At 48.0% G+C, this 125,506-nt stretch overlaps 5 protein-coding genes and 1 long non-coding RNA gene across 13 annotated transcripts; 2 read left to right on the top strand and 4 right to left on the bottom strand.

Moving 5' to 3' along the window:
• Window positions 1-30,281: 30,281 nt before the first annotated feature.
• Window positions 30,282-51,425, bottom strand: ZBTB40 (zinc finger and BTB domain containing 40). The gene is given in 7 exon segments (XM_035344947.1): window positions 30,282-30,391; window positions 33,190-33,414; window positions 33,417-33,596; window positions 34,255-34,267; window positions 43,914-44,059; window positions 44,642-44,831; window positions 50,864-51,425. Coding segments are annotated over 7 exon segments (1,092 nt in total). The 5' UTR covers window positions 51,092-51,425.
• Window positions 51,426-64,265: 12,840 nt separating this feature from the next.
• On the bottom strand, window positions 64,266-73,384 carry LOC118177163 (guanylin-like). Of its 3 annotated transcripts, XM_035344618.1 has the most exons (4): window positions 72,229-72,336; window positions 71,293-71,490; window positions 65,740-65,929; window positions 64,266-64,943 (listed from the first exon to the last, which is right to left on the bottom strand). In XM_035344618.1, the coding sequence occupies exons 1-4, from the start codon at window positions 72,265-72,267 to the stop codon at window positions 64,876-64,878; spliced, it is 495 nt and encodes a 164-aa protein (XP_035200509.1). In that variant the 5' UTR covers window positions 72,268-72,336; the 3' UTR covers window positions 64,266-64,875. The 3 variants fall into 3 exon arrangements, 2 of the variants coding, with proteins under 2 accessions (XP_035200509.1, XP_035200510.1); XM_035344619.1 differs by lacking the exons at window positions 71,293-71,490; window positions 72,229-72,336 and adding an exon at window positions 68,143-69,479; XR_004755699.1 differs by lacking the exons at window positions 64,266-64,943; window positions 72,229-72,336 and adding an exon at window positions 73,003-73,384 and having other exon boundaries at window positions 65,808-65,929.
• A 52-nt stretch (window positions 73,385-73,436) lies between these two features.
• HTR6 (5-hydroxytryptamine receptor 6) lies at window positions 73,437-78,698 on the top strand. The gene is made up of 3 exons (XM_035344617.1): window positions 73,437-74,441; window positions 76,375-76,533; window positions 76,749-78,698. Exons 1-3 carry the CDS (start codon window positions 73,713-73,715, stop codon window positions 77,169-77,171), a joined length of 1,311 nt encoding a protein of 436 aa, XP_035200508.1. The 5' UTR covers window positions 73,437-73,712; the 3' UTR covers window positions 77,172-78,698.
• On the bottom strand, window positions 78,543-117,866 carry TMCO4 (transmembrane and coiled-coil domains 4). 5 transcript variants are annotated; one of them, XM_035344613.1, is made up of 17 exons: window positions 117,821-117,857; window positions 117,290-117,333; window positions 114,702-114,886; window positions 113,766-113,940; window positions 109,128-109,155; window positions 106,524-106,656; window positions 100,995-101,092; window positions 99,982-100,125; window positions 99,356-99,475; window positions 97,451-97,615; window positions 96,771-96,907; window positions 95,433-95,517; window positions 91,517-91,634; window positions 88,412-88,529; window positions 81,039-81,183; window positions 80,019-80,135; window positions 78,543-79,447 (listed from the first exon to the last, which is right to left on the bottom strand). In XM_035344613.1, the coding sequence occupies exons 1-17, from the start codon at window positions 117,840-117,842 to the stop codon at window positions 79,443-79,445; spliced, it is 1,839 nt and encodes a 612-aa protein (XP_035200504.1). In that variant the 5' UTR covers window positions 117,843-117,857; the 3' UTR covers window positions 78,543-79,442. The 5 variants fall into 5 exon arrangements, 4 of the variants coding, with proteins under 4 accessions (XP_035200504.1, XP_035200505.1, XP_035200507.1 ...); XR_004755698.1 differs by lacking the exon at window positions 78,543-79,447 and having other exon boundaries at window positions 80,686-81,183; XM_035344614.1 differs by lacking the exon at window positions 117,290-117,333 and having other exon boundaries at window positions 78,543-80,135; window positions 117,821-117,866.
• LOC118177164 lies at window positions 79,138-106,974 on the top strand. 2 transcript variants are annotated; one of them, XR_004755701.1, is made up of 5 exons: window positions 79,138-79,256; window positions 88,784-88,894; window positions 89,442-89,647; window positions 104,967-105,087; window positions 106,553-106,974. It is a non-coding gene; the product is annotated as an uncharacterized LOC118177164 (long non-coding RNA). The 2 variants fall into 2 exon arrangements; XR_004755700.1 differs by lacking the exon at window positions 79,138-79,256 and adding an exon at window positions 86,231-86,350 and having other exon boundaries at window positions 88,788-88,894.
• Window positions 117,867-122,770: 4,904 nt separating the features above from the next.
• Window positions 122,771-124,953, bottom strand: RNF186 (ring finger protein 186). Its single transcript, XM_035344973.1, has one exon. It carries the CDS (start codon window positions 124,679-124,681, stop codon window positions 123,662-123,664), a length of 1,020 nt encoding a protein of 339 aa, XP_035200864.1. The 5' UTR covers window positions 124,682-124,953; the 3' UTR covers window positions 122,771-123,661.
• Window positions 124,954-125,506: the final 553 nt, after the last annotated feature.

The following is a 125,506-nucleotide window of genomic DNA, read 5'->3' as shown; positions in this document are numbered from 1 at the left end:
ATACCCATGCAACAGCAGCATCCCGGTGGCAGCGAGGAGTTCCTGTGCTGTATCAGGGCTGGGACAGGTTCCTTGGTGGTGAACACCACAGGGACCGTGTCTCACTCCCTACTGGGGCAGCCTACACTTTTCCCTACCCGATGCCCTGGGATTTTCCATTCCTGGTGGCATCCTAACATGCAGGGCCTTTCTTCTGCAAGGTGCCTGTGCTGGGGAGCAGGCAGAGTGGCACCAAGCCACCTCTGCCACCGCTGTCACCCCTGGGCCTCTCTCCTGTTGCCATTTGGAGTGGCCACGGTGCCACGAGTGAGGCAAAATCAGCATTTCTCACGAGGTGCCTGCCCACTGCTGCCATGCTCAGAGCTGTGACGGGGCACGAGTGTGGGAGGCCCTTGGCCAGCTGAGCAATCGGCACCCGATTAATTAAGGTCAGGGCTGGGCAGGCCTGGCTCGCCTTTCTTCCATGTCATGCTGTGTATTAATATCCTTTATATTAGAAAAAAAAAAAAAAATCTCTTATCATAATTTTTCCTCATTGAAGGAGACGGTTTGGAATTGGAATTGAGACAAACACAAGCCAGGAGCAGTGGCTGCAGAAGGGGAGAGTTTAAGAAAGGCCTTTTGGTAATATCCATCGTTCTCTTATCAGGGAGGATATTAAACGTATTGAAATGCTAAGCAGCTCTTTAATGGCTGTCTCTGATTTTCATTAAACAAGCAAGGGATGAGCAGGAGAGAAGGGGATGCAGTTACTGTTCTCTCTCTAAGAAATTCTGATTGCTGGATATTAATGGCATTAATGCTCTTTTATCCCGGAGCACTGGCGTTCTGCTTGCCTTCTTGCCTATTTTCTCTCTTGCTGAAGTAGAACAAAGTCCCTGCTCCCTAAGGTGGGTGCGCAGTTGCTACGAAGCTGTTAGGGGCTGGGGCTGTATACATCAGCAAAGCAATAGCCTCCCAGGGACCTTTTTTTTGGTACCAACATCTCCAAGCCTTGCCATGCCCACGCTGCCCAAACAGATATACGTGCTCACGCCTTGATGGGGCAGCCTGGTCCTTAAGTCAGTAAGGGCTGGTCTGCCCCAGTCGTTTCCAGGCATGCAGAAAAGGCATGAATCTGTGCCCTGTCTGAAGGCATGGCTGGGGAACATCTCTGCCCCCTCCTAAACCCTCTCTCTGCACCCAAATATTCCTCATAGCTCTTAATATCTATCCTTTGCTTTGCAGCTTTTAGCATGTGGCTCCATTCCGCATGGTCGTAGCGGCTTTGCTGTTATAACCACGTCTCCAGGAGCCGGGGCTCGAAAGCAGCCAAAAATATCACAGGGATGTTGGTGGCACTGTGAAAGTCAGCAGCCACAGCAGAAAGCTGTACCAAGCAGGGGACCAGCAGCTGAAGCCTCTGCTCTCTATCCAGTGCACATACATTTGGAAAATGAAGGGACGCAGGGACGGCCCCTCTGCTCTCTTGGGAAAGGCTGCTACAAACAAATAAAAAGTAACTGGAGCTAATAAAACAAGGGCTGCAAAAAGCCCAAGCGGCACAGCGTGTGTTTTAATCCCAGTCTCCAGAGCGCAGTGGCTCTGATATTGACAAAGGGAAAGGCTTTGTGGGATAAGCAGGTGGTTTGAAACATGTAGACTTTGGGTAAATGCACCGGACCCCTGCATCTTCCTACTCTGGGGCATTCCTTGCATTTCTTGAAGTCAGCTCATGCTTCTTTCCTCCCAGGCTGTTTGTTGCAAAGCTTTTTCTCCTTTCCCAACGTCCTTGGCCTTTCCTTTCTTGTGCATGGCTTGTTCTCACTTGTCCCTGGGGCTTTGTCCCAGACAGATGAACCACCTCATTTCTGCCAGATGGGGGTGGCACCTCAGTCCCCATCCCCTGCCACCCATTGTCACCACCTCTGTTTGCACAGGAGGTCACTGCTTTGCTCTCTGGTGTCTGCCTCATCTTTTCTCTGCACCATCAGGCTTCTTGAGTAGCAACTACCCAAGTGCTGCCTAAGGCATCCATAATAATTATAATATTAATAATAATAAATTAAACAAAACAAAATTAGTTGTGCTATGGGACACAAATCCCCCATAACATCAAGAGGGGACACTTCCATGGTTATTTCTCCTCAAGGCTTCCAGACCAAAAGTCAAGCCTGACTCTGGACAATAGAGACAAGATATAAAACAAAGCAGAACAACCCAAGCCAGCCACCTCCAGGGTCCTGCAGCCTCCCTTGGAAGCGTGTTATATAGTGTGTCCCAGGCAGAAGATCTCTGCTTGGCCCCTAACCCCTGCTGCTAAAGGCACAACCATGAGACGGGCAGAAAAGACCTCCAGCCCCACCTCAGGAACCCTTCGCACCGCAGACAAAATGCACTGAGAGCTGCCTAAACTGTCGGCTTTATTTCAAGCACTTCGTTTCTGCTAGAAGTGGAAATCTCAAAGAGGCTTAATTATAGAGCTGGGCAGACGCAGGCGTAATCCTTTCGAAAGCCTACAATGAGACGCTCTCCAAAATTAATTTTGAAACTGCCAAATAACCGAAAACAAAGCTCCACTTAACATTGGGTGAGCGGTCAGGGAACAGCAGTGAGAGAAGGGGGAACACCCGCAGCATGTCAGAGCTCAGCCAGGTCTGTTCCCCTGCGGAGATGGGCACTGGGCAGGGGGGAGCCCACAGCACCACTGCTCCCTGCCAGACGCACCCGGTGCTGCTTGCCTGGGGTGTGCTTTTGGGGGGGGGGGGGTTCAGCTCTGTCTCTGCTTTTATCGCCTTAGGAAATCTGGGAGGAAGCCACCGACATGCAAAGGTGGGGCTGGAAATGGAGGAGGACAGTGCCAAGCTAAGATCTTCTCCTCCAGGTTGGGTTGCACACCCTGGGTGTTCCCCAGATGCAGTTTCAGCTTTAGTGCTTGCTCTTTCTGATGGTGACATTCAGTTATTTCAGGGACCGTGCCACAAGCTGGGCTTCTGCGTACACAATTTGTAGCCTGTCCCCTGCCCAGGAGCTGTGTTCCTTCATCTGGGATGTTGAATGTAGGACTATTTAAGATGAACTGGAGCTACACACCCCGCTCTGGCTATGAAGTCATAAATAACTTGGTTACCTTGGGTAACCTTGTAGAACTGCAGCCCAATTTCTTCAAACATCCACCTCTCCACCTTATTTCACTGAGATTTAACTCCCTGTGGAGTGTGGGGGGTCAGTGGAAAGCCCTTCGTTAGTTCAAGGGTCAGCAGAAGATGAACAAACAAATTGAAAAGTTGTAAAGAGATTATATCTAATTAATACCGTCTCAGGAGCTAATTAACAGATTCACTTGGAAATTGTCAGGAATATAATCTATGTTTCAAGGGTAGGTGGCAAAGGGTCAGGGAGAACACGCTTCATATTTCACAGGGAAAAAAGGGCTCAGAGACAGGAATCAGAGGCAGGTAAAACCCAGAGCTGGGGCAGCGCTGTCACCGCAGCCGAGAAGCCGGGTCGTCGGGAGTCTCAAAGCTCAGGATCAGCAGGAGGCTGTTTGCTCTTCCCAAAGGAAGCGCTTCCAAGCTGCAGAGAGGGGCAAGGAGCTGTTTAACAAAGCGTGGCATACAGCATCACTGGGCAGCTCCACCTGCCAGCCCATCACCTCTTTACAGCTAACACGGCTGTTGTATCTCACAGCCCAGGCTGTGAGTTTTGCCCCCGGTGAGTCCTCAAGGGCTTGCCCAAAACGTGCCAAGTCAAGTGGCTTCAGAAGGGAGCTTCAGCCAAATGCAGATATTACGGGGCCTGAGACAAGTGCCTGGGGACTGGCAGGGCAGCCACACAGGGGTCATCTTCCTCCTGCTCAGAATGACAGCTAGCTGTCTCTGTTGTTTAAATATATACAAGTCTGTGTCATGTCACCGTTTTGTGTCCCCCCCCCCCTTCTGTGTTAAGAAAGAGTCTTTCCACGAGGCAAAGTAAAACGAGCCCCAAAAGGAGCTGTTGGAATCAATTCAGCTTCCCCACAGGCTGTTCTCCTCTCTAGTGCCCCAACACGAGGACATTACAACCAAGCTCTTCTCTCGTCGCTCGCGGTGCCCACTTGCACCCTGTTGTGCTGACCAAGTTCCCGTGGGGCACCAAGAGCTAGCGAGAGACCAGCCAAGGCTTTGGTCTGCGGCACGGCAGGACCAAGGCTCCTGCTGGGACATCTGAGACCTCCGAGGCTCCAGACCTCAGACCACATCTCTTCCAAGCCACCTTTACAAGCCCTTGAGGGCCTCTCCTCCCAGTCTATCCACTGAAAGCTCTGTGGGTGGACTCCACGTCTGCTGTTCCTCTCCTGGAGGACAGGACCCAGGAGGACACCCGCTAACATCTTCTGTTCCTCCGGTCCTCCAGTGACACCGCTCGGGTCTTGGCTACTTGACAGGGTGGCGGTGCGAGGAGAAACAGGATCTCCTCTGATCACCAGCACACCCAGGTCACATCCACATGTTCGCAGAGAGAAGTCTCTTCACCCCTGTCTGAGGTAGAGCCTTTTGTTGAGGTACTTACTGGCTTGCTTTTAAATATACACATTCAAAGCAAAGCAAGTTACCTTGGCTTTGAGATTTAGAGTCCATTCGCCTTCTGCTTCAGCACTGTCCTTCGCTCCTTTGAAGAAATCACCCGAGCTAATAACATGGTCACCTTCTTCTTTATCCATCCCGTGCATCTGCTGGTGTTTGCAGCCTCATGCACTGCCTGCCTGCCTCCAGTACGCAGGGCACAGATCTCACTGCTTATCAGAGCAGAGGCAGCTTCCAGGCACTGCGGTGGTTTCATTCCTACATTCAGATCTGCTCTCATCTCTGCCATGGGTCACTTTGGTGTGCCAAGTGTTTTCAACCATGTCAGTGAGAGCTATGTGCTACTCACCCTTCAAAGTCATCTCTCGGGACAGGGTGACTTCAGCTGCCTCCTAAATTCGGATTTCTTTGCTTGGAGGTAGCTCTGCAGCCAGACCTCTCTCCGTCTCTGCCTCTTCTCCAGCCACAGATCAGTCACAAGCTCTTCTGAGATTTTTCTTTCAGTGCTCTCTGATTAAAACCATGTCTTTCATATGTTTCCTTTTTTTTTCTTCCACGGTGTTCCCGTGTGCCTTGGATTTCTGTGCTGCGCTTTCGTAATTAGCTTCCTTGGCCTGGGTCAACTGAGAGCTGCCAGCGAAAAACACTGGTTTCAAAAACAGCCAGTGTGAAAAATAAGACTACTACCTTAGCACCTTCTTTTTTGCTGCAACCCACTGTCGACAGTGGCAGTGAGAAAAGCTGCTTGAAGCTGCTTCATCATGCCAAAGTCTGGCTTTGGAGGAGCTCTAGCATCCTCCCATGGACATGCACAAGAGCAGCAGTGAAAGGACGAGAGGAGAAAACCTCCTGTTATACAGTAGCAGAAGCGACCAGCGGTATGGGATAGAAGCACCAGACCTTCCCCTTCCAGAGAAGATTAAAAAGCCACATTTCACCTTTGCAGGTTGTGCCCCAGCCTTCGGAAGGAGATGTCTCTCACAGGCCACATGGCTGGGCACCCAGTGGTTGGGGCTGGCATGTACAGACATGGGCCCTGACCACAGAGCATCTTGCAGCAGCACAGCCTCCCCCAGGGCTTGGAAATAAAGGTTTTATCCTAGCAAGGTCCCTGAGGGATTAAGCATGGAGAACAAACTCAGAAAATGGCTCTGTAGCTGGGATCCTACCTGGGAATTGCAGCCCAAGCTTAGAGAGTGGAAATTTTGGCTCCACAGCTTTTCCCAAGCCCCAGAAGGCTCCCATCAGTCTCAGCATCATACCAGGTGCCTTGGGCAGGGAAGGTGGATTGCAAGTCGCTATCGGTGCCAACATCCCACTGAAGATGTGTGCTTACACGGCTGAGGTGCTTGGAAGCGAAGTGTAAGGCTCCAACCAACCCAGTAAAAATGCATCTCCTTGCTTACTTGCAACACTCTGTCTTTAAGGATGCCTGAAAAATGTCCCGGCCCGGGGATCTCCAGACCATTCTTCTCTATTCACAAGAACATGCTGCTCCTCCAGAGACTATTGATGAAGCGAATGAAAGTCCAAGCACACCAAAAAGGAGGGAACAGAACAGAACCGCTTTGGCATAGCAGATGGGAGTCTTGGGTCCTCTTGGGGTGTAAACCTGCAAGCAAAGGAGAAAAGTTCTTGCCTTCCCTTAAATCCCAGGCATCCCAGCTTAGAAGCCCTCCATCAGATAACCTTGCGGGAGTAAACATCCCTACCTCTCCATATGTGCTCATAAATCAGTGTGAGTGCCCAGCCGAGGTTCACACCACCGCCTCCCTTTCTCGTTACCCCTTGTTGCATTGGGAAAGGCCCCTGACAAGACACCCCTACAGGAGCTGACCTTCTCCTCCTACGTCCCCAGGCAAACCCATGGGGCTGGTGCCTGGGGTGGCCCTGGCTGCCCGCTTGCCCTGGGGAGCCTGGCAGAAGGGGGGTCTCGGTGGGATGCTCCCTGGAAGATGACAGGTCTCCAGTTCGGGGCTTATCGCTTGTGTTCTTTGCCACTCCAGCCCGCGCTGAAAAAGATAATTAGTAGTGATAATTTATTCATTACTGGTTAACCCGTTTAGTCTCTCTAAGCCTGCCTCTAATTAGAAAACAAGGACCAGGCTGCCTCTCCTAGGTGGTCTCTCCTCCCTGGGAGGCATTAGCAGCACCCACTTGTAAGCAGAAGGGGAGCAGGCAGTGCCACAGCCCAGCGGTGCTGATGAGCTGGGGAAAGGGGGTCTGGCTGCACCAGGGAAGGCATCCACAGGCTGATGCACGGTATCAGAGGGTTTTTGTACAAGGGTCAGAGCTGAGCTGAGCCAAGCACCACGTCTGAAACAGCACAGACCTCCCGCTGCCCGGCCAAGGAGCCACCCTGCAGCCCCAGAGCAGTGCCAGGTTCTTCACTGCCCCTCATCCTCCCAGCCTGCAGGGAGAGGGAGGGACACAGGGGACACAGGGACAGGGGCAGGGGACACGGGGACAGGGGTGAGGTGTCTGTGTGCCCACAGCTTTGCGTGAGGCCACTGCAGTGCAGCCTGGCCCTGAGCAAACTGCACACAGCTGCTCCGACTGCTGGCCCTCCCGCTGGGCACCAATCTTCATCTCTTTGAAATATGCATTAAAATACATGAGCCACACTCTCTGGCCAGGGCTCCCAGCACTGGATAATTGCTTCTTAAGTGCTTTCTAAATGCAAACTGCATGTCATTCTTACCATCACTGCCACCTCCCCTGCACCCAGCCTTTGATCTCCTACATGTCATGACAATATTGCAATTACCCCGTCAGTGTCCGAGCGTGGTGGTGTTCCTGGCTGGAAAGCACAGGGATTTGCCAGACCATGGGGGCCTGCCCTAATGATCCGCGCCTACGAGGGGCCGGCAAGAGCCCTCCTTGCTGCACGTTGGCCATGCCCCAGCCTGGACACCGCCAGCCCAGAAGAGCATCGAGGAGGCACGGGAGAGGACAGCCGGTGCAGCTCTCCTTGGCTAAAGAGATGGTGACTGTAAACAGATGCAATGCAGTCCCTCGGATTTCCTGCTGCATGGACCTTTCTGGTGATGTGTGCTCTCCCTCCCCCTGGCAGGGCACCGGCAAAGTCCGTGGTCTTTAAAACTTTGCCCCAGATCCCTGCTTCTGTGTCCTTTTTTTTTTCCTGCAACCCCTGAGCTTTAAACAATGCTGAAGCCCGAAAACCATTTGTTTAACCTAAACCAGCTTCCGACTTTTTGATTTAGAGAGAATGCTGGGAGGGGAAAAAAAAAAAAAAAAAAAAAAAAGGCAAAGAAAGAAAAAATAAAAGCCACCACTATTCTGGATTGGTGTTGGTTTAAAACACATTTTTTAAATGGCAGAAAAGCCAAACTCTGATCCACCCACCTCCTCCCGCGGAGATGCAGCGTTGAACGCAGCAGCCGGGGGGCTTCCTTGAAGCTCACCCCGAGCCCTCCACAAGCATCCCTGATCGGTTCAGGCTGGGGCCAAGTGGAAGGCCTGCCACGACCATGCTTGTGCTCTGCCTGGGCCAGCTCAGGACCACAGGGCAGAGAAGCTGCTTTGCACCCTGCCGAGGCTACAAGGTGGGATTGTTTAGCAGAGCGTGGCTGGGAAAACCTTAGGGGATGCTGTGGGGATGCAGCAAGGAGGAGCAGCCCGGGGGTCTTTTCCATCCCCACCTGCTCCATCTGGCCCAAACAGGGACAGACAGGCCAGGGCACGGTTGCTCAGCAGGGGATGAGAATTATGATGGAAATGCCGTGCAAAGCACCTCCCCACCGCAGCAGAGCCTTTTGGACTGTCACGCTAGCAGCCCCAGGAAAAAAAAAAAAAAAAAAAAAAAAAAAAAAAAAAAAAAAAAGATCCTAATTAAGCTCTGTGGGTGCAGTGCACGTGCAGCACCATCAGCAGCTTCGCCACCAGCAGCCAGGCTGTTGGACAGGGAAAACTGGGGACTGCCCACTGTGTGTGGGTTCAGGAGCAGTACAGAGGCATGGGGCCGTGTGGACCTGTTCCTCCAGCAGTCTGAAATTCGCCTCAGGAAGAGGGCACAGGGACCTGGCAGCTGGTTCCCCATCACCTTTAATTTACTGTCCCCAGCAGCTTCTCAGGCAGTATTTCCCAGTTTCCCAAGCCCCTTGCCCAGTCATACGTGCTGTCAGCGCCCAGCAAGGCAGCAGACTGCTTTCCCTGCTTGCATTCACTGCCCTGGGGTGCAGCCTGGTGGTGACACGGTGGGGTGGGAACATCTCCTTCCTTTCCCAGGGCTGGCAGGAAGGTAGAGGGAGATGGAGGGAAATGCACTCCAGCATCGGCTCCAGCAGAAACGAGCTGGTGATTTGCCCTCTGCTTCAAGCAGCCCCGAGTCCCACAGTCAGACCACTTGAACTGCTCTGCCAGAAAGTACTTTCTTGCATCCATTTGCAAGAAGGGCCCTTTTGGTTCCCCAGGCACCTCTCTAGCAAGGGTGACTAGTAGACGTGTCTTCCCTGTCCCGTTCGTTATCATCTCCATCTCGCTGCTCTCTCTCATTCACCCCCCTCTCAAACTAAATAGCTCCCTTCTGCTCTCTTCTCATGTGGAAATCGTTCTCCACCCATTATCATTTTCATGATTTCGCTTTCTGCTCTATCCTCTGTGATGAGACACCAGGACGCAGCAGTCCCCCGTGCATTTCTGGGCACGTGGAACATCTTCCTGCATGCTGGCGTGTCTTGTCTTAATGCATGTGGAAAACTCATTTCCTCCCTTTCAGTGGAGATGCCATCCCCTGGGGAGAGCTCATCGCTGCAGCTCCCAGGCCCTGTGTTGAGGCAGGGGCATCTCTAACACCGAGGAACAGATTGTGAGGGTCTTGTTCCCCGCTTCAGATGATCCTCTGCTCAGCTGGTGCATTGCCCTCTTTAATTTCTGCCTTTTCATCCTTTCATGCCAGAATAAGAAGATGTACCATGTGTCTCTCTGTGGTTCCACACAGGAGAGTCTTGTATATCAAGACTCATCAGAGCAGCAGCTCAGAGACGTTTCCACCCGTGGGTCTTGCACAGCGTGGGCCCATCTCAGCCATCAGAAAACTGCCAGCGCCATGCTAACAGCGCTTTCTTCAGGCAAGGCTCATGCTGCATGGCTCAGCTTCTCCGCTGCGCCCCGCAGAGCAGTGCCGGACCCATCTCCACCTCAGGGCAGCATCTCCCCACCCCTGGTACAGCGGGTGGCCGTCCTCGGCTGCGGCCAGCCCGGCTGCTTGCAGAGCTGCATAAACACTCGGGCTGGCACACGCCTGATAAGGCTCTTTTTTTTTTTTTTTTTTTATTCTGCTAAACAATGTCACACGCCTTATCTGACAGAAATCCGTAGTGTTGCTCCGGTAGTTCTCCAAAGCAGTAATTTAACCCCAGCCACGTTGGTGTGAACTTGGGTAATTATATCTGGAGCTGGCTTTGGTTCTGTGGGGTCTGTAGGTGTCACAGGTGCTCTGCCCCAGCAATGTTAGTGCGTTGAGATACTTCATCATCCCATGAGATGGTAGTTCAGTCCATAAATAAATCAACAACCTCTCTGGGCTGATATGTTGCTTTTTTTCACATGACCAGAGCATGGTGTGATGCTTTACACCACATTTCACCTGTGACTAATCAAAGCATTAGCAATTATAGCTGGTCTTTGAAGTCTCTTGGTTCATGACTGAATGATTATTGAGCTGGGTTTCCAGGTCGTGGCCGTGTGTCACCCCAGGCCTGACCAGCACCACCAGCAGGGCCTGGAAGTGGTGGGGTTTCTGGTGTCCTCTCCCCTGCCACCCTCCTGCCTCGCAGCAAAACTGTACAGTTTTAGCCCAGTTCTAGGATTAACTATTTCCACCCTGCTTCTTCCCTGCAGAGCTGTGTCAGGAATCACAGAATCGCAGGAGAGTTGAGCTTGGAAGCAAGCCCTGGAGGTCCAGCACCCTCTGCTCCAGCAGGCTCACGTAGAGCAGGGTGCCCACACCCAGGTGGCTTCTGAAGCCCTCCAAGGAGAAGGCTCCACAACTTCTCTGGGCAGCCTGTCCCAGTGCTTCAACACCCACGGAGCACAGAAGTGCCTCCTGATGTTCAGCTTTTTGTCACCAGCTTTGGAGCCCCGTTTGATGTCCCTTGGTTGGCCTCTGCTGTGAGGCCCCAGTGGGCAGCTCGGTGGGGTTGCCAACAGGCTCTTTCCCCAAGACGCTGATCCCTCTCCCTCACCCAGCCTCCTTCAGGAAACACCAAAACCATCTCCGCAGGGAACCGCAGTCAAAATTCGCAGTCTGGGCCCCGAAACCTTCTCAAACCAGGGACACACTGCAGCCCCTGTCTGGTGGCAGACCTTGCTGCTGGAAAAGAAAACCCGCCCCGGGTAGAGAAAGGGGACATTCCCAGGGCTGGGGACAAAAGGATGGATGAAGCCCCCAGACATCAGCATTGTGCTTGGGGATGGGGTAAGTTTCAGGCCTGAGCTCTGCATGTCTAATGGAAAGAGATGCGGTTCCACTGCGGCAGGGACAAGCTCAAATGCACGCCAAGGGAGGCACACAGATGCCAGCATAATTAGCCACAAAATAGACTTTTCAGTATCACACAATGACAAAGAAAAATAAAAAGGGCCTGCGTGCTGATAATTCCTCAGCGTGCCTCGGTGACAAGGAACTGGGACAGACCTGAGCTTCCACTGAGCCAGAGGAAAATGTATCTTTAAAAAGCGGATTATCTGGTTAAACAGAGGGCAGGGGGCTGAGCCGGGAGATAATGGGGGTGTCTGTGACAGCTTTATTAGGAAGTGCCTAACGTCGGAGCGATTTCACGGCGGGTCTCAGGGGGACGGGTGGCTCTGGGAGCACTGCTCTCTGCCTGCAGAGCCCCGGCGACGCTGTCAGATGGGCTTAGACGACACCAACCCCAGCTCTTTGCTGTGGGAGACAATGGGGGCGGCAGGGACCCCCAGCCCCCCCAGCCTGCCCCCCAGGGGTCTCCAGGCCGCGTGGATCCTGCTGGAAGAGCACGGCCGAGGGGTGGGATGGGGAAGTGCTGCATTCATTAGCAGCAGGATTAACTCTGCTAACCTGAAAAGAGGGGCATGCTTGGAAGCACAGGGCAGGGTCTTTGTCCCTGCTGGCATCACCGGCGGCCTTGGCCCCAACCCTGTGAGCTTGCAGGCTCTGCAGGCTCAGGGTACAACCTCTCCTTTGCCTTGCAGCTGCCTTCCAGGAGTCTCACCTACCTGCTCTCTTTGCCTTTTTTTTTTTTTTTTTTTTTTTTTTTTTCAGGTTTTCCTCACTGCTCATGCCATTCCTTGCCTCATCACTTTCTTGTTTGACGCAGAGACCCTGCAAAGCTGGCAGGGCATCTGTGCGGCTGATCCAAGCTAAGGATGGTCCTCAGCCACATCTCCAGGACCTCCTCCATGCAGGCCCAGCAGAGAGATACCACCTCCAGCTCGTGAGCTCCTGCCACCCCACTTTGGCCCCATGGCATGTCCCACACGAGCACCGCCTGGCACCGACCCCCATGGTGCTGGGCTCCCAGATATTTGGGAGCTCACAGACCCGGGGTGCAGGGGCAGTACTTTCACCAGCACATGGAGCACAGACCTCATTTCTCTTGGGCTTTTCTGCCAGCACAGGGGCTCAGCCAGGCATTGATGCTGGGTGAAGCACTGGCAGGATGCTCAGCACTAAGAAACCTGAACTGGGAGCATCCCATCCCCAGGAACCAGCCCGCAGTGCAGGCCGCCAGAAAGCACACACAAACCGGGGCTTTGCCAGCAGGACTCCCAGCCCAGGGCTCAAGGAGCAGCTGTAATCGGGAACAAGGGGCACTCGAACCAGTCTGTAATCCCAGATTTTACACAGGCTGAGCAGGCCCTGATCAGGTTGCCTGGGGTTTACTGCGGGATTGACAGCTGCTCCCATGCGGCCCAATGCCCCGGCAGCCGGAGCGGCCCCGAGCGGCTCTTGTCACCCAGGGCAGAGCTCCCCTGTGAGAAGGGGGCAAGCCCGGGTGCTGAGGACCTGTGCTTTCGTGCACCCGGCCATGGCTCTGTCCACAGGCATCAGACAGAGGATGTAAATCTGGGTCTCTGTGAACAAAAGGCCACAGCGCCTCTGCCCCCAAAGCCGCCAGCTCAGCGTGAGAGGACTCCCCACGGCACAGGGGAGCCGGCGATGAAGCTGTCTCTGACAAGGGAAACTGAAGACATAAGAGGGAGCATGAAATCGCTGGTGACAACCATAACAGGGGCAGCTCCAGACAAGAGGAGGCAAGCAGAGGGAGCTGGGCTGTGCATCCAGCCAGGATGCTCTGCAGCCTTTGTAGGGAGGACAGGCCGCTGTGGCTCTCCTCTGGCGGGTGAGGACAGCACCCCTCATGCCAGCTACAGCGTGAACGGAGTCCCTGCGTTGACCCTGCTGTCTGGCATTTCCTGGTGGTACCCTGATCCTTCACCAGGACTGGGTCTTGGTGGCATTGCCCCAGTCCCGGCCATGCAGCAGCTTGTGAGCACCAGCCAGGCAGACCTCGCTGTTTGCAGCACAGCCCGTCTTCTGCTGCCCCTCTACAAAATGCATCGAACCACCAAGGGGATCGAAACTCCCAGGGCAGAGGTCTGCAGGGGCTGCACAGAGCTTGGCAGAGACAGTTTTTGACAGATGAGCCCAAAACCTGTCATTTTCCCCCATTTCAAGAGCTCATCTTCCTCAGACTCCTGGCCTGGGCAGCCAGCTTGGACAGAAAAGGCTTGCTAATTTCCCTGGGAAAGCATTCTCTGCGCCATTATCAGTTTAACCCAGATTGCCTGAGCCATTACACTGCTCTGTCCAAACCCCTAGTGCACTGCCTGTGCTGGAAAGGCTGCCCTGGCACTGCCACAGCACTCTGCCTGGCCTCAGCACCCTGCCCTGCCCGGCCATCCGCCTGCTCCCCATCCCCTCCACACCTCTCCTTGCCTCTCAGCTCTCCCCTTCCCCTCTGCATGCAAGGGCACCCGAATTTCACCACCCTCTCTTTCAACTTTTCCCCTCTCCACTTCCCCCCCTCTGTAACAAATCAGTGAAAAGAGGGAAGAGAAGAGGCTCCAATGACAGATGGAGCTGGTGCTATCATCCCTCTTAACTGTCACCGAGAAAATCACACGGCAGCCACTGAAATTCAAATTAGAGTTTTGCTGAAGCTGCTAAAACTCATCAAAAGATATCTTTGAAGTCCACTGGCAGGCTGGTCATTTCTTTTAAATTAGTCCCTGTTGAAAATGAAATTGCAGGGAGTTGGTGTATTAGCATATTGGAGTGCGAGAGACAGCATAATACTGCCTTTCCAGGGAGCAGAGACAGTTTGCTCCGACACAAAAACCACACTCAAACCGGGCTCTTATTGCATTAGGATAAATGAAAGAGTCATTTCAAAGCTCCCCATTAAGGGGGACGGGCTGGCACTCAGAGAGGAGACAGCAAAGGCAGGTCAGTGCTGTCCCCGTGCTCCTGCCCTCAGAGCCAACCTGCCGGCCGCAGCATCCCGAGCCCGTGCTAACGAGGGACTGCCTCATTAGCAGAGCTGCTTCGTTAGCAAGGAGAGAGGGGCCCTCTCCTGCCCCAGTCCGGGAACTGGTGGCTCCTGAAGTCAGCGTGTTGTTCAGCACTTGTGGCAAGAGCGCAGGCAGGCACCCAAGGGGGGTTCAAAGCCAGGATCCATGTCATGAAAACTCCCTTCAGGTCTCCTGAAGGCTGTCTTTTTCCACGCTGTGCTTTCCTTGAACCCTGCCAGAGATGAATGCAGCAAGAGCTCATGGGGATTCAGAGCCCATGAGGCCTTCCGTGAGTGGTGGCTGGTGGCCCCAAGACCAGTTGTAGCATCTCCCATCAGTGACTATTTCTCTGCATGGACAAAACTGGGTTGACATCTAGCTCCAGCTCAGCCCGACCCAGGTATTTGCCCAGAAATGTTGCTCCTTCGGATGAGGACCAGCACTCTGCTCTCTCCCAGGCTTTGCCTCACACCATCCTTCCCTCTCTCGAGGGGCTGAGCACAGTATTGCTGCCCAGCCAGGAGGTACCCAGACAGCCACTGCTGGCTCTTTCCCCAGCCCTGCTAGCCCAGGGCATCCAGTTTCCTCTGCCTGCCCTGAATCTCTAAGCAGAGGTTTCCACGTCAGCCCAAAACCTTGAGATGTCAGCTGCTCTTGGATAGAGCTGTTACTTTCATTACCGAGCTGATGTGATGGGATTTTGAGTGGCACTAGTTACACTCCTGTGTCTTTACACATCATGCCTTCGAGCCAAGAGCACCGTGCTGTTGGCTGCAGATTTCACACGGCGCTGAGCGAGGATCAGGGCAGGTCAGAGGCAGGAAGTGTGGCCAATTCCCCCTTGAACCGCAGAAGAACCTGGAGCAGAACTTGCCCCAGAGCCTGTAACCTGTGACATTTCCCTGGGATAATGCAAATTGTACCAGCACAGACGGAGGGATTAGCTCTGCCATTGTGAGCACACTTGGTGCTTGAACTGAGGTTTTAGCTGAAGGTTTTGTTAGAAAGGTCACTACAGGACGGGGCTGAATGTCTCCCTCAAATTGTTAGCTGCTTACTGGGGATCACCCTAGATTTTGGATGGAGGAGTACAAGGAGGTACAGATCCAAAAGATAATACATCAAGGCGAGTAGTGAGGAGTTTTTTTCTCCACCGCCTTGGTTAGTTCTTGGTATTTGGCTGCATTTCCCAGCCTTGTGTCCAGCACCAACGTGTCTGCATGGGGAGGGTGGGGACCTTATGGGGATCAGGCTGCCTGCAGCCCACTGCCCCGATTTTCTAGGCCAGAGGAGCAGGCAAGTGCAGCAAGCAAGGAAGCCAGTGTGAGGGTTATGAGCACGAGTTTCTGCTGTGTAACTGAAAATCCAATGGGCAGGATGAGGGCCTGAAGCAGAAACGGCAGTTTGCCAAGGTCAGCAGGCTCCAATGGCTTTGCTTTTCACTTTGCCAGCCTGGGGTCACAGCAGCTCACCTTACCAGTGGCAGCATCCTGCCCCGGCGGGGGCAAACACCTCCATCACTTGCCACCGAGCATGAATGACAATAGCAGTCATGCTCTTTGTTCCTGCTGTTGTGATCCTCAGCTCCCAGGGCACCTGCTGCACCAGGAGGAGAGCAGCAGTGCGAGGGGCCTTCCCAGGCAGACGTGTGGAGGATTGCTCCTTTCATCCGCCGCATGCAAGGAGAGGAGCAGCTGGTGCCTCCTCCTGCCCAGCCCTGCACCACCGCCTCCTGTGCTGGCAAACGCAGCCCGGCCCAGCCATCCAGTGCGGATGTTAATAGGCGAGCAAGAGAGGGTGCCTGGGGACGGGGAGAGCTCAGATTCGGCAAGGCACGGCTACCTTCATTAACCTTTCACTTTGCATGCCACTTCCCGTTAGGGAGAAAGGGCTTAAACTGCCACCGTGTTCTGCTTTAATGGCGTTAGAGGCAGCCGTGCACCGAGCAGGGACTCAGGCTGTGAGACTTTGCATTGCATGCCCCAGCCCGGGGAGGTTTTTCTAGCTCTGCCCTTGCAGGCAGGGGCTGAGCCTCCTGCCAGCCTGGGTGCCAGCCCCCCACATATCCCCCCTCACCGAGCCCAGAGAGCCTTGCACGCCCTGGGACTCCATTTTCAGGACATTTTCTCAGTGACCTGGCAAGCCCGTGAGGAAGATGGCCATTGCGTCCCTGGCATCACACGGGGTTATGAAGTGGACTTGAAGAGGGAAAGGGGAATGCACTCATCCCCATATCCACACCAGCACCCACACGTGTGCCCAAGTGGCCTGTCCAGGACCACTTCTGTGTCATGGGATCTCATCTCCTAGACTGGCGATGACAAGCTGACTTTTATACCCTTTGGGAGGCAACAGGGATCACAAGGTGATTTCCCATCCCCTTGCTTACTTCGGCCCACACAGACTGTGGGACACGTTGCTGCCCATTGCTTCATTTGTGTTTTTCTGTGTCCTCATTTTGGATGTCTATGGCTACAGCATCTTATTTGCCCATTCCAGAGATAAACAAACAGCCCATTAATAGGAGCAAGCAGGCAATCACGTTAGTGAGGGTGCAAGGTGCTGCGGTGCCCATCAAAAAGCACTGACCCCATAAAGAGATAAAGCAGTCCAGAAGGCAAGTGGGCAGTAAAGCTGTAACAAGTAAGCAGTGTGGCCCCAGTGAACATTTCCCAGTCCCCACGAGCACATGAAGAACCGTGAACAAGTATTTTAACTCCAACCAGGAGAAGAGGAGCCAACGCTCACCTGTCAAAGCGCTGCCCAGCTCTAAATGAAGAGATTCTGAGCTTTTGACTTCTGACAATGTCCAGAGAGGTCACTTTAGAAATGTTGAGCTTTTCCCGAAGAGCTTTTTCCGAAGAGGTATTTTTGTCTAAGCCAGCCATTTCATACTAACAGCCTGGAGAACAGCAAATCAGCATTTTCAATTAAAAAACACTGTCGCCCCACTCATGCTCCTGCAGCCTTTATGGCACTGAAGACATCAAGACCCATCAGATCTGGCAGGCACAGAGCATGAGCTGGAAGGATCCACACCTCTATTGTCCACGGTGAGCTGCACTCCTGTCTCGAGTGCAGACCTGCTCCTCAAGCATCTCCTTGTCACCCGCATCCCTGGACACAAGATCGTCTTGGTCTTCCCTCCATCCTGCACATCCATACCCCTCAGCCACCCTCGTGCCCTGGCTCCCTGGGGCAGGAGGTGTCACCGCAGGTGGCCCCAAGCCCTGTCCCTGCTGTCCCTGCCAAGGAAGGAGGCCTCAGTGGCCTTTGGTGCAGCCGACATGTGTGCAGACTGCTAATGCTGGAGCCTCGTCCCGAGAACACATCCCTCAAGCAGTGACAGGGCCAATCAATATGGGGCCTGCTCTTTAGCAGTCCCTGGCAGGGAGCAGCAGCCCTCCCGGTGCTGTCTGCCAGGCAGGCAGAAAGCCTCTTGTCTGCAGGATGGATTAGGGGACAGGCTGACAACGGGTGGCTCTTCCCCTGCCACCGCCACCCACACATACAAATCGCTGCCGTGCTGCACGGCCACAGCAGGGCAGCCTGGAGATGGATGGGGACGAGGCACGGAGAGCAGGTCATGCAGCCTGGATGTGCAGCTCCGTACCCACGGATGGGCCGGAGGGCAGCAGGGCTTTCACGGGGCTCCTCTGACCCTGAGGCCCCCCTGGGCATGACACAGTACAGGGGGACAGCCCATTGCTCACAGCACGATGCCACCAGAGGTTAAACCACAGCCACCACGGCCCCAGAAATGCAACCAGCCAGGCATTGCTCCCAGGAAGGACCCTGTCTGTCCCACTGCACAATGACTCTGCATAGCTCCAGCAGTCTGCCTGCACGCTGGTTCCCCAAAAAAAGATCCTTTGGAAGTGTGCCATATCTCCGAAGCTCTTGCTCCTTGCCTGTGTGGACTCCACATCTCTCTTGCCCCTTGGTGCACCAGCGCTTGGTACCCAGCTCTTCTCCCCCTCAAGCCTCAGGAATCCTGCTGCTATTGTGGGCAGGATCCTTGGAGCAAAGGAGAGGAAATATCTCAAGTTGCTGCCGGAGGTCCCGCTGGAGTAAAGCGCCGAGGGGCTCGTGGGGCTGGCAGCGTGCTCAGATAACCACTGGTGAAATCAAGACGAGCCAGGGAAGGCAGCCAAGGCAGTCCCAGGAGACCCCATCCCTGCTCAGGAGCAGAAGCACGTCAGAGCCTCTTTGTTGTCTGCTGACAGAGGAGGGAGAGCGCCGGGCCCTGCGGAGGAGCTGCTGCCAGCGCAGAGCCCGCAGGAGGAGGCAGAGCCCTGCAGGACCGCAGGGGTGCTGAGACCTGCCGGGGTCGTGACAGCGATGGGAGCTTGGAGGGCTGCTGTCAGCGCCCGTGCAGTGCTCCAAGGACAAGTGCCGTGACTCCTCTGTGCTGAGGGACGGTGCAGCCACTGGCCAAGTGAAAGCTCGTTCCTCAGGGGAAGAGATGGGGACGAGGCAGAGGCCAAAATGAAGCAATGGGACCAGCTCTGGATACTGGGAGAAATAGTCAGAGGTGCTGAATGATAGCACGCACCTCTCGTTTCAAGGAAACCTCCAACCAGCACCAATAAGCAGCAGAAAACACACTCCTGCCATAGCTGCCACCTGGTGCAGGCAGGGAGCAGCAGGGACAGCACAAAGAGGTGCCCAGAGCTGGTCCTACCTGAGGAGCAGCCTCAAATAACGCCTGAGAGCTCTTCTGTGGCTCTCAGCAATGATAAAAGTGTTGTTATTTAGCAAAGATCCCCGGTCTGGGAACAAAGCACCTTTTCCATGTGTTGCAGAGGGGCCCAAGCCCCTCCGGAGCTCATATGAAGGCCCTGCTGCTGCTGCAAACCTTTGGCAGAGAGACATTAAGAGAAACACAGACAGACCCCGATGCCACGCAGCAGGTATCTCCTGGCACCGTGTCACCCCCCTATCATTTCCAAGAGACAAAGAGAGGAGACTGTCGCTTCCTCCTGAAAGATAAATGCCTCCAGATTGTAGCCACTCGACAGGTCCACTGAAATTCATCAGTTCTGACTTGAAATGAAAGCTGTAATAAATCTCCCTGTTGAATAGGAGATCAAAGGCAGATCATTAGAGCTCTTGGATTACCCTGTGAGAGCGCGCTTCCATCAGCTGCTACACTGCCAGGTCTCCCGTGTCCAGAGTGACCCTTTCAATGGTGGAGTTTTGACTCTAAAGAAAAGGACAATTTCCCTCTGAAGAGGCCCGGGCTGTGACCTTCTCCTCTGCCCACCTCTCTCCCTGCTTTCAGGGAGCCTTCCATGTAATCTTCGCAGGCAAGGAAAGTCTTCCCCAGGTTCTGGGGATGATCAGTTGCCCTCCTTTGATCAAAGATAGGGTTCACGCAGACCCCGGCAATGCTTAGTGGGTCCGAGTGTCTATATTAGCCCAGGCTCTGGAGAGGTGTGTAAGGACATCATGCTGATTTCCACTGTGACCAAGGTGAGGCTTAGTGAAGGGTTTGCTGACTTGTGCCCGCTAGAGATCAGAAGCAATCCCTGTCTATCCCTCTTCAAACATTTGCTGGAAGCAGCCTGTGATAGGGCCACAGCTTTCATGGGCAGGACAAGGAAAGTTGTCCTTCTTTTCTGAGGTCCCCTGGCCTTCCTCCTTCTCTCATTTCAGCCTCAGTAGCGGTCTCATCCAAGCTGGCATCTGCTTGTGGGTGCAGGGAAAAATCACGTAGCAGGAGCAAAAGGCAAGCAGAGCGCTGGCAGTGACATCCTATCAGACATACAGCTGCTTGTCCGTTCTTCCCGGCTCCTCGGTCCTGCCAGGAATTATCCTCCCACAGTGCCCCTGTCCCTGGCTGTTTCTCCTGGCCCATCACTATCTGCACAGCCTCAGCAGGCTGATGTGTGATGGACGTGGCATAAGGGACAGCCCCTGTGCTCGCCCCAGCCCAGGGAAGTCACATCTCCATCACCAGGCAGCTGCTTGGAAGGAGGTGCTGAAAAAGCACCTGGCTCTGCAGGTGGCTGGAGCCTGTCCACGAGGAGCACTCAGAAGTTACCAAAAGGGGAAAAAAATACAGCCTGGTCAGACAGGCAGCAAAGGGACCGCGATCCCCAAGAAGCCACCAGCGATGTGCGTACCACAACATGATCAAATCCGGTGACGTTTCCAGAGCTGCAGCGCAACAGCTGGAGATGCAATTTGAAAGATCATGCAAATTATTTTATTTCTCTAATGGCGCAAGGTGAGTCGGTCTTTTCCAAGGTGGCACTGATGGATTTTCACCACAACAGGCTGAGAAAGACCAGCTGAAGCTCCTCGCCACATGCAGGTGGGACCCACAGCTTGGCTCCAAGCGTGGGTGCTGCAGAGCTGGGGTTCATCTCCCTGCAAAATGCACTGCAGGAGAGAGAGTGAATTTTATTCCTGGAGAGAGATTTTTCCTCTGCTAGGGGAACTCAGGCCAGGTTTGCTGAGCTTAGCTCTGAATTGAGGGACCATAATAAGTCCATTAGCTTCAGAGGAGTTATCCCGGGCACACAACTCGACCTATGGTACCTAATCTTACAGCGGACTAAACACGGAGAGGATGTAGCTGTGGAAGCGAGCGAGAGAGCCTCGGCCGTACTGCAGACAGGAGGACGTGGCTGTGATGTGAAAATAAGCGCTGAGGAGGGAAGCAGGCTCCTGTGGGATTTGTTTCACCATTTGAAATGTGTGGGGCTGCCGATCGAGCTTCTCGCCGTGCAGCTACCCTTCTGTCCTGCAGGATGTGGCCTCGGGGATGTCACATCGCAGGGAGAGTCCCACAGACTGGGTGTCCCGTGGCGTGGGGTACCCCAAGATTTGGAACAGTCACACCTCTAGGTTTCTTCAGAATTCAGGGTGCCCCCCCAGCGTGGGATGTCCTGCATCTGGAAGTGCTGACAGAGGATGCCCTCAGCAGTGTCGCTGAGGCTTGCCTTTTAATAGGCTCCAGGCCTGCTGCAGAGAAGGGGCAGGAGAGAAAGCAAGAAAAAGAGACCCGGTGCTGGGGTTGTGGTTATGAAGACACAACCCTGCAATCTGTAGCTGAGCCATCTCGTGGCCCGGGAAGCAGAAATGGGCACAGCACCCCCAGCCCTCGTGTCACCCCACCTTGGGCTCAGGCGGCTTCCCAGGCTGCTGAGAGGAGCCTGACCCTCACACTACTGAAACTGCTGAGTAAGATCAAACGCGAATCGGTCCCCAGGCTCCTCCAGCTGCCCGGATAATCCCCAGCCTGAAAGGGAACCTGAATCCTGAGCGGTTTCATGTGCCGGGAAGCAGAGCTGAGCCACTGAACCCTCTTTGTGCGGGGATAATGGTCGCGGCGCCTCGCCTCCCTGCACCAGCGCGGCCGAGGAGAGGAGCTCTGGAGCTGTCACCGCTCACAGCTCCAATCCAGCGTAAACCAAACTTTTTGTTTAAGGTAGTAGTTTAAAAAAAAAGGAAAAAAAAAAAAAAAAAAAAAAAAAAAGAAAAAGAATATGTCTTTGATCTTGAATAAAGCTTTTATCACAGAGCCTTCAGTCCCGGTGAGCAGAGGGGATTATCTTTCTTTCCCACAAAAGTTCACCTCTCGGTGCAGGTCACAGGAGGAAGATTTCGCTGGAGCGGGAGGCGTTTCTCTGGGGCATTCACCCCAAATCTGGCGAGCAGCCGCTCCCGAGGAAAGCTTTTTATGAGCTAACCTACTGCCTCAAATCCTTCAGTCCATTTCCTTTCAGATGCAAAGGGAAAGAAAAATAAAATAAACCCTCTGAAAGAAAGAAGAGGGTGCAAACTCCCTGACAATTGCCTCCAGCCTCATTTAGCAGGAGAGATCTCAGCCCAGCATCCCGCTGTCCATCCTAACTCCCCAGGAACTGCCAGGACTCAAAGACATCACCCAGGGCCACATCCTGACCCCGGTGCCGGCATGCAGGCAGCCAGAGCAGAGCACAGGATTTGGTGTGGATCTCTCCAGAGGTTTTCCCCCTGAGGCCACCCAGGGCAGCCCAGAGCCACGAGCATCGCCTCTTTCCCCTCTGCCAGGCGAACACAAAATGTGCACAGCGCCCAGCGCTGCGGGCAGCTGCTCTCATTACGGATGCACGGGGCTGCCTCCCAGCTTCCAAGGCAGGACCGTGTAAAGGGATTTAGCGACAGAGCCTGGAAGCTCCCAGGGCCCAGCGGAGGAGGGAGCACCACCAGCACACTGCACCCACCTCTGCTTTCCTGCAGAGCGCTGCCAGCCTTGGCCGGGGCCGGGACAGAAGGGTGCGGGGCCAGGGCCAAGTTCCCTGCTCCCAGGGCATTAATCAAAGTGACAAATACGCCTTGACATCAATTATGTTGCTTTCTTGTTCAGCCAAGAAGTAATTAACTTAAGTGAAGCAATTAGGTAAACTTATCAAGTGAGGTTAGCAGTACTTTAAGCAAACAGCTAATTGGGATGTGAAGGGACCTGAGGGGGTGGCGCTGGCTGCGGGGCAGGGATGAAAGGGGTCGGGGACAGGGATGGGGACAGGGACACCCCACCCGGAGGGGGATCAGGGGCTGAGGTTGCCAGCTCAAGGGCAAGTCCTGCAGGAAGCACATCCGAAGTGAAGCTTCCCTTCTCCTCCCTACCTCCGAAACACGGCACAAACCAAGAGTGAATCATGTCCCAGCCCCAGCCCCTGCCTTTTCCACTCATCTCAGGACACAAACAAGAGGAAAAGACACAGCCTCAGGGGTCTCCTAAGAGCTGATGGAAGGAATAAAGCAATCGATGGGGAACCCCACTGTGTACAAGAGATTCGCACAAACAGGCCCTCGGAGCATTTGCCAATAATAGAGGATGAGGCAGAAGAGGGGGACAGGCACTCAGTGCTGCCGAACTCCCTGCAGTGACAGCGACGCCTCCAGCCTGGCAAGCGAGCACCACGCTGCTCGGGCTGGCAAACCTGCCCAGCCCAAATCATTCCTGCCCTCCTGCCCCCAGGGAGAAAGGTTTGGGATGGGATGCTCAGGGGATGCTCAGGTGCCGTGCTGAAGGGGGAAAGAGGCTGGGGTAGGAGCTCCTGCAGCTCCTTGAGGAGCCCCTCCTCTGAGCGAGGACGAAGGACCCGTCTCATTATCAGAGCTAAAACTCTGCAAAGCTGCATCAAGAATGACAGAGGGTCAGCGTGGCCGTGCCATGCTCCAGCCCCCTGTCATGTGTGGAGACGGATGCTGTCCCCTCCAGGCCCAGTGCCGCCGCCTCGGGCAGCGGGTGCCTCCATGAGCCAGGCTGGGTTACAGTCACTTTTAGAAGACTTTCATTCTTTTTCTTTTCTTTTCTTTTTTTTTTTTTTTCTTTTCATGGTGAATCTAGCTCATTTTCCTATCTTTCAAGCCAAGGAACTACTACATTTTGAGATTTAATTTCCAGATTTCAGCAGAATACACGGCACGAGCTGCTTTTAAAGTTTGCTAAGGTGTCGAATCAAAACGCACTACTATAAATGATTAATGCACTCCTGTGTCGCAATGAAGCTGGAATATTTTAATTACTGAATAATGAAGTCAATACTCACAAACCTCAGCTGTCATTAAAGAAGCTGCGTGGCTCCGTGTGCCCGGTGGGAAAGGAAATCTTGCGAATGGACAGGATTTGCTCACCAGAGACCTGAGCCCATTACAGATCGGACTAGCCAGGGGGCTTCAGTGAACACCCAGCTTATCCAGATGAATACCATTGCCACCACGACAGCTTTCTCCAGCCCCAGTAAGGACAGACTGGAGCTAACTCGGAGCGGGAACAGCCTGTGTATGAGGCCAGATTGGAGCTGGAGAGACCCTGGAGACAGCAGCGTGGAGCAAATCGGAAAGGGCAGATCTGGAAAGTGAACAGAAGGCAGAAGGGTAAAGTTAAAACAACCTTGTGTGTGCTGGGACGCGTCTGCAGGCAGCAATAGGCACCGTGTCTCCGACACAGATGGAGCATGTGGCTTGGAGCCGCAGTGACAACACCAAGGGAAGGGTGGTTGGCCCTGCCGGGGGGAAGGGGGACAGGCATCGAGCTTTACGGAGTATAAACAGCTTCCTTGAAGAAAGGAGAGCCCTGCAAGGACAGCAGCAGGCTGGCAAACAGCGTGGAGGGACACAAAGAGAGGGGTGCTGATGCTACGTGGAGAATAACTAAAAGGGTTGGAGATGTACGGCCAGGACCTCGTGGGGACATGCCGGGGTGGCTCCCGTGGCTGGGGTGCTGGGATGGGGGAACACAGGCTCGTTAGGAAGGACAGGCGGGGGACACAAGGAGCAGGCGTCACCCTCTGTGCCAGACAGCCCCTGGGGTGCGTGGAGCTCTGCCTGGGGATGGGCGAGGAGCCGAGAGTTTTATGTTTGGTCAGGGTTACAGCGAGAGCAGGGACAGGGGACATTATTACAGTGGGGGTGTGCTGCAGGCCCCCCGATCAGTAAGCCCAAGCAGATGAGGCCCTCCATAGGCAGATGAAGCAGCCTCACCTTGACAAGGCCTGGTCCTCATGGGGGGCTTCGAACACCCCCAATATCTGTTGGAGGAGGAAGAGAAAGTCAGACAAAACCACCATGAGGTCTGCATGGAAGGACAAATGCTCCTGGACAAACTCAGACAGAAAAAGGAGGCCTACAGATGGTAGAAGCAAGGACACGTAGTCTAGGAGGAATACAGAGACGTTGCCCAAGCAGCCAAGGATCAGGTTAGGAAAGCAAAAGCCCTTTCAGAATTAAATTCAGCCAGGGACATCAAGGTCAAACAGAAAGGCTGGAGCATCAGTGATGAAAGGAAGACTAGGGAATTTGTGGGCCCTCTCTGGAAGGAAAAGAGAGACCAGGTCACCTGGATGAGGTGGAGACAAAGGCAGGGAAACATTCACTTAAATGCTGAGGGGGGTGCAGAGCCGTGAGCAAAATTCTTTCCCCATCAGGCTGCTGCAAGAAACGTTTCTGTGCCTGGCACAGGATTATCACCTTTGGAGCACGAGACTAGTTGCTTCTGAAGAGAAGACCCTAGGCGAGCCAGACCAGCATGGCAAATCCTGTTTTATCATTGATTTTCTTGAAGGACGCTCGGGAAAAAGTTGGATGTATGTATTCATCTGAGCAAGGGGTATTGCAGACTCGTGCAGTGAGATTACAAGTGACACTACAGGTTGTTCTCTCCTAAACCTCTCTTTTCAGGCTTTCACAACTTTAAAAAATAATAAAAAAATAAAAAAATAAAATCTTTGTGCTGGAGATGTCTTGGGCTTCATCACAGACTACAGGGTTTTGGGGGAGAGCTGAGACAAAATCTCTGTGGATGTGTTCTGCATTATCTGAGCTTACAAGAAAAAAAGGCAGGGAGAAAACTCTCCCTAGTAATAGTTTGTCATAATCCTCTTCTTCCATCGTGCTGCCCACCTTGCGGACACCTCGTCTGCAGCACAAGAAGAGAAGAAGCAGAAAGGCAATGGTGGGGAGTGAAACCAAACAAATTCAGGCACTTGGACATGCAGGGAGAGATCGTCGCTGGGGGAACCTCCTGAGGCAGGGGGAAAAAAAGGACTCTTCAACTTCTGGCACCCACTGGCCAACAGAGAGAGCCAAGGACCGGCCACGCTGGCTGCACAAAGGGCCGACCCCTCAGAGGGGCTCTGGAGGAGGTGTGGAGGTTCCTGGAGGTCACAGAACACTGCAGAGAACAATGTCTGAGTCCTAAGGGCCCAGCCAAGGTCTACCAGGGCTCAGGCCCTACAGCCCCTGCTGAAGCCGATCCCCAGCCGGGTGTTCAGCTCCCTGACCTGCAGCCACCGATCCCAGCCGCTTACAGTTTCTTCCTGCTTCCCATCCAGAACATGGGCTGTGCAGCTGATGGCACTGCCCAGATCTGCAGAGCCGTGGTAGGGGAAAACAGCCAAGAAGGCACAGGGCAGGAAGGCAACAGCCAAGAGCACGCCAGGCTGCCCGGCGGCCACATCCTGCACCTGCCTGGCCTCACAGGGACACGACTGCCAAATGGGAGAGTGCAGGAGCCTTTGTTGCCTCCCAGAGCCGCTCCAAGATGCTCAAAATAATATCTCAGTCAGCTGCAATTCTCCAGGTGCTGAATCATCCGTCTGCAATGCTTGCATTAGGCATGCGGGAGAGGTAGAGTTGTTTGCGGCGAGGAGTGAGGAGGGTGTCGGGGTGGGAGGCGAGTGCCAACACACGACCAACAAGAAGTGTCAGCAGCAAGGCTCTCGTTGTGCGACTGCCCTGCTGGCCCTCCAAGGACTGAGTGGGGAAGGGGACAGAGCCTGCCAAAACTTGGCAGTCCTGTGTGTATCCTAAAGGGATATGGGCAAAAGAGAGCTGGATGCGCAGCAGGGCTGGCAGTTTGGTCTCCTCAGCCTGCAAGGAGGTCACTGTGAAACCCTAAAATACATCCTACCGCTCCTCACCCTCATGTACCACTGAAGCAAACCCAAACCAATTACACAAAGCTCCTGGCATGCTACAAGCCATCACCCAGGGCCCCAGTGCCATCAGCTGCACAGCACTGCTGTTCTAAAAAGGAAAACCCCCTCCTACCACCGAGGAGAAATGGATGAGTAAGAATGGTGTATTTATTTGGACTTCCAATAAAACTTTGACAGCATCCTGCCCTGGGGGATATGAAATCTTACATCCCACTCTGGTTATGCACAAGGACACCAGAACTTTTGTGTGTTTAATAGGTCTACTGAGATGTGGCAGATAGCAGAGGATTATCTGGGTTAGTCGATGAGAGAGGCTGCGAGGAGCTGCAGAGGGATTTCACTGCTAACAGAAACCGGTTTCACTGCAAGGGAAACGTGGTGTTGATAAATGGAAGTTCATGCATGCCACAGGGATCGTCTGACCTACTCCTGTGTGTCACCGAACTCGCTACTATCTGTAACCACGCTGGAAGAAGCCCTACCTGTCACCAGACAGCTCAGTATCAGCAGCTGCCGAATGCTCAGGGACAAAAGAAACAAAAGGTTTGATGTGCCATGGGCTAAATAAATGTAATATTATTACTGCATTAAGTACCACTCCAAATTCTCTCTTGATGTGGCCTCTGGACTGGAAAAGAGAGCAAGCAGCACAAGTTGGGTCCAGGGAACTGTCCACACGTTTTTAATTGCAGGGGATCCTTCCAGCTATCCCACCCACCTGGCACACAGCCTTCCCCCCAACCCTTGCAGAAGGCCAGAACGGGAGTTATTTACCAGCAACCAGAGACCTTCAAGAACAAGATAGGGATCGATTGCTCCTGTTAGACTTGAAAAGGCCACTGCCTAGATTGCCCTCGATGCTGGGCATCTCAAGGATGTTCAAGAGGGGAAGGGAAATAAGGCAAACCCAAGCACCTGTGCTCCATGCAGATGTACCTTTACCAGCACTGATGCCCCTCAGTGCTTTGCCGGGCTACAGGTCACATTTCCCTGGCACAGGGAGGTGAAGGCTTCCACCCGGTCACTCCTTAGCCATGCCCAGCAATTAGAGCTCCTCTGCTCTCACACAATAAGGCAGATTTTCCAGCCCTTGACTTCTGCTTGTCGTTGTCTGCACTGTCTCCAGTTTGTCGTTTGCTTGTCAGACACTGCTGTGGGTGAGCAGCTGTACAGGAATGACATCCAGTCGCAGCACTGCTCAGAGCAGGGGGCAGGAGTAAACACCTCCATCTTCTGCCAGAAGCAGCTACTAAAGCCCCCGGATGTCACTCACAGCTCCACGCTCCTCCTGTGATGACCAACAGCCCTCGGGATGCTTTCAGACATCGCTTTCCTGACTGCAGTCCCCTCCCGTCTCCGCGCAGCCAGCATCATCTCTTCCCAGACACGCAGCCTGACATTTAGCGATGCTGAGATGCGCACAGCTCGAACTGCGCCCACATGCCAGGCGATTTGGATCCCCACTGCTCCTTATTGCTCCTCCAGCCTCTGCCTCATCTGCTCACTTTTGCAGCAAGGACTTTGTGTTTCCTTGCAGGTCACAGAGAAACAGGTGCCGTCGTGCGGCTCATGGGTGCTTCCCGGCCCCGCTCCCGTTTGTGGTTGAGAGTTAAATATAGCAACTTAACAGCAGGCTCTATACAACAGCCGTGTGCCTCATATTAAATGGATTAAGAGATAGCTCACTTTATCAGGTTTGTTTAAATATGATTAGAAACCTGGACAGATTTCCTGCTTCGAGTAATCATAAATGGGGTTGGGAAGGCAAAGAAAAAGCTTCTATTTGCACTCCCATCGTGTGCTGAAGACCTGATAAAAGGAATTCCTGTTTTAACAGAGGAAATTAGGACGCGTTGCGAGTTACTGCACCATACAGCAGATTGTGTTGAGGGATTAGATGCATTAACTGATGCTGGAGAGGCAACAGAGCCCTGTCCATTAGCCAGCCAACCCTTGCCATTACCAAAGGTTACTGAGCCCATCTCCTGGGGGAAGCGCTTTGGCTCCTGCTTTCTGCAGCAAACCACGGATGTTCGGGAGAGGGAATTCCCTCAGGCTGCCGGAGCGTCTCGTCTTCGCCCTGTGAAATGCAGCTCAGCATTTGCTGAGCTGGAACCCATTAGAAATGCTGTTTTCCCTTTTCGGCTTTGAATTCGTCGGGGACGCGCTGGCAGCCTGCCAGGCTGATAATGAAATCTGCCAAAACATCAGCATCAGCTGCGGTGCGGGGACTGGCAGGGCCTGCCTGCCGAGCAGGGCCAGCTGCAGGAGAGACAACCTGTGCCGAAGGCTTTCAGCCTGCTGGTGCCCTCTCCCTTCTCCTCTCCCCTGGGACACTGCCTGGGGCTGGAGAGGCTTCCAGCTTCCTGAAAGCACAGGGCTCACTCCTTGCCCCTGCCACCTCCATCCCTTGCTCCTAGGCAGGGCAGCAGTATCCATGTACATAATCATAGGTGGGTTGGATTTAAAGAAAATAATAATAATCCCAGAACACGGAATTTGCACGTGCTGTGTTAAAATAACACAGTAAGGCTGCACGTTACACTTTGCATTGGGAAACAGCAAGTGAGGGCTGCTAAGGGGCACTGCTCTGCACCGTGGCACCCTGCCTTTTTCCAGAGGTTCCTGCCTGAACAGGACAGACACTGGGGCAGAATGAAAGCTGCACAGAAAACAGACATTCCCTAACAGGCACAAGCTTCACCCTGCACCCTAAGTGCCACTAGTTAACACGAGGAGACACAAGCCCACTTCTCTCAGGCATGCACCAGCTGTTAACTGATCCGGTTCAGGAACCAGCTTCCTCCATGGGACGTTACCCTCCAGGTTTCTGTCACAAGCACTCTGCCTTTTTTCCAAAAGCAGCTGGCACCTGCAAGGGTAGGACAGAAAGGGACAGGACGGCCTCGTGCTCCAGCCTGACCTGGCAATAGGTTTTCTCCTTCCTTACAGGGAATGGATCCCACATGGGTCACCCAGCACCTATGAGATCTATAAAAATTACATTGTCCGAAATGGGGATTTTGCCTTGCAATCAACTGCTTCAGATGACGCACGTAACTAGGCACTTCATTCCCTATGTTTTCTTCTCATATAGGAAAAAAAAAAAAAAAAAAAGGATATGCAGCATAATGAGAAATCAGCAGTGGCTGGTACCTTCAGCACCACGTGTACCAAGACAAGGCTGTGCCCTGGGAAACACACAGGACAAAGACGTCACTAACGCTGCACTTTGCTCTGACACGTGTATTTCACCAAGTTGCAGCCTGAGTAATTCATCTCCTGCTCCACAGAGCGCTCACAGGAGCTGTGCAAGATTTCTGTAGCTGTAGATCCCCACGGAGCCAGAAAACGGGGATCAGCTCCCACCTCTCCAACCTGTGGGGCAAAAATCCATCACATACCTTCCATGCACACTTCTAGACATGCTTGTCTGCTCTGTCACTGTCTCTGTGCTCAGCCTGAGCACCATGCACAGCTCTTCCTACGTCCCTGTGTCTGGAGGGATGCGTGATGCTCTCCAGCAGTCTCCCCTCTGCTCTCCTGCTGGCTGCAGGGACTGCGGGCTTCCCAGGCTTCTTCATCGGCTTCACCTCCGTCGCAGCTGTATTTTACTCTCTCCACAGGTGGGCACAGCCCAGTTTCAGGCTCTCCTTTAAGCAGTGATGTCCGGGGCTTGGCGCTGTGCTGCAGCCTGGCAGTAGCTCAAGGACTCCCCGTGCCTGCCTGCCCAGGGGCTGGCCCGCAAAGGGCTCCGAGGAGCAGACGCACCCGGCCACTGGCACTACAAGACCTCGAGCACCATCTCCCGGTCGCTCCTGGTTCCAGTGGCATCTTCAAGCTTCCTCCCTTTCACTGCCGCGGCAAAGCCCTGGGGACAAACCGCGCAGACCACTGAGGGAGAGAAAAGCCGCAGCGCTTCACTACACGTGCAGCGTTTCAGCAGGGCCGTATGCTTGCTGGCTCCCAAAAAGCTGAAAACGCGATGCAACGTTAGCTCCACCAAGCCATGGTGCAGTCCCCATGGCAGGGGAGCTCCTTGCTGCGTACTCCTGCTCTTCAGGCTGTTAATAGGAACAACAAACGGCCCTGCTGGCACAAAAGCTCCTGCTTGTCCAGCTCTGCCTGGTGGCTGCGAGCAGCCAGCAGAAGATGCTGCTGGAAAGCTCCAATCTCTTCATCTCCTGCACCCCTGGGGCTCGGGGCTGCGTGATGACCCAGCCATTGCTCACTGCAGGGTCTCGGGGTGCAAGATGTGGCAGGGATCAGCGCTCAGAATGTAAATATTGCAGTGGCAGAGTTCAGCCTTTTGGCATTAGGGAAAGGGAGATAAATGCTACCAGTCCCCTCTGAGCCACAGGAACCCTGCATCTATCTAATTGCACTTCATAATGGATTCAGCAAACCATTAATTATCAGATTATATTTTAGGAAACTGCAGATAAAAAGGGCGTTATGAAATTTATTCTTAAAGGGGCCAGTGTGCTGCAACAAATTTGTTGCATCTTCCTGGCACCAAAGAGGCAGGCTTTACTTCAGGTATCCGAACACATTTCACAAAGCGATGTCCTGTGTGCCACGGGGAACAGCTATGTGCAGTCACTCAGACTGAAACCCCTTCATTAGCGACAATCCCTCGGTAACTGTATTAAACACCCAAGCAACAAGGGGTGCTGGCTTACAGACACAGCTCCTTCTCCTTCCTTGGATGTGGCAGCTTTGTCATCTCCTCCCTGAACCGGAGAAAGGGTGGAAGGTCTCAGGGCTGCTGTCCGCTCAGAAAGAGGATGTGGGTGCCCAGCCCTTGCTCTGACCCTTCTTTGTAATGGACAGTCACCTCAGAAATGGGGATAAGACTAGACCTGCACTGCAGAAGGTATTACCTAAATGGCTGCAGAGCCATTTCAGCCCAATTCCCAAAGAAGACGCCACTCAAGTCAAAAAGCCCAACTAGCATCTCTGCACTAGGGGACTTCTCCAGCTGGCTCAGTGGCAGCAAGATGGTAAAGGGAAGCAGACAAAACAAAGCAGCCCTTCCTCACCCTGCAGAGTAACAGGCATCTTGTGAGAATATCAATGATTCAGCCATAAAAATCTCCCTCTCTTCCACCCTAAGTTCTCAGGGCAGCTTTTTCTTTGGTCTCACAAGCCCACTGTACCCCAGCTTCATTCTAGGCTGCACTCGTCTGCTCCTTTCCACCCTGCTCAGGGCAGTCCTCCATGGTCACTGCCACCAGCTCCGAGCCAGCTTGGCTCACCTGGGATTCGGGCAACGTCACAAAGACTTGGGAGCCAGCGACCTGGGCTTCATCAAGAGAAGATGTGTTCTGCTGCTCCTTCCTCTGACATCTGAATCACCTGTGTATTAGACAAAATGGAGTCAGACACTTACAGCAGCGCTTTCTTTGCCATCGCTTTGCTGCGCGCATCTCTCCTCCTTTCCTGGCCCTGCTCCGGCAATAACATTTAGCTTCACACCAGAGGACTGCAATTACAATGGGCGTGAGGCTAACGGTAAACTCTAAGCCACACACGCTAAAGATGCAAAAGAGAAAGCAGAAGAACAATTTGAATATTTCTCTCCACAAAATTGCTATAATTTAGCTCCATGAGCAGTCATAGACAACAAACACACTCTGATTACACACTAGAGGAGTGCCAGCCCAGGGGATCTTACAGACGAGGCTCCCTCATCCAAGGAGCTATTCTCCACTGATGGCTGAGGTCTTAAGAGAAAGATTCTGGGTTCAGGCCTAGCATTTGGCCTCCAAGAAAACAGCTGTCATCTCCTGGGGTACATCATCCGGCTTTTAATAGCCTCTGAGTAACCAGGCACCTCTGCACGCACTGGCAGTCCCTCTCCCTCGGCTCCCAAAAACCAGTTTATGAATGTGAGTTGCAGCCTGTGAAGAAGAAAGCGTGGAGGTAAAGGAAAGGACACTGATGAGTGGCATCCAGCAGGCTTGGAGTCTTTGCCCTTCCCCTCACAAAAGGCCCTTTATGTGGTCTCCCCAAGTGCATGCAAGTCCTTCTCTGTTCTTTTTGTGCAAATTTCCCTTTTTTTTCCCCAGTCTCCCGCTAGTTCTATCCTCCTCACACCCCGGTGCTCAGGGTTCAGTTCCTTGCTTCTCTGTGCTGAGGGCAAGCTTCTGACTGGGTGGCTAGTGGGAGAACCTGGAAAAGGGGGATGGAGCAGTAGCAGAGCTGGGAATGAGCAGGGACACTCACCAAAACCATAAAGGAGCTGGGAGGGCATCCTGCTGCCCAGGGCTCTCCCAAAAAACGGAGAAGGAAGCCAGCAGCCAGGAGGCAGATGGAGAATCCCAGCCCACCTGGGCACCACGAGCTGGCCACAAGGAGGGCAAAGAGACTCAACTCCTCTTACTGGTCCTGCTGCGCCAGCCACAGAATGGGAACAGCTCAGTTATTTTTGGAGGCTTTTAAATTTGCCAGTAGCCCCACTTTTCCTTGTGGAGCCAAGTGGAAAACCAATTAGGGAAGAAGTAATCAGAAAGTAGTTGTGCTCAGTGGGGCAGGAGAAACAAGCTGAGCTGCATTTCCCTCACATGGCACTCAGAGAGATGCAGGGTGGAGGAGATTTCAGCTTATCACTTCATTATATTGTCCAGCCTTTTTCAGTATGTGCACAGGGACAAACCCCCTTTTTCTCACCCTGCTATCACCAACCCTACCTGAGGCATGAGCAAACTCTCAGCCACAGATGCCACAAGCCACAGGGAGCCGCCTTGTCTTCTTCTTGGCCATCCCCACCGCTCCATGGACCTCCAGCTGATCTTTCTCCAGCTCCTTCTTTGTGGATTTGACTTCAGTGCACTCCTCACACTGGACATGCTTTCCTTTGGCCACCCAACAACTTTTCATGTGCACCTTTAGGCAGCAGTAGAAATTGAAGCTCTATGATAAGCTTTGCAGATAAAACTCTTCTTGGAAGAAGCTTTCCCTTGTGGTTCCTTCGGTTCCTTGGTGCCAGCACCTCCTGCCCTGTCCTCTTCTTTGTCCAGAGCTTCAGCTTGGGACTCACCATTCACCTTCCACTTCCTGATCCCAGGTTCCTCTCCACTTCCTTCCATCAAGAGCCCTGTGTACAAAACTACAAAACTCGTTTCAGTGGTGACCAGCAGGACTGAACACCAGCGCCCTGGTTCCCCATCTCCTGAACGCTCCCACGCAGGGAGTCAACCCCTACACAGCAGGAACGGGCAAGCATCAGTGGACACACTGAGACACCACAACGGTGGCACATGGCTCTGCCCAAAAGCAGTCATGGCAATGCGTGGTACAAGGCACGAAGGAGCAGCCCTTTATCTTTTCCACCCACGGATAATAGGGGCTGGGTTAGGTGACAAGAGCAACATCCAGATTTTCCGAAGAGCTTGCTCCTCACCTGGCGAGAACGGGAACAATTGTTGCTTCTAAGGGTCTGCCTCTCGCTCAAACGTGTGAAGTTATGGCCGTGCTTAAATGTTTGAAGATCTGAGCCTCGGGGATGATGCTGTCTCACTAACTCTGCCATTGAGAGTGGATATCCAGCCATTAATTACAAGAAACCTCAGGAATACTTCCCAAACACAAACTCTTTGAAAGAGAACACAATCTTGCTACAACCTCTTTGAGTCTTCTGGTTAGGGCCCTGAGGTATTTTAAATCACTCATTACATTCACTTCTTACAAACTCTAATGCTTTTCTGAGTCCCTGTAACACCCTCATCTCAAAAAGCAAAAGCTGGAAAACTCACCTAGGATCTCAGTCTACAGAAAAGACCCACAGGGAATACACATATGGAAGAAATCAAAATACAAACAGATATATTTGTCTTTTTTGTTATAATGAGAACCATGCGATTGTGTGGCCATGGAAACCACTGCAGACTTCTTTTGCCAATGCACAGGAAATTCACCCTGTATTTGAAAATCTTCATTTCTGCCTTTCTCACTAGGGGAAGAGCTCAGAAAAAGTTTTCTCCCTGCATGGTGATATCACCCCGAATTTCTAACCAACTAGAAACCAGTTGACATAATTCCAATGCACACTGATTCAGAAATCTGAAGATGTCAAGTGGTGACCCCTGAATATACCAAGGGAGAAAAACAGACCGTAAGATTGCTTTCCAGTTTGCCCTCCTCTGTCAAAACAGCACTACACACCCTTCACCTCTACGGTCTCTTCCCACATTCCTGTGACCAACACTGACAGTTTTTCTGATCTAAGCAAATAAGAATCTTTAAGCCTCCCAGAAACGTTGAACATTGAAAAGAGACGAATGTACGTGAAAATATGAACTTTAAGGAAACCAGAACTGGATATGCAAGTACGTGACTCCAGAAGCAAAGACCCCCCCCCTTGATGTATGGCCATTCTGCCTCCCACTTCTTAGCTTAGGCTGGAAGAAAACCCCACCTACATTTTTGCATCTATCCTACATCAGCGAGCACATGAAGGTCATTCAAATGTTTGCCAACATGCATGGACCCATGGACAAAACTTATACAGGAGAGCATGGAATTTTACTTGCAGACCCTCCAGTGTAACAACTGCAATGGTTGACTCAGGCCTTAGTTACATGGCAACTGTCTTTTTTAAACACAAGATTATGCAGACAAAAACCCTTTTGTCTGGAGTTCTTGACACATTTCTGAGATTTGAAAGTTACGCATATCTTGACAAACAAGATTCCCAAGAACTGACTCTACAGAGACCTGGAAAGCAGGCAGCTAGCGAAGAGGTTGTGGAGTTGGCTGTGGAACAAACCTTGTCCTTGTCCTTTTAAGCACCAGCTGCCAACAGTAAAAGCAATCCAGCTACAGAAGCTACCTGATAAAAAAACAATAGACTTCATATTGTACCTCCATCAGAGAAACCAAGCCATTACTTTGATGATGCTGAGTGCGGCATTAAAGGATGAGGCTTCCTCCACAGGAAGCCCCGGTGCTTGTTAAGTGGTTCAGCTCACCTACATTAGGTATCAGAAATACCTTTTCTTTCTCTCTATGACAGAGATGTAAAAAAAACACAGCTTTCAAATGGAAATGCAAACTGCATGTGTCTCCATGGGGCACATATGTTCTTCAGAAATGTGAGATTTCCTCCGTTTTTAGTGCAAGCTCGCATCTCTCAAACATGAGGCTCTCAGTTGTCATTCACATTTCATACTACAAGCCACATGGCTGTTGATCCATAACTGCAATCTGCAACATTCAGGGCTGGTAAGCTGTGATACCAGAGTTAAGGAGACCTGTAGAAAAACTAAGACATGGAATTTCATTGTAAAGATCCATAGAACGCCAAAGAAAGACTGCTAAATACTGCTAAGTGGCAATGCTTCTGACTGATTCATACTAAAATGTTTTTACCAAATAAATACCATTTTTCTAGGGCTCTTGTTTTTCATGTTGCTTCTTGCTAGATTTTGTCCCAGCCTCTCCTTGGCTTGAAGCCCTGCAAAGACACTGAGTAACAGCAGTCTGCTCTCTTTGATATCAGGGCCAGAGAAGCAGGCATCTGCCGGAGCGATTCGGCTGACTCCCCTCTGCAAGGTATCAAACAGCTAAGGTGGTTCGCACGTTCAAAGACACGTGCAATTTTTGTTGGCTTACATCCTCTACAACGTTAGGAGGAAATTCTCCACTCAGAGGGTGGTGAGGCACTGGCACAGGTTGCCCAGAGAAGCTGTGGATGCCCCATCCCTGGAGGTCTTCAAGGCCAGGTTGGACGAGGCCCTGGGCAACCTGATCTGGTGGGTGGCATCCCTGCCCATGGCAGGGGGGTTGGAACCAGATCATCTTTAAGGTCCCTTACAATTCAAGCCATTCTGTGATTCTATGATCTCATGGTTAGACAGGGTCAAGAGAAGGGAAGCAGGTGACCAGGGCTTCAGCGGGGAACAGAGGAGTGGCAGATAAGAAGGAATCAGCTTTACTCCAGAAATCTTCATCAACCTGATTTTTTTTTTCCACTGCTGGAGTTACAAAATTGGAGAAGATGCATAGTGATGCTCTCAGAGCACCCAAAATAAAAAACTATTGTTCATCCAAGACATCTGTGCATATTTTTTGTTTGCATGCTTTGATTTTTAAGCATTTTGGTTCAGTACCAAACAGAAAGATCAATTACTCACAAGGCAATACTTGGGAGGAAAGCAGTGAAAAACACACAGCTTGGTGAAAAGAAAATACAGTCCCTGGGACTCAGGAGACACACAGCGTCAGGTAGGAAGAGGAAGCTCTAAGGTGGTGAAGGAGGCAGTGGAGACAGTGGAATAATCAAGGGATGATTTTGAGCTAGTATGAAAAACTCCTTGGAAAAAGACTTACTGGAGACATCTTGGTGAAGCTGAGGAAACTCATTGAGCACTTTAGAACTGTAAGGTTTAGGTATGATGTGTATATGCCCCACATGGATGAGGGAGTGGTTTACAAATAATATTTTCCCCCTTCTCCTATCAAAAGGTTTCTGATTTTATTGCACAGACTTGTGCTGTCACAAATGCATTCCCAGCATCCCGCCGTCATCCCGGGGTGAGCTCCGTAACCAGAACATATTCTCCACCAGTCCTGTCTCTTAGCACTACATTACAGGACAGGCAAGGGCTACCATTAGCAGCTCAAATCGTTCCCTCCCTCTTCATTTTCTTGATAAGAAATATTTGTGCTTCTGTTTGTTCAAGCTGCAATTTGAGGAGATTCAACTCTATGTAATTAAGCAATGCTCCTCCTCGGAATGGGTATTACCACTAGATAATTAACCATGTTGGGAGTCTGGCGTTTCAAGAAAGCAATCGTGCTTAACAAATGACAAAGCAAACTGCCTGTCGGGAATGTTTGCTACAGAAGAAGTTATCAGCATTATGAGTGCAGTTTTGCTTTCTATTAAACAATCATTTACATTTCACTGCATATTGATTTAGCTTTTAATTTTCAAGTCACTTCAGAGCCAGGGAAATTTGCCACTCTATCTGAATTGCTCAGACCTGTGCCTAAATCCACCCCAACTTGGAAGGCTGTTGTTCCACCAGCTGAAAGCTGAGGACTCCAAGTCCCAGCACCACCACAGGCAGGCAACAAAAAACAATAAAAAAACACCAGAAATAAGAAGGGGACTAGCTGCCCATGATAAAGATGTCTAATAGGGACACTATGTATGGGACACCCATCAGCATGCTCTACGCCAGCCAGGAGACTACAAGTTAATGATCATGATCTGCAGAAACACTACCTGGATCTAGGGGAGGACCAAAGCCCAGCTAAGTTTCCCTGGCACCGAGCAGATTAAAGCCTCAGAACTGCATGGTCACTTTTAACATTAATGGAAATTACAAGGCAAGAGGCTAATTGAGCAAAAATATCTCTCTAGTAGCTCCCACAGGAGGGCAAAATGGTGATGATAAGATAACCCTCAGAAATTATGTTCATATGTCAAAGAAAAAGCCCACAGTCTCCATCAACCACAAAGAAATTCACAAAGACAGCAGCCAGGTAGGTCATTGCCTACATGCAATGTCAAGACACCTGTGAGTCTGGGGAAGTCTTAGATATTTGCTTTCAAAGCCAGCCAACATCCGTACCATGAGTTAATGCCACCAATGGAACAGAGTTTGGCAAAGATGCTTTCCCCTGTGAAGAGTTTATTATGTGAAAATTGTTCTGTTCATTATGGAGAAACATGCTGCTGCATTTAAGTGACTCAAACACAAAAAGTAACTTGACACTAGCAGGAAGAGGTCTCTTGTTTTCCAGACACGATAGCCTAGTTTCAGTGTCAAACCCAAGGAAGGAGAGCAACAGGCTTCTGCTCAACATCGCTCATTTCATTGCAAAGCAGCAGGCTTCTTTCTGGCATAGTCCTCTCACCCCAGTGTTCCAAATCAGTTTTGTCTGAATAAAATGGCCATCCCATTCCCTGATATTAAACTAAGATTATAAGAGCACACTGAAGTCCATACAAGCAACCAGACTTCCTGGCAATTCCCTCAACATCAGACAAACAAACAAAAGATTTCAAGGACAGAGTTCAAAACAATTTAATATTCTTAGCAAACACTTTTTAAACTGGCAGCCTCTTTTCCCTCGTTTCCCCCATTTTTTTCCTGTTTGTCACTTGAAGATGAGATGAAAAAAGATGACTCATTAAATAAACACTATTAATTGAATGATTATTTCTATGACGAGGCCACATGAGACATCTTATGTGTGAGACATAATCAGTGTAGCTTGGAAAAGCTCTAGCATGCCACTGTAACACCTCCCCAGCACAGCCCGTACAGACAGATTGGTGGGGCATGAGAGGGGATCACAGAAGTGTTTATACACACACACAGTTCTGCACAAGGGTCCTACTAAATTCCTGCTTGAGGGTCCTACAAGGGAAAGCCATCCCACAAATACACGTTGACCTACTCCCTGCATTCCTAAGCATGTAAAACGTAGAACTGGAAGAAATTTGGTAGGTTACCAGTCCATCTCACTGCTGTCATAAACACTACGTTATACGAGCCCATTAATAACATTATTAAGATCTAGCCTAAAACTAGTTATCCATTTTGCTCCCTTCCCTCTGGTTGGAAAGCTCTTCTACAGTCTCATTCCCCTGTTGATTCTTCTAATTTTCAGCTTAAGTTTATTCATGGCCAGTGTATACCCACTTGTTCATGTGCCAACACTATCTTTTAGCTTAAAAAGCTCTTCTAAACTCCGTATTTACTCTATTCCTCCTCTCCCATTTCTTCATAAGAGCACAATCATATTCTGTCTCAGTCTTCAGTTTACTTGTCCAAATAAAGCAGCTTCTCTTGTAGAATAGCTTCTCCACTCCCCTGATCATAACAGCTGCAGAACTGCCTCTACTTCAGGACAAAATCATCCTTTTTGAACACGACTAGAACTGCACGTGGTATTCCAGACAAGGTACTATTCTTACCTCTTGTTACTGAACGCACCCCCTTCACTTTATACTACTGCATCCTTCAGTTCTCACTACTCACATCTCCATACAGGTAATACTTCTCCCACTTGCAGATCCTCCTCTGTGTAGGCAAAAGTTCCCAGTTTTGCTCATCAGCAAGTCCTCCTAGAGTGGTTTGATATTTGTGTCAAAAACATTAGTGATACAATTAATTGAGCACCAAGAAAGCCCCTGGTAACCTGCCTTCAGCACAACCTGAAGTTATTTCCCAATCAGCTACATCCCCTTTTCAGTATCACCATTTCCTTTAGTTTAACAATTTCCCCACATGAAATTCAAATGCTTTGCTCAAGTCTAGATTGAGGCAGAATACCCCATTTTTATCTCGTCAAATAAAGATTCCAGGTCAGGCAGAAACAATTTACTTGAACACCTTTGCTGCATTCTATCTCATTTCTTTACTTACACGCAGTGCTTCAATTACACATGCCTTCCAGCCACTTCCAGTGCATATTCCTGTGCAGCCATAGCTCTGGTTGCCTGAGCACTGCTTCCCACTCCTACGCACATCCTACTTTTAGCCCCATCGTAGGGACTACTCCCAGCTTGAAAAATGCATCCATAAACCTTGCCATTGCTCTCATAACTTTGTGTGAGTCTCCTGGATGATTAGCCAGAATCCCCTTAACTCTGAGTTGTGGTTTCACTTCAGGAAATTTCCGTTCTTGTATCTCTTCGCCAGAGCTCCCCTGGATTTGTCCTTTGGCTTAGTCAAAAGTTTGTTGGTCATCTCCTCTCATTATCCTTTTTCTTTACTCGATCAAATGTTTGTTACTTATCTCAGTATACCTTGTGATTCCCAACAGTCTGACATGCTGCAAGTCTCTCTAATTACATAGATTTTCAGACCTCTAAAGTAAATTTCTTTGTCTGCTGTTCCAGCCATTCCTGGCAGGTTCTTTACTTGGCCTAATATTCCTCTTCAAGTTATATATTCACTCAGGTCTGCAACCTCTCATACAAGTTCTCCTCTCTTGTTGGGGATGCAAACTTCAGACAGTTCTCATACCTTTAACATAAAAGAAAAGAATCCAACAGCTCCTCCTGAGCTCTTATGAGCAGCTGAACTTATTAATTAGTTTCTCTCATTTCTAAAAATCTGTCCTTTTATAGCCAAAACTCTGTTAGTGAACCTGTTGGCATATCCTTCCGTCTAATTCACACTAAGGTGACTTTTGGTCTCTCAGCCTGAAGTCATCTTTGAAGGGAACACAAGAGGGGTACAAGAATAGCATCCTTTTGGAGAGTGCCTACTGGAACCTGTTGCTGCTCCCAGGCAGGTATCTGCACTGCCCTTCAACCAGCCTGTATTGGGGTTATTTGGTAGGGTTTTGGTAGTGGGGGCTGCAGGGGTGGCCTCTGTGACCCGTGTTAGATAAGGGCCAGTTTCAGATAGCTCAAAAAATAAAAATAAATACTGCACAAAAGCAGCTGGGAGATCTAAGAGTGAGAACCAGCCCTGCAGCCCCCAAGGTTGGTGCATTTCCTAGGCAGTGAATATCCTAGGCAGGTATTCTTGCTTGTGTGGTCTTCAACTCTTGTCCTAGCTCTGAGGCAGTCTGATTTGGGCACCAGGTTGCACAGGCTCTGGAGCTAAAGGGGAGGTAAACAGGAACAACATAAAAGGCCAAGAGGGAAAAGCAGCAGGAGCTGGAAAGGAGTAGAGTGATGGAGGGATGGTGGGAGAAGCAAGCAGGAGCCAGGTGTGCGAGGCAGGAGGAGGAAGGTGGGGTGAGGCAGGCTGGAAACCTGTAGCTACGAGGTCTGCAGTCACCTGAGAGCCCTGCCTTACCACAACCAGATGTGAAGGGGGAATGCCAACACTTTAATGATGTGAGATGTCAACATATAGAGCAGACGGCTACCAGCTGGTAAAATGCCCGGTCTCTTCTAGAAGTCTGGACAGAATGAAGAGATGGGTGTTGTTTTTTTTATTATTATTATTTTTTACAGCCACTCTACTGCTCCACGTTCAGGGCTGTACCGTGGAATGGTGACTTTGAACTATGTGACAACCCAAACCAAGGGACACCATGCACAAGGGATTACCCCTCCCCTCCATTTTGTCCAAGTTTTCATTTTCTTTTAAGATTTTGCACCCAAGCCATACCCCAGATCCTCCACCCTACCTCCCCTCATCACAAACACAAAGACACAAAGTTAAGCACTCAGAAAATGGAATTGCTAGGTAAAAAGTTCTCTACAAAACCTGGGATTTGCGAAGGGGCTTCACTTCACCATGTGGTGTTTTTTGAGCAAAGAACAACAGACTTGCTCCAGCCACAGCTAGGACCAGGCAGAGAAAGATCCCAGTTGTCTAGGAAAAAAGGCTATTACATGTAAGACTCACGTTTCTCTTGATGAATAGATGTGTCACTAATGAGGCAGTAACTGCAAGAAGAAAAATAAGAGTCTCATCTTTATGAAACCTTGGAGAACTAGATCATACCTCTGCTAGCCCAGAGCTCTTGTGAGATTCTGCAAGAATGAGGTAAGATGAAACCTTCAGAGGTGGCAGCTAAATTCCATGCAAGTTTTCCCAGTGCCACACCTAGGACACCAGAGATCTCAAGTGCACATATGCCACAGTTCCACTGTTGTAATCAAGCTAACTTTGAAATAATTATGCACATTTCCACTTGTCTAGGGAAAAAAGCACAAACAAATAAAGCAGACCTTAAAAAAAAAGGGGGAAAAAAAGGACAAAAGGACCCCTAGGGCCCCTGCTCCTCAGTTCAGTCTACACTTGGCAATTTGCACCTGACTTTCCTGTGCCTCACCTCCCAGTGCAGCCACAACAAGGGCAAAAAGGGAACCCAGAGAGAAGAAAAGAATTTTGTATTCAGAGCAGGGTTTGGAGGCTCTGCAGCAAGCAGTCTGGGAGCAGGCAGCAACTGAAGAGGATAAAAGAAATATTGAACAACACTACCCCTTCACCAAGGCAGAAGTCCTGTGAACACCAGAGTGTATGATCACGCAATTAAATACCGGATCCTATGCCCAAGGGTCCGAACTATGACAGCAGAATGTTTTTTGTTGTGTTTGTTTTTTTTTCCCCCCACAGGGGAAGGGAGATTAAAAAATGGCTGCATTTTTAACTACCTGAATTTTTGAAGACCACCACAGGGAAAAGGTGCAGCTTTTAAAAGCAAAGGCTGGGTTACAATGTGAACAGGGGTATGTGAAAAACTCTGAAGTCCCCACTTCCAATGCAGTTTTTACGGCTGGGAGCTCAGCATCCTTGCAGATCTCTGCTGACGGCCACAACAACCCCGGCAGACTCCAAGCCCTTTGCTGCACTCACACCTCTCTCCCTCTTCTCACATCCCCTCCCAGGCTCAGACGTGCTGCTTCCAGAGAGGAAAATTCATCAGCTGCTAGTCACCCCCCAGCCCACAAGGACGAGGTGGATGCTCTGTTGGCAGCACTTTCTCTGGCCCTCCTACAATCAGCTGTAGCTATATCCAAGGCTGCCCCGTGCTGGAAACCTTGTCAGGGATTGCGTGCAAGGGAGCAAGAGAGAAACCGAGGCATTTACAAGATGAGCAAGGGTTTTCAAGAAGCATGTCGCGGCTCCGGTCAGGCTCACTCAGACAGAAAGCAGACATCATTCATGTCACTGAGCACAACAGCACTTTCCAATCCCTATAATCCCACGTCAGGGGAACTAACCGATGTGACAAACTAGGACAGGAGGTCTGCAAGCTATGTGCTGAACGCAGCACGCCAGGACACCTGCAAGTTTCAGCTGCACAGGCAGGGTACAGCCAGCTCGCCTCAAAACACAAAAGAAATCAGGTTTTACACTACTTTTTTCTTTTTTTTTTTTTCTTCCTTTCTTCATGGCTTCTTCAAATCAACATACATAATGCAGCTGCTTACAGGAAAGCAATAGTCCTCCACACCAACTGCTGCATTCAAGACGTCAAGCAAGTAAATAAATAAAAATCAGTCAGTGGGTGTGCTACACTGGCAGGCAACTGTGTGCCCAGGGTTAAAGAGAAGAGGTGCTGGGGAGAGCCAGCTGAAAGGTAAGCTGATGACTGAGTACACAGGGATGTGATGACATGCAGGGAACATGGGGTTTTAATGGTTCTGCTGACAATAAACTGCACTGCAGAGCCTTCTTCAGGTTCACAAAAAGGCGTTTAAAGAGAGTGAGAAACACTGGGTGCCTCCTCTGCCCCCAGTCGCAGCTTTTAGGGACAGGCTGGCGTACTGGACAGTTCACCCTGAGGCTCCCTTCGCAGCTCAGTTCTCGTTATTCCCACAGCTCAGCACAGGACCTGAGACAACCCACACAGTCCACGCTGGGCAAAGGGGAGTCACGCTGTGAGGCTAGCCCCTCGCTTGGCAAACCACGTGGAAAGACAGTGCCTTGCAGACACACACGTACACCCCTCGCCCACAAAGCTTTCCTTCTCACGGATTTGTTACCCGCTTCTCCGAGGCGGTCAGGAATCCCTCTTCTGCTGCCTCCAGGAGCTCTATGATGGGGCTCAGCTGTGTCACACTCTGGATCAGCTCCTCCCTGCATCCCAGCAAACGAGCAGTCAGCAGCTCTCCCTCTTCCGTGCTCTCTGGGGGGAAAGGGATTCAGAAGCACAAGAGAAGAAACAAGCCAGTCTGAAGGAACTGACAGGCTCCTGAAGCGAGTGAGACTTTGTGAAAGATCTAAGTGAATAGCAAAGCTCGTCCCAAGCACAAGCAGCAGCAAAAAAAAAAAAAACACTTTACGATTCTCTTTAAACTCTGTGAAAGGAAAACGTCTCATTTATCTAACAGAGCACAAAGCCATAAAGCAAGCTGGAGGTTAACACCAGGTTTGCAAGGCCACCACTTTGTGTCAGACTCCACTAAGAAAGGAGCTTTCAGTCCTGAGGCTCAGCTGTGCTCTGGCCCACGTTGGCGGTGCAGCCATCGATCCCACCCTCCGGGCAGCAATGGGGAGAGCCCTGCGCTGCCCGCAGCCCGCTGCTGTGGAACAGAAACACTCCAGGATCGTGGCCAGCAGGCAATAAGCCTCCTGTATCTGAGCAAGGATACAAGGATTGAACAAATGCCGGAGCACTGCAGCCTGCCAGGACATGGCCAGGTTGCTGAAGGTGCTTTGCCTGTGTGGTTACCCACTCGCTTTGCCAGGACCGTGCCCAGTTCTCTACTGGTTTGCTGCAGGGCTTCCCCACCGTCCTGTTCCCTCTCCAGCAAGGCTGCTCTCAGCGTGGGATTCACGTCTTGAAACAGCTTCAGTAAGGACACAAGGGTCTGTGCATCCGGGGGCTGAGCATCCTTTACTTTGCCCAACAGCTTTGTGAACACCGACTGTTCCCCCGCCTCTGCCAGGGCAACCAGAGCCTACAAGAGAACAGGCAAGCACAGGGAAGGTTTAACAACACAGCCAGCTGCCTGATACAACCAAAAAAAAACAGAGTTCTGGGGGTTTTGTTGAGGGGAGGAAAAAATAAGACAAAAAAATAAGGAAGGCAACAAGCCCTGCCTGCCATCTCTTCTCCTTGCAGTGAGCTCTGCCGATGGAAGCTGGTAAATGGCCTTGTTCCAGCACCAAACACACCTCTTCAGACCAGGGAGACCAAAATGCCAGTAGCTCACTGACCTAATAAGATTGTAAACACTTATTTAAGATGCCCAAGGTTAGAGCAGGAAATACAAGACTTCAGTGCAGAACAAGGAGAGCGCTTGCATAGAAAGCAGAGAGCATTTTAGGTGGGACTTTTAGGAATTCCCATCCCTAAGTCACAATGGAGTCGCATCTCCTAGCTTTGGGCACACGCTTTGGAGATAAGGCACACACGTGCTGTCTGTTGTGGGCTCTCAGCACACCTGGTTATCAAGCTCAGAGCTCCAAAATCCACTCCAGTGACCCAAAAGAGCAACCAGAGGCAAACAAGCCTGCGCAGTTATGGAAATAAAAGGAAAAGAAATAAGCTGGAACTCTTGCTCCCATTTCCCTGGAGCCCTTTAGCGCTGTAAATATTGCCCCAAAAGACACGCGCTCCCCAGCTCTCCACAAGAGATGCCAGCCTTTCAGAGCAGGCATCCTTTATTAGGGACTCCAGGGATGCTATAAAAGCACCTTTGAAGTGGAGAGCTTAGCCCAGCTCCTGAGATAACGGCCATTTTCTGCTGTCATTGTCATTTTTATTTCTATGATAAAAAGGCTGAATGTAACTGCTTGAGGCCACACCAGGGGGACGGTGGACTTGCTTTTCCTAGCAGGTGTAAATGCTCATATTTTAGGGCAGCGTGACAGCGCAATGACCTATTGCAAGGAGCGTCCACAGAGGGGGAGCTGCAGGAGTCCCAGTTCTTACCCACTAACGGCATTTTTCCTGCCGAACAGAGAGACGTGGACATGAAGGGCTCTGTTATAAAGGAAAAAAAATAGAGATGCAGCAGATGTGCCGAAGAACAAGCTTAAAGGTATTTTTTTAGTCCAAGCATCAATTGTTAATAAGACTCGATAACCAGATCATGTTTGTTCTCAAGGTTTGCATGTCTGGCCCCTACCAGCTGAGACCGATCCTGCAAAACACCTCGAATCTCACCTTCCTAAAGGTGCTCAGCACCTTGCCAAATGCATGTTTTTAATACGTATGAAAAGTAACTTGCATTGCTGTAATTTATTTATTTATTTTCTAATTAAGATCAGCACAGCATTACTACCCAGAGATCCACTTAACACCCCTTCCTCGGTGCAGGGTTTTCGTTAATGGAAATGAGTTTTCAGAAGCTGAAAGGCTCTGCTATTTATAGCCTCCTTCTGGAAGACCTTTCCTCAGACACCCTGCTCAGTGGGAGCAACAGCCTTTTAGCATTGTTCTGAAAGAGTGCACGGTGCGTTTTAGCCTTACTCTGAAGCAAAAACAGCTCCCAAAGAACCTGGAAGAACTGGAGAAATAGTGATGTGAAGCTGGAATCCCAGCTTCCATTCAGTGGTAAGGTGCCCACGTGCTGTAGCCTCATCTATCAGGCTTTCACTGCATGGGACACTTGCAAAACCCTTCATGGCCAAATCGGCACAAAGCAGCATGCAGTCAGCTTCCAGACTGGGGCAAGAGACGGTCTGGGGCAGTTTCCCTGGGGGCAGGGAAACCAAGTCACTAAGAAGTGACTTCAGCTTGAGTTGTACCACCAAATGGCATCAAAGCCCACTGAGAAATTCAGCCCTGACTGCAGGTGTCAGTTGTGGTGCCCTCAACACCCCCAGCTGCTCACAGTCCTACCAGTATCTCAATGATCACGCACCATGAGAACATCCCCCCAGCTCGTCTTAAACCTCCCCAATTCCATGGCAGCCCCAAGGTAAGAAACACCACAGGAGATCGGTCCCCTCTCTCCATATCATCTTCCACATTTGGGGGATTTCTCTCCTGATACCTTCAGTTCCTACGCTGCTACGTCCCCTCATCTCGCTGCAGGATCTCTTGCTCTTCCCCATTGCTCCCTCATGCTCCAAACCCTTTTGCTTCTTCTAACATTCCCTGGAGCAAACCAGGTGGGCAAGTAACGCGTATCCCACGTGCAGTGGCCCATAAATGAGCCTCCAGCTTTCACACAGGGGTGTGGGGAGAGAGGCAGAGCAACCACAAATCCAGCTGGCTACTAATCCACAGCCTCACCTTTTCCCTGTAGGTGGATTTTCACATCTCATCCGTCCTTCCGCTCCCACTGTGAGACATGCCTCAGGTGCAAGAGATCTCTGCAAAAAGCCACTTTACTGCTGCTGAGTGATCTCCCTTAAACAGCAGCTTCAGTACTAACGCAAGCACCTAAAGCAGTGGGAGGGATCTTCAAGAGACGGGCTGGAAAGCCAGGAGGCTTAGGATGGCAGTCAAACCTTGCTTTAAACCCTTCCCTCATAAGCCCAGACACACTCGGCTCCACGACCGACCCCTGAGCACAGTAAATTCTGCATCAATAACCCAGTCCTGCCTCCCTTTCCTGAGGAAAGCTGCACAAGCCACTGCCAGCTGCAGGCATCCAGATCAGAGACGTAACAACCAGGCCTCTGTGAATGCAAGTTGGTTTAGTTTTGGTGTTGCTTTTTATGTTGTTGTTTTTACTGAGTACATTTTGATGTGCATAACATAGAGCAAATATATATAAAAAAAAAAAGCCACCAGAAAACCACAGCCAGCCCAGACAAAGCCACTGCCTGCAGAGCTAATGGCATGGACAGCACAGCGCCCAGCTCACACCTGGCCCACAGAAAAGCTCCTCAACTACAACCGAGCCATGCAGTCAACCAGATACCGCTGGTATAATACATCATATATACGATATCCCATTGGCATACAGTAATCAGGGGAAAACTATGTTCCCACTTCTAGTTCAGCTCGCCGAAATGTTTCCTTTGTGGTTCCCCCCCCCAAAAAAAAACCTGCATTTGTACGTGACCCACGAGGAAAGCTCCAGTATCAGGACGGTGCCATGGAGGATGCTGGCTCCTGCTTGCTGTACACAACGAGAATTAAAGCTCAGCCAAAACTTCCTTGCAAGAAGACCGCAGCAATGAGAAAGTTCCTGCAGCTTTGCCACCAGGAAAAGAGGCAAACCTGCAAGCTCGCGCTCCTCATCAGGATGCAGAAGGTAACGGCAAACTTTTTTATGCCGCATCCAGGAATTCCTGCAGCTGCAAACGAAGGACAGAGATAATTGGACAGGCCCATATGCAGTGGAAATGATCCACAAGCACAGTGACATTTATTCTGCACTAGAGAATCAGCGCTCCCCCACTTCATCTGAAACCAGTAGTAGAGGGAACAAATGAGCTGTGCGATAATTTGAATTGAGTTTCTCTAAGAGAGCACAGGAAGATAAGACTTGACACCAGCAAAGCTCTTCTACGCTTCCCCAAATTACTGCAATTTCAGTCTTGTTCTCATTTCCAAGCAGGTTTCATCCAGGCCAGAACCAAATTAGATAGGAATAGTTTATGTGAGTTACACAGAGAAACTTCAAAACAAAAACAACCCCCCAAAAAATCACATCATCTTAAATAGAAAACCAGCTGATAAGGGTACATCTGCATTTTTCAGCCCAGGGAGCAGAAGGCAGCAACAAACTTGGAGAAAAGTAAAAAATCTGACAAAAGCGAGGCAAAAAATCCTGCAACTTAAATTTCTACTGGATGCACCTGGAAATAAGGCAGCAACGCTGAAAGGAAGCACAGCACAACCCCACAGAACACAGGGCTACCGGCCCGCCGCAGGGAACAAGGCACCCATTCACAACCGAGCTCACGAGCAAAGGAACAGGAACAGAGGGCGATGCCTAAAGCAAACTCTCACTGAAACCCAAGGAGCTTAAAGCCAGAGCAGCCTTGGCTCTAAAAGCAGCTGGGAAAACCCCCACCAACACTCCCAAGCCCCAGTGCTGTGCATCAAAAGCCCAGTACTGCTTGCCTGCAGAGACAATGCACCCAGAAAGGACTCGTGAGCAGGAGGACGCGCACGAGGGATGGGAACTCTGCTCTGCAGCACGGCAAACATTCCCCACCAGACCCTGTAGCATGAAGAAAAGGCTGCTCCTCTCACGGCATGGTTGCATCTACAGCCATCTCACTGGCTTCCAGATTGACTTTACTTGCCCTGAGGCACCCAAGAGACTTCAAGCAAATAACTGGTGAAATAATACAAAAAGGAACCAAAAAAAAAAAAAAAAAGAGGAAAAAAAATCCAATGATTTTCTACCACTGACACAATTTCAGCCCTAATTACACATCCCGAGCTGGGCTCTTCTGAGCTAAACTTACACTTCAAGCACGTGTGGTGGCCCCGAAGAAAACACTGGGCCCTTAGGGGAAAAAGCAACACCCTCTGCTGAAAACAGAGCCCAGCCTGGCACCGACAGATCCTGCTTATCCCAGCAGGAGCTCAGAGAGCAACGGAATAGGCTGAGCTGAGAGTTTTTGCTTAAGCCCTTACTTACACTGAGCTGCATCCCCCCTCCCCACTGCCTTTGGGGCTGCCACTTTTCATGCTTGTTGCAGCTGAGAAGTGATTTTTCTGCAAGGCTTAAAGAAAATCCATTTCTCATTTATTCAGCATTTATTTACAGCTACAGAAAAATTGTCCAGGTGCCATTCCGCAGTCAGATACCCAGACTGGCTCTGAGCTCCACAGCTTCCCATTTGGACCCACAGCACCAACTCATTTAGGAGCAAAATGGGCAGGGCAGATGGCATATAAGGGCCCACTAACCTCCTCTGCCAGCCCTAAGGAAACTCAAAGCATTATAGTTACTGCAAAGCAACAGAAAATGGGGCAATGCACTCAAAGGTGCTCATCAGCCTGGCCGGGCTTGCAGCTGCAACCATGAATTAGGACCCACATCTCCCTCCTAAAGCTCCAGGAATTTTTAAACTGAACACCATCAAAGGGGTCAGCCACTAAAGGAACACAGACTTCCCTCCCATGAACATTCAAAGGCTCATCAGAAAATAAATCTGTATTCCCTGACTCGAGGGAATTCTCCTACCTGCTGTTGCAGGTCTTTTTTTTTTTTTTCTAGTAAAGATGTTGACTTTGGTTTTCAAAAGCAGAAAGCTGTCTTAGCCAAAACATCCCGTGTCACACAGACATGCTGGTACCTGGTGTCACCAGGTGACTGAAACCCAGACAGCTTCCCTCCCAGTGAGCTTGTAAGACCTACAGGACTCAGCCCTCCAATCCAAGGAACATGAGTTCTCAACTTAAAAGTCAGGCTAACCACAGAGTCGCCAAAAAGCTGGCAACAGAGCTACCACCCTCTTATTTCTTTATATACCGAAAAGCTATAGAGGGCAATTCAGGCAGCCAGGCAGCCTGGCCTGAAAACTGCTCCATCAGAAGCAGCCCAGGTGAGCAGAGCAAACGCGTGACAGCTGTGGCTCTTCCCCAGACACTGGGCTCAAGCAGTGCCCCCAGGTCTCCCTGCACGGCCACTACACAAACACAGGAACCTCAGAGGTGCCACCGCGGATGTAACCTGCTGCTTCTTTGGTGGCTTCGAGCTGCTATGGGGCAAGCCTCCACCATGGCCTATTTTGGGATCTCATGTGTCAGTCATTGCCATGTTGATACAGTTCCCGAAGCAAATAGCACAAACAGAAGGAGTGTCAGAGCTCTCCTACCATGCACTGAAGTTGTCTTTGGGCAGGACACCTTACCTACTTTCTTACCTCCTTACCTACAGGCACGAGCAGCTTGCTCTGACAGATGCTTCTCAAGGGTGTTCAGGTGAGCACGATTTGCCCTTCAAACAACAAAGCACCAGAGCCCCAGTTTCCCCATGAAAAGATTTCCTAAACAGGGCCCAAACTATTCTAGCCCTCAGCAGGGTGGAGAAGAAAAGACTTGTATTATTTTTCCAATAAACACAACTACCTCCCTTTGAGAGGCATCAATTTCTCTGCACTCTTCTAGTCTTCTCAGCACAGCCTGGGCATCAGAAAGGGCCTCAGAGAAAACACTTTCATATCGAAGAAAGAAATCCAGTTTACAGCTTTTGCTGTCTGCTGCTGTGTGAGAGAAACAAGATGAGTTATTTGCTAATTGAAGGGATTCACAAAAAGCATGATGTGATTGAAAAGCATCAGTTTGTAACCAGCACATTGGCTGTAATATGAAAACTGTGACTCACAAATCCCTTCTAAAGCTATCACGCAGCCTGGAGGAAAAACCAACAGTTTATCTAACACTAGTTATAAATGGAACATTTATTTTAAATCCATTGCAGCCTCTGTTTTCCTCCCATGCTGAACACAAGTTTAAAAGATAAGGTAGTATTAGCAGGCAACCCTGTGCACTTACTGTTACAACAATTGTGTTACCAACCCCATGTTCTGCACTAACACAGGTCCCACTGTACATCAGATGCAATCACATGCATGGATATAAAAGTTTTGCTTGCTACAGCTCTGCTAAAACGCTAAGAGAGAAACAATCACGAAGGCCTAAGGAACTGTGCCAAAGGAAGAAAGTCCCTACAAAACCGGGGTACACACCAGTGCTGCTACCAACCCAGGGCAAACTAGAATGAAGAAATGCAGAGAAAAAGATCCCCCATATCATGAAAGCGTAATGCAACTGGGTTGTAAATCATTAAGAGGCTGTGCTGCGCCCAGACCTGTACAGTTTCACCTAAATCACTCATTCTTCCCTTCTTCTCCAGAGGCTCAGCAGGCTCCTCTTCTGCACAGCCACGCTGCCCTGCGCAGGCAGGCTGGTCAGGATGAGAGCCTGAATCTGCCCTGAGGGACCCAGAGCTGCTCAGCATCGTGTCCTGTGGAACCCAGCTGTGATTTGTGGTAGGCTCCTGGTCAGGAAGAGAAACATCTCCCTCCATTTCTGCTTCTACAGGGCCAGGAGAAGGGGACACTCTCTGAGGGTGCAAGGTATCTGTTCTTAATTCAGCAGGATGATTAATTCTTGGGCACATAGACTCATCGCTGGCTGAGACCCCTAAAAGACAAATGTTTAAAACACTAGCAGGCCCCTTAAATAGGTTATCCCCATATTTTTCTTCCCCTGCTTCTTTTTGAGCTGTAAGGCTTCCGGATCACTCCAGACTCCTGAAGAACAACTGACATCTGAAGACAGCTCTGGGAACCTGCGAAGCAGCCCTTTGCCTGAGCTGGTAGAGGCTGGCACAGGCTGCCACCACCCCCTGCAACCACTGCCAGCAGTGAGCCCTGCGCTGCTCTGCAAGTGCTGCCACAAAGGATTTTCAAGCATGGTTTTAGCATTTGCAGGGAGTGCTGGAGAGCGGGCCACGTACAGCACTGAGAGGCAGAAGTCCACAGGCCAAATCTCATCTACTAGAGCATCTCTTTCTTCTTTTATTTCTTCCCTGTTGCTGTAGGGAGAAGTGATAGGACATCTGCCAGCAGAATTCTTATCAGCAGGATATCTAGAGTTTTTGTCTATGCTAGACAAGATAAAGATGTTACTGTCTTGTCTATACATGCCTAACACCAGTGCTGGCAATGATGCTGAAACAGAACAGCATGAGTGCTAGAGGACGAGCACCTGGACAGACACCATTTACATGACCTTCAACAGCTTAACATCTTTGCACCTAGCTTCCTACTCTCTCATAGAGAACAGAAATAACATTGCCTATCACCAGGGCACGAGCTTTAATGAGCCGAAGCTCATATACCACCTTTAAGCACTGCCTTGCACAGAAGCAGGCTGATCACACCCAGCTTGTACCAAATTCCTGGGGACAGGAAAGCAGACGCTGGGCTCAGGTGGAGTTGGCAGCTCATTCCGACAAGGCACTGGCCCTTTGGGAGTTCAGACTTTGCTGGAAGCAGGACCTCTTGCCCACGTGCAGGCAGGACTCAAGCTGTCCTAGTGCGTGGCACTGCCTACCGCATCTGTGGAAAGGCAGAAGGAAGCAGAAGACATCGCTATTACAAAAACTACAGATGGCTGAGTAATCTGACGGGTGGATACCACCCATCCATGGACAGCAACTCCATCTCAGCCAAGAGCTCCCCCACGTTTTAGGTATCGAGTGCAATGCACCTTCCTTTTCAATCATCCGAAAGCCAGGGTAAAATGCCAAATGGTTTTGGCCTCAGCTCAAAGCAGAGTCATCATGCTCTCCATGTGAATACCACTGAATAGGAGCACGGGGTAGGTGGGTCCTTCTCCTGAAGGTAGGGAAACCTAAGCAGTCACTGACACCCCATCCTCCTGCTTCCCAGGACCCAGCACTCTGCTCCTCCAGGAACATCATACCAAAGGCCATCTGGCCTGTGGCTCACCAGCGTTACTTTGCAAGTCTCAGATCCAGCCCCTCACATAGGTCTGGCCACCTGCACCTAGAACCTATTAAACACACAGGCTCTGTTATCCTCCCACGCTGTTGTAAATCGCAGGCAACTAAGTTGACGTCAGCAGAGTTGCTGCTGAGTGTGGGAGAAGAAAGAGAGCCATTTCATTTGCCAGGCTTAGTGTAATAGCAGTTTTAGTCCGCCCACTCCTTGCCTGGGGTTAAAGGACTTCCAGTATCTGAGATGAAATCAGGTCTGCTGGTTAAGTGATAATAGCTGTGGATCTTCCTACAAAAGGACAAGCAAGAAACATCAGTGCCCTGGAAGAAGAGATGTCTGCTCACTTTGCCATGAATAGCCTTGTGCATAAAAGCTATCACTTCCACAGTTGTAAGCTGGAAGAAGCAGCAGCACCGTCTGCTCACTCTGTTCCTGGCAAGAATATTGAAGATATATTTGCCCATGACAACTCAAAACAGTAAAGCCCTAAGCAGCCTAACATCACCTCCCCTCCTTTATTATAGCAATTCAGAGCAACAGAAAATGTGTTTTCTGTTTCTGAGCAATTAGACCAGATATATTTGTTTAAATACAATTTATTTCCTTAATTATAGGGACCCAAAGATCCCGTACTGCCAATGAGAATAAACGTTTTCTTAACGGGGTGATTGCCAAGACCATTGTCAAGGCAACTGCCTGCCACTTATTACAGTTCTCAAGCTTTTATTCAAAGCTTAAGACCAGAAAGGACCAGCGCCAGCAATCTGACTTCTCATCTGTCACTGCTTCCCACAATTCTGGGCTTGATACCTTGGCTCTGGTTAAAATTTCTTTTCCTGAGGTGCCCAGTCATGGTAAGAACTGATGCTTAAGGTGAGAACCCTCCACTGCCACACTAAGTTATCCTAATTGTTAAAATACACGCCTCATTTTTTACCTGAATTTGTCTGGCTTCATCTCCCAGCTGTCTTCTGACTCTTGGGAGATACGCCTGCAGGACTGGGCTGAACTGGGAATCTCTCTGAGAGCAGATAACTGATACTTCAGCAGTGATGAGTGCTTGCAGAGTGCAAGCTATCTGCCTCTGCCAGCCCTGCTGGGGAGAAAAAGCCATTTGTCACTTTTTCAGCCTAAAACTGCTTTTCTGCATCCTCTTTGAGCCAGGCTCAAAGATAAGATCACTGCTTTTGTTGTTGTTGCTGCTTTGTTTTTTCTTTCTGAATTTTAAAGTTACCTGTCCCAGCCACAGGCCGCCAGCTTCTCCAGGGGAATACAAAAATTAATAATAATAATCATGCGATATTAGGTGGAAATGTGTGCGATAGAGGACAGTTAAAAAAAAAAAAAAAAAAAAAAAAAAAAAAAAAAGGAAAAAAAAGGAAAGATAGAAATTGAAGCTGGTTAGTCTACAGTACATTAAGTAAAATCTCTTGGAAGCATCCATTATATACAATATATATCTGGTCTCAGAGTTTTGTGCTATAATATTGCTGTGGTTTAGTTTTGGCAGTCAGCTCAGTGCCACACAGCCACTCACTCACTCTCCCAAGGTGGGATGGAGAAAAGAATTGGAGAGGTAAAAGTGCAAGATCTCGTGGGTAGAGATGAAGACAGTTTGCTAGGTAAAGTAAAAGCCACACATTCGAGCAAAGCAAAACAAGGCTGAGTCCCCTCCCAGCTTCTTGTGCACCCCCAGGCTCCTCACTGTGTCAGGACAGTACGAGAAGCGGAGAAGTCCTTGGCTGTACGCAAACACTGCTCTGCAAGAATGAAAAACATTGGTGCGTTATCACCACTATTTTCATTAAAAATCCAAAGCACCACATTGCGTCAGCCTCTAAGAAGAAAATTAACTGTGTCCCAGCCAAAACTGTGAGAAATGCCAACCTCGGAGGTAGAAAAACTAGACCGAATTTTAAGCCTGTGATTGTCCATCTTCCCACTCATCAGCACTCTCAAGATTTTTTTACCTGTTATATTTAATACATTAACCAAAATCCCCTCGATTATGTGATTTTACAGGCTTCTCTTTGCTAATGTCATTTACTAAAGGCAAGCCATTATCTTACCAGCACAATTTTAATGCATGCACAAGCATAATATACAGCTTTTATTTGCTTTCTAACTTTAAGCTCTGTCTTTTGATGATTTTTCAGTTGAGGAATATTTCCATTTACGGTCTCTCCTAGGAAATAGCTGCTTAGAGTCACCTTAACTTTCACAGGGAGTTTTGAGCAGATTTCCCACAAATGAGAGGGTAAGACTTCCCTCTTGTGGCTAACCAAGAAATAGGTAGGGAAAAAAAAATAAGTAATAATAATAATAAAAAAGCAAGTTTGGTGAAAAAGAGTTTACTGCTGTCCTTCTTTCAGCCAATTGCTTTTTCCTTCATCTTCTCATCTCTTCTTAAAACGCACCAAAAAGCAGCTGGCCCTTTCTGCATATACATTTCCCTAGCACTCAACTTCTAGCATACCTTGCCATCATTGAACTTTATGGATTTGAACCTCCAGATCTTCTCTAAATCCTTGTGTTTGCATGTAGACAACCAGGACCAACACACTCATACTGGGCCACCAGCCGGACCCGAGTCAGCAATGTTACTGCAAGGTGCAAATGCCAGGCAGGGCTGGGGATGTGAAGAACCATGGCCTGCAGAGCACATGAATCAACTTTTGCTTTTATTTATCCTGTTAAGAGAACTGCCTTTCAGAGAAGATAGTTGCTGGATAGTGCAACTCCAGTGGGAATCGTGTGTCCTTGGAGAAAAGCAGAAAATAGACACGATGGGAGTGAGGATGAAAATAGCCCTTGCATTTTTAGGAAGTTGATAAAAGAGAACTTGATTGGATTTATAATTGTTTCTATGCTGAACAGAACTGTAAATAGTAGGTGTAAACTACATCAAAGGAATAATTCATTGAGAAAAGCTCTTAAATACTAGATGTAGTGAAGCTTTCTGAAGAAATTGTGGATTTCCCTTACGTGTAGAGATTTAAGAACAAATTAGACATGTACCTGCCAGGAACAATTCAGAAATAATTGCTTCTGCTTTGGAAGACAAATGTATATCTATAGCTAACTGTAAATCCATGTGGATCAACAGCGATGTGAACTACGCTGGTTTCACAGGGGCACATCCTCCCTAGCTGCTGCAAGATAGCATGCACCCTGCGAACACTTGCTAACAATTTCTATTCCTGCCCTTTAATTTCCAATTCAGCAAACCAGGTAATTAAGACACAGTAATAGCACTGCACATTTCTAAAGGTGATCTCCAGCGTCAGACTGGTGGGTCTGTGTGTCAGGTTGTCTGGTTCCGTGCTGACGTTTAACCTCACAGCACAGTTCCTTTCCTTATTGTTTCCTTCCTTCAGATGATTCTGTCATGCACACGGACTTATTCTCTAGGCTCACGTGCGGCACCCTGATTGTTAGAGGCCAACTGTGCTTTTCTGGCCAGCTGCATCTGAAGTGTAAGCTTCTAGAGATGCTGAAGAAGTGTAATCCAGGTGCACACTTAGAAGGGGGGGATGATCTTCATGGTTTGCTGCCTGCTGTAGCCACGTACAGGTCACCCGGCAGAGCTTTCTGGAGGCACCTTCTGGTATACCCAAAACACAGTGCTGGTGCAGGTTTGAAAGATGACGCAGGAGTTACATGCAGAGCTTTGCGGGACAATAAATGTCAATACTTCTCAGGCCTGATTGCCAGAGTATTACAGGAATTGATATGTTACTAGTAAGGAGAAGGTGGAGAAGGTAGGAAAGAAAGCAAGTGGTTTATGCCCCAAGAGCTTGGATACTGCCTGACTGGGTGCAGCAGCCCTTGTCCACACTGGACCATAAAGCTTACTCATACAGTAAATGAGCGCATTTTGTTACGCCGCTTTATCTGGCCTTTTGCCAGTTTTGACCTTCAAGTGATTAGCCAGCCTCAGGGAACAGGATCTTCAATTACTCCTATTTCACACTGAGCAAACATTATTCCTGCCATAAATTCTTTTAGGCAGGGCTTATATCTGCTGGATTTTATTTAATCCCAAACATGTTGATACTTATCAAACAAAGGCTGGCTTTGCTGTGTTTAAGCATTAATCTGTCTAGTTTCTTTTCAAACCCAGCTATCTCCTGACATCCTGTACTCAACAGATAGCACATGCGGCACACTTCCTTAGCAATACTCTGGTCCCTAAGTGATTTACCTGCTGTTTTGGTATCTGCCCCCACCTTCAACACCAAGGTGGTAGATGAATGCCAAAAGGAGTACCAGGAATCAGTGTATCTCCTCATCCACTGGAACAGGGAAACAGGAAAGATGCTGAGCTGATCAAACAGTATCTCACAATGACTAGGCAGAAAACAAACCAAAAAATGCCTGTGTCAGCAATTCTGATTCCAGTGCCTGGTAGTGAAAATATTCCAGCAAGAACAAAAGTACACTGAATGTGTCTATCAGGTTATTGGAAAAATTGGATACATACCTACAACTAGATAAGCTACAGAAAAGAGCTATGGCTACTTCTGTTTTAGACCCTAGGCTGTTTTCTTCTCTTTTTTATTTTTTTTTCTTCTTTTTTCTTCTTTTTTTGATTTTTTTTTTATTTTTTTGTTTTTAATTTTTTTCTTTTTTTTTTCTCAGAATCCATGGCAGTCATACAAGATATTTAACATAAATACTCCCTTTTTATTTCATTGGTTTTATAGGCTTTTTATTGCTTGTAAACCAAACCACGTCATCACTGGTGCTTTCTTTGACCTTTGTAGTTAACATATTACCCAAAGGACAGTCGCACCTTTGTGTGTTCAGGGCTTGCTGAACACTCATTTTGGATCCTTTCATTTGTGTGACTGGCAGGAGTGTGAGCACTGTCCAGGGATAAGACCGATGCCACCAAAATTGCTTGCAATTGTTTTGCACTTGTCATGACCACAGGTGCTTGGACTGAACACTCCAGCTGCTTTACAAGCAGAATCAAACCAACATCACTAGCTGGTGGTGATGGGGGCTTACACTTTTGTAGGTTATGCATGGATATCATCAGGTGAAGTAGAACATAGAGTCAATCCCACAAAATAAAAGATAATGCAAGGTGGACACATCTGGACGTGGAAATTTGCAGTCCATCCAAAGCCTGCTGTTTGACATGATGTGGTGTCCAGACAGATATTTTGGATTTCAGGCTGAAAAATACTCCTGAAATGGAAGACAATGAGTACTTCATCCTGTACAGGAAAATGTAACAGGCCTTCATTACACAGAAAAAGTCTTGGTTCCCGGAAAGCTGTCCCTTGAGAAGCAAAGGACTCTTTATGGGATTAGTTCCCAAAAAATGCTTTAGTGACTCGGCTGGTGGGAAAAACATGGATGGAGAACAGGTAATTCATAGGTTCCTGGCCTGGGTGACCCAAGAAAGTAGAAACAAATAGGTAAGAAATGTGCTTCATTGTGAGAACACAGATTTTAAAGATTTATGTGCAGAGTTACGTGTAGCTAGCAGAGAAGTGCTGGCTGATGTTCTTCTGGAGAAGAAGGCTTTTACAATTCAAAAGGTGAGTAACCTGTGCTGAAGACTGTATTAAGACAATTCTTAAGTCAAAGCGGTAGAGGTCAGTAACCTGTTAGGAGCTGAAGCGTACTGGTTGACAGCAGGCTCAACATGAGCCAGCAGTGTGCTCTGGCAGCCAAGAGGTTCAACATGGCCAAGGGCCGGGTCCTGCACTTGGGGCACAGCAACCCCATGCAGTGCTGCAGGCTGGGGGCAGAGTGAATGGAAAGCTGTGCAGAGAAAAAATATCATGGAATCATAGAATGGCTTGGATTGGAAGGGACCTCAAAGATCATCTAGTTCCAACCCCCCTGCCATAGTCAGGGACGCCACCCACCAGATCAGGTTGCTCAGGACCTCGTCTAACCTGGTCTTGAACACCTCCAGGGATGGGGCATCCACAACCACTCAGGGCAACCTGTGCCAGTGCCTCACCACCCTCTGAGTGAAGATTTTCCTCCTAATCTAAATCTCCCATTGTTTAATTTAAAACCATTCACCCTTGTCCTGTCATTATCCATTTGAGCAAAGAGTCGTTCTCCATCTTTTTTATAAGCCCCCTTGAAGTACTGAAAGGTTGCAATGAGGTCACCCCAGAGCCTCCCCTTCTGTAGGCTGAGCAGCCCCAGCTCTCTCAGCCTTTCTTCACAGGAGACAACCTCCAGCCCCTTGATCATCTTTGTGGCCATTCTCTAACAGATCAACATCCTTCTTGTGCTGGGGGCTCCAGACCTCGACGCAGTACTCCAAGTGGGACCTTACAAGGGCAGAGCGGAGGGGAACAATCCCATCCCTCGACCTGATGACCACTCTTCTTTTGAGGCAGCCCCAAACCAGGCACAGCACCTTGCACTTTGACCTGTTGAACCTCATGCGTTTCACATGGGCCCACTTCTTAAGCTTGTCCGGGTCCCTTGGGATGGCATCCTTTCCTTCTGGTGCATCAACCACACCACTCAGCTTGGTGTCAAAGAATCATCTAGAATGATTAAAATAGTATTACATCAATATTCATTTTAAATTATTCTTCTAACAGTCCAGTCTGAAGAAGACTAAACGTTTCTGCTGCTGAATGAGCAGAACTTTGAAGTCTGTTTCTCTTCGATGAGGTGCTCCTTGAACCTGCTGTTATGATTTAATGGCAACTAAATCAGCGTCATTGGCAATAAAGTGTGATTTACAGCTAAATCACGAGTCCTTCTGATTCACTGTCTTCCTTCATAATTCTGATTAAACCCTGCCAAGTCTATCCAGGCTGAATTCAGAGGTAGAGGACCTTGCTGGACTTTAAAGAGTATAATACTGCACAGAGTACCCCAGTGATCCAGTCTGCCCTGTGGCTAAAGCTGAGAGGTGAACAGCATGAAGTAGCTTGGAAATACTACATGGATACCTTGGAGCATTTGTTCACAGCACTCCTACATGATTTCTCACCTCATTCTGTCCTTTGCCTTCTTGTTACATGTTGTCCACCTACAGCAGTGTAGAAATATGTTTTTGTGTTTGTTTGATTTTTAACAGGAGCCCAGGAGTCGATATTCTGTAAAACGTGTGAGATAAGGGGAGAAAGATATCAGCAGCAGGCTGACATCTCTGCTGTCATTAGCAATTAAACATTAATGGAAAATTCTTGCAGAAGCTACCATTCTCTCATACAGAAGAGCCTGGAGATGCCAGAGTTAGCCTTGCTGGACTGCACTGGGTAGATGTATCCTGACGATTTGATTCCTCAGCTGCCACGGGTGATAAAACGGTCCTGTAAGGAATAGGCAGAACTCCGTAATTTGTGCCAAATCCTAGCTGTTACTGAACAAAAAGAGGAAGATGGAGAAGGGAGCATGGGCCTGTTATCTAGGCAGCATACATGTGATGCTATGGGGAAATACCTGGGGACAAATATCAGCTATCAGCTGCAGACTTTGAAATCAATTCCTAATCTCCCTCTGTGGCCTTTTGGCCTTTACAGAAAAATCTGTGCAAAAGTTAACATATGATATGACACTTGTATTATGTTCAGGTGATAAAGGCCTAATTTTTTATTAAATTATTTGAAATTAAATTTCAAAATGTTTCTATTGCAGCTGGCTTAGTAGATTTCAGAGAAGTGTTTCATTCCTGCCTCGCATTCCCTTCCCTGAAGAGCTGATATTTATTACAGTAATTTGAGCGTTCAGTTCAGGAGCATTTCAAAAAGTCACTCATTCACCCAGACAGAAGGAGTTGAAAAGGGTTCCCAGTTCCCACAGTGAAGGAGTTTTATATTGAGGTAGTTTTTACATTTTAACACGTTTGATCACTTTGCTAAGCTATTCCCCAAGGCTAAGTACAAACAAAACCATTAAATATCCACAATCATTACAATCACAAACATAACTACAACTTAACAAAGACCACGTTTTTCCAAGATGGCATCTGTCTTCCTTGCAAGGGATCGGAGGGGATGATGAACATGTAATGAAAAACAAGTAGGGACGTTCTTCTAAGTGAGTTTCCATGCTGCCAAGGCCAGAATCAACGGACAGTGCTATGTTACACCCTTTTACAATCCCTTCACACTTTTGCTTCAGAAGTGCAGACAACACAGGGAAAGGAAGTGCACTGGATCCAAACTACACTGAGAAAAAAAAAAAATCAGTAATCATTCCCTGTCTTCATTCACTTCCCCAACAAAGCATAATACTGGTCAAGAAGTGCCTCAAACAGATACAAGAGTGCACGTGTGTGACTGAAATATTCGAAAACACGGTTACAATAGGGTGATGTTTGTTAATAATGCATTGTATAAGCTGTGTTTGGCTGTTTATGATACCAAGTGTGAATGGGGTAAAGGTGAGAATTATGACGGTGATGTTTTGTTTATATGTTTATAAATGATGACCTTGACTTTCAAGTAATACTTGAAACTCTCAGAGCCTACCACACCCTTCAGGCCGCATTCTTTGCCTCCCTCAGAGTCTCTGCACATGACCTGATATTGAGTTGACTTTAGTCTTCAAAAGTGCTTATTCAGAAGAGTGTGAAATGTAGCCACAAGTCACAGTCAAGGTGTAATGACTGGCAATCCCGCTCAGTAAGGTTTACTTTTTCATATATTTGACTCAACATCATAGCATTTCGCACCAGTTATAGGCAAAAGGGAAGGTGGGCACAACAGTGGGAGAAGGTTGGTTTTATAACAAGAGAAGATGAGCACGCTGTGACTGTAACAGGAGATACTTCACTGTGTGCATCCCCTCCGTGACAGGTGACTTGATAAAGAGAATGAGCTAATGACTACCTTGAGGGGGAGAGTGACTATTGGATGCAAATTTATTTTAACATTTGCCTGTAACACTGAATAAATTATGCATACAGTCCTAACAGAAATAAAAGCATTTTGCTAGTGGGAGATGGAGAACATGGGCATGCAGCTAGGTCCAAAGGCAGATGCCATTTTGAAATTTCAACATTATGTAAAAATAAGTTTGTTAATATTTAATATTCAGAATCTTCCTGTGGGAAGATTTATGGGCCCATTTGAGCATTAATTCCTATACCTACCTAACGTGTGTAGGGCTAGCTTGCATCCAGCACCCTAAAGTCCTTCCAAAGCAGATACACTTTGGGACATGATTAAAAGTATGCCCCCTTACCAGTGTGGATCCTCCAGGCAGTGTGCTTGTTCCTGTGTAGGCTTCAGCAGAAAACAAGTGAACTTGGTCCTGGTCCTTGGCCTGGTACATGCTGGATGCCTGGGTTACCTGACATCTGGACTGTCATGAGCTCGGTCACTTTTATAACATTGCAAACAGCAGGCAGGAAAAGAAGGAAGCATGCAGCCCATAAATGATCGCAGGTGGCAGTCCTGACTTCTCCAAAGGGAATGATGCATTATAAAGCTTAGTCTATCTTGCCTCTTAGGAAAACACAGGACTATTCACCAGACACAAAGGAGAACTTGCATAGATGTTTCCGACTCACTGTAACAGGCAGGAGCTGCTACATGTCATGCAATTCTCTTCTGAACTCTTCAATACAGCCAAAGTAAATAACTGGATGAAGAACACAAACTGCCTTCTGATAAGGAAATGATAGGAATGTGCATGACAAGCAAGTGCAGAGTCCTGCCCCTGGGAAGGAACAACTGCACGTATCAGTACAGGCTGGGGGATGACCTCCTGGAGAGGAGCTTGGACCTTGGAGAAGGACCTGGGGGTCCTGGTGGATGGCAGGTTGGCCATGAGGCAGCAGCGTGCCTTGGTGGCCAAGAAGGCCAACGGGACCCTAGCAGGCATTAAGAGGAGTGTGGCCAGCAGGTCAAGGGAGGTGATCCTCCCCCTCTACTCTGCCCTGGCCAGGCCTCACCTGGAGTACTGTGTCCAGTTCTGGGCTCCCCGGCACAAAAAAAGACAGGGATCTCCTGGAAAGAGTCCAATGAAGGGCAACAGAGATGATACGGGGCCTGGAGCATCTCCCCTGGGAGGAGGGGCTGAGAGACCTGGGTCTGTTCAGCCTGGAGAAAATAAGACTGAGGGGGGATCTTATCAACGTGTATAGATACCTGAGGTGTGGGAGACAGAGGGGTTTGGCCAACCTCTTTTCAGTGCTCTGTGGGGACAGGACAAGGGGCAATGGCCACAAAATGGAGCCCAGGAAGTTCGGCCCCAACATGGGAAAGAACTTCTTCACAGGGAGGGTGACGGAGCACCGGGACAGGCTGCCCAGAGATGTTATTGAGTCTCTCTCCTTGGCAACTTTCAGAAGATGCCTGGATATGGTCCTGTGCACTTGGCTCTATGTGTCATTGCTTGGCTGGGGGAGAGGGGCAGAGTTGGACCAGGTAACCACCAGAGGTCCCTTCTAACCTCAAACGTTCTGTGATTCTGTGGTTATCAGTTTAGCAAGTCAGCTTGGGGTTTCTGCACAAGCTTAAAGCTTCCAGGATGTTTCCCATGGGTGACAGTGGATCAGTGGCTAGGCAGGTAGCCCACCCTGATGAAATCTCTCATCTGCTCTGAATACACTGTGCTACTCCCTACAGCCCTGATTCCCAGGTACTGTTGGAAAATGCAGTCCTCAAGATTTAGTCTGTAGTAGACTTCTACAAGGTGCTATAAAACTGAAACTTTCAGTCCTACTCCCGCCTCTTGTTTCTATGACAATTGTGTAACTTTACAGCATTGACATTCCTCTGAGAACCTGGTGGCTAAATTGACTTAACAACTAATATTAAGAAGGAATAATTTAAAAACTCTGAAGTAGTCTTATGTTACTATGATCTACATAAAGAACACAAATGGAATAACAAATTGTTTTAACTTCAGGGCAATTTTAACAACACATATTTTACTCTAGTGGAGATCCAGACATGAAAGACCTTAAAGAAGAGATGAGGAAGTAGGCAGACTACCAAAGAAGATTAAAAAAATACATAAATAAATAATAAAATAAAATAAAAATAAAAACACACAGAACCCCCACAAAATTGTCACGAGCTTTTATTTCATGTACAGTAGCGTACAAACATGGGCAGACCCTTTCTTCACAATATTGCCACCAAAAACACACACACCACACAACAAAACAAAACGACAAAAACATAAATGCTCTCATGTCAATGCCAACATTGCAGTTTGGACATCCTGTCTCCTAAATAGAGCTTAACGAACATGAAAATCCATCGACAGAAGGGAACTTCTATACAACTATGAGGAAAATGTTACTAGCTACAGTGCTTGTCCACCTCCATTCCATAAATTGGCAATAAACTATTAGTACAAGTAACAGATGGAGAATTTTCCAGGTATGAAAGTGTAGCTAGACACTTAAAACTTGTCCCCAAGTTGCATGCTACAGTTCTGTTACAAACATACACATACCACATGCAGACCTACAGGCACAGGTATTTATCCAACCAGTTGGATAAATGTGCTGGAAAAGATCCCCCCTAGCATGTCTACATGAGGCAATAGCTTCAGTTTGACTACAGTGGAGATGGAGATTAAATATTGATTTTTGAGGGTATGTGATCTTGCAACACAAATGCACAAACTTGGCACATCTTCTTCGGATTGTTTCATCCTTTTTCAAAAGCAACCAGAGCAGGCAGCATTGGCACAGATTTCGCACAAATCAGCTTCGCTGACAGCCGCGCCTGTTAGAGAGAAAAGAGAGTGTTTCAGTGGGATAGCAAAGCAATACACTGGAGAGCAGAGCCCCACATCAAGTGGCTGAGAGGTTCCTTTCTGCTGCTGTTCCATGAGTTTTGATGTCACTGAAGTTATTGTTGGCATAAGAAAAACTACTTCTTGAGAAAATTTTGCTTAAAAAATGAGATCAGACCTGAAATCACCAGGAGAACAATGGTAACATGTGGAAACAAGAGAACAGCAGGACATCTTGTGGGAGGGTGGTGAGGATGCTACCTTTTTCCTCTAAAGTGGCTTGTAGAATCACAGCTTTAGTTATATTGGTAGCATTTCTTCCTAAATTTCCACTGTATTGGACAATAAGTTAATAAAATCATAAAATTATTTTTTTTAAAAAAAAAAAAGACACTGTAGCAGCTGTCTCAAGAATCACTACATATGCCTTGGAGACACAAAATGCTGAAGACTAATTCACCTCATCTACATCTCACACCTTTTTTAGGGTACCCAGAAATACACAGCTACTAGGAAGAAAAAGTTGTGGTTTTTTTTGTGTTTACAACAGCGTGATCTGCACACACTACAATTAAGCACCATAGGAGCTTTCTGATGGGGGTGGCTCTCAGTTTTGTATCCTTGCAGAAGGGGTAATCATAAAGTAGCATGGACTTCCAGCTGCTTTAGAGGTGTCACAACAGCAATTACGTTTTTTTTTCCTGCTACAATTTCAGTGTTTGAGGTTGAAAAGTGTGATAAAAAAAAAAAAAAAAAAAAGGAAATTATGCAATATGAACTACATACTCAGCCTCTCGAAAATCATGGGTGCATCTTCTCTTTTGCACACAGCTTGGAACTCCTCAGGAAGATCTTTTTCTTTGCATGGAGAATAGGTAGTCTTTGAAACCACCATGCGAGGATTAATGCTTCTGTTCTCATCCATAAGCTCCTTTAGCTTCTTCACAGATTCAAGGGAGAATTTCAAGTCGCCATCCTATGTAGACAGAACCAGAAAAAATAAAATAAAATAAAATAAAATAAAATAAAATAAAATAAAATAAAATAAAATAAAATAAAATAAAATCTCAGTGGATGGAGGCACAATTAATGCATGTCTCACTCTCGTGAGAGAGACCCACAAAATCTAAGGTAGAAAGATATGGATTGAGAAACATCAGCCTAGAAATGACTGGGTAATATGTCACAGAGATTTACAAAATCATGAGCTGAATGCATGCGAATGGAGATTTACTTTGTTCACTCTGTCTTCTAATGCATTAGTAGAGAACTTCAAGTCTTGGCTGTCATGTGGCATGCTCAAAACAGAGAAAAGGAGCTATTCCTTCACATTAAACATCGTTAAGAGCTGAACCTCCTCATCACGAGATACTGTGGCAAGTTTCCACAGTATCTTGGATACTGTGGGGGGGGTGGGAGGGGTGTCAGTTAAAGAATTATAATAATAATAATAAAAAAAAAACACATGGACATGCATTTATTTAACAAGCCAAACTCTTTCTACTTCCAATTAATTTATGATTTTTTCTCAGAATAGTTTATCAGACTGGTTGCCTGTGAAAAGGTAAGTGCTTAGAACACAGCTCTGAATTCCGATGCAGACTCTAAAAGCACAAAACAGAGAACAAAAAAGGAAAGGTTTCCACGAGAACGGTTCCAGGGAAAGCAGAAAGGGATGAAGCAAGCTTTATTCAGTCCTTTCACATAGGATTTATCCTACTTATTATCACTGCTTAGTAAGGATGAACTTTTATGAGAGACAGACTTAGGAGATAAATTTATGTCCTGGTGACAAAATAAAACAAAACAAACAAAAACATCAACACCATCTCATAAGAGAAAAGTGTGTCAGGGAGAGCTCAGTCTGAGGAGCATCTTCTCTCCAAGGCAACAGTGCATGGTGTTCTGTTGAACTAGATTTTATCACAGAAATAGTCTAAACCAGCACCTTAGTTTTTTTTTTTTTTTTTTTTTTTTTTTTTTTTTTTTTTAGTTTTCTTGAGTTTTTCTGACTTTATTCCACAATTGGCACTAGCCATCCTCTTCCAAATGTCATCACAGTAATTCAAGATCTGTGCAAGGAACTGTCCAGGCAGTGATATTCAGCCTTTAAAAACACTCCACAAAGTCCAATAAACTTCACTTGTGGCTTGCAAACATTTTGTTAAATCAATGCTTTCTGTGACACACTATGGGAAAGGGAGGAAAAGTCTTGGAAAGATTTTCAGAAAACAAGTACAGAACCAACTTTGTGCACTGAGTTAGTCAGACATCAGGGAAATTAAGCAGTCCAACTGAAAAGAGTGCAACACACATGCCCAGTACACTGAACATATATTCATGTCCTATAAGAGTCAGAGAAAATACAAATTGTGATTAATGAGACAAGCATTTCAATTATGAAGAGGAGCTACAGCTTCAGAGCTGAACTTTCTATGTTGTTACCTCAACCAGAAACAGCTATTCTCATTTGGTTATTTTCTACAGTTCCAAGTAGAAATTTGATTTATTTTTTTTTTTCATTAAGTTGGAGACTATTTTTTCACTCCTTCAAAACCTACTGCGCACACATAAAGAGAATCAACCATTGTTTAAATAATACTAGCCCTTTTGTTACTCCAAGGGTGTCATTTACAATGCAATCAAACTGTAATCTCCCAAACTCTTTCTAGGGATGAGTGCAGACAGATCTAACACACTCCCATGAACATACAAGAGTGATGATACCTACCTACTTCTATGTTGCATGCAATATCAACCATCGGAGCAGTGTGTTTTAGAGTATTTTGTACTAGCCTCCTCTAATAGTTTATCTATCCGTTACTATTCCTCCAAGCTTGCAGGTCATTTTCCTAAAGAACTAGCAGCCTACGAGCAGGCAAGACAAAACACTTTCTCCCCAGTTCACGCAACTTCACAACACGTGGGGTTATCTGGAAAAGAAAACTCTGGGAATAGCCAGCTAGGAATTTCAGAGCAGTGGTATGGCTGGTGAAGCATGATGTTAGAAAAACTGAGCAACAGGGACATGATGTCAGGCAACAAGCCGGAGAAAAGAAAAAAAAAAAAAAAACAGCTCTATTAATTTAGCTCAACATTCCTGTTGTAGCCACAACTCTTCATACAATATCAATATATCACTGAACTTGAGAAAAAAAAAAAAAAAAAAAAAAAAAGCAGAAAACTCACCTGGACATAGACTCCTTGGGAGCTGTGCACCAGTGAAAGGAGAATAAGGACTGTAAAGGAAAGAAAGCCTTTCATAGTGCCTACAAAGCGTAGCCTCTCCTAACCTGAATATATTTTCTCTTGCTTTGGTATTTCACTGTCCTTCCTTTGTGTCTCTCAGATTTGCTCTAGTTGTCAGAGTTCTATCTCCCCGGTGCAAAAAAAAATAAGCTTTATAAAGCCTTTACACAGCGCTGGCTTGGTAATCCATTAACCTAAACTCCTTATAGACATACAATAAACCTTCAGCGGACTACCAGTTATCTACTCCTTGGCAGAGCAGGACAGTCACACCCAGGCAAATACTGGTGTTTATGACTCTCTCCCACTTTCAGAAAGTGGCCAAGACAGGCAGGAAAATCATTGCAGCCTACGGCACACAAATAGGAAAGTTTGGTCTTAGTTCTAACAAAGCATCCAAAACTAAGTCTCCATGTGGGGGATGTATGGGCAAAGATGATCTTGGAGGTCTTATCCAACCTTAATGATTCTGTGATTCTATGATTTGGAAGCAGGCAAATTAATAAACAATTGAAGAAATTGATCTCTTGCACTGATTGGCGGCCAGTCAGTTCTGAATCGATTGCTGAGCACGCAGTTCTTCTGGCGACTCCAATACCGAGAGGGGAGCAACGCTCTGGAGCAGATGAACACAGGGTGTGCCTGAGTGTCAGCAGATACAGTGTCATCTTGCTTTTTGCAGCACCTAATTAAAACGCAGACATTACAGGGGTTGTCATTAAAGATAAAGGCTTCAATGCAACAAATCTATTTCTCTGTGGCTTTCAATCTTATCCAGAAACGTGGAAATAGTACGTGGATATTTATTTTCTCTTATTCTCTAATAAGCGGATTTGGACATTTAATGAGAGCTTTGGGCCCTGGTTTTACAGGTTTCTGGGGTGCCCTCCTAGTGTCTCTCCCAGTCTTTCCTTTAGGCTCCCTTTGGGTACAGGAAGGCCGCTATAAGGTCTCCCCAGAGCCAAACAACCCCGATGCTCTCTGTGAATATCGAGCAGTTTTGTGAGAGCACTTGCTGGTGAAGATTGAGGCAAAAAAAAGTTGTTAAGTGCCTCTGTCTTCTCCATCCCAGCTGTAGACAGGCCTCCCATTTCACTCATCATGGACAGTACAGTTTCTTTTACCTTCCTTTGTTGTCCTATGTAGTTAAAGAAACCCTTCTTATTTTTTTTTTTGCATCTCTAGGCAAATTCACCTGCAGCTGTGTCTCAGCTTTCCTGATCCCCTCTCTGCTCTTCTGGGCCATGTCCCTTTAATATTATCAGGGGAATATCCCTGCTTCCACTGCCTATTCATTTTGGTTTTGTGTTTCAGCTTGGCTAAGAGCCCTTGACTTAGCCAACCTAGTCTCCTGCCTCCCCTGTCCAACTTCTTGCATGTCAGAATCGAGAGCTCTTGTACCTTAAGAAAACTGTTGTTAAATATCTCCCAGCTATCATTTGTTCTTTTTTCTCTGAGGGCAGGATCCCACACACTCAAGCCCTAAACAGCCAAATATTTACCTTTCTGGGTTTTATAGCCTTGACTATGCTTTTTATCTGTCCCGTACTACCTGTCCTGTACTACTGTGATCACTGCAGCCCAGGCTGCCTCCAATCTTGACCTGTCCAATATTCTCCCGCACTTCTCTAGCTGAGATGCCAGAATGGTTACACTGCCCTGTAGTGATCCTTTTGATGGGAATGGGACATAAAGCTGGGAGCCAAGTAACGCTGCGATGTGTTTTGCTGCCCCATTGTACATCTTAAGAGAAATAGGGAATAGAAACCGAGGTGCCGTGCCAGGCGTGAAGCTGTTGCCCCGGTGGTGCCTGTGTGCAGGCAGGCTGGACTCTGCTCTGTGCAGTCAGAAACACCTAATGAGGGGTTCAGTAGGCCATGGGAAGTGACAGTAATGCGAGCAGTGCTCTGGATAAGGAGGTGCAGCAAAGAAGGCTGGCTTGTGAAGGATCTGGGCATGGTGGTGCCCCCTGTGCAGAGGTTCACCCATGGACCAGTGTTCTCAGTGTCAGGCCTTTTTACACTCACTTCCCCCCTCGAAGATGGGAATAGCATTTGCTTTTTTCCAGTCATCAGGGATTTCCCCATCACTGTGGATGTCAAGTTTGCTTAGCTGATCTCTGATCCGATCCTCTTTGACCGAGAGGAAGTCCTCCTTTCTCCGGACTTCCAGCGTGCTGTAAAGTTATGGCCGAGCACAGTCACAGTGGGGGTCTCTTTACATCATGGCTGTGCACAGAGTCACAGTATGGTGTTGTAGCACCATGGCCAAGCATCGAGTCGCCACAGGGCCTTGTAACATCAGTGCTCAAAAGAAAGTCACAACGGGGCCTTGTGACCTCGTGGCACAGCACAGAATCACAGCAGGCGACATCATAGCGCTGCACAGTGTCACAGAAGGGCCTTGTGACATCAAGGCTCAGCAAAGAGTCATAGAGGATGATTGATTAAAAAAATCATAGCCTGACAGAGTGTAAAGGCTGGGCTTTGTGACCTCATTTCCCAGCACGAATTCACAGTGGGATTTTGTAAAATCATGGAATGGCAGAGTCACAGCCTTTGGATATGATGCCATGGCACAGAGTTGCTTGACTGTGTTGTAATATCACGGCTGAGGGCAACGTCACAGTGGGTTGCTGTGACATCATGGTCATGCACAAAGTGCAGTATTGTAACATCATGGCCCAGCAGAAAGTCACAAAAAGGTCTTGGGACCTCGCAGCCCGGCACGTAGTCACAGAGGGTTGTTGTAACCTCACGGCCCATCACAGCAGGGCCTTGTAACGTCACGTCCCAGCACAGAGTCACAGCAGGGCCTTGTGACCTCCCGGAACAGCACAGAATTAAGAGTTGTAACATCTTGAACCAGTACGGTGCCACACGAGGGGCTTTCTGACCTCGTACCCTGGCACAGAGTCACAGTTTGGTGGCAGAATCACAGCCGGGCCTTGTAACATCACGGCCCCGTACAGCATCACAGGGTGGTACTGTGACACCACGACAAGGTGTAGGGTCACGGTGGGGCTTTGTAACATCAGTGCCCGACACGGGCTCACAGGAGGCCCAGCAAAGTGTCACAGGGGGGTATTACTCTAACATTATGCCTCCAAATAGCGTCACAGCAAGGCTTTGTCGTATCACGACCTGACACAGCCACAGCGGGGCGTTGTGTCACCACGGATCTGCGGAGGACTGGAGCAGGGCCCTGGGAAGAAGCCACAGCTTCACAGGAGGGCTGTGTAACATGATGAGCCAGGAGAGTCAAAGCACAGCCTTTGGACATCGTGTCCTGGAAGAGAGAATGGTGTTGTAATGTCATGGCCCAGCACAGTGTCACTACGGGGCCTTGTGACTTGGTGGCCCAGCACAGTGTCACTACAGGGCCTTGTGACTTGGTGGCCCAGCACAAAATCACTGTGGGGCATTGTAATATCGTGGCCAAGGACCTAGTCACAGTGCAGACGTGTATTACAGCCATGCACAGAGTTACAGTGTGGTATTGTAACTTCATGGCTCATCTTTCTCCACTCAGCCCTGGTGAGGCCATACCTGGAGTGTTGTGCCCGGTTCTGGGCTCCCCAGCACAAGAGGGACACATTCAAAACCCTCCTGGACATGTTCCTGTGTGACCTGATCTAAGTGTTCCGAAGGATTGGACTAGATGATCTTTCAAAGTCCCTTCCAATCCCTAAAATCTGTGAACCCAGGGACCCTTCCTCTTATCTACTGGTCTCTGGAGGCCTCACAGGGCTCTCTGGTGCACTCTTGGGCACACTGGAGGCCTCCAGTGGCCCTCTGCTCCACTCTAGATCCTCCACACTTCCACCAAGACCACACAGTGCACTCTGCCTACCCCTGAAATCCTCCCAGTGACACCCAGTCTCCTCTAGCATGCCCTAGAGGCCTCCCAGTGCAGCCTCCAGTCCTCTGTCAGATGCTGTAACTTTGGCACAGAGACCCTGGGGGAGCCACGGGCTGAGCATGGGCTGTAATCACAGAGGTGAACCCCGCTTCGTGTCTCCCCTACCCCTTGCTCAGAGATGGTTTCCAGGCCAGAATCACCCATTCATCTCCTAGGAAAAGCAAGACAAAGTTGTTGGAAGGGGGGATTAGAAAATGAGATCTTGGTAAAGAGACAAATTTCTGTTCCTTCCCTGTGTCTTCTGACCGAGGAGAAGGGATGGAGAAGCCAGCAGGTCATGCTGGGTCCTCTGACATTTTGCCTCCCTCCTGCCAAAGGGCAAGCTGCTCTGGGTTCACCCAGGGTTAGTCCTGCAAAGACTGAGCCCCAAAAAAACAGAATGGAGGGGCAAGACCCCTGGCTGTCTGAGCGAGGGTGCAGCCCTCGAGGGAAAAAACCCTTGGCATCGCTCCCTGGCTGCGGGTGGCTAGAAAACTGGCCAGCAAGTCCTTTGCATGCCTCTGGTTATGCAAAATTCAGCTCCTATCAGCCGACACGGGATGGAACCTCCTGCTCGGCGTTGCCTGCTGGGCTTAGCTGCAGATTGCTGTCGACCTGCAAAGAGAGAGTGGGGGGCTCCCATGTTAGCAGAAGCAGCAGCTAAGGAGAGGCAGAGCACAGTGCTGGCAGAGAGGGAAACTCTGGCTGCCACTTCCTGGAGTTTAGACCAGTTCCCTGTTTCCGTTAGGATTTTGTTTCGTTTCATTTCATCTCCTCCTCTCCCCTCCAGCCCCACCTCCTCCGAATCAGCATTTCTGCATCCTTCTCTGTGCATACCAGAGCAGCAGGTAAAAGTCTGGCTGGCACCTGCACACACACACCCCTGTGCACCGGATGCACCTCTGCCGGGGGACAGACACCTCTGGGCAGCTTCCCACACTCCTGCGTGTGGCATCTTCCTCTCCATGGGCGATCTTGGCTGGGAGCATCCCCGTACCCGCCTCAGGGCTGCTCTGCCTCTCCTCGCTGCCTCCTGCTGCAGCAGAGCTCGGGTACGGAGGAGCTCAGCGGGGCCCCACTGCCCCAGGGGACAGAGCTCCGTGGGTGGGCAAGCACAGCTGGGAGGCAGCTGAGCGTCGGGGGTCCAAAGCATCCAGAGCATCCCGTGGTCCTCCTTATTCCCTGGTCTGGAGCATCCGGAGCGTCACAGAGTGTCCTGACACCCAGAGCACCCTACGCATCTCCAGCATCCCGGCATCCGGAGCATCCCCGGCACTCCCGATGCCCAGAGCATCCCCAGCATCCAGCAGTGCTGCCCGGGGACCTCCCAGCGCAGGGGGATTTGCAGGGATGAGGAAACGCCTGGCTGTGAGTAACAGGGAGGGGATCCTTGCTGCTGCTGGTCGGCTCCTGGGAATGTCTCTCTGCCCTGATTACCGGTGAAGAGAGTGGGGGAAGAGAGGGAGAGGAGGAGAGCCGAAAGGAGGGCAGAGAGGGAGAGAGGTGGCACTTCTTGCCCTGGGGCTGGCTCCAGCAATGATCACCTAGCGCAGGTGATAGCTGGAGGAAGTCCCCAGGGCTGCAGAGCCAGCCCTGCTGCCCGGCTCCTCATGGAGGGTGATTTGGGGTCCCCCAATGCCAGCGTGCTGGGGGAGCGCTCGCTGCTGGTGGGCAGCAGCTGGCTGGCTGCCTTCCTTTGCTTCATCATCCTGCTGACCACGGCGGGGAACTTCCTCCTCATCCTCCTCATCGTCAGCCAGCGCTCCCTCCGCAACACCTCCAACTACTTCTTGGTGTCCCTCTTCATGTCCGACCTGATGGTGGGGCTGGTGGTCATGCCCCCAGCCATGCTCAACCAGCTCTACGGGCGCTGGGTGCTGCGGGGTGACTTCTGCTCGCTCTGGTACGCCTTCGACGTCATGTGCTGCAGCGCCTCCATCCTCAACCTCTGCATCATCAGCTTGGACCGCTACCTGCTCATCATCTCCCCCCTCAAATACAAGCTGCGGATGACCTCCTGCAGGGCCCTCTGGCTCATCCTGGCCGCCTGGACCTTGGCCGCGCTGGCCTCCTTCCTGCCTATCAAGATGGGCTGGCACAAGCTGGAGTTCGAGGTCCGGTCCCCGAATATCACCTCGCAGGGGGATGAGGAGCAGTGCCGGCTAGTGGTCAGCTTGCCCTACGCCCTGGTGGCCTCCTGCCTGACTTTTTTCCTGCCCTCCGCTGCCATCTCCTTCACCTACTGCCGCATCCTCCTGGCAGCCCGCAAGCAGGCAGTGCAGGTGGCTTCCCTCACCTCCAACGTGGCCACCGCCACCACCGACGAGGTCACGGCACAGGTAAGGGAGCGAAACAGTCTCCGTGTCCCCTCCAGGAGGACAGCAGGCAGAGCAGGCAAACACTTTGTGTGACATGGGCTTCCCAAATGCAGCCTGGAAGCTCCTCTTACCCATCCTGCAAACCCCCAGATGTGTGCCGGGGCTAAGACTGAGGGCTTTGCTCTGCTTTCCTCCACCCCAGCCTTGCTGTGGGGTCCCCCAGAAGGAGTAATTACCCCCAGCACTGCCAGGAGGCTCCTTGCAGCTTGAGTCTGGGTACGTGGGGGCTCCGCCAGCCCCCAGCCCAGCCTGGTGCCCTGTCCCCTTGTGCCACCGCCACGTCTCGGCCCCGAGATGCACGTGGGGATGAGGTTTGCACGTTCGAGCCACGTGCTCAGGGCACTTGTGCAAGCAAAACTTCACCCAGGCAGGTGCCGAAAAGAAATTAAATAAATGGGTATTAACCCAGTGGGCACAGCTGGTGCAGGAAGCACAGCCAGGCACCTTCCAAAGCTTACCGGGAGGAATTAGCCCCTGAATTCCCAGCACAGGGACATGGATGGCCTCAGGGCTGGAGCCAGGGAGGGGATTTGGCAACTGGAAGGAAAGATCCACCTCCGCTGTGGGGTGAGAGCAGCTCTGCGGCGTCCTTGGAGGTGCCGATGTCTTGTCCCAGCCATGGTGAGCTTTTAAGTAGCTCAGGAGCATAGAAACAGCAGGTGTATGAGCAGAAAAATAAATTAAGATAAAGGCAAAAACGTTCCGTGGTGCAAAATAAAAGCAGTTTTGGCTCCGTCTTCACTGGCATCATCCCAGAGGGTTTTAATCTTATCTGAATTTGGGCTTCTAACTCTTCGCCATGGTGAGTGTGAGACATTTGGGGGAGAAGTTTAAGTAAAAGCAAATACAGAATTCTGAAGGGCCCCTTATTTTGAACACCCAGCTTCTATTTTTGTTACCTGGCCTCTAACAGGGACTGCAAAGTACCTCCTTACTCGAGACTCCTGCCTGAACCAGGCTGTGTGTTTTTATAATCAAAACGTGGCTGCACTTGGGGTTGTTTGTATTTCTCCAGGAGAAGGTAACTGCTACTAAATCTAACAGCTTTAATTCCTTGTAATAGGTTTATTGACCTCATATCCCACAGGGAAAAGACAAAGTTAATTGCCCTTAAATACCCTGATTTAGTTTGTTCTCTCTCTTTTAAGAAAGGAGCCAGAACTCCGACCCAGCCAGCCCTCCTGCACATGATGAGATGTACTAGACTTTCAAAAGGAAAATAAGAATCGAAGGACAAGCAGCCAATATCATTAAAATGTTTGTTGTTTTCCCCCGGATGCCAGTTTTTTGGACTCTACAACCCAAAACTGCTTTGGGCTTTGGTGGCCTTCAAGTGTTTTAAACTGGATTTTTGGTTCTCTTTTTGGGCAGGAATCTGAGTAGCAATAGGGCCTCACCTAATTAAAAAAGAGCTGAGATAATGATGTTAGATGGCAAGAACGGGAAAATGAATGGGTCAATTCTGGTGTTTGTAAGCTGAAACGTCTGACTTCCAGCTTTTAAAATATAATTAGTTTGCTGCTCTGATCAGCAGCTGGAGATGCCTCTTCAGGGCATGCTTTATCCTCACCCTAACACTGCCTGAGATGGATTTTTCTGTACAAGAAGCATCTCAGTGATCAAGTCCCTATTTTATAGGGAAAAAATAAAAAACAAAAACCTCTCAATGTTGAGGGTTTCTATTGCTTCCTCTTCCCGCTTTATGCTTCAAGGACTGTGGCGTGGGCCATCCTCCTGCCCCCGTGACAAGGGGAGTAATAGCCCCCTTTTTTTTTCTTTTTTTGCAGGTTTTTGCAGCACCAAATGCCACTTCCCTTGGGCAGGAGGCTGGCGCCAATGCCAGCAGCTCCAGCCTGGGGCGAAGCACTCACTCACCGCCCGTGTCCCGCTGCAGGTTCCCCGTGCCCCCAGCCAGCCCCCGGCCGGCAGCGAGAGCAGGAGGTTTGCCAGCAAGCACAGCAGGAAGGCGCTGAAGGCCAGCCTGACACTGGGCATCCTCTTGGGCATGTTCTTCGTGGCCTGGCTCCCCTTCTTCGTCACCAACATGACACAGGTAAGCACGCTGTTGTTTTTTTTAACCAGGAAGGGCTGTTTTTCAAAAGCATTTCACAGCCGGGCTCGAGGCTCGGATGCCTGCAGGTCTCGCCAGAAAGCTGCAGTGTCCTCAGGGAGAAAAGCCCTTCAAAAGCAAGGAAAAAATGTTGATGTACTTGGGAAATGCTCAGGGTTCGGGAGACGCCGCTAATCCTTGCCATGTCTCCCCGCCAGGCAGTGTGTGAGTGCGTCCCGGCCGGCTTCTTCGACGTGCTCACCTGGCTGGGGTACTGCAACAGCACCGTGAACCCCATCATCTACCCGCTCTTCATGAGGGACTTCAAGAGAGCCATGGGCAAATACCTGCCCTGCTGCCGGCGCTCGGCGGAGCCCCGGCCCAGCGCCATCTCCCTCTCCATGAGGAACTCCAACAGCGGGCCCCGCGTGGCCACGTCCCTCAAGAACGTCCTCACCTTGCAGGCTGACACCGACTCCGTCGATTCTGGGGCACCGGTGGATGAACACAGCCTGCCGCCGCCGGCCGTTGACGCTGCCCAAGCACTCCTGGCCCCCGGCGTCCGCTTGGTCAATATTTTTGACATGGAGCCCCACGAAGAGGAGCTGCAGCACCGGCAGCTCGGCACCCCAGTGGCCTGAGAAGCCGTCTGTGGGGCTGCAGGTGGAGGAGGCGCGGTTTTGGAGCCCGGTGTCCCAGGTCGGATTGCCCCAGCACACGCAAACCCTCTGGGAGGACAACCACAAGGTGTTGCCCTGCCCTGAGCTCCTCGATACCATCTTTAAGGGAAACTTGCATCTCCCTGGGGTTGTTGCTGACCACTTCTGCGGGTAGGTTTAAAGAGTGCAAAGCCACACGTTTTCCTGCTGAATCGATCTGCCTTGTTTCTCTCTCCTTCCATCCCTTGTTTACTCACCAGTTCCTCACCCTTCTTGAGCTGCTTCTCACGGCCTTTTCACAGCCCGTTGATCCGAACCTCGCACATTTTGCCAGCCTCATTGTGTCTCCCTGCACTTCAACCAAGGGCGGGTTTTTCAGCTTGCACTCATACAGCTCAGTACATCCCCTCTAACGCGTGCACTAGGTGCACCAACGGAAGAGGAAACATCCTGTGACTCACGGGCAACAGGTTTGGGGCTGCTTCAGTCCACAGAACGTCGCGTCTGCTTGGAGTTTAATTTCCTCGCCCCATTTGGACTGTATCTGTCAGAGTTTCCTCTGAAAGCAGTGAGCTGCAGCATGCTGAAACCGTCCTGTTTAATCATGAACAGCCTGCGCTACGGGGGATTAAATCTGATGCAAAATGTTCAGCACTGCCTTTTGGATATTCCACAAGGGTGTGGGTGTTCGACTTGTTTGTGGCTCTCTGGATATCCTGACAGTAGTAAGGAAGGAAATCAGCTTCCCTTTAGCTTTCATTCCCTTTAGCTTTCATCCTACAGCTTCCTATTTTTGGCATGACCGGCGTACTTTGCTCTTGACAATCCATGAGTTTTAAGATGATGCAATTAGAAAACAGAGATTTCTGCTCTTCAAATCAGAATATCAACTTTCAAATGACAACGCCACCCCCCCCCCCCCAACCCTCCCCATAGCCGTAAGCAGGGAGAACAGGGAGCAGCATGGCCAGTGGGCACTTTAAAAAAGCAGCAATGAATGCTTGCAGCTAATTCTTCCTCAAGTGCCTTTCAGGTGCAGAGTCGGGTTGATAGTTTGTTGCTGTGCCCTCCCTGAACCCCTGCCCTACCAGCCTTCCTTCAGAGCTCCTGATTTTGGCTGTGCTCCTGAAGCCCACAATCACACAGACAAGCGAACACAATGCAGGGGGAAGCTGCATGCCAGGCAAAGTCTCATTAGTTTTCTTTCCACGTTGCCCACATATGTTGCAGAACTGAACAACAAGTGCTTCGATGACTGACTTGACATTTATTTGCTACAAACCCGCTTGCAGCCGAGGGCTGGCCCTGTGGTCAACGACAAATGACCACGACAGACGGAGGACTCATCACAGGTTCAGGTATCAAACTGGTTACTAGGTTTTTTCCCTATATCTGTGGCCAGATATTTAGCTTAGTGTTGGTACCAAGCATGAAGATGAATGTGTACATCTGTCCACAACTAGTTGTATATAAAAACACACGTGGGCTGTAACTCCAGTTAAACCAGAGTAGAAGAAGACGCGATGGACTCCCCGGTCCCTCAAGTAACCAATTCCACAGACACAGGCTTTGGGAGACGAACAAGAAGAGCGTGCTGCCAGGAGCACTCTGTAACAAGGCTGTTCACAGCCTTCCACGAGCAGAAGTTGTTCAGAATTTCACTCAATGACAAATTCAGCTGCATCTGGTGTTCTCAAAAAACTTCTCCAAGCCACATTTTAAAAAGCAGCAATAGCGTTCTCATCCAACTAGTTCTTTGTAGTAAGGCGTTGGCTTGTGGACAAATCATCTGATCCGGTAGAGGAATCGTGTCCCTTTCCTACAGCCAACACCAAAAGAGCTGACTGCGACAGGCAGGTCCCTGGGGGATCCCAGGACTTGCCTCCGACAGCCCCAGCCCAGCAACGTGCCCATCGTGCGTCGGAATCTGGAAGCTCTGAGCCCTCCTCGGTGGCAGGACTGGGGAAAAGGAAGAGCCAGGCACCGCACCCAAAGCACCGCCAGGTCACGCTGCTGCCGTGCCGCACCCAGAAGCAGCTGCATCTCAACTGCCCGAAAAACCTGAAGGTAAGGATTGTGGAAAGCTCGGGAAAGAGAGGAGAGGTTGGTAGCAAACCAGCTGCTGCAGCAGGGAGAGGGAGGACTCCATGAACCAGAATCAGAAGCTGCGATTGCACTGTTTCCCCTCCCGTGAGTCAATGAGGCCTTCCAGATCTGGAGGTGGGGAAGTATTTACACACAACGGCACTTGTTTTAACCTAGAAAAAAACAAAGGTGTTCTCAGAAGGGGGTTTACCCTCTTGCCATATTCCTGTTAGGTTGCATTGTCTCGGGCTGCGCAGCAAAATAGGCCAGAAAAGGACCTTTTAGGGAAGATGTGGTGGAAGATCAACCCCATAGTTTTGGAACTGTGCATGGCAGGGGACATAAAGCTGCGTCCCTCTGGTCTGAGACTGGGGGAGAAGAGAGTGGATGCCAATTTGCTTTATGGAAGGAGGCAGAAATCAAACAGATTTATGTTTATCCTATGCCAAGTATTAGTTTTATTTTAAGCCAATTAAAAATATGTTTCGAGGGGGCTTTTGAGGCTGGAGATGTGTGTGGGACACAAAACAAAAGCCTCTGTGGGTTGCTGGCTCGCAAAGCCTGGAATGAAGTTTCACAAAGTAATAAATCATAAAAGCCCACTCTGTTTCTCCTGCTGTCTTTCACCTAGGGACTCAAAGCATGTTTCTAATAGTAAGGAGGCCTCACATACTCATCACCCTCATCCTGCAGATAGGGAAACACTCCTGTCCATTGGAAAGTGCCCAAGCCATGGCAGCAAACCTGCAGCAGAACGGGGAAGGAAGCCAGGTACCCTCAGCCTTTCGCCTTTCTGGTTAGCAGAGCTGAAGCGCGGACGCTGAGACACGCAGAGCTGGGCAGCCCGATCCTGCAGCACCCCTGGAAACCAAAATCCAAATCAACCACTGGGGGAAAACATTTTTAATGTCCTAGTTTGGAGCCCCTCTCCACAATATGCTTCAAGATACCCGCAGAGCCACCTGCTTTCCCCAGAGTTATGTACCAGAAATACAGCCCCTCATGGGGAGAGCTGCTTCCCTCGAGAATAAAACCAGTTTGGGCAAGGAGGGGATAGCCACCACTTCCTCAGGAGCAACGATTCAGGCAGGAATCAGCCCTTTCTCATCTGTGGGAGATGTCGTGGGCAGCTGCTCCGAAAGCTTTGATCCAGTGACACTCTCTGGGCCCTCAGAAGGGTCTGAAAAGTGCAGATGCAGTTCTGCCAGCTCTGCTGATACTCCTTCAGGGAGCAACGGACAGTGCTTTCAGAGCGCTTTTCGTGCTGGCTGAACATCCCTGCCCATCACAAAGAGCTCCAATTCGCCTCCACGCAGGCCAGCTAACGTGTGGGCTCGCTGATGGTTCTGCTGCCTCTCTCATCCAGCCAGAGCAGCCCCGCAGCTCCCTGCAGCCTGCACAGGGAGCCCACCCGGTGCTGAGCACACAGCATCCACGTGTCGCGAAGGGCACGGGCCCAAGGGATGCCTCTGTGCTGCTGGAGCTGGACAAAATGCATGTGGCAGCTGGGCTGCAGGGAGCAGAGGAAGGACTGGAGATTCGGCTGGGGGGAGAGAAAGAGAGAGAGAGAGAGTTCTGCGCCAGCTCTTGTGGTTCAGTCCGTGCCTGCGCCTGCTGCCAGCTCCCCATCTCTGCTCGTGTCAGTAGGCACAGAGCTCAAGTGTCCGGAATTCAGGCTGGTGCTGGCCGTGGGTGCCCAGGCCCGGTGGCCACCGCCAGCTCCATCCTCCTCTTGCACAGTGCTTTCCTCTTTCTGAGTCTCGCTGCCTGCTTCCGGCTGTGATTTCTTGGCTAGAGGGGAGAAAAGTCCGGCACCGCCCTTGTCCTCCAGCCGACACTCCTTGGTTCTAATACCCACAGCTTTCAGGATCATGTCCATTTGCTTCATGTAGTCCAGGTGGCCCTTGACCTACAAGCAAACAAGGAGTCTGGTTAGTGGGGAAGCTGTGGGGAACCCAGTTCAGTTCCCTTCTTGACAGAAAAAGCCACCCAAAAAGCCACCACTGCCGTGAGATTTGGTTTCAGTTCTGAAAAACTGAAAGAGAGAGGTCTGAACACCGCAGTCCTCCGTGGAAAAACCCTAACTTTGTGGCACTGCTGCTCCTGGATTACTTTATCTCTGGGGGATGTATGTTTAGGTGCTTGGACATTGCTGAGTGACAAAACCGGACTCTGGGTGCCCCGAGGGTAAAAGCAGAAGTGATGTGCCTCGGTGAGAGACTCGCAGGTAGGAGACGACTTGACTTGGATCAACTCCCTGCTCTCTGGCAAATCACACGTCCTCCCTGTGCCTTAGCTTTCTTGTAAAAGATTATCTTATTTCAATTAAGATATAGTCATTAGATCAAGAGCTACCAAGCATGTAAATGTGCTGTGAGGCACTATTTAAATGTCCAGTGATCTGTCCTTGTGGACACCGTATAAAACCGGGAGTCCAAGAGTTTTAAGTTCATAAACCGAATCTGACTTTATAACCTACAGCAGTCCAGTAGCGATCCAAAATATCTGCTGTATTGATCAAGTCAGGATTATGAAGAACGTTTAGAAGAGTCCAGCTTCTGCAGATGATGACCCTGAGATGAGATTCAGTCTCCATAATCCAGTGATAAAACAGCATCTCCCCTCCTTGCTCCAAGAATTTTGGTAATTTGGAAATTTGGCTGCTGATCTGGCAGATTATCAGCTCAACTCCATGAAACAAGATAAGTTTATACCAGCTGAGCCCTGGGATGCAGAGCAGACTTAAGCATTCTCCGAGTGGCATCCCCAGGTCCTCTTCTTCCCTACTTAAGTGCTTGCAGCACCGAGACCATCCCCTACAAACCTCAGACCAGGAAATCAAATCACGACTCGCACACAGAGGTACTGGAAATGAACAGGGAACCGTCTAGATCCGACGAGCTGGGACGAGTCCTCCTCACTGCTGGGCTGCAGCAACAGCCACTACATGGCTCCTGCTCTTCAGCTCCTGCTCTTCACCTCCGTCACAGACCGTGCTCGAGAAGATTCATCGTTTCTGAGACTTGTGCTGATAGCAAACACTCACTCTGGGGCAATGGATCACATCTCCCTCTCCTCCCCTTTTGCTGAGGGAAATTATAGGACAGGAATGAGTGTTTGTGGTGAAAGGAGGAGATGACACGGCGGCTGGCAGCGCGGTAATAGCTTTCGGGATAAGGACTAGGTTATGAGGATACAATCGGGCAGTGGTAAGCTTCATGGTATTTCAGCTCGATTATGAATATCAATCATACGTGCTGCTGTAATTGCAAGATCTCCAACACAACTGCTGAAGCTGTGCTGCTACAGCAGAAAACCTCGCGTACACACAGTGTCAGCCAAGTCAGTCTTCTCCTTGATTAACACTTAGCATTGGCTGTTGATACAGAATTTTCTTTCCACGTTAGCTGAAGAGGTTAGAAATGAAGCTCAAAACTGAACACAAAAATTATATCGAATTATCACTCGTGTTCCAACATGAGGCATGAAATAAAGATAAATCCTCTCCTCGATTCACCTTACCGTGCTTTGTATAGCAGCTCCTGCAGAATCAACCATTATTGACAATACTTAGGGAACACTCCCACTGCTCACGTAACGGCTGTGTGGTTGGGATGGCTGCTGGCAAAGTCTGCACCTTCCAAACCTCTCAACTGCAAACCCGTCAGGACTGGAGCCCGCACCGGCTGGCTTTATGGGAACAGTCCTATTTTCAAACTCAAGGGGCTCTAATGCGCAACGCGTAAGAGAAAAATCTGTAAAAGATGGCGAGTGATGCAAGTTGTGCTGCACAGAGGAAAGATGTAACAGTGTGAAAACTTTGCTGATTACTCCAGTGGCATAGCAGATCACCTACACTGAACGGCATTAGATGTACGTGTGAACAGCTTCTGAATCCTTCTGGAAGGTGGCACTTGGTAAACCAAGCTCTTCTAAAGGCAGTGGGTGCAGATCCCGACACAGAGCTTTGTCCACGGTAGTCAGCGTCCAAAGACTGCGCTCACTCAAACAAATATTGTGGAAACCCTGTGCAAAATGATAGCCACACGTTCCAGGCACAATGGAAGAAATGAGAAAATCCCTTCTCTAGATCTGCAGTGAGGCTACGCTGTTATGGCACCACGCTGCTTCTTTGTGGCACTGCATCTGTGAATTTTGGCACCAGATTTAGGAAATAAAGGCTGATGGACCGCTATAAAATGCTTCTGCTTGCCTTTTAGAAGCAGCTAAATATCCCCAGCCTTCCAAGGCGTGTATCAAGATCAAGCAATGCATCTGTGCTGAAGCAAGGGGCGACACCAGCCTTCCAATTTTTGTCTGTCACAAAGGGAAAACAAACTGCAAGTTATTAATGGTTCCATTTGCACTTGTTTTGGAGAGAGCTTATTCAGTTCCTTCCTCCGTTCTAACGTATTGACATTGCCAGCACGCTCTGCTTGAACCCCGAAGAGAAAAATGGATTTAATATGTATTTAACGCGTGGTTATCAGAGCTCCCCAATGGCAACAGCAGCAAGAAGGATCGCAGAAAACTAAGCCACCGACAACTCCAGGGTTGCAGGGACATATGAAGAGGGTGAAGCTTTTCCTTCCCAGTGCACACCAAAAAATACAGCAACACACCCCTTACGGCCTAGCAAACCAGTAGATTTGTTTCCACAAAGGCTACGGATGCTATGGATTGTTGTCAGGGGAAATCAGTTACCCTCATCACCGAAGAGGACTGGATTTGTCTGCTTTTCTGCACGCAGCTGTTCGAGAACACTCTCCAGCCTCCTTTGAGCCTAACGCTGAACTCTGCTCCTCGCTGTTGCTCTTTTGCTCCTGTTATGTTAATTCCTGTCACCAGGGGAGGTGGCGCTGCTCATTTGAAACAAGTGGAACAACGGGATAATGAAACAGAGGCAACCTGTGGCATTTTGAACTCCCCAGGATTCTTAATTAATCCACATTTTGTAACCACAATTAATTCTTTGTTTCAAATACTGGGAACGCTAGAATTAAAAACCAGTTCAAAGTATTTTGGGGGGAAAAGCCTAAATTACAGATGTGCCAAATCAGGTGGATTTCACAGAATTCAGACTTATCATCTGCTTCTGGTATGTATGTACTTGGATGGCTGAAAACCAGAGTGTTTGGAGCCAGTTTGCGTTCCCACATAACAGGAATATTCAGCTTCTCTTCTGAGAGTGCTTTTGGAGAGAGAAATCAGTTATTCTTGTTAGGTTTCTTTAATCGTTGTCATAAAGAGAGCTACTCCAGTGTTGAGTTACAGCAGCAAATAAAAGAACAGGCAGAAAGCTTTTGAGTTAGCTCACAGGGAAGAAGCAGAAGTGTGCTGGGTATGTGTGACCCTGATTACTCTAAGAATGAGCTCTGCTCTTCTCCTTCCACTGTGCTGAGATGCTTCAGGAGAACACGGCTGGGAAGTACAGCAGCATGTTTTGCTGCTGTGCACCATTACAGCAACTGCTCAAGAGATTAAAAAAAGTACTCGTGTCTTCGATCTGTGAGTCGTAGAGAACCCAGAGCTGGCTTGCCATGTGTTTCTGGAGGGGTTTACTCGCAGGTGGTGTTTTTGTGTTGCCTTTGTAGGAATTTATGAGCACCAGCATCAGGTTGGCAGCTGCCGTCCAGACGATGTGCTGATGAAAATTACAAACAGGAGAACTGAGCTGCCAGCGTGCTCTCTACCAGTTTTCCAGCCCTGCATTCCTATTTTCCCCACGCCTGCAGGTTCATCCCTAGTTCCTGCTGCAGTGAAAGCGCCCAGAGAAACGTAAGCACCCGTTCTTGACTCGTGAGCCTCTGTGAGAATGCTCCGCCTGAAGCGATGACTCTGAGCGTTTCTGCAATATTCAGATGTTAATGCAAAATGTCATCCGCAACATCCCACTTGGACAAACAGCAATCTAATACACTACAGCTCAATTACTTCCTCGGTCTTTGTAACAGGTGCTGTCAAATAAATCGACTGAGTAAGTCAGTCCCATTGTAACCACCAGGAAGGCTTTCATAACTGCATTTGCTGAGTGGGAGGACATTTTTCTCTCCGTTTTTTTTACTGACAGTCAGATAAAAAACATACTAACCAAGAGAGATGTGCAATAAATGCCTTGGAAGTGAGCTCCTGTTTATACTGAGGTCTCAGCCCACCGCTCATTCGAAGGCTCTGACGCAGAAAAGAGAACCGAGCCCTTTGGGTCCTGTCCATTTTTCACCATGGATGGACTGTGAAGTGTCTAAAATACTGAAGCTGTTGTATAATATTTTCACACTCAGTACTTTTGCATCACCTGTGCTTTATATCCCCAGCACTGCTTGTTATTTCTTATCCCTGGCTGAGTTTCAGTGGGACCTGACAGGCTCCATCCCCGCAGATGTCCTTGCTGGAGGTCCCAGCAGGTGAGTGGCTGTGCACCTCCTCTTTGCAGGCGCACCCAGGTCCTCTGCAGGGTCCCAAGGCGGTCTGCGAGGGCTGGTGACAGAAACAGAAGTGAAGGAATGACAGAGAAGCTCATCCCGGTGCCTGCACATTGTGTTGAAAAGCCGGCAATTAAGTCTCATCATTATTGTTCTTCAAAAGCAGCGAGAGCTTAATTGAAAAGCAACCCTGGTTTTTCAGATGCTTCATTTCCACTGAAGCTGACGGCCAGCTGTACTTTTCTGGTGATGTCAGGATGCAGCAGAGATCCCCAGTGCAATCCCTTCAACAAGCCAAAGCTCAACAAGAAGCTCCCAAAGGGACACGGTAAAGCCATGGGTTCCGCTGAGTTACCCACAGCAGCAGGCACTCACAAGGTAATGCTTCTCAAGCAACACCAAGCACCTGAGTCTCTGCATCACTTCAGGACCCTTTTACGGAATCAGATGCACATTTGGGGTTCCAAAACTTTCCAAATAAGCCATCTAAACTCAAGGAAACTCCAAATGTTTTTTCTGGAATTTAGGAAAAGCCAAAACCAGGCTTTACTGGGAAGTTTAACCCTAGAGAGGCCATTTAATACCCTGTACCTGAGACCTTACAGTCCATTTCTTGGAAACGTGCACCAGAATGACAAGTCTGCTGCAAGGCAGGTATCTAATCTACAAGTGGAAAGAAGAATATACGTTATATTGCACATATGATGATCCCCCCTCCCATTATCTGTATTTTGTGGGAAAGGCAGTGGGATGTTCTCTGACAGGCAGGATACGGGGTTTGATGGATATTGGTCTGAATTACCGTTTTGTCTCCTTTACCAGAAAAGAGTTTTTTTCAGTAAAGGGTCTCATATTCTTCAGCAACTGCTTTATCAGAAATATCTGTCTATATTTCTATTATGCTGCTGCACTGTATTTGCAGTAAAATCCATTTTTGCTTTCTTGCCACTTTTTACGTAGTGCCCCTGAATATTCCCTTCCCCCTTCTTGCTCTCCCTTTTTACTTTTAAGATGTTCATCAGAACGCACCGCATTTCTTTTCATAAAGCTCCATGCTCTGGAAAATGGAACAAGAGAATGACAACTACTTAATAGAGGTGTTCCCCCCCCCCCGCAGGGGTTGCTTTTTTCCTTTCCCGGCGCTTTGCAGTAAGATTAAACAAGTGGAAGTGTCAGCTCTTTCTGAAATGAGAACAGCCCGTTGGCATCGTGCAGCACGAGCACAGACGCACAACAGCAGAAGGGAAGTAGATAGCAGCTCTGCAACCATTATTCCTTTAGCTGAGATGGAAATACTGCTCCTCTGGGGAAAAAATGGAGAGGCTGCTACAAGCCAGGCAGGGTCAGACCTGCAGGACTTCAGGGGGGTTCTAAGTTCAGGAAGCAGGATGTCAACAGCAAGAGGGTCTCTGAAGAGAACTTAGAGAGAGGAGGGTAGCGTGGACTAACCTAACAGGGAATGTCACCCTTCTGCCATCACCATTTCAAGTCTTCTGCCATTTTTCTTTTAATGCCATCAACAGATGTCACTGCTTGCAAGCCATGACAACTCCAGGGCCAGTGAAAAGATGATTGTGGGAGCCGGTGGCAATGCTAACCAAGAAACCCCAGCAAAATGCAAAGATACAGGAAGAGCTACAGTGCTGGACCATAGTTAAAAACCCTCTGCTACATCACTTCCTTTTGGGAAGTCTGTATTTTGGTCTGTGAAGTCTATATTATATCGGTACGGCATTAAGCCTCGTGTTTTCTGGCAAGGGCCGTACATAGCTCAGTGATAATGAATGAAATGAGCTGGTAACAGTTGGGTATTTATAGGCTCAGCAGGCTGGGGCTCCAACAAATCTGAAAGCATTTCAAAGTGCCTTTGGCTCCAGAGCAACATCGACAGTCCTACCAGCCTGTGGGGACATTCAGGGAGGGTCACGGCAGGAAGAATGACCATGGGAGTACCCTAAGTGTTCTGCTGAGCGTCTTCCAGGGCAGTTTGCAGAGAGTGAAAAATAAACTGAATCATTAAGATATGGAAAAACAAGACTGCACATCCAAAATTCTTGTGAATATGAACACAGAAGCCAGGTTCTGCAGGATTTGCTCTCTAAGAGCTCACTCATGAGTAACGATGAGGCACTGAGCTCACTAGTTTGCTTCAGATAATCGAGTTGAATACTGCTAATCATTAATGACACCAGATAGCTTTGAGGAAGCTAAGTGTCTACCACGCATACAGGTGAAACAGGTGAAACGCTTCCTGCTTCCTGAAAACCTACACTCCAAAACCCAGCGGCCCCGCAGCCTAGCAAAGCAGCCACTGATACCGCAGAGCCCCGTGCCTACAGGCAGGCTCCTGCACCACCGTGTCAATGTGGCCCAGGGGACCAAGGTACGAGGGCTGTGAACCTGCCCCCGCATAAACTCCAACGGCACGGAAGGCGCCACCCAGATAAGACTGCAGGTTTCTCCTGCTCTGCGGTCATGTGTTTGAGTTACACGTTGCCCAGCTGCCGATCCTACCTACCTGCCAACTCAAGACAGCAAGGCCTCTTTCGGAGAATAATGATCTTTCCCATCTCCACTATGAAATATCTCAGAACAAAGCAAAAAAATAAAAAGGGAGAAAGAGAAAATCCAACAACAAAGGCAAATTCTAGCTAGTCACAGTGCTGCAAGCAAAGGACAGATGGAAAAACTGAGACTGAACCATGTTCTACTTACTACAGACGAGAGGTCCATGTTCACCATCCTCCTGTCGTCTAAGTCGACTGGCTGGAGGCCGGCAACGTTGAGCTGGACGGAGGAGGTTCTGTACACAAAGCCCAGCAGCCAGTCCCCCCTAGGAGAGGAGCAAAAGAAGAGCATGAATAAATGCTGGTGCTAAACCCGACGCAACACGTGCTCCCTCAGAGCATGGGGAGGACAGAGGGGAGAACACAGATTCCTGGGACATAACAATGTAAGTCTCGGTTTAATCCTGATCCATGGAGGTAGTTTCATTACGTTCAGTGGGTTTAAGAATCTGACCCTTGTATTTATTTCTGCATCAGCCTGGAGACTGTGATACATTCACACATTTAATCTTTTTAATAGGCAGAAGTTCTCCAGCCCGTAGAGAGCTGTGAACGTGCTGAGGTCTACAATGCCCATATTGCTGACAGAAATGTCAACAACGAAGCCCCTCGGAGTGCTCCTGATTTATAGGTACTGTACAAATCCACAGTTTCAATGCCAAAACTAGGAGCAGTCTGTGCCCACTGTAAAGTAATGCCATAAATCATTGGGACCGTTACAGGGTAGACTCCAGCGTCACGAGAGAAGGTGATGCATCCCCTGGAAATCCATAATCCATAATGTTCTCCTGTGCAGAACAGCCTAAAACCCAGACACTTAAATAGCTCTACAGTCTGCAGAGCAGATTGAAGCTGGATGCGAGTGGCATGCGTACTCTGTGATGGCAGCAGATGAAACGCACCCGCACAAGGGACTGTTTCTGCCTGCTCTTGTTCACTCCACAATGCTCTGCGCTACAAATTGTGGGTCAATTTTGCACAGAGCTCCGCAAAATCCCTGCGACACATCCACACTGCATCACAGTCCCTTTTTGATCCATTACCCCACTGCTACTGAGGCACGGGTTCCAGCTCGCTGAGTCTTAACTACGAATTTAGTTAAGGTTTTCCCCTGGGAATTTGTAATCGTGCTGTGAAATCGAGTGGGACAGCCCTGACAGCTGGCTTTCACTCCCCAGGTACTTCCAGATCTCAAAGCTGAAGGAGATGAACTACAGTGGACTCAAGCTCAACGAATTGTGCCCAAATCTGATCTTGCAGGAGGATTATTCAATGTAATTCATCTGACCTAAATACAGTTACTCCTGAAGTGACAGAACGAGGACAAAATTTATATAAGCAAGAGATGGGAGAATGAGGTGGAGGTGGGGCTTCACCAAGAAAGGTTTGTAGAATCCACCTCCCGTATCTAACATCCTCACACAAACTCTGTCTCTCAGTTACCTCCTCTAGCTGCCCTTCATGCTGAGGAACTTTCAGATTCAGCAGTTGAGGGCAAAGCAGAGAACTAACGTGGAATTTTTCCTGGCAGTCTCCTCACCTGCTTTTTTCCCTATTTGTGAGCAGCAAGCTGCGCTTTCTGAAGCTTTTTTTTTCACTCAGCATTCAAGCCAGGGGCTAGCCAAAGCAAAGAGACTAACCAAACCGCTGCACACGCAGAGGTACAAATACACACGTTGTCTTATTCCAACAGCACGGGCAGGCTTTGAAACTATAACGAGATGATTTCTTTTATATTTTAGAAAACGGAGACGTGGAGCTTTTTGCACTGAAATTGATACTTGTGAAACACACAGAGGAGCAATATTCCCCAGGGTGAATTCAGTTACATGCAACCGTTGCTATCATTTATGGTTTCTTGGAGGAACACAGAAATATTCCTAAATCCCAGTCACTAGCAGACAGGAGGCAGTAATTGCTTTTTCCCCGTGGCACATGAAGAAAAACTGTAACTGGTGTGCACAGCCGGCACCCATAAAAACTCCTGTGATCCAAAAAAGACAAAAGCAACATTACTCGGATGTTTCAGCAACATTATTCAGATGTTTCATTATTTCAGATGGAATTAATGATTTTTTGGCGTTATTTGTGAATGCTTTTAAATCCTTTCATTTCATTCTTTCTTGTAAATCAATACACTATTTCAGATGCACATTAAGACAGGAATTTCTCACCTTATACACACGTAAGACATACGTATGCGTGTATGGAAAGTACCAACAGCATTTGCAGCTGTCCTTGATCTCTGGTTTTGTGGCTTTATAAGCTGTCTTTACTCACAGTTACACGTTCTTTGCTAATCTTCTTGCCTGGTTATTTCTCAATTTGGTTTCCCATGCTCTTGGTCTTCCCTGCTCCATTCCTTCCTTTTCATTTCCCTCTTCTAATTGTGCTGGTAAGCAATGTTCTCGTCACAATTATCTTCCAATACAGCCATTAGATCTGGTACTGTCACCTGGACTAATAGCTTTTCTGCGATTGCTTCAGCTGCTTCTGGCCTCGGAAATTCCCTCTTCTCAGCCAGCAGCTCCCACAGCTCTGCAGAGCAGTTGTCTGCACAGTCTTAAAAGGCTGACTTTTAGTTTCAAGGTAACCTTTCTGTTCTTTCAAATCTGTAGTAAATTTGCAATGGCTATTCTAGTTGTACCTGGAATAGGTACCAGTTGGCTATCTTGACCAGAAACTGAGTCTAGATAGAAAAACTCTTCAGTTTGCTCGAGCTCCTTCCCTTGCGTGGCAATTTTCACATCTCGTTCTCCATGAGCACCACCTAACGAATTGCACCTCAAAGCTTTAACAGATTTCAATTCACTTTCTTTATTTTTAACTGTCAGTGAGCTTACAGGCTGCATCTGTAGACCCTTACATAAAGGTGAGATTTAAGGGGGCAACAGAACGTGTCCAATTATTCACACAAACACGTTGACCCAGCTTCAAACTGCCCCAGCGCTATAATGAATCACAGCATGAACAGGACCTGCATCTTGATAACCAGCATAACTGTGCAGCACAAAGTCAAAAGCTGGATACAAAACAGCCTCGAACTGTCTCCTGAAGACTGTCATCTCCGATTAATCTGACGGAGAGACCTCTGGAGGGAAGAGGCTGGCACTGTTGTCTCTGGCATTACCGAATCAATGCATTCACCAGCTGAACAAATATTCACTTACAGAATGTTTACAAGGGATAAATGCACAAAATCATTTCAAAGAGACACTAGCATAAGGAAGCAGGGGACTGCACACGTACTGACCTGCAGTAACCATTTATGATCCTGCCCGACACCACTTTTGTGAGAGCTTTCCAGTACTTGGCTTCACCTTCCACTGGAGCTCCCAATAAGACCACATCTTCAATGATCCCCTGCGAGTCTATCAAGATGAAAACAGAATGGGTCAGATTTAGAAGATGGAGCAGAGAATACCCTTTACACGTACGTTAAGAAATGGTATTTTCAGCAGTGCACTACAGAAAAACCATAATTTCTGTAGTTTAAAGTCAGAAACAATGAAAGGGAAGATCTTAAGCAACATTTTACATAAGCATTAAGTGTCTGCAGTTCCAGTTGTAATCAGTAAATGTGAAAATTAGAGACCTTGAGACAGTGAAAGGCACTGGGCTGATGGCAAGAGGCAGAAGTGGCCTGGCCTCTGTCCAGAAAGAGGTAGTTCAAGCAGCAGCATGGAAAGTAGCTTCCACCGACCTATTGATCTGGGTTTGTGTCAAGCTCAACTATCACTTTTTGAAATTGGTGAGGGACTGACACCCTATACAATGAGAGTACGTTTTAAAGGGAGTACGTTATAAATGAAGCACAATAAACTCTTCCCACAGCCAGTCCTTAGAGCTGAGAGCATGAAAAGTATCACCTGTACTTGCAACAGAAACTCCCCCAAATTCCTAATGTTGGATGATCTACCAAACTGGTTTGATTTTCTTGAAGAATACTTTAACCCTAACACCCAGGGCACAACTTGCTGAAAAGGTGCGTTGACTTGCAAGCATAATAAATCTTCCTCTCCTATCAGACAGCTGCAGCTGGGAAATTTCAGTGGAAATAACTGAATGAAAAATATGGGGCAGCTCTGCTACAGACCTGAATTAAAATTTAAATATTAATGAGCTCCTACACAGCAACTCCTGTCATCTCAGGACAACAAGAGACAGTCTCAGTCTGGCTGCCATTCAGACGGTATGTGGGGCTTTATTTAGGTCTTTTTTAGTTAAACTTATGTGTGGATATGGGCTTAAAGACAGGGAAAGAAACTCTTAAACAATATTATATATGTATATATATATATTCATAACTCTTCTTTGTAAAGGTACATCAAGGACCTGGTGCTGTCGCAGTGAAATGAAATGAAACAGCACTACAGTCTCCAGAATCTCACGGGCATGCCATGCCAAATCAATACTCTCCGGCTGTGGGAGACCCGCATTGACAAGGTGTGAGCTGAACCATTTTCAGGCTGGTGTCTGCAGTTTGCAAAATAATATGCTGGAATTTATGGGGAAGGGAAAGTGAGAGCGTACCATATCGAGCTATGGTGGTGCCTGGCTAGCCTTTTTTAATGGAGATCAGTTGGTTTCTTTTCCCTAAGAGCAGTAGAGACATAGCACTCGCTACAGTGCTGCCTCTTTCTCTATGCAATGTAAATCCCGGCTCTTGTGGCATTAATTCTTATTGCAAAGCAAATTTTGGACAAATCGAGAGAACAGCAGAGAGCAAATCAGTTTTGTTAGTGTAATCTGTGAGCAATAAAGTCCTGTTTCTGTAATTACGGACAACAAAAAAGACACCCAGAGCCTTGCGAACAGGGAGCTTGTTCCAACCAGTGTACCGAATTCCATGGCACAGTGTGAGCCAACTACATAAACAAATAGCTAATTCATCAGATCCTGAATATTTGGGCAAGGTATTGGAAGCTTTTGTTTCTCCAGTCCTGCGTACAGCTTATTTCGTGCTCAGCCCAAAAATTGTTCAGCCTTAGCTGAGAAATACCCATTTTCTTGGAATTTTGATGGATGGGGACAGAAACCTGACAACAGATCACTAGCCTACATAGTTACAGGCATGCTAGATAAATTAAATGTATTTCACAGTTTGCAAATCTTTATACTGATGAGGAAAAATAAAGTCTGCCTAAGCAGGAAAAAAAATTAAATTACTGATGGGCAAAAATTACTAACTCATATTTGTCCAGAAAAGTTGTGGAAGATCCAAGTTACCCCAGAGGCTATCAACAGCCTTCAGGAGCTGGGCTTTCCTGTGCCTCTAGGGTACAAAGCACTGGGCAAAGAGGAAGGCATCTCCTCAGGTTAGTCCTCACTGGAAAGAGAGCAAGAGTGGAACTGAGCCTCTCCCTGGGCATTGGATCCAGTGCCAAGAAAAGTGTTTGATGGCAGAGTTTGGCAGCAGTAATGCTGATAGCTAACCACAGCAGGAGACAGTAACCTAGCGGCATTATTAAACAAATAGATGATGTGTGACGCCTCACTGAAGCACAGTTTGGCTTCAAGGTTCTCCATTCCTGCTTCCAAGAGGCATTATCAGTTTTCATTCATTTACACTTCTTATTTCCTAGAATGCACAGGGATCACAATGAACAAATCCAACCAATGACCTCCCCCTGCAGCAGTGTGCCTCTGACAGGGGTCATTACTGCATCTTGTACTATTTTCTGGAACCTCTGGCTTCCAAAGTCAGTTGTGATAAAGGATCCCAAAGGTCATTTAGTTGCATTGCAGAAGAGAATATTCTTTAAACAAACTTGGAATTTCTGCCATGGTGTTTCACTGAATAATCCATGTTTAGTTGTTTGTCCTCAGAAATGCCACTGCTAGCTGGACACGTAAGGCGTGCGTGGCTAAGCCTTGTCTTTCTTTTGTAGGGGACATCCGAGACCAAACCCTTATCAGTCTCAGATGTTCCAAGTCTCAGCTTTATTCCTCCTGTGGCTCGCACTAAAATGTGCATGTGAAGAAAGCCCTGGCAAACTGCACTGAACATGCTGCTTTTCATCTCACATACAGCTCAGCTTTCATAATTCAATTAAGGAACTGAAAAAATAGCGTCCAGCGGGGAGCTGCTATGACACACAATTAACAACGCTCAGATTGCTCAGCAGCCAACCTTAAAGACCCCATACGATTTCCTTTCAAGTGTTCACCAGGTATGGCCCCATGTTATTACACTGAGAGACGACAGACCATGAAAGAAAAGCCTGAAAATATCTCAGCCCCTGCCATTCTTAAGACACAAAAAGGGTAGATCTAGGGCCAGATCAGGATCTGGGTTCTGGCTTCGGTTTAACTCCACTAGGATCATTCTGGATTTGATTTATTCTGAGTACAGAATTTCTGTATTTGAGGACTTCCATCTTAAAGCAGAAGTTAAGTTCTGGTATACAGCTGTCAGGAGAAAAAGTGCTGACCTTCTCTGTCCTCATTTGACTTTATTCCCACCTTCCTGGGCATTATTGAACATTTTCCTTTATAAAGCTCTTTATTTATTAGACTTCCTGTGAGGGTGAATAGTTAATTAATTAAATGAGCTATGTAGGGGGGAAGGCTGCACATGCACACTCACTACTGACTCAACTCCAAGATGCAATTTACATCAACTGATCATAATGATTTTATTCTTTTTTCTAAATTAAAAATAGAATCTATTAATAAACAGGACCACAACGGGAAATAAATTGACAGATGGTTTTATACTTGACTTTGGGGGAAAATTACCATGAAAATAGCGGCTGACAGCGGTACTTCAAAGACTGACATGGAAGGGAGGACTCATGGAATCAGATACAACAGATACAGAGAGCTGCCAATACAGGCAACGCATCCTATGCCAAGATCACAGTGGCTGCGGGCAGCTCACAGACTGATCTAGGAGTCCAATGGCACAAAATGTCAAGGTTGTTGTTTACAGACTGGTGCCCAAACCATGCTGTCAACCACACTGGAAGACAGCAAATTTCATCTACTGAACCGGTGGATCTGACAGGAAAAAAAAAATAAAATGGTTCCAAATGCATTTCACAACTGGTTTTTTAGGTGTCTGTCTGATCCTAAAAAAGTCAAGCTCTCTTCCAGAAGAATTCTTCCTGTTGGAAGAAAAACTTCTGTAAGGAAAATGAAGAAAAGGATTAAAAGGTGAAGTTTACCTTTTTCTTGAGCCATCTCCTGCAGACAGAAATAAATGACTCTGGCACCCAGACTAAAGCCAATCAGTGTGACAGGTCTCTTGCCCTAAGAACAAAGGAAAGGAGGAAAGGCCATCAAATACTGTACGACACCAAGAAAGAGAGCCTGGCCACGGGATCCCTGAGACCCTGACGTGCAAAGCTTCTGCCTGTGCATGGTCTTTTAAATGTGAGCAATTCTGTCAAGTGCAAAGGGATTATCTATCCCTCAAGTTTTGCACAGTTCCCTCTTCAGAGCATCTGCGTATTTTGTATTTTTTGATACTCTGAAAATCAGTTTTCAGAACCCAGTGACAAGACGTTACTCAAACAGAAACAAACCAGACACTCACTGTTTTGAAATTTCCAAATGAAGTCTAATTCAAGAAGCAAAATGTTTCTGGAAATGTTTCGATAAACAGAAAGAGAAGCTGTAATACAAAAATATCGGTCCCCTCTAGATTTGAGACTGAATTGCAGCACCTGAATGCACTGAATGCAGACCGTCATAAAAATGATGTGCAGAAAGCTTTTATTTTGAATAGCCTAATAAGATTGTCTTTAAGATCAAAGAGAATTTAATCTCAACAACAATGAAAAACGGTCTTTGTATTAACCAGGGAGCAGGTGCGATGTCTAGGACTCCCTAGACATCACGCTAACTGGCTGTAGATTCTGCAGCACACTGAAATGTGTGTTTTCACAAAGGCTAATGCTTAAAAGGCAGTAACAAATGCCACCAGCAAAACAAAAGGCTTGTAGGAAATAAGGTTTATTGCCTTTCCCAGGATTGTATTTTTATAATAAATCAAGTTTGTTTCTACTCTGCTGTTTCACGTTGTTACTGATGACATGCAGCTCTGGGGCCACAGCTCCTATAGGGCTCCCCTGTAACACATCCCAGACTGGCATGACTGTGCGACTAACACGGGGCCAGCAGAAAACAGCTTCCCCCTCCATGCCAGTGATAGCCCAGCAAATAATGGCAGGCCTTTGGGGGGGCAGAAATGACTTTTGCAAACCTTCTCAGGGAGGCTTCTCAGGTCTGCCACTCCCTTCAGGTCCCAGCCCACTCCACTTGTCTGTTTGGGGTATTTTATTTCACCTCTAGTTCAAGCTTGCATCCCATTTGGACACATTTCTTCTTCCTTGACAAGTCTTTAAGAGCCTGCATCATGCATCATTTTTTTCTTTTTATGAATAATTTTCTTCTCCCAGGAAAGATAATAGCTGATAGGGAAGTAGCATCACTATAAAACCTCCTCCCCGTGGGCCAGATGCCCTCCAGCCATTATTCCTGGATAACTTCTCGCCGATTACCTGCTGTCGGCTGAGCAGTGTATGTGCTAGGTGTTTGCCAACTTCAGCAGACCGATGGAGACACACTCCCCAGGGATTGTCAATGACACTGGCAACAGTCAAGAGTGAAGTTGGCCAAGTCAAGGCCGTGACAATACCTGCAACACACAAAGCAAACAGCGCCGCACAGTCACAGATCTGGGCTGCTCTTAGGAAATGTAAAAGGCAAGACAGTTCACTGAAGTTAAAAGCTAAACCTAGGACCTTTTGTTATTTTCAGTTCTTCTTTCTCAAGAGCTGACCTGAGAAATGTTTTGCTAGACTAAAGATAAGAAAGGATCTGATGTTCCGATATTGAGGCAAACAGACTCCATACATGAATGTAACTTGGATGTTTGAAAGGTTTATGTAAAGCACTAAAACACGGGGTAATAATACAGAGAAATAAACACAGACACACGTGAAGAAGGGTGTTTCCAACCGTAATTTTAAAAGACCAAGTCAATGACACAGAGGCAGAGCAATCCAGGCAAAATTATAGGTGTGGCAGAGAAGGTTCTCAGGCGATTTTTGCAGGGCGATGCCAATATTGCCAAAGGAAATGCCTTCCCAGATACCCTCTTTGTTTAGGAAAGCTGCTTTAAATAAACACCAAGAGTGAAACTGCACAATTGCAGACGTGATACGATTTAGGTCCTTACCTGACAAGACAGTAAATTTTAGGGCTTCTTGTGCCATCATGTTAACAAAGCCATTCAGCAGGGAATCTAAGGCGTTGCCAAGCTCCATCAAGTACTTGGATTCCCAGGCCAGACAATACTGCTCACTCGACTGCAGCAGGCTGCTCCACGGTGCTGTGAAGCTCCCTGAGAAAAGCACAAACATGGAATTCATGTTCACAGAAAACACAACCGTGGCTGACTCCTGGCAAGATGAATCCAACAGAGTCAGAAAAGAACCTGCAGAGCACTGGAATGTACTGTGATACTCAGGAATCGTACTTAAAAATACTGTTAGATTTCAACTCCTTTTTTTCCACTATTTTACAATAAATTTGGGCTTTTGTAAATAATCCCTCTGCTTTAGCTGCCTTGGCAAAGGCTTCAGTATGGACAGAGATACTGCACTCAGGCTTAGACTTCATGACCTGTTCAATTACCTCAGAGACTGCCAAGGCAGATGGACATTAATACAAATTATGTCAGGTATTAAGGACATTCCTCCTATCATCAGACATCAGGCCAAGTCCTGCAGCTCCATCTTCTCATGCAGACCAAAGGAATGCCTGTCATGAAATAGATGAGTGCTGAATGGCTGCATGGACTGAGTCCAGACACGGAAAACATGTGCGATCTTTTCAAAATCTACCACAGAGCATCTTCCAAGCACTTTAGGCGGGCAAGGACTGTATTAATGGCTCGGTCTGAAAAGAAGTAATCTGCACTGGCAGATCTAGGCTGCAATTATTTTTATTTTGCCATCTAACTTAGCCTCTCTGGTTTACTTTTTTTTTCACTCCAGAGGCTAATCAAAAGTAGTGCCTGAATATTTGAGAAAGAATTGATAATTTACACTGAGTCTAATTTTTGCCTGAAATAACAATTTTTAAGCCACACCCTCCCCTGTTCATCTTAATAACTAGACCCCTTTCTAAATTGTTCCTTCTCCAAACAATACATGGCAAATTGAAGAAGCTGCAGACCAAAGTGGCATGTGTGAGCCCCCTGCCAGATCTCACAACAATATTCTCTCAGGTTTGTGGACATACAAATAGGCAGCTAGTGAGAGGTCAAAAATCAACAACGTGTTCTGTAAAAATCCTGTCCTCAATCCCTCTTTGTTCAAGAGCCATGCAAGTGTGCAAATAGACAGGCAAGTGTGCAAATAGACAGGCACAGCTGTAAGGAAGAAAACGGATGACAATTTTAGTTTTGTTTTGTTTTTTAAAACATCATAGCAGATTGCTTCTTATGGAAGAAGAATGCACATCATTTGTTACCCTCTTTTAAGGGCAAACAGACACCAAAATGTTCCTGAAGTTCGTTCACTCATGTTTGTAACAGTGCCTGGGAGCCCTCCAATCCCAAGGATTTGGACCCCTGGCAAGAAGACAATGAGAAAAGCAAAAGCACAGTGCTGCAGAGTGAAAATAGCCTTACTCCGACAGCAAGCTGCAATGCAACAAGCAACAGGGCAGACATTAGTGATATCCAATGTTAATTATGATGCTTCTGAATCAATTGGCAGCTGTTCAGTCAGGTTGCTGAACAGAGCAGACAGTTGACACGTTTTATATGACAAGCTATACTAGAAACTAAAACACTACCAACTTTTCAAGGCTGTCTGTGTCTGTGTTCACTTCCTTAGTGTTCTGCTGAAGGGGATTTACTCAACAAAACTTTCTTGCTAAACTCATTAGCTGGCAGATACCAAGAAAACAACATTTTCCGTTAATTCCTGGAGGATAAACAGGTCTCTGAGGTAGGTGAGACACTTTGTACTAGTGTTGGAAGTCAGCCCCAACCAGACCCTTCCTAACAAAATCAGACAAGATTTACTATCAGAAACAGTCCAGGCTCCTCTCAATTTCTTCATCTTGCTCTTACCGTATTTGCCAGCGCACAGCCATCCAGTAATTGCTATGGTGATATGAAGCTGCTTTCCTTCAGTAAGTGGGAGGAATTCAAATTCTTCTATGGCGCCCACACGCTTCTTCATCTTGTATCCTACGCACAACAAGACAGAAACACAAATCTCAGAAATCGCACAGCAAGGACAGACTCTGCTAACAGAAGTTGATAGGAAATGACTTGGGTCTTGGATAGGGTTTTTTCCTTTACAAACCCCTCAGCAAGACCATGCATTACTTGGTATGGAGCCATCATGATCCTTCTGAGCTTATGTGATCTGTGTGAATCCCAGCAGAAGGCTTTTTTTTGCTGCAGACCAGACATCAGCTGTAACAGCCACTGCTCTCCACAGCAGCATCTTTCTAATCCAGAGCAGGAAGCTTTCATTTCTTTCACTTAGCTGCATACCAAATACTATTTCCCAGCTTGGTCATCAAGGGCTACACAGTGTCTTAGTCAGCCTTGAAATAAAAGTCAGTTCAAAGCTGTCAGATCAGAATTTGAATCGCTTCCCTTGCTCCTCAGAGCAAAGTCATTAGCTCTGCATTTTAGAACACGATCCTGTGCCCCAGTAGCTGAGCAACATGCAGTCCCTCTCTTACCAGTAAGGCCAGCTCCAGCAGCTCCAAACAGGGATGCCATGACAGCAATTCCAGCAGCTGAACCTAAAGCAGCTGCCCCTGCGCTTCCAATAACAGTAGCAGCTCCAGCAGCAACCAGCGGGGCAGCAAGACCCCCTGTCAAGCCTGAGGAGAGAACAAGTAAAATCACCAGTCTAGTACCAAGTACAAAAAACAAGCAGTCATTCATTCCCCTGTGCTGCCTGAGTACTGCTTATGCTACCGAGAGTACAAATGGTGGCCTATTTTGCATCACCAATAAAGGGGGCTTCCTGAGACCACCCCCAGGCCCTGAATCTCTGCACTGACTGACTTCAGTAAATATGAAGAATAATTTAAAAGTCAAAGGAAGAATGTGTGGTAGGCGAGGGAAAGCTCTGCCCTATTTGCTTAGGACGCACTGATGTAGTCACATACTACTCTGAATTTGGAGTTGAAGATGTAATCACTGTGTAACACAGGAGTATAAGAGGGGAAACCATCTTTTAAGGATGACAACCTCAGTTAGGTATTTTCCCCAGCTGACAACTTATTCTTGTGATTTTACTCCATGGTGTGCACAAACCAATGCTCCTTAACAAGCCAGCTCTGAGTGAGCTAGAGCGTGTCCCAGAAAAACATCGTCTGAAATTCTCAGTCTCCTCTTTAGCATCTTTACACTGACCCTCCACCATGCACTGAGAAGTGCTCCACCAAAGCCAACGGGTTTTCACTAGAGTGACTTTTTCAGCTAATACTTTCAGCTTTATTTTTGTGTGGCTGAAAGTATTCCATGCCTTTGAGTATTTTTTGGTTTTTGTTTTGTTTTGTATCTGAAGTGACATACTACCTTTAGAATGGCAAAGAAAAGTAATGAACACTTCAAAATTACTGCCTGGACTAAGAGGTATGTTGGCACCTCTTGCTAAATGTGGAAGTCAGAACCCCGCTCCCTGCCCCTAGTGCTGCACATGTAATCCAGGAGCAAGCCTCTGAAATGCCCAGAGCAGCCTCACCAATCACTGTTCCACCCCCAACAGATGCCAAGCCGATCAGCAGGTATCTCTTCAGCTTCTTTCTTCTTTCCTTCTTTTTTCTTGAAACTTCTGCAGTTCTGCAAGGGAATTAGAAGCACAAAAGTTGATGAAAAAGCCTGACAGTTAACAATGCTGCGCCAAAATCTGCTTATATTCTTCTCAGTGCAATTTTCCTACTGGGAACAGTAAAAAAGTACCATGCAGGTGTGGACTGGGATAACACATTCAGATTTATGAGGATGGACATAAAGCCACAGATTTAAATTGAAACAACTGAATCGCTCAATAAAGCTAACAGATGTTACTTACTCAGAAAACACTTCCTAATAGGAGGGAAGCTTGTAAAAAAAAAAGAAACAAAGTCAGAAACATTTCAATAACTATATACTGCCTCCGTGTCTTAAAATCTAGTGCTGTTCTTAGAAGATGAAAACTATTTTTGCATTATGCAGTTAATTCTGTGTGTCTAATGGAGAAGAGCTGGTCCGTACGTAAGTGGTGTATTGGCAGACTGCATTGGAAAGACTTTCACCTCTAGGCTGCAGACAACCCGCCAGGCTAATTTGGCCCGTTTTATCTAGTTATTAGTTGTGAGATGCTTCAAAGTCTGGTCAGACTGAAGGCACACATCCAGAAAGAAGGCAAACAGTGAAAGCTGGTGGGTTCGGCTCAAGGCTTCTGCCTTCAGGGAAAGAACCTGACCAAAAGGAACGGTCTCTTGACACCAGATCCTCTCAGACACAAGTCTATTTCTAAGAATTCAGGGCTGAAAAGAAAAAGACATTTGGTCTGATTAGGCATGAATTACTGCAACAAAGATGTTAACCTTTCTGATCACTGCACCATGCGGTTTGCAGTGCTCTGCCCAGCTCCAGCGAGGGATCCCCTACTGCCAGCAGGAGCACCGTGCTCCTCCTGAACCAAACCAGGCCCATGCCAGTATTTACCACGTCAAGCCCCATCCCCACTGCACTCTGTCAGCATGTGCAGGAGCAAGATTTTACCTTGGGGACAAATGGCAGGGATGCTAAGACTGGGTTATCTCAGAGTAGCACTGATGCAGATCAGACATCACCGGGGTGATCTGCAGAACAGACACAGGGCAGTTCTTCACCCCTTCATTTATCATCAAAATCACAGGCTGCTCCCGCCGAAAGCTCACCCAGTACATAGCTGCGTGACAGCACGATGGGAACTGCTTGGTGTTCATTAAAAGAAAACCCTGAGCGCAGGCAGGACTTTGAGCAGCAGCTGTGATATCATCAAGCCGGAAAGAACCTGCCACAACTGCCAGTTCTCACTTTTTAGGGCACAGCCTGGAGATCAGTTCCTTGAGGCTGTGAGCGTATTGGATCAGGGCTGGATGCAAGTACAGCAGGTTAAATAACGTCTGTGGCATGTCAATCCTACACCATTGTATATAGACCTTTGGCACTGATCAGATATTCCTAAATGAAAGCAGCCCTGCAAATGTAAATGATTACTGGTGTAATCACCTATGCACCGATAACATTTTTTTTCTAATGGTGCAGTTCTGTGAAGCTTTCTGTTTTGGGTTGAGCAACAGAGCATCAATAAATCTACAGAAAATCCACCACGACTTTTACCCCCTTATATTATAGAACTTGTCCTAGAGACCCTATTACAGAGATAAAGTAAATTCCTCCTCCCTCTGACTGGTGCAGCTCTCCAATACACCTGGGAACATTCTGCTGAACACTGAAGGCCACTGCCAGCTAGCCCTAGGAGCTGCTGTGTTTGATCTGGACTAAAGGCCAGATTCTCCGACTGTTCATAAACAAACCAGACAATGTTAGTATAAATAAATAAATAAATAAAGACAGAATTTGGCCCTGAATTCCCTGAAGAGCACATGAGAGGACATAAAAAAAATCATCCACCTTCTCCTTTTAGGAGCAAGAACTAAAATTAAATTAGGCTAAAACAACAAGAAAGCCAAGTGGGAGTGGGACAAGTTGTTTCTACTTCTAAAGAGGATGGGGGTATTTTGTGCTAAGAAACAATGAGACAGAAGCAAATTATTTTTCAACAGCATTCTTGATATTCAGCTGCTCTCTAATTACACATCACAATATAATAATATGGTAGTTATTAAACACAGTCATTAGTCCATTTGTCTGTGTGCATTTAAGGTACACTTTAACAAGCTTATCAGAAACAGGTAAATAAACCTAAAAGGAACAAATCATTTATTAGGCACTACTTTCTCCTTCTCTCCTCTGCCTTTGGTTTATCTCTTACAAGAAATACTTTCAATTTCAGAGGAAAGCGTGAGAAACAGGATACTGGAATAAATTGTTTACAGAGTAAGTTTCATTGCAGCCTGCTTACGCAGTGGTTAATTTGGGCCTCGAAACATGAGAACTTATCTTGCTTCCAAACTTGGATATTTTCTCTCTTAATCCTAACCTAATTGTGGATTTTCATTATCCCTATAATTGCCTAATCCTTCCTGGAACCCTCTAAGCGCTCTGTAATTTTGATAAAGACAATTTTAGACGAGTCCCAAACAATATGCAGCTTTGTAAAACACAGCAGGAGGAGAAAGAAGCACAGTGGGTGAAATCCCTGCATTGCCAAAGTCAGTGGCAGAATTTCTACTGCCTTGCATGGCACGGAGATTTTGTCTCCACAATGATCCCCCAGAAAACATCGTGCGTTACCTCCACTCGCACATTTAGCAGTTGCAAACGGAGCTGTCTGCAGGGAACAGCAGGGCAGCCTGCAATGGCTGCATCTTGTGCAATTTGTGGATAACCAAGCGCGCTTCCTGGGACTCCATGGTCAAACCAGGATTTGGATACGCACTCATCTGCGCATGCAGACACCAGTCTGAACGCCTGGCTTTGGAAAAAATCCCTTCTGGAGTTCTTCAGGCAGGTGCTGGTGATACCTCAGTTGGCAATATCCAGCAGTCTCAGCTACACACAGTTGTTCATCAGCTTTTGTAGTCAATGGGTAGTCTCGGACTGCAAATAGTAAGATCAAGAGAGCTGAAACGTGGCTAACCTGCACTGAGCTGCAACTTGGAACGATTTGGGTTTTGCTCATAGGAAGACAGTTTGCAGCATGTCCTGGCTGAAGACAGTAAGCAAGCCTACACAGAACTTCTAGCTGGCATTGCTTTCTGTACATAACTGCTGCCAACTGCTTGTGACAGTTGCTTTCCTAATAGCTTCTGCCTTGCAGTTGTCACTCGATTACCAGGCTCCTTTTCTCCACTATGGCCATTAACTGCCTCTTCTGATACCTCTCTACCCTCAATGAGCTTGGATGTGCAGCTTCTTGCCTGAACCACAGATCATGCTTAGAGGATTTTTCTACGTAGGATTACAGATCATTTTCCAATGGTGAAAAGCAGCACGAGTACATGCTGGCGAGCAACTGGTATCGTATTTTCCAGTTTCTCACTGAACTGTGTACAAAAGAGAGGTTCATACTTGCAAGTCAAAACCTGTTTGGCACCAGTAAGATGGATTTAAGTGTTTGGAGCATTGTCCTAGAGACTACCATACCGAACAAGTAACTTTGCACTCTGCTGGGCCACAGGCCAACCTGTCCACAGTAGCAAAGGCAAGAGCAAAAGCTTCTGTTACAAGGATCAATAAAAAAATGCCTAAGCAGATGGTGTCAAAAACCTGCGTGGTAGTTACTACTATTCCAAAACCTCTCTTGGTCAGAGCTGGAAGGATACAAAGCAGAGTTGTTGTACACCCCTCCGCCCCAAATCTGAGGTCAAAGCAGCGATGAGATCATATTCCATTTCCTTTCCCAATTTGTATCCTAACTCTAAAACAAACCAAGGGGCATCACTGCCCTCCAAACCTCAGCCCTGTGCTAGTTCTAGTACTGCAATAATGAATGTGTTTGCACTGCAGTCTTGGACTGCTCTCGTTGCGAAGGTTTTATTTTCCTGCTTTTATCTAACAGTTATTTCCATGGCTGCAAGGTGGGCCTCTAAACAAAGAACAAGGCTGAAATCTATGGCTTTTGCCACACCAGGTACGCCCAAAAACCACCGGACTTGCTACAGCATTTAAAAGCCACCCTCGTAGAGACGCAGTGCAGCTTTGCAGTCACTCCTGCCACTATCAGACAAACTGCTATCTTCTGGGGCTGCGCTGCAGTCCATTTCAGGAGCCACAGTCCAGATGACAGAGAATGAGGTACTAGAGCACCATTTTAGCAGATGCCGCCCCACCCTCAGATGTGTGTTGTCCCACGCTGCATGCCCAGGATAGAGTTTATTTTCATAACCCATGGCAAAACAGTGCCCATTAGCACCAACCCTTGCTCCTGCATTACAAATGGTGTTCTGTTTAGCAGTACCATGATCTTTGAGATTATTTTGACTTTCCCTTTTTACAGTGCGTTATAAAGTTAAGCTTTATTTAAATAAAGCCATAATGGAAAGATACCCGTCACATGCTGAACGCCATGGCAATGTCTGAACATGTACTGCGTCAGAGACATCGATTAAAGGATTTATTAGCGCTCGGGTTAATCTCCTAACGTGTTTGCTGAGTTGACAAATACAAATATTCAACGATTACTTGAAAGTCCACTACAGACATTTTTACTGTTTTATATATGGCTAAACCTTCACACAGTTCATGCCTCGCAAGCAAAGTAAAAAATACTACCCTGCGTGTAACGCCAACTTTGGGGCTGATTTGCATGTAAGAACTTGCAATTAATAGGCTTAATCTCACATTAACAACACAGAATTAGGAGTCGGGCATTCAATGGTCCTCAGGTATCTAAAGACGGTAGATGGTTGCCCTCAGAGATCTATCTTCAGCAGGAGTTAGCTGGCTCTTAAACGGGCACAGAGAAGGAAAGATCCATAGCAAAGCAGCAGCTGAGGATCGAATCCTGACATTTTCTACAAACTTCATTCCGCATGAAGCACTATTGCTGAGATGTGAGTTAGGCTGAAACTGAACAACAAGAAACAGCCTGGCTTTAGGGCTCAGGTCCTTCATTTGTTCACACTGACCAGTCCCCTTCTATTAAGCTGAATAAGGAAAAAAATCAAAATTCTGGTCACCAAGCATCCAGCCTGTTTGCCTTTCAGCTTTATGGTTCCTTCAAGAGGGTCCAATCCACCTGTAAACCTGTTGGGTTCTATCTGAGGACTACTGGACCAAGAGATAAGAAATACAAGATCAGTATGATGCATTTAAGCATATTCTACAGTCTAGGAGACAAAACTGAAACAAGGACATGAGGCAGTTTGGTGCAGAGTAGCTCTAATCAGCTTGCAAGGTTGGGTGGCAACTCTGATTTTAAGAGTGCTGAGCTTTCTTGGTTCTCGGTGCAGCTGAAGTGCTGTGAGGGCTCTGCAACTCTAATCAAGCCATAAATGATTAAGTTAAGAACCACGGGGAGAACGATCAGAGACTGAACTTAGGCACAATAATTGATTCTAGACTTTCAAGCACCAGCAGTGTTTTTTCATCCCATAGCCAACTCAATTGTTCTTACTCTGACTCTTCCTCTTTTTGTTCCTTCAGGCTCTCAAGCAGCGATTCCTCCAGGGCCTCCAGCTCCTCCAAGGGGATTCTCAGCAGCCAGATGATGCGGCAGATCAACACTCTTGCTCGAGCATCATAGTACCCTTAAACACAAGGAAGCCCAGGAAATCAACTGGTTTTCATCACACCAGATTAAATAGCAAGCGGTACACCCAGCTGTGCTCGAGAACCGTATCGCACGCAAGCACAGCTCCGACCCTCAGGCCCTCTTTATCTTTCATGTATTTAAAACTATTATTAGCTAGAGAAGAGAGCTCTGTGTGGAAAATCCTCCCCCCTGCAAACCTCAGCCTTTCAGCAGAGAGTCACTGTCCCTGGTGGTTGTGGTTTAACCCAGCAGGCAGCTCAGCACCACACAGGCTGCCCCAAAGTGGGATCGAGGAAAGAATGGGAAAAAAGGTAAAACTCGCGGGTTGAGATAAAGACAGCTCAACAAGACAGAAAAAGAAGGGGAAAATAATAGTAAGAATGATAAAAATATATCCAAAATAAGTGACACACAATGCAACTGTTTACCACCTGCTGACTGATGCCCAGCCAGGCCCCGAGCAGCAGCCTCTCCCCCCCCCCGACAGCCGACTCCCCCCATTTATTGCTCGGCGTAATGCCGCATGGTGGGGGACATCCCTTTGGCCAGCTGGGTTCAGCTGTCCTGACTGTCCCCTCCCAGCTCCTGGTGCACCCCCGGCCTCCTTGCTGGCAGCACAAGGAGCTGAAAGGTCCTCGCCTCTGGGTAAGCTCCGCTCTGCAACCACTAACCCATCTGCGTGCCATCCACGTTATTCTCATCCTACATGCCAAACACAGCACCACACCAGCTCCTAAAAAGAAAATTAACTCTATCCCAGCTGAAACCAGGGCTCGGGTAATTCTCAACATCGAACTGCTGCAGCAAGACCAGCCCTGAAGGGTGATATCAAACACGTCACATACGGGCAACGTGGCACAGAACATCTCAGCTATGCACTGGTGCAAGATACACCGTATCACGCAAATACACCTTCATAAAGCTTTCTGCTCAATTGATCTTGTTGGCAACAAGTGGGACTCTGGAGTTTTGAACCACCCACCGGAGCACCTAGAAGTGTGGGGTGACTTCAGTCCCCGTGTAGCACTGAGGATTGTTGGCATTTACACTTCACCGCGCGAGATGCAGGAGTGGACATTGCACTAAGACAACATGTGATATGAGGAATGATTACTCCCAGGCTTCTAATTACGTGTACTTAAAAAAAAAAGACACAATTTTAAATTTAAGAGATTTTAAAATGTGGTGTGCCAACTCTGTAGCTTTTTAATGTGTTTCTCTCGGTAGCATCTGCTGGTTGCTGAGAGCAGGCTTTGGTAAAGGGTTCTCAGTGCACTCCAGGATGGAAAACACAACAGCTTTTCTGGGGTTGGGTAAGGATACTGGTAGGACACAACTACAAAGAAGAGTTCTGCTATCTGCTGCACACAGATCAAATACGGCCTTTGGCAATTTGTGAGGTTTATTTATTTATTACCATCATTACCAAGATACCAAAATACTTCAGGAGGCTTTAATCAGGCCACTTTTAAAATCTGTGCTGAGTTGAGAAATAAGGCTAGGGTTTATCTTCACTTCATCCCTGACATGTGCCACATCGTGCAAGTCCGAGCAGGTGTCTCAACAAGGAGCCTTCCTGCTCCCTGCCTGCTAATGCACAACTTAGCTTTCTACTCAGCCAGCCTGGCAGTAAGTCAGAAAGGCTTGGAAATAAATTTGTTTTAAATCCCGGCTTAGCAAAATAAGCAATTCTGCAATAACTGACGTGTCAAATTTCCATTAAAAATAAAACAAGAACAGAAGCAGTACTTTGTTCTCAACTGAAACAGGCTCATCAACAACCAGCGAGTGCTTTCCTCTATGAACACGCTACAGCACAGGGATTTTAAAAAATGCAGGTTGTGATAATAAACAGGCTCCTTTTAAAAACGAAGCTTTTGTTCAGAATACAGTCTTTATTTCATGGCTTTTATCAGAGTAACCAACGTTGCAGATTGTAAGCCAGAATTTTGTTTTATGTCTAGTACAGTCTACACATAAAGTCACATCTACTCAAAGTAGGCTTCACACTAAACACACCAGAATTTATTCCCTGAATAATTTTTTTTTTCCTTTTAGGCAACAAGCCATACGCAGATTTGCTGGGCTGAAATTTTTGTAACAGCTTCACTGCCTTCCTAAAGGTCACCTGCACCCCTAGAAGCACTGGAGAAAAAACTCTCCCATCCAGGTATTTAACTTCAAAACATTTCTGTGAACACATACAATTGCATGCCAGTACACGATATGTCAAGCTAAGGAGGTGAATGGTTGTTCAGTTTTTAAGGGGTATTATTAATCATTCCTGTTATAATAACTGCCTCTCCTGTAGCGGACACAGGGGAAGAGCATTTGCTGCTTTTGCTAGAAGTGAAGCTAGGATAAAGTAGGATGGGATGGCACCCTGAGCTTCTTGAGCATTGTAAAGTAGCAGATACGAACTCACCGATGTTATTCTTACAAAGAACGAAAGCTGAATAAACTTACCATCTCTAAGAGAGAAGGACAAAAGATCCTAAAAAGAGAAAAAAAGAATACTCCAGTTAAAAGTGCAGAAGTACGCCTAGATGTCTTAAAAGGGAGGCATGAAAACCGATGGGACTATGATTTAACTACTGCAGCGTGTCCACTCCTAAACGTGGCATGACAGCAAACTGTAATTGGATGGAGCAGAACAGAGCAAAGCCAAAAGCTTCCAGCACAAAATTGTGCCTATGCAGGAACAAATGGCTGGAGGAGTAGATCAGCACAGGAGGGGAGGGCGGCACCTGCTTGGTACGTGCTGAAGTAGACCATATTTTTTGTTATTAGCACTTGTGTTGCAACTGAAAGCCCCACGATTACACAGGACTTCAACATTTGGAGAAACCAGGCTCTAAGCCTCTCCTACTGCTCTAACATTTTCTGCTCTTCTAGTCACATAGGCTGTATTTTCAACAGGAATAGGTTTGAATGCTATTCAGATGGATCAGTGGCCCCTATTCCCTTTGGCATTCTGGGAATCTGTAGCTCTAGGCAGTAAAGCTGAACTGGCACGGAGTTCTTTTGATTAAGCACTCAAAAACAGAAATCTCAGAATTTATCTGTAAAAAGATTGAGGGACTGTCTTGGCTTTTCACTGGGAAAAAAAAAATGGAAGAACAGATCAATCCAATAGAAGGCTTCTGCGGACAAATCCATGAGAAAAGAGGTCGGTGTTCCTTAGATGAGAACCCCTAATGAACAAGGTAGTGTTTTACTGCTATGTTCTCCTCTTTTATTGTCACCAAGTAACTGAATAAAGTTTAAGTTCTTTATGTAACTACAACGTTAAGCTAGCTCCGTCTAGCTACCTCCCTCTCCTACACACACAAAAGTGCAGCTGAATTTCACAGAGAATCTTCAGCCCTTTGGGAATACAAAAAGTACAGCCAAAGATGGAGGACGCTGCCAAGGAGTTTATGATTATTAGTCCCATAAGCCCCTAAGCAAAATTTGTATCATAAAAATGTCTCTAATCATTTCCCTACTGCATGAGAAGCGTAGGGCAGAGAACAAGCCATCCTTAACCTAGTCCTGCCAGAACAGAAGCAAACTGTAGGTATTACCCAGCCCAAAGGAAGGGTCTGGACTCTGAGTATCATTTTAACATGAGGGGAGTGTGCTATTCCATAAAGGAGAAAAGAGAATTTCCACAGGACCAGAGAAACCAGAAGACTAGGGCAGCTGGACGTATGCATCAGACTGGATGCTTTTTCACAAGGTACAGCCCTAAAACCTTTGCTCCATCGCTGACGAATGTTTACACACACAACAGTTTTCTGCAGACGTGTTGCTCAGGCACCTGCAGGCACACAACTGGTCGAGTGCTCTTCTGCTAAATCCCCGGGTGGCTGCTCCCAGCCACAGAGAAAGCCTGCCTTTGTTTTCCTGCCCTGCAAGCATCTCCAGAAGGTTCTGTTGAGCTGGGCTCAGCACAAAGCAGTCACCACCACACCATCATCCTGCATCCCAACAGCCAGAGCACTCACCCGTGAAAGGGAAGTCCTGGCTTATCTCCAGTCTATGAATAACCATTGTCATTTAAGTTAGGCACCGAATCAGGTCTTCCCTGCTCCTCTCGGTCACCCCACTGCAGGAGAAAAAGGGCCCCAGCCACAATTACTATTCTGTGCATGCTCACGGCTCCCCCAGCTGTCATTTTCTCCAGACTAATGCAGGCAGCCTCCTGAAGAGGGCTGCATTCCGCGCAGAGCCCGTTTATGGGCAGTAAACGGTCCCCAGGTATTGCAAAGGGAGCCCCAGGTCACGGCTCGGGCTCCATCCAGGACACCCAGCGCACAAGGTGGCACCCAGCGTCAAATAAACTCCTTCAAAAATCCGGCCTAAGCATTTAGGTACGTGTAGTTCAAAAGGTGAGAGATGGATGCAGGCAATCAGGTGATAAACAAACTACTGTTCGATTGCATCAGTGACCATTAGCATACGCAACTCTTTCTAATTGCTTAAGGCTTTGCACATACTGCTGTGTAGTCATCTGGAATCCAATCAGCACTGATTAGATTAGTTTACAAGCACGCTCTCCCTCTGTGCAGCAGTTGTGATGTTTCAGTCTCATTTTGAGGCGGAGGTGTTTCTAATTTCTCTGTGGACTCACAAGACTACCCCACACACGTGAAGGAGTGAAACCTTACAAAGAAAGGAAGGCAATCTTTATTTGGAGTCTTTGCCATCTTTTTTAATGCACTGCCACAAGTTCAAAACCAATTTCCTCAGCAGCAGAAAGTTTCCAGTCCACACTGCAGTGCCTCTGTGCGTGGAGAAAAAGAAAAAAAAGCACAGGGCAAAAACCACACGGCATTCTAAATGTGTTCAGAGAAAAAAAAATAAAGATTCATAGATTCGTAAGAACTTTTAATGCTTTCTCACCCATCATGAGGAAACAAAAGTGGGCAAAGTCAACTTCTTTCCCTTCCTTTTGTTGTCACTAAATGCAAATAGAAGACGTATTCCTAACCAACGGGAATCACCGCCTTCTCGTACCACACCCACAACCTGTTTGTTACAACTCCTGTTGTCTAAAAAGGATTCAGTTAACCAACATTTGCATGGATTAGTCACCTGCAAGGAATGCAAGCAAAAATCCACAGGCCTCGAACATCCGATGACTCAATGGTGAGCTCACCTCCAATCTCCTGGCCATGCATCATCCCCTCAGCACCCCTGAGGTGGAGGGCGTTCAGAAACGCAGGCAGCAGTGCTGGCAGGACCCTGCCACTGAACACAGTGAACAATTTGAGCGTGTTCTTGTACTAACCAGGTAAATAAAAGCAGCTGAATGTAAAGAAGCGATACTACCACAAAGCAACGGATGAAGAATTACCAAAGCTTTGTCCCACAGCGTGTTTATTTTCAGGTAACAAGGAAAAAGCTTATCTCAGCGGGGTACCTTTAGGTTTCCCAACGACACCCTGCAAGACTCTTGTGCCTTGCTCTGCAACAACTTTTAGTTGTCTATCTCCTTTGACAGGACAGATCACCTTGGATATATACACGACTGCCTGAGATCCAGCTGGGGAGGCATTAGACTGATAACTACTCCTGATCTTTGCTTTCAACTAATCAAAGAATTGTTATCTACGGCTTCTGTGTTCCACCTGGAACCATGATAAGTACCTCAGTTCTCGTAAGATATTGCACAATCCCACTGACCCAGAGCCCCTTTTGTAAAAGCACATGGAGCCCTCATGCAGGATAAGCTCTAAGCAAGCACAAGTTAATTTTTGCCAAAATTTCACCCTTACTAAACTCGCAGCAGTGCAGGAAGATGTGCCTAACTCTAGAGAATTCATCCTGGGGTAGACAGAACTAGGGAAAAAAGCCTGGGAACTACCAGGCCATCTAGATACAGAAAGAACCAAGAACAGATTTATTTGGAGCAAACAACATCAAAAGAGTGTTTAGAAGATCTGTCCTTGCTGATTAATTAAGATGAAGGTTCTCTGCCACTACACTCAGATTGCTACGCTATTTTGAGCCTTGTAACATGGGGATGTTTGGAGCAGATCCTTTTAAGGATGGCCTGGAAGACACAAAAGAAAGCTGAGATAATGGGAGTGGGTCATGACCGAGGAAGATCCCTCCTATCGTACCTTTACTTACACAGCCTTGCTCTTGCATCTCCTGTTCCATCAGGCTGTCATTGCTGAAGGTGAGTGTGTGATAACCATTACTCACCGCCAGCGTACTGTCTGCTCTCAGGATGCCTCACCACTTCCTTGTGTACGGCGATGGGTGCCAGGTGACCGTGGCCATAGCGTGCCTGGCAGCAACAGCTCTTCGCCCTCGCATACATAACGTGAGAATGAATGAGGACATATCTTCCACAGCTGAGACTCTGAAGCAAAGGTGAATGCCACCAAAATGCGTTGTCTCTTATCTTTACATCAGATTTAACATCAGAACATTACGGCTTCAGTCTCAATAACGCTTTATCAATGAAGCGCCTGTAACTTTTCTCCTTCCAGCAAAAGCTGACTCTGGAGAAAAGACCCTGTGCTCTTTGGATCACCCTCTCTGCTGCAGAACACTTGTTCTGCCTGTACCAGCAGTCTTTCTGCCTGGTTCTCATGTATGTAGAGGTGCTTTGGCGAGGGCAAGGAACCTTAAGCTGTGTAGAAGTTGGTGGATCGGTCCCCCTACACTCATGCTACCAGTGCATATATACATTTCCCTGCTACTACAAAATCCCCCTCGTTCAGGGTAGGGTGAAGGGTAAAAGTACAAAAAATCAGGCCTATCATGTTCAGTGTTTCACTGAAACCCGTAGAATGTCTACATGAATCAAAAATACTGCAAGAGTACAGGCAAAGCAAAAAGGCTGACAGTTCTCTGTAGGGCAAAGGCATCAAAGAAATGACGTTAATTCAGCAGGAACTGCATCTCACGGTCATCACTTCCACGAGCTGTTAATGGATAGAGGGATTGCCAGCCACGCACAGAGCCGCACAGAAACCCCAGTACGCGTATCAGAACCCCCAGTTTTACTGCCCTGACTCTACAAGCAGAACTTCCACTGCAAAGAGACACGTAGGAAAAATCTGCTCTGCAAAAGCAAGCCAGGGCAAGGGCAGTGCATGAACTTACTTGGATAATGACAACAGGATTATCTTTCAAGATGGGATCCTTCAGCAAAAGCTGGGCAAACGTTTCTGTGCCCTCACCTCCTAAACCACTGGCAAATGCTGTCATGGCAGGTAAGACAGCATCAGGCAGGTCCAGCCATTTCACCAAACCACCTATGAATTCCATCCTGAAGGAGCTGTAAGGCAACAGAGGCAGTTAACGCCCTGGAACTGGATGTTTTTGCAAGCTTTCAGTGGTCCCTGCTTTCAAATGCTGATCTACTGCTGCTCACACAAAAATCAAAGCATCCTAAGAAGTCAACAGAAGGTGAGCTTCTCACAAACGAGCTTGCTAAACAAAGCAAGCAATCAGGATGAGGCCAGACCTTTCTTCAAGACATGCTTTGAAGTTTGCTGTATGAAGGGATGCAATTTGTGCTGAAGTACAGAAGTCTTAAAAGGTGTAAGAGAAAGTCAGTATGATTAAGGAAATGGCTGAGAAAACACCTAATGTCAACGTGTCCTTTACATTTCAACAGGCTTCAGAAGAACACCAGCAAGGAAACGGCACGAAAACATCAATGCCAGCGATCAGTCTGAAGAGCGGTCAGGTCTTACAGACTCTCCGTTTTGGGTCACCTTCCCTAATTTGAGCATTCATCTTTGTGAAGAGACCCAGAGCCAAAAGGATCTTCAAATCCTGTACCTCTGAGAGACCCCAAGCACAGCGGTACTAGAAAAACTGCCAGGGCTTAAACCAGCCTATCACTACAATTCAGGGATCTCTCTCGCAGCACTTGGATGCAGAAACACTGGATGCACCAACATGTGCTTAACTCTTTCTTCTTTTTTTAACTCAATCCATCCCACTTGCAACACAGAAGCCAACACAGCTTGGTCTGAGCTGCTACCCAAAAGCCACCTCCTTTGCTCGTCCCCTTGTGACCACGTGCAGTACCTTTGCTCTTTTTCGGGGAACAGCCATGCTAAGGATATCCCACAAAGCGCTGCGTAAGTGAACCTTCCCGGTTCCCCCAGCCGCCGGCTCAGAAGCACGCACGATTCCTTTTCGCCTGCCTGCTCAGCCCCACTGTGCTGTTTCGAGGTCCAGCTTTTCCACTTCTCTTCTGCAGCCATTTTTACCTGCATGTTCAAAGAAGAAAAAGGAGGGAAAAAAAAGAAAATGAAAACCAGGAAGCAAGGAGACAAAAAAGCTTTTTCGCTGCCACACTTGCTGGTGTAGACTAAGCAGGCCTGTCAAGGTGCAGCTGGTGCATCCCGCTGCAACGTGATGCTGTGACCAAAGTCTACAACAGGAGGCCTTCTGTTCACCAGCTCTTAAATTTTTGCATAAAATGACTTGACAGTACTTCTCACAGCAAAATGAGAAGTCCGCTTCAAGGTGCAAAGAGACTGGGCTCCACCTCGGGCATATCACTCACGTGTTTACTGCAAAAATAACGAGTAGAATGAAAGGTCTGCACCTTGTGCAGGGACCAGTACGGCTGCCTGGGAAATAATTTGCCTCTCTCTTCCTCAACCCAAACTGCTCCTCTGTTCGTCTTCCTGATGGTGTTATGAAAGTTGAGTCCAGCCACAGCCTCTGATTAGAAAGACTTTTAATGGGACTTCTTATTTCCCATGGTCATTGCTATGCTTTGCTTAAAATATTCTCTTAACTGTACAGCCTCCCTCTGCATTTCCCAAAACATAACATGCCCACACCACGTGGACCTTGAGCTGGGCCAAAATATTATCTCTGAGAGCACAGAAGCGTTTGCACCTTTTGATTACAAGCTTCCAACTGCTCAGAACTGCTCCCAGGAGCCCCCCTCGTTACACAGGGAGGCCTGGCTGATAACGCAGGCAGCTAACAGAGATGAGTGAAATCAGGCAGACACGACAACATTTCGCGATTTAACGTAGGTAAGAGCCTGCTCCAAACCTCACTTACATCGCTGGAAAGTTCTACCGACCTCATCAGGGCTTGATCAGTTTCCCAAGGGCAAAGCCTGCATTTTGCTTTATGTTTGCTCTTAAGATGCCTCCTTTCCTCTGAGCCCTGGCAAAAGGAAGGGGACTAAACAGGAATTAGGAGCTAGAGTCCTAGAATAAGGATGTGCACCAGAAGAGCAGCTCCTCTTACAGATTTTATTACACCTGTGTTACCTGTCATGGTCTTCCAGGAGAAGTGTCTGTCTTGCCTTCCCGCTCACAAATTAATTTGAGGCAATTCCTATTTCCCAAGGCATGCGCTATCTAACTGCTGGTACGTGCATGGGATGGAGATTCAGCACTCAAAGGCTGATGACTACCGCAGCTCACACCTCTGTCCCCGGGAGAGCTCAGCCCCCCTGCAACACACACCTCCTGGTGCCATCTGGGGCCTGAGCACACAGGTCTGCGGCATCGTGGTGTGTTTCCACTGAAACATCACATTCCAGCAACATGGGAGCATGAAGTCCGCAGGAATAAATGAACCGTGTTATTTCCACACCGATCGTGAGAAGGGAATGGCCAGATTATGCTTCCCCAAGGAGAGTGGTGCCTGGAATTGGTGCCAGGCCCTCCACCGTACCGGCCCCACCACGCAGCAGCAGCTGTACCCACAGAACTGCAGCTCCGGAGGCTGAGCAGGATGCGTCCCCTGCCCCAAATCCCAAGACTTCCTTTATTACCTCAGGAGCTCCAAAGTCCTTGTTTGGATCCTCAAAATCCATCTCACAACACTCACTAAATTCTGACCCTCCAAAAACATCCAGAGCCTGACTTACCAACCAATCTGCCTAGGAATAATCCATCATAAAGTATCAATAACTTCACAAACAATAACTTGGCATGCCAACTCACTTCTGGGCACAGACGTATTAGCTTAGTATGGGAACCAGCATTGAAAATAAAATTCCCTTCGCTGCTGTGATAGATTTATCGATTTGTTAAGAAGCCAAACCAGCAACCCCCAGAATATTTTATCTAGCCCTAAAGTTCCTGAGATGTTCGTAGACACCATGAGGAAAATGGTGTCCTTAAGGAAAAAAAAAAAAATTAACAACAGATCTGAGGAAGAGGTAAGAGCATCCAGATGGCTCTGAGGCAAGAAAAAAGAGAGCATTGATCCTATTTCCACCCATCTTTGCTTTGGTTTAAGATGTGGCAGATTGACCCCCCCCCCACGCTCTCTACAGCCAGAGCTAGTACAGCGATGCTGGCATCACGTTTGTTCTAAAGCACAACCGAAGTGGCATGTTAACCTTCAAGGCCCCCAAAAGTTTATTGGGCATCTCGACAACTTCAAGGAAGTAGTTGTCAACAATTCTTCAGACGGGGCTGGCCAAAAAGTCCCTCACAGAGGCATATTAGAGGGCCAAACTACACGGACCCCCTACGACTGCAAAAACATTTACGCAGATGCGTTTTCTTGGGAACTTGTGTGGGGCTCCAGAACCACAGCTGCTGCCAGCACCACGGCCTTTGCTTTTAGTCCATCAATACTAAGTGCAAACGTGGAAGGCAATTAATCCAGTCCTGGATAAAACTGCTTCTCACCTCAAAACACGTGAAGGCAACACAGGCTGCTGTGTAGACGTGTCCTAAATAAATGTAAATCAGAGATTAGAGATGGAGGGCAGAGGGACAGGGGCATGGCAAAGCTAAAAGGTGAAGCATTTGCAAAATTAAGTGTGTTGGACGTGGTTAAAGCAGATACTTGAGCAGTCATTTAGGAGCGGGGTCCTTACACGTAACGCAGCAAAGCCTTTCAGAGGCACGTTACCAGCAAACAAACAACATTCAGTGGAAAAACACGAGGGAGACGCCTCAGCTCGGGACTGACGCTGCCACTTATGCTGCTGCTCAGTTTTATCGCAAGTCCTTCAAAGTCGTACCAAAACCAGCCACCCCTCCGCAGCCCCCTGAGGAGAGCGACCCCTTGCAAGGGCGGGAGAGCCCAGGGGGGCGGACGCCGCCACAGCTCTGCCCTCAGGAGCCGCACCGCGACCGGTCTCGGAGCCGAAAGAGCCCCGGGAGCCCCGGGACCTCTCTCCCCGCCTCTCCCACCTCCCCCGGCCCGGCTCCGACCTGCTGCCAGCCCGGCCGGCATGAGGGGCCGCAGCGCTCCCAGCCGCCGCCGCCTCCCGCCCCTTCCGCCCTTGTCACCCCTACGGAGACTGCGTAAGGGCGGCGGGCAGCCCTGGGCGGCCCTACGCTCTCCTACGCTGCTGGCGTAGCCTAAACAGGGCGGGAGGGCGGCGCACTGTGTTGAGGGGGGATGCGTGTGGTGCTGGGTTTATGGCAAGCCCCGCTCCCTGCCTTCGCCCCATTCTTGGCGTTTGCCCCGCTCCCGGCCTCCCTAAGGGGGTTGTGATAGGGTTGTGGTAGCGGTGGGATGGCAGCGAGGCCTGGTGCTGCTTCAGTCAAGATGGGTGCCCGCAGCTCCTTCCTCACAGCAGCCTTGGTCTGCCATCTTGGGTGCCACGTTGGTGCCTTGCTCGGGGTTAGGGCTGAGCTGAGTGGGAGCTCTTCTGTCCCCCTTTAAGGCTCTACATTCCTTCTGAGAATGCTCCTCTCTCAGAGGGAGGATTGCAGAGAGCGGTGGAGTGAGGTGTGTTGGGTGAAAGCTGCTCTCAGGTCACCACCACTGAACCTGTGGAGACATCTTTGTTGCCCCGCCACAAGACGGGCTGGTGCCTGCTCTGAGGAGAGGTGAAGCTTCAGTGGTATATATATGTATATATATTGTGTGTATGTGTGCGTTTATACATGTGTATGCACACATCAGAGGGGAGGTGAAGCTTCAGTGGTGCCTCATGCAGTGCATTGTTACTAGGGGGGATCCCAAAGGCATCCAAACAGGAGCTGAAGTAACTTTGTGTGTGTGTGTATATATATATATATATATATATACATATGTATGTATATACACACATCAGGCAAACATGAGGACCGTGGATATGTTGCTTCTGATGGAAGCAGGGCTACAGGCACAGTCAGTTTGGAAGACTTTGGTCAACCAGTTGTAATTAATTGGCCCTGCAGAAACCCCAGGGCTACGCCTGGGCTGTGGAATTAACTCAGCTACCTCAGCATAAGGCTTTTGCGTTGTGTTTTATGGGTTTCAAGAAATGTTTTTGATTTGAGAGTGGGCCCAAGTGGGAACTGCAAGTACAATGCTTGGTAATTCTTAGTGAAATCCAGTTTTTCAGGGGAAGAGAAGCAGTTTTTCTGTGTGGTCATGTTTCATGAAAGCAAAGCTCGTTTTGGTAACTGATTTATACTTAAAAATATGCTACTTTGGACTTCTAAGGTAAAAATAAATAAATGAATACCTGTTCTTCTTAAAAGCCCTTTTGATGTGGCCAGATATCCTGTCCCACTTATTTGCAGCTAACATTAGGTCCTTCAGGTTTACTCACACAAGTACTCAGGTTACCCCTATGTATTTTAAGCATCATATAGGTAAATGTGCTGAGGTTTAGAAGGCGTGCTCTGTTGATCCCCATTAAGGTACAAAAGGTACATACTTCATTTCTGACTTTGGTAACTGCACAACACCATGGGCAAGCTGCATATGGTTCACAAGCAAAAAAAAATAATAATAATAATAAAAAATCATCAGGACACAAAGGTGTGCTCTCAGACCAAAATCTGCAAATTAGTTTCTTGTAGGTTTGACAGCAGTGCGTTTGAGGACCGAAAGTCCTCTTTGTACAGAATCTGAGTGATGTTGAAGTGTGAAATATGCTATTTATTCCATGTTTCTTTTTGCCTGTTTATATCTGTGTGATAATGCAGAAGAGCTGTTAAAAGTAGTTTAAAACAGGAGCGGAATGATAATTAATCATAGGTTTTATCAGATGTTGTAAACTTGGGATCTTATTATAGAGTTTAATAGCAATCAAAGGCAACATGATTATTGATAATTTGAAGTTCTGAAGATAAAGCTATACTTCTGTAGTTAACAGTGATTTAGAACACCTACGCTCACATTTTTTAAGGCACCTGTCTCCACCACATAATTAGCTGTGGTGGGTGACTGGTGCTGCTTGTTGATAAGAAGCCTGAAAATGATTTGGGATGGGGAAAGTTTGGCTTTGGGAAGGCTCTTGTGGGCAGGGGACAGAGGGAGAGCAAAGTGCAGCACCCAGATGGTGCCAATCTCTGCTGTGGAAGGTGGAGTTCAGGTCTGGTTAAATCAGTTAGGCTTGGCAAAGGTGTTAGCAGCTTTTCAGCTGATGGGATGCTAAGAACGGATGCTGCAGGGACAGAGGCTGTTAAAGTCTTCCTCTGACTTGGAGCAATGGGTAGTAGGCAGAGAAATAAAGAACGGGAACATGAAGGAGCAGAAGGGAGAAAACAAGGAAACAAGTGAAGAAGGGCAGCGACTTTGGAGCAGGGAAAGGAAGAGAGCGAGCTTGGGATACAGCTGGAAGAAAACTAGAATAGGATGAGCATTTTTTAAAATTAAAATTGGCTTGTTAAAGCATTTTAATCAAAGCATTGCTAAACAAGACACCTTTGAAGCTTGTGGTCCCGGATTGAGTCTATACAGACTGTGGTACTTAAATATTATTGGGTCTCATCATATTCTCGATGTCTCGGTGGCATTCTGTCCTTATAAAACATAGTTCTGAGGTATTCATGCAGTACGTTGGCTACTGCTTTGGCGCGTTTCTCACTATGACCCTCTCTTTGTCAGACTACAGTTTGTTATTTAATCCCTGCACGAAATCAGGAGCCAGCTAGGTATGGTAAGCAGGGCAAGGTAACTGGGAGCTGAGACTTTATTGTCAAAAAGATTGGTGTGAAGAAGAACTGGATGCAAACAGATCCTTTAACATTTTAGAATACAAATGCAAATATTTTGACATTTTCACCGTAAACTTCATTGCTGCTTCAGAGGTCTATGTAATCATTGAGCCTTATCTTGTCAGATGGGAATCAACAGCTGTTATAAAAGATTTCAGCTTATAGGGCGTAATGACTTCCACCAACATCCATGAACTCTGGCTCAGATAATTGTTAGTGGCTCTAAAGACCAAAGAATCATTTCGGTTGAATACTGAACACAGGCTTGGCAGGTGTTAGCACAAAGCAGCAGGGGTGGAAATCCATGGCTGGTAATCTCGCTGTGTGGATCCACAGAGTTCACAGAATGTTAGGAGTTGAAAGGGACCTTGAAAGATCATCTAGTTCAATCCCCCTGCCAGAGCAGGAACACCTAGATCAGGTCACATAGGAGTGATTCCAGGCGGGTTTTGAATATCTCCAGAGAAGGAGGCTCCACAACCCCCTGGGCAGCCTGTCCCAGTGCTCCGTCACCCTCACCGTGAAAAAGTTTCTCATATTTAAGTGGAACCTCCTACATCTCAGCTTGCACCCATTGCCCCTCATCTTACCAAGTTCTCTCAGTGTGTCAGTCTCTGGTAATTGCACTGGTGTTTTCTGTTGTTTTAGAAATTCTATTCATATCTTTGATGCGAATACAAACCTTTGGTGCTCTGCCCTTATACCTGGGAACGGGATGGCTGTTTTGAAGAAAAATATTACTTTCCCTTCTAATCCTTTGTGGTTTTTGTTGTTTGTTTGTTTGCTTTTGTGCTATGAGCATCAATGCAAATCAACATGATTCACATGTCCTGATCTTTGCACAGCGGGGCAGTGGCATATGCTGCCTTCAGGGAAGCCCTTTTCCCTTGGCCTTTTTTGCCATCGTAGAAATGAGTGTAAGAAAATTGCATGTGACACCCTTTTTGGTATGTAGCAAACTGTTTTTTTCCTCATTCACGCTTATTTTCAGACTTCATTTGTTGTCACCCATGTGCTGACAAGCACGGAGAGGTGAACCCACACATCATGTATGATATGGAAGATGAGGGACGCTGCCTCTTAATATCTTCAGGTCATCTCCTGACATGAATGCAAACTCTTACTGGGTGTGACTTGAACGCCCTTCTGGAGTGGGTGTTGTTTGGTATCAGTCTCACTTGGGAAGAGACCAAGTGTCTTCTCTTGGGCAAAACTGCCCATCTTTTTTCCTTTTTAATTGGGGTATGTTATGGCTCCAGTCCAGTTCATCTTTGCCATCTTATCTTTAGGACAGCCTGTTCTTTCCTCGCTATCTGGTCGTTTGAATGAGATCAGTGCGCTGCGCAATTAGCGCACGCTTTTCCTTTAACCCTTCTAGTTTACTTTGATGCATTCGTGCACTGCGTGTCGAGGCCAATATGATTTGTTACATACCTCTAGAGTGCAAGTCATCCACTGGTGTTGGCGAAGAGAGCTCAATGGGAAAATTGTCCATGAGCTGAAAGATGTGGCGTGAGTTTCTGAGATGACTTTCAGGTGAATACCTGGGCCATGAGTGTGTCTGAAATAATAGCATTCAAGAAGATATTTGTGTTTAAAACTTCCTGCCTTTTCCCCATTGAAAAGCTTTTTTTGGTCTGGCTGTTGGCGAATGTTATTAGGTATGTACCTTGCCATGAGGCAGGTGCTTGTTGCTAAGTACAAATCTGTGAGAAGAAACAAAGCATTTGTTTTCCTTGATGGTTCCTGTTCTTAGGTAGAAAATGGACCTGTTTTTTCCGAGGTGTAGGGGGGCAACAGCTCCTTACCCTCTTCATCTAATCCGCTTTATCTGCTGGTGGGACACGCTGTCCATGTATATATAAATGCATATGTATAGTGGGCAACCGGGGTCCAAAAGTTTCCATTCTTAACGAACGCAAATATTTACCGCAGACCTGATCCAAGGTCTGCTGAGACCCATGGTACTCTTAAAAACCTAAAGTACCTAAAGCAAGCTCCTATTTTTTTCCAGTTTATTTGAGTTGTAGGGTATTTTCTTTGCAACTAAGTTAGTTTTTCTTTTAGATCCAGGAAAAAAAAGCCCAGCACATTACTCTTCTGCTTTCCTCAGTTGTACAGACTCCCTGAAATGCTTTCTCAGCTGTAGTTCCTGTCGGGAAGCTGTGAAATATTCCGACGATAATTGTTGGGGAGGAATTAAAACACAGAGTCAGTGAGCAGTTAGCATTATTCAACTTTAATGAATGTGTTCCATATAAAAACAAAACAAAAAAAAAGTGTAGTATAGCAGAACAATTGACAGATCCCTTTTTATCTCTGGAAGGAGAATTTGTGGGCATCACCAAAGGGCAATGTCACACGAAATGTAAAGAGAGCAAGAAGAGAGGTGATACAGGTAGCCAGATAAAGGAGTTCAGCTGAGAGAAACTATTTCTGTGCTAAATAACGCGGGGAACTCGGAGTGTCATCAGCTTTTCAGAGCCTTACACTTTGCAAGTTGTGAACTTAATTAGAAATGTTGATTTTGCCTCTTCCTCTCTAGTTTTGAGTGCAACTTGAGATGACATCAACTGATGTTCCCTTTTCCCATTCCCACCCCTGCTAACAAAATTCTGGTCAGGGATCCAGATTAACGTGATAAACTGTGTTTAAACTACCCTCTTCCGTTAAGGCCAGGCAGCCAGACCCAGATGTAGCAGCCCCACGTTGTCACAAGAAAAGGTATCCCTGCGTGAGGAGTGGGAAAACACAGTAACAGCTACAGATTTTCACAGGATACAAATGTCACACCTCTCAGATAATGTTCGGCAGCAGTAATTAGAGAGGGGATGCGAGCAGGACTAAAACGATGAAAGCAAAACAACAATTATTCATCTGGGCTAAAACTGGCTTACAATTTTATCTTACAGATATCAGCATACAAGTATTTTACCGTTTTCAGTAATAAAATTAAACAACACTGCATTGCCTTTGAGGCTTAGTGGGGGTAAGTTAGACACTTGGAGGTTCTGATGTGAATGTTTGCTTTCAAAGTCCAGTAACTGACTAGTGCTTCTGTTACTCGGCTGTGCAGGTGGAACCAGTCATTATCTCGAGGCAGCTCATGCTGTTTCAGGCAATAGCAGCGACGTGGGTCTCCTTGTGGCAGGCCGTGAGCGAGTTTCCATTACAGCTCCAGTAGAATTTAGGAGTGCAGCAAAGCACCATAGACATGACCAACCCCAAAGTAAGCATGAGACAAATTACCCATTTTATCATCCCCGAGTATATGAACGGGAGGATGAGGATCGTGAGAATCACCAAAAGCAGCAGGAGCAGCACGAGTCTCTGGATAGCCAGCCTGTTGTCCGCTGGAACGTTTTGGTCTCTGTATAAAACATCTTGGCTGCCCTGAGCCCAGCTGCTGCTGTCCAGCCCCAGGGGAGAGATGTGTACCTCGAGAGCCACGTCAGGATGTTCCAAGTGGTCCATGATTTCTTCTTTATTGGGAAGCGTGCGGATAAATCCTCCTGACACAGACGTGTTTTTTCTGCACAGGGGGCAGGTGATTATCCAGGTATCGCCTTCTTTCCTGAGGATAAGCTTGAGGCAAACTGCGCAGAAAGCATGCTGGCAGTCAAGGAGCTTTGGGACTCTGTACACGTTGTACTTGTTGAAGCAGACCAGGCAGTCCATGTCTGCAATAGATGATGTGGGTGAAGACTGGTAACTCGTTTCGGAACTGTACACTTCAGGAGAGCTTGAGTTTATTACCATAACAAGCGGCTTTGAGTTCGGATAGTCACTTTCCAAAAATGCTGGTTTAAAGGTATCAGGACCGTCTGGCTCTGTGTCCGGAGATCTCTCCATTTCTTTCAGATGTTCTTCGGCAAATACCAGTCCCTTCGCGTCAGCAGCGTTTTCTGTGAGGGGTCCTGCTCCGCTCATGTCTGCAGCACCTTCCGCAAAGGGTGCAGGACTTGTCTTCTCAGCCTGTGGTACTCCAGAAGCTGTCGATTTGTTTTCGCTGCTTGGCTTGTCCGTGGGATTCTCCATGGAGATAAACCTCGGTGCGGTTTGTCTTCCCTTAGCTGAAGGATTTGCGGAGTTTCTGGCTCCTTTTATGTGCTCCTTTATTCCTGTTGTATGCATGATCGAATGACAGCTTTAAGCGTGTTGTGCTCTTACAATGTGATGTTTTTATGAGGTGGTGACCTGAGTTAACGATTAACTTCGTGGCCAAGACAGTTTACAACGGCTGATACCACTGAGCAATTCCTGTCCAGAAGCAGATCCCATGGCGTTAAGAGACTGCAGCGTTGTTCACCGTGATAGCCAAACGGAGAGAATGGCACTACCATTATTACCAAACTAGTACTTAATTGTTAAACACAATTTCTGTTCTTAAAAGAGAGGTCTGTTGGTAGCACTCTTCCTTTTCTTGCTGTTCACAGGACAAGCTCGTGCACTCTCAGGAATGCACTTCTGTTAGGTGGTTTTGTGAATATTCAGCTCATCTAAAAAATAAAATGCCTGGGCACAATCCCTCATTCTCTAACTTCTTTCTGCCTTTCTTGAAGTGTAAAATACATACCGTTTTCAGTAAGAATCTCTTGGAATGAAGGAAGGTAGAAAAGGAAGGATTGCCAATACCGGAAGGCTAGACTAGGTCAGAATTCCTGGGAGAAGACATGCAGTACCAAGTCTGTAGCCTCAAGTGCACCTAAGTGCTGGAGCTATCGGTGCTACCGAGTCCCAGCCCCTCTCTCCAATGGACCAGCAGCAGAAAGAACTGAAATAACCGCGATTAGAAGGGGAAGGAATTCAGGAGGGCTCTAATCTCGTGAACTGCTGGCGGGGGGATGAGGTGAGAAGGTTCTTTGCTGAGAAATAGTAAAAGGTTTGTTGTGAGCAAACCTCATAGAAGTGTCTGGGTGTTCCTGCTGTACTTCTGCTGACACAGGATATAGCAGTGTT

This window comes from Oxyura jamaicensis, chromosome 21, assembly GCF_011077185.1.
Source record: "Oxyura jamaicensis isolate SHBP4307 breed ruddy duck chromosome 21, BPBGC_Ojam_1.0, whole genome shotgun sequence".
Classification (NCBI taxonomy): Eukaryota; Metazoa; Chordata; class Aves; order Anseriformes; family Anatidae; genus Oxyura; species Oxyura jamaicensis.
Note: the sequence above shows the minus strand (reverse complement) of the source record. Positions and strands in the feature narration are given on the sequence as shown.

Excerpts from the sequence above, each read along its gene's own strand:
- LOC118177163 (XM_035344618.1), bottom strand. The coding sequence starts at position 72,267 with ATGGGTGATTCTGGCCTGGAAACCATCTCTGAGCAAGGG. Across the intron at positions 71,491-72,228 it reads AAACCATCTCTGAGCAAGGG|GACACGATGTCCAAAGGCTG; the intron begins GTAGGGGAGACA and ends TCTCTCTTCCAG. Across the intron at positions 64,944-65,739 it reads CATGATTTTCGAGAGGCTGA|GCGCGGCTGTCAGCGAAGCT; the intron begins GTATGTAGTTCA and ends TCTCTCTAACAG.
- HTR6 (XM_035344617.1), top strand. The coding sequence starts at position 73,713 with ATGGAGGGTGATTTGGGGTCCCCCAATGCCAGCGTGCTGGGGGAGCGC. Across the intron at positions 74,442-76,374 it reads CCGACGAGGTCACGGCACAG|GTTCCCCGTGCCCCCAGCCA; the intron begins GTAAGGGAGCGA and ends GTCCCGCTGCAG. Across the intron at positions 76,534-76,748 it reads TCGTCACCAACATGACACAG|GCAGTGTGTGAGTGCGTCCC; the intron begins GTAAGCACGCTG and ends TCTCCCCGCCAG.
- TMCO4 (XM_035344613.1), bottom strand. The coding sequence starts at position 117,842 with ATGCCGGCCGGGCTGGCAGCAG. Across the intron at positions 109,156-113,765 it reads ATCCTGTTGTCATTATCCAA|GATCTTTTGTCCTTCTCTCT; the intron begins GTAAGTTCATGC and ends TTCTCTTTTTAG. Across the intron at positions 81,184-88,411 it reads ACATGGACCTCTCGTCTGTA|GTCAAGGGCCACCTGGACTA; the intron begins GTAAGTAGAACA and ends GTTTGCTTGTAG.
- RNF186 (XM_035344973.1), bottom strand. The coding sequence starts at position 124,681 with ATGCATACAACAGGAATAAAGGAGCACATAAAAGGAGCCAGAAACTCC.